At 40.9% G+C, this 144,179-nt stretch overlaps 4 protein-coding genes and 1 long non-coding RNA gene across 5 annotated transcripts in view; 4 read left to right on the top strand and 1 right to left on the bottom strand.

Moving 5' to 3' along the window:
• The first annotated feature begins 27,974 nt into the window (after positions 1-27,974).
• Positions 27,975-33,976, top strand: utp25 (UTP25 small subunit processor component). Its single transcript, XM_030771570.1, has 12 exons — positions 27,975-28,075; positions 28,247-28,286; positions 29,079-29,250; positions 29,401-29,673; positions 29,794-29,882; positions 30,220-30,612; positions 30,784-31,000; positions 31,315-31,517; positions 31,968-32,150; positions 32,363-32,472; positions 32,736-32,981; positions 33,192-33,976. Exons 1-12 carry the CDS (start codon positions 27,975-27,977, stop codon positions 33,445-33,447), a joined length of 2,283 nt encoding a protein of 760 aa, XP_030627430.1. The 3' UTR covers positions 33,448-33,976.
• A 43,141-nt stretch (positions 33,977-77,117) lies between these two features.
• syt14a (synaptotagmin XIVa) lies at positions 77,118-93,828 on the top strand. The gene is made up of 8 exons (XM_030772347.1): positions 77,118-77,808; positions 77,969-77,980; positions 79,019-79,249; positions 85,797-86,068; positions 89,010-89,459; positions 90,039-90,228; positions 91,421-91,477; positions 93,515-93,828. Exons 1-8 carry the CDS (start codon positions 77,118-77,120, stop codon positions 93,826-93,828), a joined length of 2,217 nt encoding a protein of 738 aa, XP_030628207.1.
• Positions 93,829-114,784: 20,956 nt separating this feature from the next.
• On the top strand, positions 114,785-117,454 carry sertad4 (SERTA domain containing 4). The gene is made up of 3 exons (XM_030772346.1): positions 114,785-114,938; positions 116,312-116,427; positions 116,660-117,454. The coding sequence occupies exons 1-3, from the start codon at positions 114,785-114,787 to the stop codon at positions 117,452-117,454; spliced, it is 1,065 nt and encodes a 354-aa protein (XP_030628206.1).
• Positions 117,455-127,264: 9,810 nt separating this feature from the next.
• LOC115810742 (uncharacterized) lies at positions 127,265-128,793 on the top strand. The gene is made up of 3 exons (XR_004025250.1): positions 127,265-127,341; positions 127,816-127,875; positions 128,182-128,793. It is a non-coding gene; the product is annotated as an uncharacterized LOC115810742 (long non-coding RNA).
• Positions 128,794-139,013: 10,220 nt separating this feature from the next.
• Positions 139,014-144,179, bottom strand: part of hif1aa (hypoxia inducible factor 1 subunit alpha a) — a 15,129-nt gene continuing 9,963 nt past the window's right edge. The window contains exons 4-15 of the mRNA XM_030772345.1: positions 143,946-144,030; positions 143,539-143,645; positions 143,101-143,306; positions 142,718-142,824; positions 142,324-142,471; positions 141,924-142,222; positions 141,252-141,466; positions 140,854-140,982; positions 140,244-140,542; positions 139,694-139,784; positions 139,442-139,544; positions 139,014-139,177 (exon numbers count right to left, since the gene is read on the bottom strand). Coding sequence (XP_030628205.1) covers positions 139,014-139,177; positions 139,442-139,544; positions 139,694-139,784; positions 140,244-140,542; positions 140,854-140,982; positions 141,252-141,466; positions 141,924-142,222; positions 142,324-142,471; positions 142,718-142,824; positions 143,101-143,306; positions 143,539-143,645; positions 143,946-144,030 — 1,953 coding nt within the window. The remainder of the gene's footprint in view (positions 139,178-139,441; positions 139,545-139,693; positions 139,785-140,243; positions 140,543-140,853; positions 140,983-141,251; positions 141,467-141,923; positions 142,223-142,323; positions 142,472-142,717; positions 142,825-143,100; positions 143,307-143,538; positions 143,646-143,945; positions 144,031-144,179) is intronic.

Genomic DNA, 144,179 nt, shown 5'->3' with positions numbered 1-144,179 from the left:
CCTGACATGACTTGCATTACATGTTTTTTCCTAAGGTTCCATTATTGCCACCCATTAGTGTTCTCAGAAAGTCATCAGCTCATGATTGTCATATAGGTGGTAGCCAAGAGGAGCAATTTGTCCATCGTGTTTGCTCCGCATTAATTTTTCCGAATTCCACCCCCCCCCCCCCAAAAATGTTCCCTTGTCAGAAGTGGAAGGTAACAATGTTCTGATGTTCTGACCTTCTGTTGCTGTTCTTAAGTTAGCTTTCAGCATCTCAACTTGACTGTTTTCATGTTTGTTCATTTTTACTTCAGTCCAGTCAGTACTTTTTGTTTGGGTACACCCCTCAGATCCTTCTAATGCTTTTATAGCAATCTTTAAAAAACTGTATTTTTCAGGTGTTTTTGAGTTTGTAAAGTCTCAGTTGCGCACATTTTACATCAGATTATACTTGTTATGCTGCTTCACACAAACATCACCAGAGCATTAGCAAAAATGACCATTAGAGATTAAAGCAAAACAAATGCAATACATTGTGCCTTGATGCCACTAAACCATTCTATAATTACAGGTACTCTTTAAAATAACTGAAAAGCAGGGGGGAAGTGTGCCTTTTAGCTGGAACAAGTCACTGTATCCATAATACATTTCTGTATTGTATTACACACACTAAGCTCATCTTAAAATATAACAAACTGTCATGAGCAGAAATGTTTAATAATTAGCACATCAAGTATTTTACAAACAAAATGTGTGCAATTTACAACTTAGACAACAAAAGCTTGACAACTTTCCAGCGAAGAAGAAGTTAAAAGTTTCTGAATCCGATTCATGCCAAGGAAGAACAGCAAAGTTATTTGCCTCCTATTTTCACAGCACTGAGGAAACAAACCCTGAACAGTGTGCTCAATCCTCAAATTAACATACTGTAATCTGAGATTAAAAACACAAATAATTCACTAAAAGCAATTGCCAGTGAACATGAAAAACAAAATGGCAGGGTATACTTTGCAGCTGACTGGACTCTACAACTAGCTCACTCAAACAGGACAAAAGTTGATGTGGCTATACCTCTGAAAAAAAAAATAAACCCATTTTATAGGTATGGATATACATTTTTTAAAGTAATCATCCATTCATATCCTAGTACTGAAGCAAAGGGAGTATTAAAGGGTGAATGGGAGATTACGGCCTGAAGTTAATTAATTAGTGAGCAATGCTGATAGATGTTTTGTTTACATAGCAATTAAATCTACACTGCATTAGCAAAATCAAATCTGCTAGATCTTCAGGACTGCCATATTATCATAGGCAGCAAAATCACAAAACTTGAAATCCTGTGCAGATCACTCTACTGGCATCAATGTCTTTCTGCAGATGCCCACACTCTAAAAATGTTTGTTTTATTTCTTAATTTGTTGGACTGTGATTAAGAACTCTTACAGCTTAGTAAAAAAATGTTATTCTATTGTTCTGTTTTTCTGTAACAGAAATGTTATTCTATTTTCAGATTACTTGCCTCTGTGATATAAACTTCCTGTTTGGGATATTACACTTATTCAGTATTCTAATCCTTCTTTCTCTATGTTCTTTGGCAGCAGCCTTTCTGACAGCACTGGAGCAAGTCTCCTGATTTGTTGGGCAGGACTTGCATTGTTGCATTGACAGACATCGCTCATTCAAGCCAAGGGTGGATCACATTGTCTCAAAATCCAGTTTGCAATGCCAGCATCTCTCTCAGCTGTACCTGTTCACCTGATGATAAACGAGACTTGAAGTAGTTTTGCTGACGCTGTATGCCGTCTTGAGGTCCTCGGATTTAACAAGGTGAACTTCCTTGCATTGTCAGTATCCAGCTCCAGTTGAATCCCCATATCACGAACATGCTTTTGAGATGAGCTGGAATCTACTTGCTGGTAATGGTGGGCATGTAGGCTTTTTTCAATATTACATGAATAATAGTCCACAACGATTAAATACTTGTATCCATCTTGTTTGCATATGTCTACTGCAATTTTCTGCCATGGACCGTTTTGCCGACGACTGGTTAATAATAGCTCTCATGGGTGCTCTGGTGGCATAACAAAAAGATGCTAGCCAACGTCTATGGAGGCCTGGGCTCACAATCCGCGTAGTTTTCCTTCAGGCTTGTCCAGGCTTCCAAATGAATACAATTCATGTGTCTTCTCATCCTTACAAAAAGTAGCTCCCACTGGTTGTTCAAGGTGCTAGACTAGTGGTTGACGGGTCTTGGGAGCATAATACACTGCTCTGCATAAACTTATCCATGTCTTGCAGGTACCGTGCAAACCATTCACACACCCATACTGCTGCCACACACTCTTTTTAATTTGGGAGTGTCTACATTCTGTCTTTGTCAGTGTCCATGAGCAAAAAGCAGTGGGATCACAGCCGATCTCCCTGCTCTTGTGTAAGTGTACCTGCCAGGCCAAAACTACTTGCGTCGACACTAACCACTCTTGGCTTGGTTGCATTGTAGAACGAGAGTGCTGGTGGTCTGACCAACATGTTGTTGACTTGGCTGAATGCTCATGCCTAGCATCTCCCTGTCTAAACTCAGTGTCATTCTTCAGTTATGGAGTGAAGCACTGAGGACAGACCCGGCAAGAGTTTACCCAGGTAACAGATTGACCCATGCACCTGTTGAAGCTAGGTTGTGTTTGTTGAGCTGGGAAGCTCTGTTATGGCTTTGACTTTGCTGGTCTGCTTTGATGTTATCCTTACCAACGATGTGTTTGAATGATTGGATTTTGAATGATTACAAAAGAAATACTCTCCTTAGTTCCCTTTCAGACCCTGACTTTTTAGTGGTTTTCAGTGCAGCTCTGAGGCTACAGTCATGTTCGTCTTTGTTGCTGCCATTGACCAGAATATCGTCCATCACCACTACCATGTCTGTGTGGTCTTGCAGAAATTCATTTCCCCCTGGAAAATTTCTTGGCAGACGTTATACCAGAAGGAAGTCTGATGAAATTAAAGCAGCCCACTGGTGTGATGAATGTGCTTCCTGCAGTTGGTGACAAGAGGTATTGACCAAAATCCACTAAAGGCATCAAGCATGGAAAAGACTGTAGCACTGCAGACTGTAGCTTTGGTGCTATGTCCTCTAAAGTGGGATGAACAAGGTCTTCTCTTCTCTCTTACTTCACTAAGCCTCTTTAAATCCTTACAAATCCTTACTTTGCCATTTTTCTTTACTAAGGAAGAATAGGTGCACACCAGTCTGTGGCTTCTGTGATCTCTTCAGTGATCTTTAAGTCCTACATCCACTTCAGTTGCTATTTAACCCTCAGCATTAGTGGGAAGGGAACCCTACATGAAGTGACAAGACTGCAAGGCTTTGCATCAGATCTCAGCACTGTTTTGACAGGCTCACAGTTTAGTAGTCCAGTATCCCCAAACACATTCTCGTCTGTCTCCACTTCATCAGCTCTCTGTACTAGTTCCACAAGACACACAACTATATGACTAAGGAGTGTCAAACTGTTTTTCGACTCTCTAATCACATAGATCCAAAATGTGTACTATTGTTCTCTTTTCCTAAACAGTCCAGTTTGCCATAAATGCCTCAGACAAGTGCATTTCTTTTCTGTAATGGTAGTTGTTGCAGCAAACTCATGAAGGCATGACAGTCATGACTGTCAATTTTCAAATGTTTTGCAGTATCATGCATTCTGCATGCCATAAGTCATCGTTTTGATGAGCTTTCTTTGCAATTGACTCCAGGGACCGCACTGCATTCTCTCCATCATCATTGCATGTTCTAATCACCTCCTTCACAACCTTAATTTTGCAAGCTGCTTCAAAATATCATGTTTTGTAGCATTTGCGGCAGTTTTTTCCCTATGCAGAACACGTTCCAGGCTCATTCATTTTATAATGTCAGCCTTTGTCACTGGTGTGTTTCTTGAACGACCTAAATTTCTTAGATCCTCAATTTGTTCATGTCACCTTTTGCTCTCGTGTCTGCATTCTGTGTTTTAATGAGGTCTGGCTGATGCACTATCCGGATTTCTTGAGAGTTAGCCCTGATTCCAGCTGTAACTTCTTGGACACAGCTCTGTAAGCCAGTCCAATCATAATACTATCTCAGATCTGTTTGTCTTTGGTTGCCCCAAATTCTCAGTATCCAGCCAGTTCAGACAGACTCCCAACGACGGCTTCCACGCTCTCTCTGTTTCTTTGGATATGCTTATGAAAGAATGCACATTCATGTATTATATTGCGTCTTGACACAAATTGCTCATTAAACTTTTCCACTGTAGTATCATAGTAGCTGGCTTCCTCTTCAACCATAAATGTAAATGGTCTGAAAATCGGCTCTGCTTTTCTGCCCATATCATGCAAGTGAGAATTAACTTGTACATCACCGATTTCTTGGTCAGCTTTTTTTGCTATCCCAGAGTAAGAGCATGCTGTCCCCATGTCAGTCATGCTGACAGCTGACTCAAGTCACTAAGCTCTCCTTCTCTCCCCTTCCAGATGAAGACATAAAGATCTGTGTCTTCTGAGACCACATGATGAAACTCAGGATTCAATGGTGAGTATAATTCTTTATAGGAATATTCAAAGCAAACACTCTGGTTTGCCATCTTGTTGGTTCTTATTCTGGCAGCCATAGTAACTCTGGATTCAATGACGAATTGACTAGGCACACATCACATTAAATCAGAATACATCACAGATGTCCACAACTTCAAAGCCTCTCTAGATGCTGTGCAATTACCATTGCAAAACAGAACTCAAAGACATCATAACTGTAGAGGAAAATGCCCTTGAATGGTATTTCACCAGAACTATGCTATATTGTATAAATCCAGGACATGGTAGGTCCAATGAAACTTGAATCTATGGGTTAAACCATTAAGCAAACACTTTTCCATAGGGATCAGAATATGTCATTGATATCCCTACCATTTATCAAGGGTGTGTGGGGGGGGGGGGGGGGGGGGTGGTATCCAGCTGAGCACTCCTAGTCTATTACTTCAATTTGCAGAAATCTTAAAAAACATGCTAATATGTTGGCAAATGTACAGTATCTATACCTCTAAACCATCAATTCCTTCATAATTCTGAAGATTGACACAGCATCTGGGTGCAGAAGAACTGGGACCATTCTACCCTGTTGAATCCTTCTGTCAAACCAGCTAAATTACAACTCCACTTCATACCTTATTTACATATTTAGATACAAAAATCCTTTCCACGGTATCACACATAGTCAGAGGCAATTTGACCAGTCTTTCGTGGAAGGACTAAAAAGAAAGTCTGAAAAAATAGAGTAACTTAAAGGTTGTCTTATAGAGCACAGACTGCAGTGAAAATGAACATTTTACTCAGTTGGTTGCAGTTGGTATAATGCCACTAAACTACAGTTTCTTCACCACAATAGTAGCTATAACAATCAACAGTTGTTAGCCTTAGTTTAATTTTATGTTTCTATGCCATCTAATGTTTGAGAAAGAAACTATTTTGTAGTGTTTGGAATAAATTTTTAAGATTTGTTTACTTTAGCATTTTAAAGTAATAACTGTGTAAAATTAAAATAGTCAGTTTCAACAGTTCCAACTCCAAGATCATGTTACTGGAGTTCACTTTTTGTTTTGCCGTTCTCATGGCTTTTAAAAACCAGTCAACTTTGAGTACAAGCCTACCACAACTTGATGATGACTAAAATAGCCTTCACCGTTTGACTACAATTACATCAACTCTCGTTCCCCGTTGAAACTATTTCAAGTCACAGCCAAGATAAATAAACAATGCAGAGTAGAGGGAAATACACAGGTGCAATCCGTGTCTGTGCCCATAAACTCAGCAGCGGAGACCATTACTAGGCACATCATACACCCTGTGCTTATGAGCTTACGATGCATGATCTCATGCACAGAGGCCTGCTTTCAGCCAGAGTTTACCAAAGCACTGCCATCACAAAGCCAGAAACAGCATGGGGGAGTTTGGATTATTTACAGAGGTCTGTCTTCATTTGACCCCATTATCTTTCATCAACAACACGGAGGAGGGAGGACATGTTTTAAGGCTAAGACTCAGCAGTGGGCTAGCATGATGTCACTGTCGAGCTAACCCTAACCCTTTATTTTTATTTTAATGCCAGTATTAAAAAAGGTAAAATACCCTGTTGCTACAGGACGTGAGCAGCCAGACGATGATAAGCAGAAATGCCGAAGCTATGAGTCTGCTCAGTGGGAGAACATCCAGCATGTGATGGTGCTGAAAAGTGTGAATGGTAGCTTAGATTCGGACACACACGTGCACCTACACAGACATACAACCCTACAAGCAGGTGTGCCCACTCTCATGTACTTAAGCTCTCTCTGCTATTTTCTGTAACATAAAATAGTAATAAATAAGGTATTTCGATATTGACTGAATACATGTTATTGTGTCTGTAAACTAACTAATCTATCAAATCAAATGATCCAAGTCAAACTCATAGTGATTCTCAGTACTTGCTATATCATATATGTCTTCGTTGCAATAGTTACTGAAAGAAAAGGCTTAAAGTGGTGGTCACTGTGTTTGGACTATGAGAGCTCTTGACTAGTCCCATATCCTAGACATGTCCAATGAAGACTCCTATAGGATTTGTTCATAAGAACTCCACTACTGAATGGATTGAGAGAGAAGACTCTGAGAATGAGAAAGTTAAAGTAAGTAAAAGAATAAATACTTGGAGGGGAAAATGGCAAAGAGATGGGGGAAAGAGAACAGTGAGATCTTGGCCAAACCAAGAGAAAGAGTTCCTCTCTGCATTGTCAGTCATCAGTCACTATGATTGGACAGCATTGAGGGGAAATCCCTCAACCGAATGACACAAAGAGAGGGGGAGAAAGGAGAAAGAAGAAAATGTGTTTAAGGAAAAGGAAGAGTTTGGTACTTCCCCTCTGCATACTGAAATGCTGAATGTGTCCAGCTGTGGTTGGATGTGCAGGAGCAGTGAACTGAGGGATGAAGGAAAGACACATGTTAGAGTCATCTCTTCATGAGTTATGACCACAGCACGTCCCTTCAAACCATCTTCTAAATAAATCCCGGCTTCGCAGAGGCTCCCAGCAGTCAATTAAGGAAAGAGGTGCTTCCAGAAGCAAGACAAAGAAACAAAGGATGTCCCTAAATCATTTACATCCACATCTTTCAAATTCATTTGGAAGAAATTAAGCGTTTTGTTTTTCCCCTTCCCCATTACTTCCCCTTTTGGCCAAATTGTTTTTATTATTTAAAAATAATTACTAGATGTAATCATGATTACTAGTCAGTTGGAAGTGTTTTTCCCACTGTCTTCATATTGACTCTACTGATCTGTCTCTGTGTGGTTTTAGACTGAAAACACTTGCACAGTTTGGCTGTTTTGACTTTGTTCTCAAGTGGATTTAGAGGGGAAAAAACAAGAAAAAGAAAACACACTATTCTAACTTATGACATCAGCCATTTCAAACAGCTTGCTTGCTGTGAAAGTATTTGCTCCCATAAAAAGGGGGGGGGGGGGGTTGTATTTTGCTATGTCTATTACATCTTACAGTTAGCTCGTTGTGGGTTGTCATGTTTGATCCCAGTCTGGGAGATTGCACCACTGAGCACATTGCTTGCAGGTGTTCTTACACATTTTTTTCTTATAACCAGTGATTGCATTTATGGCTTTCCCAGGTTTCTTTTTTTTATTTATTTATTTATTTATTTTTGCTGATGTGTGCTTTGTGTAGGTGGACGTCTACCGTTTATGATGATGTGGAGGGCAGTGAAGTTTCTGCATCTGTGTAATATTAGAGCGCCCCCTTGCGAAAAAAACTGAATTGAATGAGGTGTTGAATGCACAAAGGGCTATGGCACTGGAGCTGCAAAAAGCTGGTTCCTTGAAAGACATTTTAGAGGTGGTCTCATTTTGATTTTTTGTTTTGGGCAAAATTGCATGCTGACTGAGAGATCATTTCTTTATTGAGTTTTTGCAAGATTCTAAGGTCCGGGTCTTTAAGATGTGTTTTTTTATAGTATTAAGATGTGTAAACAATACCTCATGCTGATGAATATTGAATACCAGTGTCCGAGTGTTTGAACACACAATGTACAACAGAGTAGTGTCTCTCTTAGAGAAGTTGTTTTTTGATAGTTAACTTTAATCTTTTGAAAAATAAAACTTTAAGCATATTCATCATTAACCTCGTGCATTCATGATGAGAAAGCTCTTGTTATATGGTACAAAGCATGACAGTGATTGCATATCTTGATTTGTTCTTTTTTTTCTCATTTCTGAATGGCTCCCTGCACAGATTGTATTGTACTCTGTCGGTGTGTTTCATGAAATTAAATGAACCTGAATCAGGGGTTGAAATGAAACAAACTATCAGGAAACATTACAAAAAAGTGCTGTGTCATGCTTTTAGCTATCTTCCGTCAAAGCCTTAATTGGCTAATTTAGTTTCACACATATCAAATGCAGGAGAGGCATGGGCCCAAATCTTTTACTTTCATAGCTCTTTTTGCTGGATATTAAATCAAGAAGTCTTACATATTAGACTTGATGGATGTGTTCCAATCAGAGCAAGAAACTTTATTAAACCGGCAGCGCAGACTGAATTCCTTATTCATGATCTGCAATGAAAAGCCGTCTGTTAAGAGTTACCCAGATGATTTGATCAAGATTTTTTCTTAATTCATGTGATACAGTGTGTCAGATCCCCATCTTATCCAAAAAACCTGCTTGGGGGAGTTGATCAACATCCCAAATGGCATAGATCAGATATCAATTCTCTCTCTCCCTCTCTCTCACTCTCTCTCTCTCTCTCTCTCTTTGTATCTCTTGCTCTCTCTCTCTCTCTCTCTCTGTGTGTGTGTGTGTGTGTGAATGTGTTCATGTATCTATACTGGATGTGCTACATTTCCTTTCAGTTTGGCCCCAGTATTCTTCATAGTAATTCTAAACCGAGAGGGTTAAATACCACATTACAGATATTGCTTTTGTCTATATCTCAATTAAACTTGTTTTCATACAAGTGCATAGGGCCTATTAATTCCCCATAGTTTCACTGAAACCAAAATCATGAGCAGTGGTAGTCATTATTAATAACAATGTAAGCATGTAGTAATCAGTGTGTTTATTACACTGTTGTAATCTGCAAACAGCCCTGTGCACACTAATTTGAGGACTGTCTAACGGTTGCAGTCCTGTTCCATTTTAGTAAACAACAAAAAGTGCATTATACATTTTATTATGGTTTAGTTTGTTTAGTTTGTTTTACATTTATTATGGTTTAGTTTGTTTAGTTTGCTTTATATACCCAAGTAAACCCAATAAGGCATCATTTGAATGAATGGAGTAATTCCACACTTAGATTGATCAGAAATGCATCAAAACTGGTAATCTGTGCTGAGCAGTGAAATAATCATGTAGCACTGCTCAGTTGGTTTGTTTGGTAACTCATCTAATAAATATATGAGTTAATCTGAAAACTTCCATTGTGTATAGTCTTTGACTTTAGCCTATACAGTCTACAGATTGCGGTTGTGGAGTCTGTTCTCAAGAAGGAGATGGGGGGGGGGGGGGGGGGGGGGGGGTACGTTAAAACCCGTGCACCATTAGCTGGAGGGCACAAAGTCTGACATATCCAAGAGACCTCATCCAACAGTAGCGACAGGGAGAGAATGTTCTGTTATTCCCAGTGCGACACCAAACAAGCATGACAAATGACCTATTTCCAAAAGCGGAGACGGGGAAAGGCTGGGGTCGTATACGGAATTTCTGCATTTTCCATGCTTTCGCTGTAGTCGGTGTCACAGGTAAGGCAGGCCCTCTTCCAAATCTCTCTCTCTCTCTCTCTCTTTTTTTTCCATCACCATCAAGACTCGTCTCTTCTTGTGCCCACAGAGACATGTGTTATGTGTATTTGAGGTTTGCATGAGTCTCTAACAGTTTTTGACAAAAATAAATTCAGAATAGAGACTGAGCTCTTGACAAGCAGTAAATGATATTATTTTTTATTGAATAAGCACACAGCTGGTTGTGTGTGTGTGTTTGTGTGTGTGTGTGTGTGTGTGTGTGTGTGTGTGTGAGGCGGGTGGACTGCATTTTGTATGTAATGCTTGTTACTGAAAGTAAATGTTTGGGCTTGAATTGGAGGGGGGTTTTTTTCAGTTGACCCCTAACACACTGGAGAGAAAGACAGGCTGCTTTCTCACAGCTCATAGTTGTTCCAGCATCTTAGAGCACAGACAGTCTCAGTATATAAACCAATATGTAAGATGGTATTTAACAGACATGAAAGTTTAAATTAAACCAAGCCTGTATGTTGACAAGGTGATAACTAAACATTGCTTATGTTTGAGCTTGTGAAAGCTAAACTAATGAGCTCCTTTTACCAAACATTTCATCCTGTTAAATATTCATTTGGAGAGCTGGTCAGACATTATGCTGCAAGTGGAGGGCCTAAAATAAACAAAACAATTAGCCTTTTCTGGAGGAAAAAAGGGGCTCAGACATACATCCTCAGTATGTTTTCTCCACAAACTGATACAGCGGCTGTTCGTTGCTGGCACAGGGCTGACACAGATGCCTTGTTCCACTTAAAGCTAGATCACTGGAGGCAAGATATGAGAACAGATGCCTGGCCATTAAACTTTTTTTATGAGGGACACATTAGTCTTCACTTTAATTTGAAGTTTGCACCTGTTCGTTAATGTGCTCTCTCTCTCTCTCTCTCTCTTTCTCCCTTCCTATCTCTGTCTTTCTAACTGACGAATGCTCCTGGGGTTATAACAACCACAGTGAGCCCTCCTGAGAACCACGTATGTCATCAGTCAACGCAATCCAAGCTTGTGACCGTCAATCCCTGCCAAACCTAACAGTATTGCATAGACTGTGAGGACTAAGATATATGATTGAGCAAAGTTTGTGCCAACCAAGCATGGCACGGCTACACGAGGAAGATGTTTCGGCATGAGACGTTTCCCACAGTGTAGTCCTGTCAGGTAAGCTGTGAGTCAGATATCTGGGCCGTTAAACACTAAGTGCAAGTCTGCAGTCGATTATCACGAACGCGGGGGTCGTGTGTGAAGGGGTGGCGTAGGAGAATTGTTACAAAAATATATGTGTGTGGAGGGGGGGGGATTAGTGCCCAATAATAATAGTCTTTTGTGGTGGAAAATAAACCCTTGCCTCTCTTGTTTTAACGAGAAGCTTTTTTTTCTTTTTCTTTTTTTTGCCCTTGCACCTGTTTTGCTGAAAACATAAACAATGCATTTTCCATGGGTTGTTTTTTTTCTCTCTATCTCTTTTTTTTTTTCTTAATAAGACTGACTCATTACCTGCTTCCAAAGTGTTGCTGCTTAATACCTTCCTTAACACTAGAAGCATTTACTGCAGACAGCTGGTCTATGTAAAATAGATGGTGGCAGTAAAGGAGGTAATCTGTATGTTTATGTGGTCTTATCTTCTTTCATCTGAAGATCAAGAGACATCACTGCACAGTCATGAATTTCTATACAGAACTTAGGAGATAAGACATGCTCGTCACTAAATTATTGACACATATCACTTTGGCTTCAGACAGGGAGTAGGGTGACTGCTGTATAGTGAAATGGTGTCTGAGGGGTCTGGTGCAAAACAGATATCTGTGCTCTTACTCTCTTTGTGTGGATTTGTGTGGTGACAGAATTAATTGGCCACTTTCCAGAAGCACTGGGACAGATTACATGACTTTTATTTCTGTTTCCAGAAACAGCTGCTGATGTTAAAGTGGTTTTAAAAAAAAGGATCTGATAATTATTTGAGAAATAATTAAATAGGTACATAATGATATAGTCACTGACTTAGTATTTGTCCTGCTCTGTTTAGTACCATATTGTGTGCAGATTTATAGTATGTTTAGTGATCACTTTGTACATATAGCGATAAAATGACAGCTGGGGAATGCAAATAAACAAACCCAAAAAAACAAAAATTAGCAATCAACACGTTCCAATTGTTTTTGACGTCAAAGCACTTTAATGGTTAATTGGGAAATAGTTGGGTTATTATCTTTTCCTAGTTGCAACATAAGCATTCCACATTTTATTACACACTGTAGGTTTTTTTTTTGTCTGTCTTAGTGTGTGTGTGTGTGTGTGTGTGTGTGTGTGTGTGTGTGTGTGTGTGTTGCAAAGTGCTGACCTATTTTCTGACTAGGAGAAGAATCGATGTTTGTTTGACTTTGGTCTTTGCTTTGGTGTTGCATATTTCCCATCGGACAGAACATTATGAACAGATTCATGGACATCTGGTGATCAAATGGTGAGAATGTAAAGAGCATGCTGGTTCAACTGGTTCAAATAAGGCTTCCTTTTTAACATTGATATCGCTACCATCAAAGTGCAAGTGGCACCTGATGCAGTTATTATGCTGAAATGATCACGTACACTTGACTCATATTACAGTAAAAATATGGTTGTCGTATGTGTCAGTTCACATACGCATCAAGTCTCATTATGAGCTGACACAAAAGTGCTATAGCCATGTGGTGATTGTTAATGCCACGCTAGTTTTTGCATGATCGTTCCCACCACAGTGTAGTGTTTAAGTTGTCTACTGAATTTCTGACCTAAAGGGCAGCAAGATAAGATCTGCACATGACAAACTTAACACAGTTTGCTTTCCTAAATTCGAATGAAAGTGAGAGACAGACTTTGATGTACTTATCAGCAGTGTTGTGGTTCAGATTTCAAATTTAAAAGCACTCATAAAAGCATGTCACACCTCTTTCATTGGACCAACATGAACTACAACTGGATCTTTAACCACGGGAAAGTGCAAAAATGCCCTGCTCCTCTTCCACAGGTGGAATATTTCTGTGACCTCTACAGATGCCCACAGAAAGCAGCAAGCAGTATATATATATACACACACACACACACACACACACACACACATATATATATACACATATATACATATATACATATATATTCTCAACAACTTTGCATAGAGCTTAAAACCTGACTCAAAAAGGTAAAGTGCAAAAAAAAAACCCACTTACTGATTTCTTATCTTGATATTTTTATATTTCTGTTTGTACAAATTCAGTAGGGTAACATGCTTATATCTGACACAGTAAAATCCACTGGGACCAAAATACAATGCTTTGAGTTTCTCCCTCCAGTTTAGTGTTGATCAGGCTGGAGCACAGGGACCAGTGCATTCTCCACCAATGCCTGTGCTAATTTATGGAGCTATAAAAAGCAAACAGAGCCCCTAGTAAAGCTTTGATAAATTTATCACAATGATGGCTCATAAATCCACGTACCCCCCGGGTGATTTCAGCACTCTGTTTACAAGAACCTGTTGAACAGTGGAGAGGGTGTGGGGCAGACAAGAGGAATAGGTTAGAGAAGGAGAACAGACAAGTGGAGAACAGGTGGTGACGGGGCAGGTAATGTTTTTTAGAGTTTAGATCAAGGTGGTATCGCTCCCATCCCACAGGCAGATGTATGGAACTGAAGAAGGTTAAAAAGGGTTATTCTCCGGGTCAGTTTAATACCAAATGTTCTTCTGTTACATCTTTTTGCCAGTTGGGCGTATTGAACAAATCCAACATGATTCATCCCAAAAACCTCAAGGTTGGCTGTAAATGTCCAGTTCCTCAGTTACTGCTGAGTTGTAAATAATGTTGGGCGAAAGGAAAGTACCTTTGCAATCTGACCTCACGCATTTTGCTTGTGTTTAAGTCAAATTATCAATACATTATGATTGAACTGCTCTTACTCATTACAAATGTCTCTCACTGAAGACTAAGGACATCTGTTTTCTTTCTCAAAATTCGGTCTATTGTGACTAAATCCTTTTCACCATGACAATTAAATAAAATATAACAACAGATTTGGTTCCCAATTTGGCCCAATTTCAGGACCTCCTCAATCAACAAAAACAACAAAAAACCTTTCAGTCAGGCACTGTCATGCAGTGACAATATGGACTTAGAGAAGCAGAAATTTTTTTCCCTGCCTCCTGGATTCTTGTGATTAGCAGTGGGCACCACTGACTATAAGTGTTTTTACAGTCTTTCGAGTTGCTCTCTGTGCCCAGAGCCATTTGCACAGGAAAGCTCACATTCGATATGACAACACACACAACTGGAACAGGGTTTGAGGCTAATTAAGTTTTGGGATGCCCTTGGTTTCCATTTCCATCTTTGTGACATGACCCTCACGCTATTGCCAACAGTAGCTATGGGTTTTTTTGGCAGCACTAGGCATGTGAAAACCTTCCATTTTTTTTTTCCAAGGGGACTCAAATACTCCTAGTAGTTAGCTTTGACTTTTAGCTTGGGGGAGCTTTGAAACACCTGAAAAGAATTTCCACCATGTGACCGCAAACCTTGCCTCATCCAGGTTATGAGGGAATGGGACACATTTAGGTTCTGTAAGCAGAGTCATTATTGTGGTTCCTCATCTTAGTCACCAGCTCTACAATGGAAGGAAAGCAAAGCAGACGATGAACGTCCTCTCGTTGTCCACACATGATGCATTCAGGACACCTAAAAGACAGCCTTAAGTGATGGAGTTGTTTTATTTGGTTACTCAATGTGTTGTCTAGGCATTTTTTTTGTGTGAGATGACACAGTTGTGAGTCCGTGTTTCCCTATAATTTTCTCAGATGCGATCATTTACCCCAGAACAAACATGAGGCATGAATTATCAGGGTTTTGAAGCAGCAGGAATCAGCCACTTCTTCAAGTTTTTCCTCTTTGTTTACATGACCTCACCAAATACTGATACTTAGAATCTATTAGGTAAAGTTTTGAATCTGTCTCATGTCCAGATACAGTAAATTAAATTTCAACATTGGTCTGAATGGAGAGGAGCTGTTTCTACAGATTAAACATGCGCATATGGTAAGCATTCTGTGTCTATTAAGCGCAGAGTTACTCTCTTGAAATGGAGAAGGGCAGTATGGGAATTCTCTAATGTTTTCTTATTACTTTTACAATACAAAAAGGAAAACCCCAAAGGAAGGTATTTCAGCTGAATTACAGTAGTTACATTTAGACCAGCTTCAACATGTTTTAGCAAGTAATTAATGTGGCTTTACTTACATATTTATTTGTTTGTGTTGGACATACCCTGTACGTTTTTCTGACCTCTAGAACAGGCCCACTGCCCTGGTGCTGTCCTTAAAATAGCAGTACATTTCTTGTGCAATAATGGATTCAGGCTGTGGTTTAGAGTCACTCATGCCTCCTGGGAAAGGTTATTGCCTTGTAAACTGTGTGAACATGTATGTTAATACTTAGGCTGTACCTTTTGAGCTGTAGATTAGGTCCCCAATGTCCTCTCCCTCTTTTCCTAACCAGCAGGAAAGCCAGTGACTAATTAACCATTCTTTCCTATGACTTTTGCGTCCAGTTAGAGTGTCAGACGACTTACAAAACTGTTCTATTTTCAAATTAACAATTAGAAAGCCTATGCTTTTTGCCTGATTGAACTCCGTAGATGGTTTCTCTAGTATTATCTGACCATGTGTATTTTAAATGATCAGCTGAAGGGATTTTTGAACCAAGAACTTTGATACTTTGCTGATGTTTTTCTTTGACAAGCCATTTGTCAGCTACCTTGTTAGACATATGTAAATGTTACAAACATGATTAATTGAACATCAGTGCTTTGTAATTTGACCTGGTGATGGCATCTCATATATGGCATGGTGCAGTATGTAAGAGTTGCTTTTTAATGAGACTGAAAATAATACCTGCACATCACCAGATCAGTCATTACCATTAGGAAAATGACACTATACAAGCAAACCAGACATAGCTGGCAGGCATTCTTAACACAACCTAAAGGCCAGCATGTGATTTTGCAATCACCAGCGCAGTTACACGCAAGACCCACGTCCCAAATCTGTCACAAAATAAACATCCCAGTTTCCAGACACCGATGATTATCTGGACCGATAAAGGGCCTTGCAAATCACTGCTGTTAGCGGTAGCTCAAGAACGATTTGACGCTTGGGTTAAGGAGGCTAAAAAATAACAGCAGTGGCTCTCCTTCAAGTTATGTGGATGGTCTGTAACCCAGAGCGTGTTTGCTTTTCACTGGTGTTGGGCCTGACGCTGTTTCACATACCACTGACCCCCACTTTGGATTTGTTTTTGGAGGAAATAAACAGCTGCTTTTTGGGGTAGGCTTATCAGTCACGGTCTGTTTGGCTAGGGACCAAGCGCTACAAACACAGTCTGTACAGTTGTCAAGGAGAGGGAAAGTGGAGAATGGGAGGCATTTTCATCAGGTAACATACACAACTCTCATTTTTTCAGGAATGTTGGCAATCGAGATAGGGCAGCAAGTGTCAATTGCTGATGGGAATCACACGTAACCGCTCAATCAAAGAGTGATTGAACATTCTTATTTCCTTTTTTTTTGACTCAGGAGGGAAAATCAATGGGTTACATTTTTAAAATGGCATGTCATTCCCACTTTCTCTCTCTCTCTCTCTCTCTCTTACACACACACACACACACACACACAAACAGCAGAACTGTTTCCAGAGTTTGCAAATTCAGTATGATTTTTGAAATGATAGTGATGTATAATGAGAATAGAGAGCTTAGATTGCAAGTCCTTTACCTGAACTTGTTGAACTTGTTTTTTTTTTATGTAAACAACCAAAATGCATTTGTCTGAGTCATCTTGGTTTAATTTCACTCAATACATTTGTTGCGTAATGCTGGTCTTACTGTAAACAAGTATCAAACGACATCTTAAATCCTGTTCAGGAGTACTTCAAATGTTTCGGTGTCTTGCAGGTAGCTTTGTGTGTTATTATCCACATATAGGTTTAAGCTAATCCATTGGACCTGCTAAGTGGGCCTTCACTCTAGTGAGCTAACTATAGTTGATCAACTTTGGCCCTGAGAGAAGAGTCTATGAATACTGCATATTCAAAAAAAAAAAAAATCTCTTCTTATCTATTTATTTTCGTTTTTGGAGTGCATCCATTCCACAGACAAACGAAAGAGATTAAGACTCTTATATTTAATAAGCTGATTTTATTGAAACATTGTGTGGAATATGGTTGCCTTAAAAAAATGGAGGGAAGATTTCCATAGCAAGTCATTTATATAAGATGGGAAGACTAGTCTGAAACTTAGAGCTATCAACTGTTTTTAAGGTAACTACACAGTGGTTTAAGGACGCACTTACAGAATACTTTTTTGATGATTTCCTTTAGCTTTGCTTACGAGGGCCTTTACGAAGCATACATTACTCACATTTCATGAGGTTGATTGTGCAGCGGGTTTGAATGATGGCTCTCGGTGTTGGTATCCAAACAAGGCTCAGGTCGGCTTGTCAGCTTGCATCACTGAACCACTGCGGCTCATTAAATCCACAGCTCCCTGTGTACATAGGCGTAACAGGGTAGATTAGAGGAGAACAGTTCTGAAATAACAACCCGGCTCTTCCAAAGCGCTCCATTTACTCAGCCACAGCTATCAGCATTGTCCCCGACAGGCATTCCATTTGCATGTAATTCTCAATGTGGGAACAATTTGAGCATCTAATTGGATGACTCGCAGTAGAATCTGTTACTAACCTTACCCGCACTCCTCTCTCTCTCTCTCTCTCTCTCTCTCTCTCTCTCTTTCTCTCTCTCTCTCTCTCCCTCTGTGCTGATGAAGGCCAGAGTATTTGTTCAGTGGCAAAGGATGAGGCCATGTTGTGTAGACAACATGGATTAGTGCAATGCAATATTGTTTTCTGTGCTTGAAAAAAGGAAATGTTTTTTAGAAAAAAAAAGGCATTTATAGCACGACATCTGCTCACATTAAAGCCAGTCGTCAGAGGAATAGGCCTGTGGTTTTGGTTATCCTTCAAATTCACAAAGTAAACACCTAGACTTGTGTTTGGTTACATGGCCCTCGCTCTGTTCACAGTGGAACAATTTGGAAATCCTAAGAATTCCCAATGAACTGAAAAGAAAAATTATGAGTGAAAGAGAGTGGAATGAATTCTCAGATGACCACTGGGTCTGATAAGACTCAGTACGCTGGGAAAGAACATCCCTCATTTTGAAACAGTGATTAAAAAAACACATATATACACACAAAGCCTCTGCTCCTGAAAAACTGCAGACTCACACAGTCACATACACATACACACATCTACTAATACACACACACACCACACACACACACACTTACACACACACACTCACACACACACACACACACACACACACGCACACACACGCACACACACACACACACACACACACACACGCACACACACGCACACACACACCCCACACACACACATGTTTGTATTCATATCTTACTGAGGAATTTTCATTGACTCCCGCCTTACAGTAAGTAAAGAATAATAACCTCACCCTACCCCTAACCCGAACTTTGACACTAACCAAATAAATATTTTGACCCTTTTTATTTTACCAATAACAATAATATCACTTAAAAAAAACGTTTAAACTTGTAAGGACCAGCAAATGCCCACTATACAACCACCACTTTTCAGATGTTTCTACCATCACAAGGACATGTAGTCTAAGGGGCAATACAAAAACATGTTACACACACACACACACACACACACAGTAAAAACTGAATAAAAAAAATAAAAACTAAAATTACACTGATATTATGCAGTCACACACTATTGTGCTCTAGGAACTATTGAGACAGTGTTTTCTGCTACAACAGCCATTTGAATAACTGTAACTGTAAGTAAGTTTAATAGACCATACAGTAAACAGTCACCAGACTGAAGCTATTTATCATTATGGAGAACTGCTTCATATAGTGAATGCCATTTGTCCTTTAACCACGGGCCAACATTTACTGTTGTTTGTGTTTTACTCACGTATAACAGTCCATATATAATAGTTTATAGCATTTATAAAAGTTTGGAGTTTAATTCTTAAAGCAAATCACAAAGTAAATATTTATACCTCTATAACCTGCTTCAATCAGTATTGTTTTAGATTTTATTTTATTAAATGAATCCGGTATTTACATTTATTTCGTCTGGTTTAATTATGCCATAAATAGATCCATACATATCGCAATGTGGCATTCAGAGAGAAAAAGAAATACTACCCCTAGCTGCTCTAGCATTCAGACTACTGATGACATGGAAATGGTGTCATAGTTTTTCAGGCCTGAGGGGATCGGACTGAGAGCAGCTCTCAGTTTATGAATTGTGTTTCTTCCTATTTTCTCTCTGTGATGTCATATGAGAAGCACTCAACTGCTCTCACCTTTTGTTCTCCGCAGAAGGTTTTGCCAAGTCACACCGAGTAAATAACTGTGTTATCACACTCTTGGCCATCACAGAGGAAGATATCACCCAAACAGTGATCATTTTTGATAGGGCAATAGAAAATATGTCTGTTTTCAAATGACGTATGATCGTAAGCCTGAGAAGTCACTAGGAAAAGAGTTGTTTTCGTCCCTTGATGTTGAGTAAAATCTCTTTCTCTCCTGATAACGGTTATTCATTTCACTCCACTCAGGGCTAAAAATAATCGCTATGTGCTTTATGCGTGACTTTTCTTTCCTCCTGTGAAATGGAATTCATATAATATTCATGTTGGGTTGTTTAGTTTAGTTTAGTTTAGTTTAGTTTAGTTTTGTGCAATATTTCTACATTTTTACTGTTCTTGGAAAGAATGAAAATCTTATGTGTCTCAGGTTCTCAGGAGGAACCCCAATGAGCAATAAGAACAGAGAAAGAGAAAACATAACATTTTAAATGCATTTAACAAATGCATTTATATATTCGCCGTCTCTTGAGTAGAAGAGAGATGAGAATTCATGTCGAAAAGAGATGAAACAGAAATAAACATGCTATCAGTATGGATATGAGGACATCTAGTGGGCATTCTGAGTGGGATATTCCTTTTCTTTCAGTCAAAGTAAAGGAGAGATGGTTGAAGATTTAGATGGATAAACTTTGGGACAAGACTTCATTCATTTTTAGAATAGGATGAATAGTCAACCAGTTTTAATTCTTGCAGAGTGATGGATTGCTAGGTGAGAAACAGTGAGAGACATTGAGAGTAAACACAGTTTTGCAATTTCAATTGCAATTTTGCAATTGCTATATACCCTCTTTCCAACATGGTTACAGTTTGTAATGTTACCTTCAAATCAGTGTCTGTAATGCCTGAAATGCCTAATGGAGAAGGAGACAGAGAGACAGAGACCTACTACATTAGACCGATATTTAATGGGTACAGCCCAGCAGCTGGGAGAGAGGCATCAAACAGGTTTTTAGATGTTTACAGTAGTGTCTTTTCTGTGACTCATTGGAAAGTGAACAGTTCCAGATCTAAAACAGTAGTTTGTAGACGCCATGTGTAATTAGGAAAGTGAGAAAGAACACCTATCTTCACTCTACCATGCAATTATTATCCTCAAAAAAAAAAAAAAAGAAAGAAAAAGAAAACCAAGACATTTCCATATTGGATCTCATCCCTCACTCACCCACACTCACCCACAGACATTAAACAAATAGTGTTATGTGCACAGCTGTGAATTTAGCCCTGTGAGGCATGTCTGATTGAAGTCAATCTGTGGCTGGCAAATAGGCTACAGTATTTTCCAACAGAAGTGAGTTAAACCAAAGATGCAACATTCCTGCAGAATACCTCAAAGATGTACCACGATTCTGCTTGCAATTATTTATTACTGATGTCGTCAACACGTTTTTCAATTTAAAGTGTTGTTTGTGCATAGATGGTTTTAATTGACTCAAGTAAATCCATTTACAAGAACAAACATTCATATTTTACACATGAATAAAGAGAGGTTGGGTTTTAATGAAATGGCGTAATTTAGAGCGAGCGAGGTTCCGCGAGCCAAAAGCAACACTGCAAAACCCATACGATACAAACCACCCAACACCCCCTTCACACACACACACACACACACACACACACTTCTCCAGCAGAGAACCTGTAACTCAATCCATCACCATGGTCGATGAGAGTCGGCGTGAGAGACTAACTCGAGATGGCAATGCCATTTGATGCGTCTTTTCTCGTACCCCTTCCCCACTGAAACCTCTCTCCTGAATAATTCTGTCATTCTCCCTGACTGAGCAGATGAAACCTCGCAGAGGTAGGAACCGATGGGTGACATATCAGTGTCTGAACACTCTCTTGGTGGGGCTAATGTCTCTTTCAGTCTGTCTGTCTATCTGTACCTACAGCTTCCTAAATCTTTCACTGCACAGCTCTAGAGTTAGGTTCGGTGAACACCCCCAACCTCCAATCAGTTACGGTCAGGTTTGGTGGCTGAACAATCAGCGGTCCGATATTAACAAACCGCGACCAATTTGACAGATGTGATCTCCGTGTCATTCGTCACGTCACGGTTACCAAGTTACCGGGGCCCTGATATTCGATAAATAGGCAAGAACGGGATCCAGCGGCCTCAGTGATATGTCAAACCCCTTAATCACGCACACGCTATTGAAAACATATGAAAGTCTTTGGATGCGATGCTGGAGTTCCCCCCCCCCACCTTCTTTTTCATCTCTCATGCCCTCTAGTGCAAATAGATTTCTCATGTTTTTCCACGGTGTGGTATCGCAGGAGGAGTCATCATAATCCTGTGTATATTCTTGTGGGGGTTTTTTTTTGTCATTTGTGAAAACACCTCATGCTACCACATGTGTGTTTCTCTCAGCATGGTGCGTTCGAGTGAGGCTGTTCTGTTCTACAGCACTCACCAGGTGCAGGTCTAATGCCAACATTCTGCCTGCAAAAATCTGATTTTTATCAAGTGATTTGTGCGTGGGGGGGATTAGTGTTTATGACCTATGGTTAACTTTCTTTTATTCCTTTTTCATAGTTGTTGTTGTTTTTTGTTTTTTTTTTACACAATTAAGTCTTTTTTTAGCGATAAATACAGGTCGAAATATTCATATTTTTCTAATATGGTGTCACTCCTTCCAAGTGAAAATGATCTGCAGGATAACGTTTGTTTTGTTAGAAGTTCAATTTCCAGTCAAGCACAGTAGCAAAACACTTAATGATAATGGAAGTCTATATTCCACACATATTTCCAGCTTCAGGTGAACTCAGAAACGAAACAAAGATCAAACAGAAAAAGTGATTTCGGGAGATTAACCGCTGAAAGTTAACTTCACATGCGCGGAGACGTCCCTGCAGGACCGGTGTGCAGGCTGCTGTTCTAATAACTCTCTTTTTTCCTAAGATGTGAGTTTCTGCTGAGCCGCAGGGGATCGGAGGACCTGGCTGCAAGGAGAGATGCTGGGGTAAAGAAAGAGAGAATAGATGGATTGGAAGCCTGTGGAGGAAAAAGAGTTCCAAAAGAAAGCCGGATGGAAGATTGAATGACGGTGCTCCTGCGGAGAAGCAAAATGAATGACCGTGGCAAAGAGCTGCAGCGTTAGCTCGGAAAAATCACGGAGAAGAAAGCACAAGGAGCACTGTGTCGCGTGTGTGTGTGTGTGCGTGTGTGTGTGTGTGTGTTTAACCACAGTAACATCCAGTTTACCGTTGCATGGCCCCACTAAGTATTTCCTGTGCATGGTGGAGCAAAGCGGACCCTTGATGTGGGGACAGGGTATTGTTTTCTTTAAAACATTTCGATCTGAAGTTCTCGCTACCCCGTCCTCTACCGAGGAGTTTTCGGATGGTGTAAAATTAAAGTAGGCCGTCACCCTCTCCGTGTAGGTATATCTAAAAATATGAAAGGAGTTCACAAATGAGCTGTTCACAATTCATCGAAGCATTCTTAGCATTCATTCATTCAGCTAAGTCATTCTGGGTTGTTATGTTAAGTATGTGAATCATGTTTAGTGATGTGCAATGTAAACCATGATTAGTAATCCTATAACAATGGGTGGTATTGATCTGATGAACTGATTCAGTCATGGTGCATGTTTGTGTGTGTGTGTGTGTGTGTGTGTGTGTGTGTTGGGGAGGATGGTGCATACTGTTTTAGAAGGAAGCAACAACAATCTTCATTCCACAGGTAAGGGAAAACAGAAACCCTGAAGAGACAACATATCCTTTCAGACTACATACAATGCCTCATTCATCAGCCGTGTAGCACGTGTGGGCATGCTCTTGCAGGTGAGGTTAGGCACGGGGCCACATCACTGCCACACTCACACCCCTCTGGTGTCTGTGTGCTTATTGCAACACTGAGGAAAATATGATAAATGGTGGAATTTTGTTCCTGCTTAACAGATTATGGGAACATTGTCTTATTCATCATTCTACTTGGAAATAGTTTTTGTTACCTGTCAAAGAAGTAATTCAATATCTTTTGTATTATCTGCGGGCAGGCCACCATTGACGTTTATGGAAAATACAGCGCTGATTCAGTGCTGATTCGCTGATTCAGAATGAATTCAACTTAGATCTTAGATAAATTCAACTTCACAAAAGTCTATGCACACTCTGCGTCTAACATATGTGCCTCAGGTGTAGAACTCAAACTTTGAGAGTGAAAATTTGAAAAAAAATAAATTTAAAAACAAAGTGAAAAATTTGTTTTGCAATATTGTACTCATAAAGTTGTCAAGCCCAGGGAATCTTTCTTCATCTCTGTGGGCGATGAGTGTGAACCCGTTCTCAATTTGCTCACATTCCTTTTCATGCTGTTTTTTTTTTTTTTTTTTCCTTTCAGCTTCTAGACGAACACTGTTAGGTGAGCCATTTTGTGTTTCAACTTCAGCACACAAACGCCCTCCCATGCCCCCCCCCCCCACCCCCCCACACACATAGACACACACACAGACACACACACACACACCATGAATATGGTTGTACGTTCAAAGCTGTAGCAGGGTACTCACATTTCTTCACACACACACACACATTTTTTCGGTTCAGCTAATGACGATTCAATTTGCAGTAAGTAATGTGTCTGTAAATCATCTGGGTATTTTCAGGATAATTATTGTACAACAGTTTCCTTTTGAGAGCACTAACACATTCTCTTAAACTCCACAAAGGAGTATTAACTGCGCAAATTTCTTCTGTTGGCAGTCACAGTCAGGGGAACTTGAAAAGGTCAGTCTGAAATACTAATACATGCTTCATCATTTCCTCTGAGAATAAATAATGTTATATTATTGCTGTACACAAACCATACAAGTCATCAGCATTAGTTATTTGATCTGGTCACCTAAGTATCAAAGCTCTGGTTGTCTGGTTGCATTAACATTAATGTAATCTTTAGGTCAAACGTATCAACATTTACAGATGTTAACCCCATTTGTAAACCCTACTTTTATATTGCAAAACTAATAGCAAGGCCTATGATTGGTGTCTTACAAATGCTTTGACTACCGACTGCCACAATTTTGCCTATGTTACTACGTCCTCGAGTTAGTATTTGAAAAACTGTTGGCACGGGGAAAAAAAAAAGGAATATTAAAATATCTGGGAGATGTCTACTTGAGACCTCAGCTGACTATCATTGTATTGATTCTCTTTTGGACCAGTATCAAAGATTGATTCATGAAAGCAGCTACTTCATTACCTCAGTCTGTACACCTATAGTGATCATTTACCACTTATCTAATAAGAAGTCTGTATTGTACAATGTGCCAAACCTGGCATTGAAATTATTGTTTCATTCCAGAGCTCTTATAAGAATATGTGAAGCCGAAATTGCAAAAGGTTTTAAACCTTTCACGCTTTCGCTTCTGAGTACTGACTGCAAGCGTAAAGTCGGGACTAGAATTTCTGGCCACAATTGAATGCACCTGTGGATTCGACTTGTTATGTCTAACCTTCTCCTTGAAAGGTTCTTCACTGATGACTTGACCATCTTAGCAGCTGGCAGATCTCAGAGCAGACGGATCTGCTCGCTATCAATATGGATGTGTACTGACTGTCCATTGAACACCTGCCCAGGCTCAATATTTAAGCCTGACCCCTAACCGAGTCTGTTTGCTCCAGCATAATTTTTGGCCCCAAATGATCTTAAACTTGAACCTTTTCCCAAAAGCCTTAACCTAAACCTGAAACAGACTAAACACATGGTTATCCAAAGTTTCACAGGTGCTTTGCTTAGTGTGAAAATGAGTACAGTAAAAAAGCTAAATAAAATGTATGTGTCAACTACCTTGTACTACAATACACAATTTACTTATCACTGTTTGAATTAAATATACATTAGAAACATACATAAGAAACAAGCATGAACCATTAGTGTTGGTCTGTAAATGTGGGAAGGCTGCAGCCCTCATCATGCTCCTTTCTAAATGGTGCAAAAATGCACATTTACACTTGTCTAGTCTTTTTGAACCTGGCAAAAATCGGTTACATGCACTAATGTATCGACTTTTCAGGAAAGGTTGCCTTAATTCTGCTCTTGTGCCACATCTCTGCGCCTGTCCCGTAACATTCAGACCCCGGGGCCCAACCCAGGTTTGATTTATTCGTGAATAAAAAAAAAAACAGGCCATATCAAGTCCTTACCCGAGACATAGAAGCTGGCCCCATCAGGCTTGAGATGCAGAGCTCTAGAGTCCACTACTAGGTAATACTCAAACCATCTGGGCACAAAAACTACATGGAAACCTTCAACACGTCTACTGCCCATCCCATCGTCCCAACGCCAACATCTGCATCTGCTATCAAGCTAGACCTGATTTCTCTGAGGCGCTGCTACACAGCTATTCATACACCGCTCCCAATTAAAAGTTATAGTCACTTTGATTTTGATGTGGGCAATTTAACAAGTGCCCTATAAACGTGTACTTTTTTTTTTTTCCAGAGTTGATGTTGTTTCTTCTTCAATTTCTTTATTAACTTGGAAAGCACTTCAAGAAAAACTCTTTCCCCAAACACATGCTAGCCAGCTGCCACAGGTCAAAATGAATTACCAACAATAAGCATTTTGGAACACAATGTTGTACAACTCCCCTGAGTAATAGATTAATAATTGTGTGTATTTAAGAGATAAAACAGCCTCACACTCTTACAATAGCGCTATTTTGTTGTTTTAATTGTTTGAAGGTTGGAGTGATTTCTTAAATAGAGTCGTATTACCATCTAATTTCTTACAACCTGCATAGTTTAAAGTCATTAGATCAAATGACTGATTAAAAATTGGACTTTGATTGACCTGAAGTACACAGTGTGTTTTCAGCATCATTGGAAACACGTCCGCTTAAGACACACTTAACGCATCTGCTTACCTACCTGCCTTACTGTCTCAATGCTTGACTTCGGCATACTCAGCGTGACAACACAGACCGAATCCTACAGTGAGTAACCATGCCCTGTTATAGAGTGGAACGTAATTACACCCAATGCACCTGCGTTTAAACATGATCATACCATGTCCATGATGTCAACGTATGTTTAAGTTACTTTCAGGACCCAGCCTGTCGAAGCACGCACTGGTTTAAAGGAAAAGAATGGACCCATCATGTCATCTAGCCTCTGATCTGAAACATGCAATGAAAATTTGCTCAGGATATTCATATTAAGTGAATGATCAGTCAAGCCAATTGTGGATCTAAAACTAGGGATAAAGAGTTATTGGAACAAAATACATGCCCAGGACGTCTTGGACCGTTTCAGTCCCAGAAAGTGGAGGGTATCCCACAGACAATGGTCCAAACATCAGACTACCTATAGACCTCCATCGCTGCCTTGGCTTGGTACTAGAGAGAGGAGAGTGGGTGGGTTAAGGAGACATTCACCTCATCACTAAGCTGGCATCAACTGCTATTTTTCTAACCTTTGCCGTGTTTATAAGTCACCCTAAAGCCATAAAGTGTGTGGTTCATTTATTTCAGTCTGCCTTTATTTTCCCTGGATGGCTGCCCCTCGTGTTATTAATAGTCGGGCTAATCACAAACAGGGCATAAGCTCTAAAATACACAGCTATTTGATCAGGGTAACATATGGTATCTGAGGAGCTGGAGAAGTGGGTGGGGGTTAAACAATGCCCTGTGAAAAAATAAATAAATAAATAAATATATTTTTAAAACATACAGTGCACTATAGCATTGCATATGTTTTCAGTTAATCAAATGGAACCATTTTCAGTGAGCAAATCAATTACATACCATTTTCTCAGGCCAAGCCAGAAAACTTCGGAGGAACAGTCAAGTTAATACATGTCAAGTATTGATTCAGTTATGAATCTCTGGCAAGAAAAAAAAAGGCATGATAGAGCTCAGTGATGAAGACTTTAGACTTTCACATCTAAAGAGATGTTCAACTCAATTCTTCAACATATGTAAGGCTGGTAATCAGTTTAAGTTGTGACCATGAAAGTACACACAAAGCAGTCCATGGCTTGGCTGTAAAGGTCCAAACTAGGGCATCTAAACTTTAGGTGATGTTAAGTTTTAGGCCAAACATTTCTGTCATGTGCTATAACTTACATATATTAATGTTGTTAGTGAAACCATACATTTTTTATATAAATGAGCATTATTTACCATTAAATGTATTAGTATTTGTTAGGAAAGCATTTTTCATCTACATTCCTAGACTGTTAAATTAGTCAGCTCTTATATGTGTTATTTAATTATTGAAACAAGAAACAGATTAAACAGTTTGAAAGGAGACATTTAAAAACAATGTTGTTCATGGACCATAGCTGTTGTTTTAGGTTGGTGATCTTCAACACCACACAGCATATTTTCTCATATGTGTATAATTGTTGCAGGGTGTCTGCAAGAAAATAGCAATGTATAAAAACATGCTCATGGCAAAATTTCGAAACAATTCAACACACTGAAATTTTGGTGGAAAGAGACATGTTTACTAGCTATTTTACCTTGAGTACTGTTAAGTATGTCTAAAAGTCATCGAATCTTTTGACCATTTTCTCATAGAGAACGCTTACTAAAGACTGTAGTGTTCCGTAGTACTCCAGTCCGTTAGGTGGCGGTAATGACATAGTACAGAAACAAATTCCAAAACAAGCGTAGAAGAACTCTGGCTGTCACACGTGTGTTCTATCATGGGGAAAAGAAAGCAAAGAAACCAAGTTATAAGCAATTTAACCAAAAAACAAAAGAAACATCTGAAGGAGTTTGGAGAGCAACATCCCTTTCACGATAAGTAGGAATACTTATTGATTGGATACAAAAATGAATTACAAATTACCAATATGAAGCACCCGGGTTACTTTAGCGAGCTAGATTTCTGCTATAGTTAGTTAGCTAGCTTGCTAACTGGCCGGTTGATCTGTAATTTCAAATAATCATGTCTCTCTCCACTCTCATTTTCCAGTGTCGCTGACAGACCAGAGAAAACACAGATTGTTACCCTGGTGAGTATGATAGTATAACTAGGAATGGTTCTGATGTTAACTCTGAACGACACGTTTATAGTTGACATGCTCGTCAGTGACTGATATGAAGTAGCAAGTGTAGGCTTTAACTCTGTGGGTGCTTTGGAGCTGGAGCACACCCAATATTTCGGAGTGAAACACATAAAAATATATTATAGCTTACACGTATATAGACAATATATGTAGAAAAAATATATACAGTATATGTACGCTTAATGCAAACGTAATTATGTAACGTATTAAAACGCTACACTGTTTTCCAGATGAAAAGTCCAACTTGAATAGCAAGCTTTACGATCCATGTAAGGTATAATATTATAACCAGTTGTAGTCTCCGTTTTGTTTTGCATCATGTCTTTTTTAAACTAAAATTTCGGTGCTCTGTGCTACGCTTAACTGGAACGCTGTGACACAAACCTAACGACGCCTGGTAAAGGTTAGACTGAATGCGCACAGGAATAATAGTACGATGGAAAATATGAGTGTTTGTTATCCGACTGTCACAATCCGCCAGCATTTAATATTTACATGGGGGCTGGAATATCCAGTGCAGCGTATTGCATGGTTATCGCGCTTATCTAGGCTATTATGGATGGATGTTTTTTTCTAAAATGAACACCCCCAGTCATTTTCATAAATTAGTGCCAGTGCGTATAAGTCTAACCGTTGCAACTTCAGGAATGTTTATGCTTTGTCGTTAACATCTTATGAGGCGTTACGAGATGCGTCAGCATTATTTGTGTGCATTTGTATATGTCCTTGTTGTTGTAGCCTGACAGTCCGGAACAGTCGGACGCCGAAAGCGATATTTCTGTTGAAGAGGAGCAGCCGTCCGCCTATGAGAAACTACTTTCAACCATGAGCCGACGTGCTGTAGATGAAAGCGATGAAGATGAGAGCGAGGACGAGGAAGAAGAGGATGACGAAGAAATCTCAGATGAAGGTGAGAAAACACTGACATGTGACAGAAAACACTTTGCTCTATCTGGTCCATAATGAACAAAACTGACGTTAATACCGTCGGTTGCCGAGATGATTACTGTTCATGTAATGCCCCTTTGTGTATTAAGAACACATTTGTCTCTTTCTTAAGGAGAAGGAGAGAGTGATGGATTAGAGGAGGAGGAGGAGGAAGAAGAGGATGAAGAAATAACTGTAAAATCAGAAGAACAAGAATATTCCAACAATGTGGAGAAAGGAGCGGGGGGAGAAAAGAGTGATGAAGAGGAGGAAAACGAAGAGGAGAGGGATGGGGAGTTTACAGATAAGAAACATGAAGCTCAGTTCTGTCTGGAGACAAACATGCCTGGAGAGGGTGAGCAGGAAGAAGAGGAAAGAGCCGCAGATCAACAGCAGGATAAGGAAGGTGAGAAGTACATCTTATCAGATATGTGGCATATTTTGGGTAATTATAGCATAGCTCGGTTCTGGTAGAATTCTGAGTGCTATCAGCTCTGCGGCAGCTTGTTTTCTTTTCTCTCTTAAGACGCCTTTGTGAAACACATGGATGTGGAGCTCAGTGATGATGACGTAAAGAAAATTGCTGAGGGTACGAAGAGCAGGACTCAGATCAAGGTACATGACTTCTGAGACGCAGAAAACTAATGATATTTTTAACCAGTTTATGCTTATGTCGACTTTTCACAGGTATTCATTTAGCTGTCTTTCGTATCCAGATCAACTCTTCTTAACAGGGCTAGCTACATTGTGTAAATCAGTTAGCTAGCTCTAGTAATATTGTTAAGCTCTGGGCATGTGTCACACTACAATTAAAGTGACTGATCACTGTAAACTAACACCTCCTAGAATTTTCATAAATGAAGTTTTTTTTTTTATTATTTAAATTTATTTACGCATTCTGTCTCTCACTCGCCGTCTCTCTCCACTTCCTCTAATCACATCTATTCCTCAGTGGCCAAAACTAGGAAACCTTCAGTGTACGTGCAGCCTGGAGAGGTTCCCTCCTGTTGGACAGGCATCGTCTGTGGGCCTCCCTAGTTTCCATAAGACCCTGGAGGCCAACTGGCAGAATCTGAACCAGGCCTTTCAGCCAGCAGGCAGCCCAACCCCAGAGCTGACTGAGTTGCAGAGGGAGTTGCTGGGGCTTATGGGGACCTACAGGGACATGTATTTTTCAGAGAGCTCTCCCCTGACCGAGGCCAAGGAGGTCCGCAGTGCGTACTGTCTCCACGCCCTCAACCACGTCCTGAAGGCCAACTCCAGAGTGTTGGCTCACAATGCCCAGCTGAAAGAGTCTAAGACAGGAGATGAGGAATTCAGAGACCAGGGTCTGACCAGGCCTAAGGTAAGAATTACCACTCATGTATTTATCTTACCTTATCTTACCCAATTACACAAAGTGTGTGTAGACCCATTCTGTTCACGCCGTAGCATTTTTCACAGTAACAAGTCTCCCTGAACACTTAGGTGCTTTAACCCTTTTTACATGTAAAATTACTATATTCTATCTGCGCAGGTTCTTATCCTGGTTCCATTCCGAGATGGGGCTCTGCGAGTGGTTCAGACCTTCATCACCCTACTGGAGACCAAAGGGAAGAAGATGGACGTGAGCAATAAAAAGAGGTTTAAGGATGAGTTTGGAGAGGAACCCGACGACAGACCTCCCAACCTGTTACGGCCGGACGACTACCATGCCATTTTCTCTGGCAATGTTGACGATCACTTCAGAATAGGTTAGCCGTCAGAAGTCCTCAACGTATTAATTATACAAATGAAATGGGTAGTGTTTATATGTACCCTGTGAAATAAACGTTTTGATACTAAGTTAGCACGAAGTCGGTGCTTTATTTGTTTCTGATCGCATTGTTGGTCACGTCTAGTTAATTGTGTACCCACTACACAGTCTCGTTCCTTTGGAGTTTTTTCTTTTGTCACGTATGTAACTGTTTTCTCATTGTTTCTGCTTTCTTTTTAATGTTGGATTCTTCTTTCACTCTTCTCTGCTTCATTGACCTTAATCTCCCTTTTTTCTCCTCCCCCCCATCAGGTGTGTCTATCCTGAAGCGCAATTTGCGTCTCTATTCACCCTTCTACTCCTCTGACATCATCATCTCGTCACCGCTGGGCCTGCGGACGCTGCTGGGCTCGGAGGGGGAGAGCAAGCGCGACTTTGACTTCCTGTCCTCCATCGAGCTGCTGGTGGTGGATCAGGCTGATGTGTTTCTCATGCAGAACTGGGAACACGTCCTGGTGAGATCCTGGCCCGGAGTACAACACGCCACCACAGGGCATTTATCTCAGATTTCCCTCAGATGTAACCTCTAAACTGGAGGTAGTGGGTGGATTAGTCTCTGTGACTAATCATTAACGTGTTTGCAGCTTGTAATTAACGAGAATCTGTACTTATTATATTATCAAGGATATAAACTCATATGACACCCATACTTTAGTGTTGCGGAGGGTGTCAGACTGTTCCTCTATGTTACCCTGCCAGGTCATTTTTTTCTTCTCAGTCCAGCAATGACACAGCTTATCCCACTGTTCAACTAATTATCAAGCCCTTGATTAGCTCAGTCAGCTGTGGTAACAGAGGGTTACAACAAAGATATGGAGGGCAAGGGGTCCCCAGGACTGGACTTAAAACCCATATACAAATTTGTATATATGTGTAAACATACAACTTCTTTATGTCCATTGCAGCACGTGATGAAGCATCTGAATTTGCAGCCGTTGGATTCTCACGGCGTGGACTTCTCCAGAGTGCGCATGTGGAACCTTAACAACTGGGCCAAGTATTACAGACAGACGCTGGTGTTCAGCTCCATACAGGACCCTCAGATCAACAACATCATGACCAAACACTGCTTCAACTACCGCGGTCAGGTCAGACAGCTCTCCTCTGTCCCATGTGGCTCTCCCTACACGGCCCCTCTAATCTGTCAGTGACTTATCCACTTACTAAAGTCTGTACATGCCAGGCCTCCTGGAATGACTTTTGATGGCCTCGCTCTAGAGGCTCAAAATAAGGCTTATGATGCTAACAAATTTAAAATATGGATCTGTTGCGTGTTCGTGTTCATCTTTTTTCGTTTCAGGTCGCTACAAAGAACTTGCCAAAGGTAGGCTCAATCTGTCAGGTTCTGGTACAGCTCCCTCACGTCTTTCAGATGTTCACTTCTGACAGCTTCATGGATCAGGATGCCAGGTGAGTGTGAAGAGGTTAGAAAACATTAAATGTGTTTCCCTATTTTGAACACAAGGGGGTGCTCTTTACCAAAATACCTTGCAGACAGTTCAGGTCAAAAGTAGATCTTCATTGTTCAAAGGAATATAGATGTTATTTTAGTACTGGATATAATATATAAGACATCACAGATTTTTGACACGCATGAGTTAATACTGGACATTTTGATAAGAACCAGATAAGCCATGTTCATGTGTAAAAGCACAATGCCAATAATCCAACAGGTTTCAGTTCTTTGTGGAGAAGATCCTGCCTCAGTATAGAGACTCTGTCATGTCCCACACCTTCATCTATGTGCCATCATATTTCGACTACGTCCGTCTGAGGAACTATCTGAAGAAAGAAGATGTCAGCTTCACCGGCGTTTGCGAGTACTCCAAGAAATCAGAAGTGAACCGGGCACGCGACTCCTTTCTGAAGGGCGAAAAACAGTTTCTCCTCTTCTCTGAACGATTCCACTTCTACAAGAGGTGGGTGTACGTGCTGGAGTCTCAGAGAGCTTGTCCAGACAGATACGATTAGTCAGATCACGATCACCGTTCCCTAGGATTCTGATCTTCAGGGATGCTGGCTGTAAGATGAGATATTTGAAAAAAATGTGAAAATGCTTCTCACAACTTCCTGTTCTCTCTCTCTCTCTCTCTCTCTCTCTTTCTGTCTCTCTCTCTTTTTCCTCACAGATACACAATAAGAGGCATCAGAAACCTGATTTTCTATGGACTGCCCACCTACGCCCACTTCTACAGCGAAGTGTGTAACATGCTCCAGGCCACCCGAGACGGCACAGACCCTGCCAGTTGGACCTGCACAGCCCTCTACTCGCGCTACGATGCCCACAAATTGGCAGCCATCGCCGGAGCAGAGCGTGCAGCCCAGATGCTGCAGTCCAAGAAGTCTGTGCATCTCTTCGTCACAGGAGAGGAAAAGAATGCGTGAGGGCGAGGGGAGGTCTCAGGAGGACTTCTCCTCAGTTCACCTCCTATGTGAAACACTTAAGACTAAAACCTTAAGACTGGGAACAGTGGTTTCAGACACAAGCATATATAATGTCACATCTGAGTCCCGATAAGGATGTGGTTGAAAACTCAGTTGTAGGGAGGGAAGGAGAGAGGAAAAAGTGTCTTTGCCCAACGAAGTATGGCAGGCAACATTAGAGGTGAATGATGGGTTTGGTTTAATACAACAAATCGTCATTTTACTCTGCCATTTACCCTTTAGTAACTAAAGATGTATACTGAAGATTCACTGAAGAGTTAAGATTTTCATAAGAGCTGAAATGGAACTGAATCTGCTGTCACTCTGAATGATCAAAAGACAAGGATTACAGTTTTTCTCTGACTGGAAGGATTTGATCTCTGTGACAAGCCTGACAAAATCCTGCAGGGATGCCGGTCACTCCGTGTTCCAGTTCCAAGATTTTAAAGCCTTAGCAGAACCGCTGGATTCCCTTTGTGTTCGCTGTGTGACTGCTGGTTCTTTCCTGTTTTCACAGTGATATTTTTTTTACACGTTATTTGGAAGTAAACAAAAGCTTTGTGTTCCAGATTTGAAAGGCCAGGCATGGCTTTTAAGTGTGTCCTCAATGAAACTCTTACATAATCACTCTCTGTTCGTCCTGTTTTTATTTCTCTGAAAATGAGCTTGTTTTTAGGGGGAAATGAGAAAACAAAATGAGTTATTTGCCTACATGATAAGATCATAGCGGGAGACAGATTGTTCCTGTACTCCCCTACCGTCTCTCTTTTTTGGCAAAGGTTATGAAATTTTAATGGCTTAAAGGTTGTCAGACCTTGATTCTCTGGCCTGCAGAAATTTACCTCATCAGTACAGACTCCTGTTGTCCTGCTGTTTGTGACACCAACAGAAATTTGTAGACTTTTTTAGGATTTGCTTACCTTTGTGTAGACTGTATCCATGCTGTGGAAACATGGAAAAGCTAGGGAAGTAATGTTTAGTGAATGACATGTAACAGACTAAGTTGTTTGCATTTTTGTATAATGACAGAGTTTTGGACATAAAAATTTCCAGCAAGCTTGTTTTGTTCCATATCTGATATACTATCATTTGCTGTCTGTCATATTGATTAGTGAGGAAAACTGACTGACTGTCCTTCACTTATTAAACATGTTCTGTCCATTCACAGACATGGTAAGGTTACCAGATTGGGACTTGTTTGATCATCTAGTCACATTCGTGGCCTTTCAGACTGTGTTAAGTTGGAGGTCAGAGATGTAGAGCACATGGGAATCGGGAATCGACTCTATCCACCTTCATACTTCATCGGTCTTCATGAAGAGCACATTGGGTGACGGGGAGGTGGAAAACAGGGAACTGTTGTCAATATTGATAGTATTGATGTGCTATTTAAGCTTTATCCATCAGCGACTGGTTCGATCCTGATTGATTAGCCTCTTTGAGCAATGAGGACTCCCTCTCACTCTTAGTCATGCGAAGCTAATTGGAAACTAGTATGTGGGTAAGAGTAGACTGAAATTACAATGGACTTCATCCTTTAGTCTTTGTATCTCAGTTCTTCCTTTACATTGTCAAGCCTACCTCTTCACTTCAGTAATGTACTGGGGTCTCAGACAAAGATTAGTCTAAGTCCTTGACAAAACTACATTTTGAATGATGATACTTCATCCAAAATGCCATTTAGTTCAGAGGTCATAAATCCCTTTGTCTCTTTTCCCTCATCATGACTGATGCCAGTAGGAACTGTATGGCCAAAAGCCAAATGGGAATAACTGTATTTAAACTCTGCTGACTTATCCAGCCTATGTGATGTTTAGTGCATCAGAAACCAGGGAGACAATAGATCAAGCCTATTCTTAGAATGAGAAATGGCCCATAAATTCAGCTGTAACCCAAAAGCCTGCTGTTTTATTTTCCTCAGAAAAGCAACAAGACAGAACCAAACAGGTCTGAATGAAGTCACAAACGTCTGTGCTTTCATCATGAGGATCAGGCTGTTGAAATCAAGGCCCACAAGAGAGGTCACTGAGAGTCCTGAAGTGAGCTGAGAATCTGAGTTACTTCTCACATTTTAGATGTGCTGCTGACAGACAACTGTCTTCAGAGCGGCTTGATTGACAAATGACTGTGTCCAACCCATCAGGCAAATGAAACATGAAAGCTTACAACATTCTCTTTAGGAGAGGGCAAGCACAAGCTGTTATCTTTGTAGGTCTTGTATCAGTCTTCTAATGCAGAGCTGATCTGTTCCAGAGCATAAACACACCTTGTTCAGACAGAGTGTAGCAAGGCAAGGTTTCTGGTTATGGAAATGCATAATGGGATCCGGCCATGTTGGAACCCTTCACAGAGACCAGCCACACTAGCATTTCGAAAGTCTCTGTTTGCTTTCCCACCCAGGCTATGTAATTACTGCGCATTGATATTTCAGAGCCTGGGGTCACAGTGAGGTCTAATTGAATTTTGCTGTTGTCATCACGAGGTTGTTTTTGGGTGAGACTAGGTGAGGGTGCTAAAATAAACATATCATTTGGTCATGCTCACGGCCAGTGGAAGCCATCGACGTGAGGCTCAATAGCAAAATGGAACTCATGGAACCTTTGAACTCTACACAAACCAGGAATGGAGGCAAGCAAAGGCCACCCTCTACAAAATAATGCAAAAGCCTAAAAAGAAAAAAAGTAGTTGTATACAATGGATTCTTACCAAATCTTACAAGTTTGTAATTCTGCTTCCCATATATATATATTTTTTTTCTCAAGGAAGGTAATCCATGACTGACCAAATGTGGAGTGCTTATAGTATCTTAAAAATGGTTGGATTTTCCAGGACATGTAGCATGAAGGAGCTTGTGGTGGTATATAGATGAACGGCGAAATCAATGTTACCTAAATAACGAACCCCATCCCTTTTTGCAACAGTTGAACTAAATGCAAATTCTCCCTGGTTAGTAAGAGTTACAGAAGTTTTGAATGAAGAGTTTAAGCAGATTTGAACAAAACAGACTTTATCCAAGCTTACAGAGCCACTCATTTCAAATCTTTTAGTACATGCCCCCATTCACAATTATTGATCAAACCACATTATGCAACAGTTCTTATGAAATGCAGTGCACAGTGCATGCACACGCTGACAAATGATCGATCACAGCTGTAGAAGTAAAGACCAGAGCTTTTCAGTCTTCCGACTGAAGCACAGTGGGCCAGACCACAATTTATTGTACAAGTCTTCATAATTTCATTGTCAAATAAGGTCAGGGATACATTGACATCTTATACAGGGAAGTTCCAGAATCTGACAACCCATTAAATATGCTGCTGTTTTGTTCTGTTTTGTTTGTTTGTTTGTTTGTTTGTTTTTTCACATCAAAACTTATTTGAAATAAGAGGTCCCATCACAGTTTTGGTGAACTCAACAAAGTCATCAACAGTCTTGTTGACACCTGTCATGACAGCTTTATGTCTTGGCTATGCCAAATGAAGAATTTATAATGAGGACTTTCAATATACACTCATCAGTAAGTGCACTACAACTGATATTGGCAGACTGAAATTTCCATGCTCATTCTAACATATTTAATTCATATCTGTTACTGGCACACAGAACCGTTCAGCTACATTTAATTTTTAAATGCTAGCTCATAAAGGCTAAGAAAACTCATTGGTGAGACATGAAATAGGTAGTTGTGTACAGTGAAGTACAGCGTGCATAACAGAGGTGTGTTTTGGCCTGAATTTGGACTCTGTGAATTCCTGTCCAGTAACAAATAAGGTCTGACTGTGAGGCACTGATATATTTGAACATATCAGCATGTTTCCTTCAGGTGGGCAGAAAAGCCCTTTTGTTTCCCGCTGGTAGGCTGGAGGGGTGTGTCAGATGCTCTCTGTTTCGTGTGACCCCCCTGTGAAAGATACAGGTGTGACCTTTCAGAAACAGAGAGAGAGAGAGACAGAGAGATAGAGAGGGAGAGTGTGTACATAGCTTTTGTTTATCCACTGCAATACCTCCTAGATTCTGGTTTCTACCAAAAAATACATTCAGTTGCTATACTTAACAAAAACTAGTCTTTCTATTCTCTCTCTCTCTCTCTCTCTCCCTCTCTCACACTGCTTCCCTCATTCATCACTCTGTTTCTGTTAGTTGGAAAAGAAAGCAGCTGTCAGTACCTGAAACACAGACACAAATACACAGTCTCTCTCCCTCTCTTTTTCTCTCTGGTAATGAATAATGAATATAGCTGGATGAGTGTGGTTTGGCTTTGGCCCAAACTGTCTGACTCATGTATACATTGCTCTATCCCTTCCAGCCCTACTTACCATGTCACGCGTTCTCTGCTAAAATCCACTCTTTGGCTATGAACCACAATATCAGATGCCATCAAAAGATCAAAACATTTGACCACGTTTTCATACTCATAACAAAGGAATATCGGATCAATTTAGGTCAGCAGTAAGATGTTTTCATATATCAGTGATGTCATCACCAGTAAACAAATGGATATTTGACTGACTAATATTAAACTGTTCTTTTAATGAAATGTTTATGGTTTATCACAGCTAATCCCTTCACATGTCATCCGTGTTATAGCATAACCTAATAGCTTCAGTTGCTGTTTTTCTTCCTTGCTTGAATTGTGGTCATGAAATATTAAATTGTCTTGGGCATAGGTAGAATTTGTGATGCTCTATTTGATACTGAGTGTAGTAGTAGGTTATATGGTGAAAATGTGTGTAAGTGTGTGTATATGGCTATGAGAGCTTCCCCCAGATGTGCCCTGAGAACAGCTGTGTCTACAAACAGGGACTTGGTCCCAGGTGCATGCATGTAAATGTAGTTTTTAGTTCTTTGATTGCATGTGACATGGCAACCATGTAACAATCTGACACACCGATTAGCTGCTGCACTAAAAGCTTTTTACAGGCGCACATTTCAATTTCTTTCTATTTCTTTAACCCCTTTCACCATCTTTCTCACTCTTGATTTTTCACCTGAAAGAGGCATACTTAGTCATTTGAATCATCTTGAGAATGTGAGAAAAAAAAAATGTTCACTTGCCACAGTTAATTATATTTTATAATGTAAGATAATAGGCTGCTGAATTAAGACATACAGTGAAATATGTCCCTTTGCTTTTACTGAAGGAACTGTATAAGTCCTTAACAAAGGGACAAAACCTAGGTATGTGATGTGCTCTATAGCCATCAAGAAAGGGACAAAATCTAATTAAGCGATGTCCTCTGTATCTATCAATGCTGAACAATTAAACTTTGCTGTCGACGTATGTCATACACCTAACAGAGGTTCAGTTAGCACCCAGTGCTAATGTCACATGCAACAGTCAGACTATGAAGGTGACCTCTGTCATTCTCCCTCTGTCTGTCCCTCTCTCTGTGACATCACTGCCCACACCCTGTCGTTGTTATTCTCCACCAGGTCCACCACCTCTCATGTTTACCCAAGTGTGGGAAGCCTGTTGCCGTGGCAACTCCTCCGTTATGCCCACATGCTGGTGTGGAACTGTGTGTGTGTGTGTGTGTGTGTGTGTATGTGTTTGTGGATTTATTTGTTCTTTGTTTGCCACACTGACCATAAAGCTATTGTTTTGCATATTTGCAGACCTTTTGTGTTTGAAAAGTAAAGAAATTCACAGAATCTGGACATTCAGAGAAGCAATGCCCTAAACTACCTGTCCTATTTCTGCGTTCAAATTCTTTGCATATTGTACACTTTTAATTCCTCTCTAAAAGCCAAATCTGCAACTCTTCCCCACAATTCCCCACACTTAACTCCTTGTGTGAAATAAAATCTCTGTATTTAACTCAATGTCCTTTTGGTCTTGTAAACCACAACACTACATCTGAATCTAATCTCCCCCTCATTAGAAACTGGCACGCTGCACCTAATATTGAGATACTGGAGAAAAAAAGATATTTTATATCTTATTAAATGGTGACAGCTGAGTTTTTACTCCCCTCCGGCCAATGGGATGCTCCTACAGCAGGATATAAATCTGTAGGTCTTGACAGCCCTGCTGATTCTAATCTCTGGGGTTATGCCATAAATGGTCACCATCCGTAGAGGCATGTCCTTTTGACATGAGGATGGCAGCAGGAGTGAGTCTGTGCATTGCTGCCCTGTTAACAGGGCTGATTTGATACTATGAGACTCTGTTTTATATTAGAGTATTGGGGCTGTGCAAATAGTGATTTCTATCAGATTTATTGATTTTCTATCGCATTTACTTATAAAATGGGTGCAGACATATAACAGAATGATACTGAAACAGAACAACTTACACTTAAGCATTAAAACCAGTCGCATATTACACTTTCTTCTTAATTGATTTGTGAGCTCTCATTCTCTTGAACAAAATGTAAGGAACCGAGATAGGCAATGTAATTAGAAGTCCTATGTAAGAGAGTATTTCCATCGCTTTTGTCTCTTATATAATCTCTTAGTCCCCCAATTCTCCTCTCTTTCTGTCTAGCTCTCTCTTTCTCTTTTTCTCCCTCCCCCTCTCCCTCTTTCTCCTTCCATCTTGTTTCACCTGTGGTAGTCAGCATACATAGGGTTAATGGAAACATAGCCCATTTCTATGACAACAGAGATGAGCTTGATGAACTGCCTGGAAGAGGCTTGCAGTCTGCCAGGGCCAAAAATAACTCCACAAAAAACAAGCGAGAGAGAGAGAGAGAGAGAGAGAGAGAGAGAGAGAGAGTCGAACAGAAAGAGTCAAAATTTGAGATGAGGCTTTTTGTATTTTTCTTTCTTAAGTGTCAACTCCTGACCCCTTGACTGTAACTGAATCACCCTGTTCTCTCACAGGACAAGGAGATTTCATTGGCCATCCAACATGTAGAAACTAAACCCCTACAGGACACTGATATCAACAATACCATTGTAGTTTTTAGTAAGGTTCATTCTAAAACCACTGGAAAGCAATATCAGTCCCTAAGTATTTCATGCATCTGTTAAGTCCTGTTCAATTAGCCATTGATGATTGCCAAAGTAAGTAAGTTAACAATGTAGCAAACCCTAGTGAGCCTTGGGCCTTTTGTGAGGTCATGTAATTGGGATTGTCATTCTGTTTAATTGCAGGCTGACTCAAGTCTGCAACCATGACACAAGGGAAGACCAATTTATACATAGGATCCAAAGGATCTACTCTTCAACTCAATCCAAAGTGATAATCATCAAATTATCTCATTACCCAAGAGAATATATTATTTGTGAATTGCTCTCTAAATTCCAATCTAACATAAACTAGCATCTGATGTCTTTTTAAATTTGGTTGCAGAGACATAACTCTGTAAAGTACCACTGTAAAGTCATTTCTTATATTAAACAGCATTTGTCCCAAGGCCAAGTCACTAGTGCACTACACAACTCTTATGTGTGTTATTTAAGCTGTCAGTAGTAATCAGAGCTTTATCTGCTGATGCTGTGCTGTTTCAGTTGCACAGGCTGCTGCTCTGTTCACTCTGTCAGTTTGCCTGCGTGGCCAATTAAGCACTAAACGGAGAGAACGCGGAGGTGTGTGTGTCCAGAGTCAGAACTTGTTAGGGCATATCTCACCTGAGAAGTAAAAGACAGGGTGTATGTGTAGAATTCCAAAACCTTTACCGGTTTGTCCACAGATAGTTTAGAGAGAGAGAGAGAGAGAGAGAGAGAGAGAGAGAGAGAGAGAGAGAGAGAGAGAGAGAGAGAGAGATGGACAGGCTATGGATGGCACTTACATATCTTTTGAAACAGAACAATTATCATACATTGCAGTGTTGGTTGACATTGATACTGTTGACATAAGGAGCTTGAGGCTGGATGGACAAACAAACTAAGCATCAGATAGTCACATAAAGACCACAGTTCACTATTAAAGTCTCACCTAACTGCATATTAAACACCAAAATACCCAAGTCCATCAACAATTTTATTTTTGTGTACATTTACACAGATAGAGGCATACATAAAACGTTTGTAAGAGTAATTCTGAGGTGGTTCATCTATGTAGCGTGTGCATCTTTTATGATATTGTTCCGTGTTACTATGGTTACAAATTTTTGAACCACTGTTTGATAATGTGAGCCGCTTAATATATTGAGGATGGGTGAGTTGCAGTTAGGGGGCCCTATCTCCGTCAATACCTTACAGCGCGACTGATTACTGTCCTCGCAATACTCTGATGGCGCTTCCTGCAATTATCTTAGAGAAATCTGATTAAATCTGAGCATTTGTCAGAAAATATAAGCGTATTAACGCTCTGAAGAAAAGCACGAAGTCAAGGGAATGAAGGGGAGAGGAAGAGAAAGAAAGCCAATTACCCTCTCGCGTGGAAACAAGGGCCAATCATTCTTACATCTTTTCATTACCATGTCGCCTCTATGCAATTGCCTCTTTCCGGCTGTTTTCTCTCTCAGCCTCCTGTCTCCGTTATTGTTGTAATGTCAGCTTTGTATATATGAGGAATGCAGCGCGCATGCGCGCTTGTGTGAGTGCGTTTATTTTATTTCCAAGTGTGTGTAACAGGTGCTAAGTATGAGCTCAGAGCTCACGGCATTGAAAGGTTATGTTAATTATTCTAGAACCCTGGTGTTTGACTATGAATATTTTATACAGTGAAGATAGAAAATATGCCCAACGTTTGTCTCCACGGTTCAGAAACGTCGTGTTCATTCTCCTCTAAAGGTCGAAAGCTTCAGACTACACAATAAACAGACGTGACAGTTAAGTCTGTAAAGAAACATTTACTATTATATAAATTATTATAAATGTTTTAATATCTGTTTTCTATTGCTATGAATCACCCAGTGAAACTTTTATTAAATTATATTTACACAATGTTTATTTAATGTCTGAAGTTTAATATTTAACTTGTTTAACGTATTACTCATATTCTGGAGCACTGAGGTGACAGTATTACGACCTGAATCAGTACTGTGGTCAGACAAATGGTTTTAGAGTTGTTTACAGCATGTGTTGACAGAATTCCTTCAGATCGTAGATATACATACAAACGTTGCATTTATTGCGAGGGAAATGCGTAGCTGATTTTAATTGCGTGATTACTATGTATAACAAAGCAAATCAAATTGCACAGGCTGTCTGCCAAATACAGCACGCGTATGCAAAAGTGTACTAATAAAAATACATTATTAGGTATTTATCAAATTGATCGGCCCCAAGAATTACTTTAGGCTACAGAGCGCCTCATTCGAATGAATCGCGAGCTATTCTGCAGTAGTTCTAGAACATACCAAGTTGAGTTGCTCCCCTCTTTCTCGCTGACACAGTGTAGCATTCTATCTCCCCGTCTTAACCACATTGCTTGGTTGAGTCCAAAACAGAACATCATGGCGATTGATGGTAAGTAGGCCAATAACGGTCTCCTCAGAAATTAACTTCTGTTTCACAATTTACAGGCTACAGTTGTTCGTTTCGAGTTATTATAAATGATTTCGGATACGATCACTGGTTGCCACTGTGGATACTGCTGGTTTTAACTAGCGTTTGTAAAACTTTGTGTGGTTTCTAGTTTCGCGCTGACATTCGAGGCAGAAGGGAAAGATTGTAAATCCCAGAGTTGCACTGTTGCTAAGCCGCACACTTCGCGCGATTTGTGAGGTGCTGAAAGAACAGCTCCGTAGATGTTAAAAAAAAAAAAAAACAGGCTGTGCTCTTAGGCTCTTACAAATGTGTTTTCCCTTTGCACTGTACTGTTATTCGACTCACCGACGCCTTCCACGATACAACTTGTATCTGTGCAGCTGATGCCTGTGTCCAAATTTCAATTTAATGTCCTTATTTTCTCTCATTGGTCCGCGATCCTTACTAACTTTTTCCGCGCGGAATAATACACTGCATGGCTATACCACAAGAAAGCGAGTGTATACCGGTACATGCTAATCGTGTAGTGATTCCTTCCCAAGAGAACAAGTCAGGATTTGAACCTAGGCTTAAATCCGTCATTGAGAAAAACACCTATCGTTCCAGACAAACACTTTCTTGGTTAGTAAAAAGTTGGGATTTGTTTTTCAGTTGGACTCCCTGACTGACAATCTTTTCCTTGTTCACCATTGCAGTCGTCCGCTGTCTGTTATTTATGGCACGTGAACGGGTTGAGTAGATGTCTGGATAATCTAGCACTGTCATTTTATTGTCAGCCGACAATAATTACTTTTGGACTCGTAGGGACTGGCTCACATTTGTGTCTTTCTTCTTATTGGTCAGTCTTTATTAACGTTTATCGTATTACTAAAGGAAATTTTGCCATTTGATTTCATGTTTCTTCATGTGCTATTTCACCCACCTAGTGGTAGCCTAATTGTGATTACTCGCTGCGGTGTTAAATGGGTCCGAGAGAGGTATTAAGGAGACATTAAGTCTGTCGTATGCTCCTACAACAGATTCCATTTAACTATTGCATATGAACAGTCTTTGGCGATCGTGTTGGTCTGTCTCACTTTAGTACAGAGAAGCTCTCTGCATGGTTACCACTCGCACTCCCACAAACACCCACACCCACAAGCAACGATAGCGCATGGAGAAACTGAAGCATTTCCCGATTTGACGAAAGGCTTTGCAATCGTATTTTCATTTGAAAGCGTAGTTGTAAACACGTTATTTAACCTCTTTGGTTGAGTGTACCATAGAGCAGGGTTTGTGCAGAGTTCAGAATGCAGTGTAAAAAAAAAAAAAAAAACACAATACATGCATAAATACAATAAATATATAAATGAAACAACAGCAACCCTTCTATTTAAAAGCCATTTAATACACTGTGCAAACATGTAATGAGGACGACTCGAGGATATCGTGTGGGCTGCGAATAATTTTGTACTATTTTACTCCCTAACACTTTACATGTACTGTTAAAGCTATTGAATTAAAGCTAGTTAAAGCTCTTGAATTTTTAAATTCCAGTTTAAGCTATATTTATGAATAAATCTCTACTAAAACATGTCTTGTAAATTATGTTAAGGTCGGTCAGAACTGGTTTTATGGACCAGGATTAAGACTTTTTGTTCTTGACAAAAAAAACCCCAAAAAACCAGGATAGTCATGGCTGAGATTAATTCAGGTCAAGGCTCAAGCAGCCAAGGACGTGACAGTAAGATACATAACTCATGAACAACTGGTGTAGGTGCAAAGATTAGTCAGTACGTTCCTCTCTCCTCACACAGGGAGTCCACTGAATAAGTCATGATATGCTGACACAAAAACAGCCAAACCGCAGCACAGGTTAATCACAGATTCCATTTCCTTCCCATACTCCTACATGGGGCGCTCTGCAATATTGATGCTGTGGCGGGTTTTATTGGGATACCACGGTAAATTGTATGTCGGGACCTGTGTGTGAGAAGATCTAAAATAATAGGGATGTACATGCATGAAAAAAAAAAAAAAGCAGCAGGCCATCGCCAGGCTATTTGTTTGTGGAGGTTTTTTATTAGTTTGTTTGTTTTTTTAAATGTTACTACAGGAGTGTATTGCTGTACAAAAATAGCATGGCCTCTTGTTCTGTGTCTGTTTGTTTGTTTGTTTCCTCTGAGAATGGATCTACCCATATCAAGTAGAGAATTATAATTGTTCTTATTTTCTCTGATTTTGTACTCGGATATTTTGTCTTGATGAGAGCTTTTACCGAAATGAAAATGAACAGTCGGCAAACTGAGCACTAATTTGGTATTTTGTTGTTTAGTTAGAACAGACTAAGCAGTAAGATCATACTAAAAGCTATATCTAGAAATAAAATGATCACAAGATGCCTCAAAGTCAGCAAAGACCTTTGGTTGACCATTCTCCAGTTGGTATTTGTGTTTGAAAGCCATCTAGAATTAACCCTACCATGGAGATTATACATACTTGTAGCTAGCATTGAGGATGGTTGTGTATTAGCTGCATCCAGACTTGACATTAGAGTGTCACCACCAGTCGCCTAATATAACCGTGACTGAAATATGAATATGGAGCCTCTATGACACATTTCTGACTTCACAGCGGAAGAAGTTAGAAATGCTTTAATATCTATTTCAGGTCAAAAGAATCGAAGCATCTGGCAGGCATGAAGTAGGTACCCTTTCTCTCTTAAGTACAAGATGTAGACATGTTATCTGAAAGGCAGATAGTGCTGACAACATTGCTTGGAGGCACTGGCTCAGTATATTCCAATATTTACCCTGTGTGACACTGAAAGCTGTCACAAAACATTCTTTTCACAGAATGGAAAGTGATCAGGTGTTCCCCCCCCCCCTCTACTTCCTCAAACTTGGGAATCCATCACTCCCTTCACTACTCTGCTGTACTTCCTTCTCCACTCTCCCTTCTCCTGTCGACTTGTCAGTGTGATTGACAGCTTGAAAAGGCCTTGGGTTGGTTTATTACTTGCATGAGTATACAGTGATTCAACATACTCTTTCTCTGAGCACCAGCCAGATTTGCCACTATTCAACAGAAACTTGTTGCTGTGTAGGAGGATTATATTATGTGAGACAAGTTTCATGTCCCCACACAGATGCATTATCCTAAACAGCTTACATAATCAGCGTGGATGGACAGATCAAGTGTTTGGATAGTATGAAAATGAATATGGGTACCAGGGTGATACTCAAAAGAGTAAAGATGGTAATTAAGAATACATAGGCAATAATAAGAGTAAAATGATAAAATAAAATAGGAAAAATAATGAGGTGGATATAAATGAATAAAATAATAGTTGGTAATAAGAATGTGTAGGGTGGTATATGTATGGACAGGAAGAAATTGTATATTTTTTTGTCTTGATATGGTAGCAAAGATACTTCTGAATACATTTTAGAGCTTTGTGTTTTTGAGGCAGCGCTGTACCTGTTTTTTGCACTATTTGATGCAAATGTGCTAAGTATAGCAAATGCCTCCTCCAGGCTTTCAAATGTGAGGTCATGTTCAAACAAGGCAATCAGACAGAGAAGAATGGGTAGATATCACCGCTTTATAATGTCAGATTTTTAAATCCGATTTTTGATGGCTCTTGCCGCATGTGGGGCGTTTGATTAGCGTTCCGCGAAACAGGATCAGTGTCTCAGTATTTCTATAGTAGTGTTTCTTCATTATCTTTCAGGAAATGAAGCCTGAGTGTTACACACCTCCTTTACAGCAAAGCTTGCGTGACTGTCTATCTGTTGGCACTACCTGGGAGAATCACTTCAATTCTACCTATTTCCACTAAGCTAATTGGCCTCCTGTCAAGGAATTGATTGGCCCAGCATGTTCAGCTGAACTTGAATCTTGTTGAAGTTTTTTTTTTCCAAATCAAATGAACTGAATCAGAGCGCTGAGTTAACTTGCTCTGTTGAGAAGTTTCTTTGTATGTTTTTTTTTTTCTTTTCTGGAAATAATTCTCTGAATATGTTCAGTGGTATATTGCACCAAACTGGTCAGACAAATTATAGATGAATGCTCAGTAGTACTATGTTAGAGAGTGGGGTATGTCCTGTTTGATTATTTGTATTGTATGAATTAAATGTGTGTGTGTAGATTAAATTGTTGTGTTATTTTATGGGTTTGTGTATCATAGCTAAACTGCCTTCCCACAAAACTGTCTTTGATAAGAGAATTGAAGTGATCCTGTTAATGTGTAAAGTTTCTAGCATGTTCTCCCTGTTTCTCTCTGTCCCCCCCCCACCTTGCTCTCGCTCGCTCTCTCTCTCTCTCTCTCTCTCTCTCTCACACACACACACACACACACTCTGTGAGGTGTAACAATAGTCAGTCCAGTTCCATTGTCATAGTGCAGAGCCATCACTTATCGTGTGTATGGAGACAGTTTGTTTAGCCAAGCGGTGTGACAGCCATGAGATGAGGGAGACAGGGGGGAAAAGAAGAGGCCATAGCCTGGCATGTAATACCTTCACTCATCCATAACAGAAAAGGGTAGAAATGAGAAATATAATAGGTCACAATGTATTCACTCCACTCTGCATATGAACACGTATCTGTACAGTCTTGAAGACCCGTGTTTGAGTCAGTCAGAGTGTGAAGGAAAACAGAGGGAGGGTGCGTATGGGAGTGAGGGAGAGAGACAGAGAGAAGACCCCTTTCTCAAGGTGCAGTGGGTAGGAGATTGAGAGTTAGGGTATTAGCAGGGATTAAAGCTAATAAAAGAGACAGGTGAGGGGTCAGCACTTTACCAGTGTCTGCAATACAAAAGAGGATCATCAGCTTTTTACAAGACATAACCTGAACTCACCAACCCACTCGCATGACGTAATATACGCTCAGACACCTCAGACAAAGTGATGCTGTTGTCTCAGCATTGTATTGATACATTCTACCAAACCTTACAAAAAAAATACATTCTACAAAAACTCTCAAATATTTCAGACTGTAGTTTTTATAAAGTGAGGCATTATTTATCAATCTGTGCTCAAGAGGTGAGAGTCTGGTCCTGAGGCCAGCAGGCAACACAAAAAAAAAAAAAAAAAAACTATAGAGACTTTCTAGAAACTTCTGTGTGTTTGTATACATGGTGGCGAAGTGTCGTGTCCTCTCTTTCTTCTCTCTTCATTCCGTTGCCCTGGTCAGCTCAAAGGCACTTTGCCGTTATTGAGGATGCGTTTTTCATGGCACTCCTCTCTCTGAGTGTGTTTTTGCGTACTCCTCTGGGACCGCCGACAGAACTCTTTTGAGGTCGTCCTTGACTGAGCTTTTGGAGGTTTTGACTGTTTAAAACAAAAGACCGGTGGCCAGGTTGCCTTGAGTTGAATTGTTACCACTTAATGACCCCCCCCCCCCCCCCCCCCCCCAAAAAAAAAATTGTCATCTAAAACAGAGAGAGTACCCAGAATGGTTTGTGTTAAAATTCAGCCCTTACATTGAATTTTGCCTGAGCGAGCAGTGTGTGTACCGTGCTTTGTTACTGTTTATTAAGGAAGTGGCGTGTTAAAAAGAAGAAGAACCTCCTGGTGGTGTGTTTGAAGGAGTCACCAAAACAGTCTCTTGAAATCAAACTCCCCTGTGTTCAGTCTCTCAGCGTCTGGAGAGTAAGTGTTTGTGATGAAGGAGAGAGAGGGAGGAGTTCACTCATAATTGTTGTCCCTTGGTTTTTATGGTCTTCTGGGAATGAGAAGGCCTGCACAGGTTGACATAGTGTAACCAGCCAGGTAAACAGGGCAGCGACTCAGCAACCAGGCTACTAATATGATAAGAAAAATAATAAGAAAGAATATCCATAGAGCACCAGGTTGTGTGTAACAGAGGTGGGGGGTGAGGGTTGGTACACGCCATGTGGCTATAATATCAACCACAGTTCACTTAGAAGTATTGAAATTGTCGTTGCAGAGAAAGCCTCTGTCACTGGTTGTAATTACACATGTCTCTCATTGTTTTTCTTCTCTGAGCTGATTTCAGTTTGCCTGAATAAATCCATTATCTTTTTATAAAGGCATGAACCAAGTGCCACGCATGTTTAATGTGCAGAGAGAACAGGAAAGGAGAGAGAGAGATGGTGAAAGAGAGAGAGAGAGACAGACAGACAGACAGAGAGAGAGAGAAGGAGAGAAAGAGAGAGGGAGAGAGAGAAGGAGAGAAAGAGAGAGTGAAAGAGAGAGAGGGAGAGAGAGACAGAGGAAGAGAGATAGAGTGAGAGAGACAGTCTAATTGGAACCTCGTGTCCACAGCCTGGATGGATGTCTTGGTTAGAATGAAACAGCTCTGCTGATGCTGTCTCTACAGGTTGTCTTCACTTCACATCCCAGTCTACAGAGAAAGGTCACAGATGAGGTGCTGAATAACAAGGATGGGTGCTGCTTATGTATATGGCTTTTTAAAAATACGTATGTTTATAAGCAAGTTGAGTCCTCACACATTTTAGTAAGTATGTGGGGAAAAAAATTACTTTTGATTTCACAACACAGTGTGGCAGGATGAAGAAGTGACGATACATCTGAAAAACGATATGGAAGTACAGCACAAAAAACTAAACTTAAGCTCAAATGTTAATATATAAAAATAATAGTTGACTAAGTATAACTGTGAAGTGTACTAAATTAGGTCAAAAGCACTGCACTTAAGTAGTGCATCGAAATATTCAGTGTCCAGCCCTGTGAATAACATGATATAGATTAACAAACAAATGGTGACAGGACAGGAAAAGAAACCGTGTGTTAAATGCATCAGACAGTCCATTTCAGTCAGGACCAAATAGAAGGAGCCACTTTATTGTTTATATGGTCCCCCAAATGACAAACCAAGGTGTGATTTAAATGATTTTGAAGAATTTGTGATGTTTGGTTTACTGTCAGATGGCTGTAGAAGTACTCTAAGATAGCATACGTTGCGCTGAGCAACCACACTGTTTGATGTGTCTGTATTTTCAAAGTGCAATCGCCAAAAGGTCAAAGTGTTTTGACATTATCCGTCTGTCTAACCACCATAAAATGGTGGGAAAGGCACAGGTGTGAAAATGATGTTTATTGTTGCTTGTCCTAAACTAAAGGCTTGAGATTTAAGTTGAGATTTTAAGTTTTTAAGATTTGAGTAATAACATTTGTAGAATGTATTATTACTGAAAAAAAAAATCCACATATATATATTTTAAATCTAAATATGCTGCCAGGCCGATTTATGCTGATGAACTTTTGTCAAAGGCAGGCTGAAACTGTAGAATGTATGAAGCTGCTAAAGCAGTAAGTCCTCAGATTTTTGAAACTGACCCAATGTGTGCATTAAGCACACAAAGACACACACACACACACACACACACACACATGCATTCACACTAAGGGAGCTCCAAATTGTTTCGATCTCTCAAGGCCATAATATTGCCTGCCAAAGTGATAGGGACAGCCTCACTGAATCAGCTCTAATGATTATTTAATGAACATAGTATAAGCTGAAAGTGTAAGCTAATGGAGCTGTTTAATATTGAATTTGACTGAGCTATCTCATATCTTTTGTTCTTTTACTCTCAGTGTATATCTGTCTGTGTGTGTATGTGTGTGTGAGAGGGGGAGAGAGAGAGAGAAATAAAGAGGCTTTTTCATTTTTAAAGAGGCTTTTTCATTTTTCAGATTTCTTTCGTCGACTATATTAGAAATTTAAGTTGATATATTTGTTATAATCTATGTTATAAAGTGTCAAAAATTGTTCATAAAAGGTTAAAAAAAATAAGAAAAAAATGAGGAAGATCAATGAAGAGATGATTTTATGACATTCCCTCTCCTCAGTTTCACGGTCATTTATATCCTGTGACTTCAGTTTTGAGTGACAACAACATACCCATTTTTTTCCCCTGCACATCAAAGGACACATTTGTCTTTGAGTACAGCCATGCTTAGGCCCGTAAATAGAAAATCTTGGAGTAAAAGCCTGTCCCAAACTTGTAACCTAACCTTTTAACCACCGGGGGAACAGTACCAGCCTCCCATGTTGTGAAATACTGTTCCTGATTGAAAAAAAAAAAGTCACATTTCTGTCACCATCTCATCTACCTTTGGAGAGCAGCAGTCCTTCTCAATGGAGAGGTACTTTTTTTGAGAAGTCTCTCTTACATCCTGCCTTTTGGACTGCTTAAACCCAAGGAGTGGCAGTGCACTTCCACACAAAGCAAGTGGAAAACCTTCCTTGCGCCGCTGAAAAGTTTAATCAATAGAGTCTTGAAACTGAGCATTCAACCCTCTATCTCCACGTCCCAACAGCTGCTTTAAAATCAAGCATCTTCGTCATTACAGGAGCCTGAAGCGTCTGTCTTGATGACAAGGTTGCAGGCAGACTGCACAGCGACGCACAGTTTTGTCAGTATCTTTTGTGCCAGCCGAACCTGTCAAAACCTGTAAATTAGATTAAGTTCTACACATATGCAACCTTTTGTAGTCAAAGGATAAAGCAATACTAACTGTCGTACCTTAGCGTTGCTGTCATTAGTGCATCTTTCACTCTCCACCACTAAACTCAAACTGACTTCTCTTTTATCCAAGTGCCACAGACAGTCTATAACCTGCCCTGACCAGGGTCACACCACGGGGGGCTCCACTTTTTTCCAGTTTCTCTTCTGGGTGATGCCTTTGCATAAGATTACAAACTCCTGCATAGCAGCTTTCCAACACTGAGATCAGCTGAACAGGCCGCACATAGGTTGACAGAGGCTCTTGTAGTCCTGTTGACATTTGTTGGTCTGAATGAAGCCTCCACAGTGTTAGCTCTATAGTTGACCTGAAAGAGGACAGCTCTTCAGATGCCCCTCTCATCTTTAATGGGAGAATTAAAACCTTCTGCAACTTTCACAGGAGAAAGAAAAAAGAGATTGTGTGTGTGTGTGTGTGTGTGTGTGTTTTTCTGGCATGCTTTTAAGACTGTTGGTGTGAGGCATGCTGAAAAAAGAATGCTCAGTTAGATTGCTTTGGCTTCCATGGCGACCTTAGACAGAGCACAGTTCTACATGGTCTTAAACAGCATGTTGTTGTGAGAAACCTTTCATTATGGACTTTAATGTGAGAGTGTTCAGAACCCTGTGCAGCAGAACAGAAATGTTGCCCAGTTGACAACTCAGAGCACATAGATCAATTCAGAGGAATTTTTCATTTGCACAGTTTATTGTTATATAGCTACTGTCATAACAGAGGATAGTGCTCCAGAGAATACAGAAAGCATTGAATGGTTGATGAAAAGGTTTCATTTAGAGCCCTCTTTCTTTAGGCTAAATCTTTTTTATTACGTTTTCGGAAGAAATGAAAAGATTAAAAATCGAGGTATGTCTGACTCATTGTTTTTGTCCTTTTGTCAGCTGATTGTAATTCTACTGTTGTAGAACTGTTGTTTGTGGTTTTATAAGTACACTGGGTTTGAATGGCTGGACTTTGGCTGTGAACTTTGTGCATTGTTCTCTGTGAGGACATCAGTACCTGAGGCCTGATGTAAGACTGGTCCATGACAAAAACAAAAATTTGTTGACTTGAAAGTATCCAAAACAAAGATGTGGGGAATTCGGTTATCACACACACACACACACACACACACACACACACACACAAAACAACCAAGCCTGGTTCCTCTCTAATGAGCAATATGTGCTAATGACCACCATTAGTCTGTTTCAATAAAATTAAGGAGCAGAGAGATGGTCATTGTGGGTAAAATAAATCTGCAATTTTCCATCCAATTAATTAGTCTTTAAGAGTGTGCCTTGTACTAATCTACCTCTGAGAAAACAAGCCACCTTAAAGACAATGAGCAATGAAACGGAGGGCCTGTAAGTCTGAATGATTGTATATATTGGTTATGGCTTATATAGTGGTGGAGAGCTCTGTACCATAGGCACGGGGGTTTTGTACCTGTACGATCATGTACTGTACTCTACTACACAAAAGGACCTCCTCCCTAGTGTGAGAGAACATAACCCGTCAGATTGGTCGGGGCAATTTTGAATATTTAACATACTAAATTACATGCGCATTTAGTTTCCTGTTTTATTTCTTGCATTCAGCAGTACTACAAAAAACAACATTGAACATTATCAGTGACTACACGTTCTTCAGCGAACTCTAGTTAAACATAACTGTGGTGCTCTGGTTTGTCTACCTTAGCTTATAAGACAGTCTCTCTCTCTCTTGTTGTGTAGAGTCAGTTTTGATATTGCGGTGCTATTATACATGTATAATCATACTATAGATACTCTTTCACTGTATCATTGTCAGTATACTGGTCAGTATGCAGTATAAAGTACATGGCATCGATCAACAAATACCAGTGTCAATTAAAGCTAGACAGTTGTCTGCGCTCCTCTGGAAATCAGTGTTTAAGTCTGTGGTTTTTGTGGCAGGGCACAAACCTGACTGGTTGAGGTGTTAGGGGTAAAAAAAAAAAAAAAAAGTGAAAATACGACTTGTTCTGCTCAGTGTTCTAGGTGTGAGTTTGCCTTGTGGCACTTGGCGGGAATTCAGTCAGGAAAGCCGCTAAACCCCCCAAAAACAGAACAGCCATGCCCTGAGACTGAAAACTGTGATGTGTTAGGAGAAAAGTCTGATCGCTGCCATTGATCTGATTACTGCCGTGTAACTTTTTTTGTGGGAAGAGAGTGTACGGTGATATTATTTAACAACATTCAGAAAAGATGTAAAAGTCAGTCTGAACTGAAAATGACTCGCAGTAGATTCAGGGACTGTCTGTCTTGTGTACTTATGTAACATGGCTACAGTGATAAAAGTAGGCAAACATTAGGTAGATTAAACCCTGGAGCCTTTATAAAAAAAAAAAAACCCTTCATTTTCCTCAGTCTTTATCCTTTAGTGCTTGCCTTTGGATTACGTTGTCAATCTGATGATGTCATTGTCTTGTCTTTTAAATGGCAGGACAGAGATAGAGGTGACAGCCTGAAACACAGCACTGCCTTACCATCGACAACTGACTGAAAACACACAAAACATCACAACGCGAGCAAACAAAGTTACAGAAAGACAGCAAGACAAGAGCATTAGTGAAACACACCAAACCCAAACTGAGAAATATATATATACACTGCTACTAATAATCAAAGCAACAAAACAAGCAAACAAGGCTACACAAACAGAGCACACACAGAGAAACTGGCTCATTTTCTACAGCTACACATCTTTCCAATTAAGCAATTTCAGTAGTTGACTTCGATCATACTGAGCGCCAGACACACATAACTACAAGATGGCTTGTCAGATTACATGCCTATCTCATGTTCATGTGATATGAAGCCAACGTGGGACGTCTGGGAAATCAGATTATGACATGCGCGAGTTCAGTCGCCGAAGTCTCCGCATCGTCATCAGTTTGGCCGCAAACTAACCTGCCCTGCTGACCCGAGACTTGGAGAGGAGACTTTCTTTCTGTAACAGCTTTTCTCTCTCCGTCTTCCCTTCTTTGAGAGCTTTCCTCTCTCAGATGTCTGCCTCTTTCTGTATAACAGATATCTTTGTTCTCTTCCTCCCTTCTCTGTCTTTCATTTGCGTCATTGTGTAGAGACAGAACATCCAGTATTGGAGTTAATCTGCTGGCGTTTTCTTAGATCCATTTCAAAGAAGCACATTTGCAATGTTCAGACAATTACTAATACTTGGCATCCCAACGAGTGTGATGTTTGCTCAAGTGCACAGTACATTCTTGTTAGATTAGATGGGCTCGTGGTTAATGGCAAATCTGATGGAAGTTTTTGTTTGTTTGTTTGTTTTTTGTTTTTTTTCTTGTAGTTGAAGTGCAAGAGGAGAGAACCGCGGGGTTAGTGAAGGAGAAGTCATAGTTGAGTGATTTGATAAGTGCCTTCGTTCAGGGTTGAAGTGCTCTTTCTGGTCTGTGTGTATGTCTTTAAACGGCAGAGAAAAGTTTGAAGGAAAGAAGCTACAGTAAGTACTTCACCTCGGTCATTTAGCAGCCTAAAGCCATAGGCTCTGCCCTCTCCCCTTTAGCGCTTTCTCTCTCTGCGTTTTTCTTTCAGCTTTTTTTCTTCGGCTCTCTTCGTCTTTTCTTTTTTTTAATTCTGTTCTCTTTTTGCTTGCCTTTCTTTCTTTCTTTCTTTCTTTTTTCTCCTTAGCCCTCTCTCCCCTGTTTTTGGATTTTTTTTTTTTTTTTTTTGGCGGCTTCAAACATCTCCCGTCTGATTTTCCTCAGCGGGTTGCTGGAGATCCCTCTGAGAAACTAGGACGAGCCTAAAAATACAGGCCCGGCTCGTCTGTATGAGAACAAGGAGTCTGGCTGCCAGACTTCACCTTGACTTAGTTTACACACCATTCACTTACACTTCACTGACACATTTCACATTCTCGTCAAAACGACGAACAAGACATCTAGTGTCTCAAACGACTGGGTTTTGTGTGAAATACAACAAATGAAGTGTCTGTGGATGTTATAATGGTCATCGGGTCATACAGAATACAAATACTGACAACTCTGAATATACGTTTATTTGTTTAATTACTACAGCTTGACATGACAGTGCTGTTTCCTTTGTCGCTGTATCTGATTTGCTTTGGAGCTTTAAAAAGTTGTGTTACATCCCTGAAGCACAAGTCCCAGCAAAGGCTAACATGTTTTGGACTGGTGCTACCACAAACAGTGAAGGAGTTAAAGAGAAAGACTCGCTGCTGAGACAGTCAGTGGATGAGCAGTGCAGGTAATGAGTGTAGAACGCTATGCCAGCTATTGAGCCAGCGGCACGAGAAGAGAATCCACTGAGGTTCAAACTGCCTGCTTTCCAGTTGGCCACAGAGAGAGAGAGAGAGAGAGAGTAGAGAGAATGCATGAGTGCCAATTAGCGAGCAAACTGTTATGCGAAACATTTTCTTGAAGCAAAGATACATTATTAAACAAATTGTAACTGTTCAAAATTGAAAGAATTGTATCTGTGTGAGTGTGTGTGTGTGTGTGTGTGTGTGTGTGTGTGTGTGTGGTTGGAAGTATTAGGCTAAAAACCTGATGGAGGCTCTTGGAATGGATTGATAATTAACATGCGCCATTACAGCTCAGTGTTGGTGGACTTGCCACTTCTGGAGAGGGGAACAGAAAGAAGACCCAAGACAAGACAACAAGACAAGCAGCTCCTCCACCTACTCACAGCTGTTCTATTGATCTGTGAGAGAGCTCAGTGTATGTTCAGTCTTTGCTGATTCAAGAGACCACTTCACATAGTTCCCAATACAATATCCACTGCAGAGTCTAAAATAAACAGCTGTAATCTTCAGCCACGGCTTACCCTGAATCACTCCCTGATTTTCATTATGTCAATATCTGTTGTTATGGTTGCAAATACTTATGCAGAATCACACTCCTACAATGTCATGTCACATTTGCTTCTCAAAGACCTGACTGGACAAACAGCAAAAGTCAATAGCCCGGAGTAGGCTGAAATAACGTTGATAAGGCATGTGGAAACACTGTCTGTGTTAACACAGATACAGTTTCATTGCTTTAGGGGGAAAAAAACAACATTTTTTTGAAGTCCCAGAAGTGTCTGATTGATCTTGTGAAATCCAGTGTCTTTGGATGGTCTGACTGAAGGTTATATTGAATAGGTAATCAATGACATTGCTTGATGTTTTGAATTGATGATGACTGAGAGGCATTCTTTTATTAAATGATTTAGTAGCTCAGAGTATAAAATATTCTCTTACGTTCATAGGTTTCTGTAGGATAATTTTATAGAATGCGAATTTAACATATTGTGCAATATTTTGCCTGTGAAAGTCCGGCATGTATTTGCAGGTCCATGCACTCTCCATTGAATGTGGAAATTTACAATAGAGCTGCATTACACTTTGACATCTAACTAGTTAACTTTACTTGAAAATGTTATGCAAACTAATTTTCTTGATTAAGTCAACGAAATGTTACTAACATAATTCATGTTACATGTGTGTAACTAATTCAGTCAAAGCAACGGCTTGGCACTGTGGTTTTGCACTTGATATTATGGTATAAGTCTTTAAATCCTTGTTTATTTAATTTGTAAATTATACGAATTCTCAAAAATGAAACATTATCATAACTGCCCGTCTTTAAAGGGTCACATGAGCTGTGCTCCCCGCTAACAAGTTAGATAAATTGAGACAAATAAAAATTGTACACATCAGTAACAAAAGTCAATCCTTTTATCTACAGGAAAAGAGTTACTACTCTATCTGAAAATACAGAGCCAAGTCAGTATGTGTTATCTTTACACAGGGCTTTCTATTTGATGGTAGAGAGATAAGACAAGCTCAGGATCTGACAGGTCCTGTTAAATTCAGATGGTGGTCTTATCCACCCACCAGCCCCCTGTCTCCTAGACTCGTGCAGGTCAAGAACTGACCAAACTTTTCAACCATGCTTGAAGCTCTGCAACAGAAATTAGAAGCCATAAAAAAGTCAATTCAATTTACGTTCCTTGATTAAAAGGAAATTCTAGGTTGAAATTTTGACTTGATCCTTCCTGACTACCAACTTTGTCGATGTTTGTCCTCTGTGTGTATACACTGACACTTGCTGTCACAATATATTCTTGAATAAGGTTTAACTTGAGTTTTAAAAGGAGAATTTTCTTAGAGGAGTTACGTCTGGCTTATCTATAAACAGGGAAGGGACGGCATGTCGTTTAGTTAAGTGTACTCACCTCGAGTTCTCACAGGAGTCCTCCAGGGACAATCACAGGCTAGTCTTTCACTGTACATAATGGAAAATCTTATCAGCTGCTTGTTAATGAATGGGTGTATGTTACAACTTTGGAGATATTGCAAACAGTTACGATTACAGTGGACGAACGCTTTGGCGTGGATACCAGGAGTAAATTAAAACCTTAAGCTCTTTTGTTGAAATTGTGGTGAAGATAATGTGTCAGTGTTTTGCAAGCTCTTTTTACTCAAATTACATAGTATCTGTCTGTGACCATTAGAGCTGTAAATAGAGGATAGCAAGGGGCAAGAGCAAAGTGACTTCATTTTAATATTTATATTTGAAAATTTATTAACGTTTGAAAATTCAAACATTCAAATATATGTTTGTTGGTTTGTTTGTTTCATCAGAATGTCATCTGACCATTTAAGATTACAACAAAAGAATGCAAAATAAAACTACAATTTATGAAAGACCTTGAATCAGATTTCGTTTTGAGAGTTTGGACCAAGAAGAGCATTCCGGGTTCGTATTCATTTTCGGTATGGTGTGAGTTCTTAAAGACTTGAAAGCGTAGAGATATCACAACCTGAAAGCATTTCCTCAAATGAATGTCTACTGTATGATGTGCTGTACAACAAAACTTAGTGCAGGTCCTCTAGGGAAGCACTTAACAGTAAAGCAGAGAATCATTAAACTTTTACATTTTTTTTTCTAAAGTGATCACGGTACTCGATCAGTCAAAGACAGATAACCCCTGTAGTCGTCTCCGCGTTGTCTCTACATATTTCTCAGCAAAAATGTCATCAGAGGCCATTATGGTATGTTTAATTTGGCCGGCACCTGTCAACCAACTCCTTATCTACAAAGCTTCCAGCTCCGCTAGCTTGTTTGTGGGCAGCAATGGGTCATTGCCCCTCCGTAAAAGTGATTACCTGCTGTCTCCACCGCAGCGAGCGGCGGTGGATCTGGCCATCGCGGTGTCGGGGCCAGATGCCTCATCACGAAACACAATTTCATGGCTCATCAGAGCCCATTTAGAGCGCGTCTAAAGCACCTTGTGAACCCGCCGTCCTTAAAGCGGATGTCAGACTCTGCAAGACTAATGGCGAATTAATTTCATCATTTTGCAATAAAAAAAAAACAAACCAAAAAACGAAGAGAGACATCCGGAGGCCTGCCTAAGCGACGTCAGTGTAGACTCCGATTTTGTATCTTAGTCTTTTAAATTAATGAAACATGATCCTCCTTTACAAAGTGAACGGCCTTGAATCAGGTTCTAAGACTGAGAGTTCTGAGTTCGTCAACTCTGTCCTTTTCATTCTTTTCACAAACTGTCGAATGAATTTCGAGAACGCCTCACTCATCGACTTGTTTTCATTGTCAGTCTTTTCTGCACTGTTCCGTCAGACCGTCTCTCGTACGTCTGTCGTCCATAAAGAATTTTGTTTTTGACGAAGAACGTCTTTGTGTTGTTTGTGTGCATGTCTGTTGCATGGTTTGTGCCGTCTGAATGTGTGCCATTAAAACGTGCATTGTCTTTCCAGGTGGTGAACGCAATTGTGGAGTACATGAGCTCATCTGCATCAGAAAAGGTAAGCAGCCAATAAGTCTTCAGGAGGCTGCCACCTCGTCTACATTACCACTGTCTTTAACTGTCAACTGTTTTAACTGTCAGTTATTTCCGTCTCTGTCTTTGTCCATCTCCTTGACTCTGTCATATTATTGTTCCTCTGTTGTGTCTTCTGTCCTGCGGCATGTCATTACTGCGTCTTTCACTCTGTGGTGTTGTATATTTGATGATACATTGATGCACTTTTTTTTAAATCGATCCATGTTTCACATATCTTCTCTTTCCATAAAAAAAAAAAAGAACCAAAAACAAAGCTAGCTTCAGTATATAATGTCTAACCACTGTTAAACAGTGACCCTGGGGCAGTTTCTCTGCCTTTTCTCTAAATGGTTCACTGGGAATCTTCCTATTAAAGTTTTTTAAGCTCTGGAAGTGGTCTCATACCATGTACTCGACTGCAGATGCTGTGAATGCTTAATGTTAATGTTGTAAAATAAATCAGTGAAAGCACTAAAATCAGGAGAAAGGATACGCTACTTTGTCTTTCGGTGAGAAGTGAGAGATGCTGTCACATTGGTTTGTGTCACACCGTCAAAGTCTGTTAACAGAAGTTACTGAGGGCTCCCCAGCCTTAACCAAAGATTGATTCAGGTCAGCAGGAAATGACATCTGTCTCTCTAGCCAAGGCTTCTTCATATACAGCCCTTTGATTTTACAGCCAGTCAAAGAAGGTTCTAGTTCTTTCACATGGTAATACCTGGGTCCAGTCTAGATTAGTTAGAACAGTATCAGCTTTGAACTGCTTGAAATCAAACTACTTAATTGGCTTTTTTGTTTTCTTCTTCAAAGACATATATGTCAAATATATAAAGTTGCTCTTTCTGATAGATGCTCTTTTCTTAGCTTCATAACCTATGTGTATGTTCAGCAAGTATGATCAATGTTTTGAAATTCTGTTTATTGTGTCATGGACATGAGAACAGCCATCCTGAGAGAATGTTTGTATGTAGGAGTCAAACTGAGTCTTACAGTTTTATGATTCAGTGAATTTCACTGTTTCTAGCACTGACAGTTTACTTAACTCAGAACCGAGATCCGACAGTATGCAGGGGTGATGTGATAAGCTCCGCTGAGTGTGTGTGCATATGTGTGTGTGTGTGTGTTTGTGTCTGTGTCTGTGTGTGTGTGTGTGTGTGTGTGTGTGTGTGTGCGTGTGCGTGTGTGTTTGTGTGTTCTGGTCCCCTACGGCCCTCTCTGACCACTGCCAGACACTCTGATTCCTGCTGACAGGAAGCTACACATTGTGGCCAGTATGGAGTTGCTATGACAGGAAGCAGCTGGTCTGGCCAGTATCAGAAGAAATGGAATAGAACAGAAATTTACTGTGTCTTGAATTGCTGTCAGTAGGCTCTTAATCAAAGCACTAAAAGCAGATTTAAACTCTGGCATCCTTCATATGGATTTATATCTGTTTACGATTCGTTTTTTATACGTACTTTGTCAGTTGGTGTCCTTGTGTCCATTTGATTTTTTTTTTTTCAGTCATTTCAGTGCTGCCAGTTTGGACATTAAATTCTGACTCCAGGCATTGTGCAATATTCTGATCTCACACAATGCACTAAATGTTGATGACTAATTATTTTTGGAGTGAACACACACACACACACACACAAAATCTTCAAATATTCAAAAGCAGACGATGGTACATGTTCTTCAGCGGACTGCTGCAGCTGTGTCTAAGGAGACAGTGTTTGGAGTCCTGCTCAGTGATTTGGCTGTATTGAACTTCTCTATGCTGCTTACCCAAGGCTGGTAATCATGTCACTTAGAGTCTGTGATTGTCATGATAATTGAGAGAACTCCTGCTGTTTTCCTTATCGGACTGGTAATGAATCACTCATACAGCGCCGAGAACCTAGTGTGAAATCAGACAGGGAGCCGTGCCTCTGAGTGTCTGTGTGTGTGTGTGTGTGTGAGAGAGAGAGAGAGAGCGCGCAAGAAGAGAGAGAGAGAGTGTTCTGTGCCTGCGAAAGGTGAGGGTGGTTTTCTAAATGTGTTTGGACTGTTGGACTGCAGGTGTTTGCATGAAAAATGTTTGCGTTTGTGTGTGTGTGTGTGTGTGTGTGTGTGTGTGTGTGCATTATGCATTGTATCTTTACAGGGCAATCTCTGTGTTTATAGGAGTAGGTGAGTGTGCGTGGGACCCTGAGAGCACTCATGGTGTTGCTGTTACGTGGGAGTCTGCGGTGGTGTGTGATTTGGAGATGGTCAGAGAATTTTGACACGCTGATGCCTGTTTCCATGACAACCAAACCAAGCAACAATATCCAAATCCAAACGCCAGACACACAATACAAAACCATAATCAGCTTTTTGATGAGAACGGATGACTTCATTGAAGGTCTCATTGTTTTTCATGCAAATAACCAATCTGTTTTTCTCCATGCTATGTATCCCTGACTGGCTCTTCTGAAGGCACAGTTTAAGAGTGTATATCTGCAGAGCATCTGATAGTGCTGCTGTTCACTGTAAATGACTGAGTAAATTACAATTCGAAGTCATGTTGTCAGCAAATTTGTACAAAATTACAGTCTCGTGAATATAGGCATCCTGCGAAGGATATTAGAGTTCCAATTGCCCCTACCCAGTTCTGTATCCTAAGCAATATTACAGCAGGCCTGAGGATTTCAGTTTGAATCTCAGTTTGAATAAACTTTTTAAAACTGACAGGTTGTGGGCTGCTTGATGTTATGTTTCTGTGGTAGTTGTTTAAAATAGCATTCAGTCATTTTATCGCTTAAATAACTGAGATAACTCAGACTGGTCCCAAAGAGGTTCAGTCTTTTACGCATTGCTGCACCTACAGACCTGTGTCAGCCTCACTTATGTAGCTCCCAAAGTACTTTTGCCGATATTTGTATTGATTATAGAATTTGCTATTTAACTAGACACATTTCAGTCCAAAGAAAACAAAACACAGACAAACATCAGGCAGTTAGTGTTACTTGGAGGAAACATTAAGGAGTCTTTTAGAGATGACTTTGAGAAAACCAGTCCGGATACTTTGTTTTCAGGACTTCCGTTTCCCCTTACACTTGGCCTGTTTAGAAGGTGTTTGAGTGGAGGGAGCAGCTGTGCCTGATCTCCGGTCACTCCTCGCTGTCCTAGATTGTGGCTGGGCTCAGGCAAGCGTACCTTTATCACTTGGCCTGGATTCATGCGGTGCAGTATAGAAGACCTCAGGTGTGGCTGGTTGCATAGGACTCGCGGGAAGGCTTTTTCTTCCCCATTCTAAAATTTCAGATGCTAAATGCAACACTAGTTATCCAGTGCGTGTAACACTGCAAGTGATCAGAAATGGACTGGGTTTGTTCAGATATAGTTATGAATATTGTGTTATCATGACACAATACTGAACATTTCATAGACCTATTTGCCTATTCTACATTTTTTTTTCCAGGCAACTGTCAGAAAGAGTTCCTAGTTATATAGTATAGACTAAGCAATATTTAATATAACCCTTTCACTCATTGAAGACCTCTCATATTGGCCAAAATAGACAGGAGAATGGCAAAGAAACCATATGGCTAACAGCACTCAGAACACATCACCTTAGGTTATGCTGCAAAGTAGCTGATAAGATGCCCAATTTATCTCTCAAGGGTCGGTGAGTTGACAATCGAGTGCATCCTCCAGAACATTACATACTTTTGTATTGATTATCCTTTGCTGGTACTGATGGTTACACAAGCCTAGTTGATGGATGGCGTCATTTTTTGTGCATTACTGTCTGAACAAGGGGTTCTGAGACATGCATTAATAATAGTTTACTCCAGCTTTCGCTGTCATTGTTTTAGCTGAAAAATGGAGATGTCATAGACTCTTTTTGTGGATTGACAAGGACTATGCATCTTGAAGTAGGCATTAGCTTTACCATTTTACTTTTTTGTAACAGAAACATTTCTTGGACTTGAGTACATTGGGCACTTATTCCAAATGTTTGGACAAAAACCCTAGTTTGGGGTTAGAAGGCATCCTCCCTTGGAGGAAATCATTTTTACAATTAAATGCATCAGTCTCATACATGTTGAGATAAAAATTGATAGGCTACATGTACCAAATACCACTCAGTGGGAATCCCTCAATTACCATGTCCTCGTTTGCCCCTAGACATTCAATCACAGTTCCCCTCACATTAAGTCACAATGAGTGTCAGTCTAGGGAGGCTACTGTCCATTTATCTTTTGATTTGTATGGACAAAAAATCTCTCGGTGTAGTATGTGGTGTGCTCACCCTTCCTCTATTGTCTGTGTCCATCATCTGCCTCAATCTGATGGCATTTCTCCTGTTCTTTTCTTGCTGTCCCTGACCTTGTCTATTTAGCTGACATCTCACAGGATTTTATCTTATATGTCTTAGGATGACAGAGTGATACAGCTGAGTGGACATACACTGTAAAAGTGTAAAGCAATGAGGTCGCAAAAAGACTTTAATGGTAGAGAATGTAATAGAGGACATGTAGTAGTTGAAGTTCAAAAATTATGATGCTATTGGGCATTTCCAATGTTAATTAGCTGGCTAGTTCAAATCTAGTAACTAAACACAAGTTACAAATAAGCTAGTCAGCAAACTTAGCAATATGTCAACAAGAATGAAAGCATCAAATGAAACTGCAAGCAACAGTGTGTGAGTGGTCTGTAAATAGAGTATTTAAATATGAATGAATTCATTTAACATGAACCACTGTCTTTATAACAGCCAAACTAATTAGGCCATTATGTTTACAGCTACCTAGTGCCTTGTGTACTATAAAAGTCTCACAAGCTAAAGGCTCTATGGTCGATCTGCACCACCCCTTCTGTTCACATTTTGATGGACCTCCACGAGAACCTCTGAGATGTCAGAGGTTAATGTTATCCAGGTCATTTGACGCATTTAGACATGGGCCAACCGAGCAAGCAAGTTAAGAGTCGTTGATGAGCAACTGAACGTTTTTGTTCTTTGATCAGAACATATGGGCGAGTGAGACAGAAACGTAGCATGTATTGTACTGACTTCTCTATCTGGACAACTCCAGGAGCCAGGGGTTTTTTGTTTGGCTTTGTTTTTTTACAATGTGAATGTCTATTTTATGTGCTGGCCAGAGGATGGGCTCCCCCTGTTGAGTCTTGGTTCCTCCCAAGGTTTCTCCCTTCTATTCACTTCACTAGGGAGTTTTTCCTTGCCACTGTTGCCCTGAGCTTCCTCGCTGGGGGTCAGGCACTGATTGTTGTAAAGCTGCTTTGAGACAATTTTGATTTGTAAAAAGCTCTATACAAATGATCTTGACTCGACTTGACTTGGTGGTTCGAATCCCAGGTGGGGTTGTGTGGATGATAACTCACTGCTAAAAAGCTGCAGGCTCTGAGAGCCCTGCTCTTCCTTTAACTGCTGCCACTGTGGCCTTGAGCACAGCTGCTGCCAGTGTACCCTTGAGCAATGCACTTAACTTAAAGTTTTCCATTGCTGCTGCTACATGATACCACTGTCTCCTCTAGCCTAACAGACCCCAAAGGAGAAATCTGAAAAGCCCCTGCTGCAATTAAACAAAAGTGGGGAAAAAAAGCCATTCTATACATTAGAGTGTTCCTCAGGCTGTCAGGGGTCGTTAAATTTTCCACCCGCTTAAAACAACTCACTTAAACATCATTCCAGTCCCTCCATATCTTCAACCCACTGTCTCTTGTTAACCAACAAAATGTTCCATTAAATAAGATAAGAAAAATAGAGGGAGGGAGGGAGAACGGGAGAGATATATAGAAAGCAAAAGAGACAGATGGCACACCAGGAACAGAGTATGGTCCCATTGATCGTATCCTGTTTGCCAAATAGCCACACATAAATCAATTACTTGTTCTGAAAATAGCTGAGAGAGGAGGGAGGAACTGTGTTTATGATTTAGCTTGTTTGTCTGATATCTGAGCATCTTTCCAGATCAAAGAGGGGACCATTGGTTCCTGTCAGCTGTTAGTTGACACAATGAGTAACAAAATTAGGAGCTTCTAGATAGAGGCTGTGACCACACTGGCTAATGAAAGTCTCATTACATGCATAAATGTTTAATAATATAGGAAATTCAACCATCAGTGCACCGTGTACATTCACTTAGCCCTCACTGACTGAAGTTCTGTTTGCTGCAAATTCAAGCTTTGCAAACAAATGAGAACAAATTGACATTTTTATTTTCTTTGCTTTGACGTTTATAAGACCCGCATAGCTTGTTTAGCTAAAACTCTCTTGAGTTTGGATTGAACTCACAGCTTTAGCTTGAGTTAAGATTCCACACTGTGAATTCCTGGATAGAATGACTGGGGAATGAATGCTCACGGGACCAGCGGGAAAGTCACGAATTCTGATGTCTCTAGGCATGTTTGTGTTGGCTCCCTTGGTATTACAGTATGTTGTGTTGTTGGGTTGTGGCAGTATCTCCTTGTTTCTCTCTTTTGTGATTAATTGTGGTTTGCTCTTATAGTCATTTACACTGGGGCACTCTTTGACATTTGGAAGTAAAAGTCAGTGCATTTTTTTTTGTTAGACCTTTGCATCTCTTTTGAGGACACGTGTTTCCTTAACAAAGTCATACAAAGCCAAAATCTTATTGAATGTTAGTTGTTCTATCCATTTTTTAGGATTACATCCCCCCCCCCCCCCCCCCCTTGGTTTTGGCAGTTATAGTCACTGTGTCACATTGATTTCTCTCTGGAGGCTGATGAGAGATTCGATGAATATATTCATGGTTCTTTTAAAATGTTTCAGTCAATGAAAGACATTTATCCGGTGGAAACCAACTCCTAAGCAATCATCCAAGACTAGCGTCAACAGCTTGAGACTGCGTTTGGTACTTCCAATACTATTGTTAGCGCAGTGTTTGTATGTTGCTAATTCAAGCATCCTGTGACGTAGCCCCATATGCCTGTACTGCAATCCTAAATAGTCTGGTTTGGTTTCATGACCAGATTAGAGTTTATGTTTATGGTAGTTGGGCCAAGCAGGATCAATGGCTGACTCAAAGCTATTGCAATGGCAGAATGCCATCGTTATGTAACGAACCTCTGCCCAGGAACGTTCTGTTTTTTTCTCTCATTTGGGGCTAACATTGTACAATCAGATCGGCAATGTGGCATAGGTTGGAGCAAGTGTAATTTGTGTTTAAGGAACAAAGGTTCAAATATTAACCTGTGTTAGCTAATGTTTTTATCGGGGAGATGCTTTTATTGGAGGGATGAGAATATGTGTAGGTTGTGGATGGCTATGTTTAGGTTCAGACCATGTTTTGTTACTCTCTTAACCTATGTAATGTGTCAACACAGATATTCTTATATAAAAAAAAAAATAATACTCTTGTTCTGATGATTTTATCCGAGGGGGCTGCTGGAAAGAACGACACAAAGCTATTTAAATGTCACTTGGATCCCACCCCCCCCCCCCCCCCCCCCCCCCCCCCCCCCGAATCTCCTTATGAGATTCAACAAATCAGATTTCAGCCCCTGAAGCAAAACAGTTCAACCCATGACTAAGAAATTTACAGTAATTTGTTATACAACATGTCACAGTACTCTTTGATCACTACAATTTTCTATCCTGATATAAAAATATGATATATATATATAAAAAAAAGGTGAGAAGAAAATTGACATGGACGCAAATAAAAACCCCTTTATTAATCTGGCCTTGAACTTTGAGCAAGTAGCTAAGTAATTAAGTGGCAAGTTTACATGTCATGCTAATTATGCAAAAGTTTATCCTGTATGTGAACATATAAATGTTAAGCAGATTAACATTTCAGTTTATGAATTATGAATGAGGTTCTCTTTGTTTTGGTTCTTATCTGCTGGATAGTCTAATCAAGGTTTTTGCTTGCGCTAGCTTACAATTCTCCATTCGCCCTACAATCCTCTAATTTTATTCACTCAATCAACGTAAAAGTGTTTTTGTAACTGTGTAACAGCGAACATGCACTTTATGAACTGATCATGGTACGCGCCATGCCCAGAGTATGTGTACTACCGAAATGGTTCTCCAACCTTTCAACCTCTGACCTCCAAAATAATGTTTATGGAAACTTGTCACCTCACACACCATATGTGTGCACACATAAACCTACGTGATATATACTGGCCCCAGAATGTAAGAACAACAGAAAAACGACATATAAAAGCGCCTCCTCTCCTTTTTACGTTCTAAAATAAGACCGTGTTTTAGCTTTATTGGCTCTCGATCACAGCCTTGCTCATACGGAGTGATGCTAATCTGGCTAGTCTGCCAGGCACATCCCATCAGAGAGAAGTCACTCTTGCTTATTCATGCTGCTTACTACAGACATTTTGCAGCTGGTCTTGTGCATGATTCAGCTCTTGAAAATCGAGGCCACTGAAGTAAGGCTTTCACAGTTGGTGAACTCTGGACATGTTATGTAACTCATAATTTATGTGGCTAAATATATATATACAGGTGAGTACATAAAAAAAGGAATGCAGACAGACTTGTCCTCTCCTTCTCCCTCTCTCGGTCTCTTAAAATATTGTTGTTCTTGCAAAGCTGATAGCGTGTCCCCTTGTGTAAGTTCAAATCCTGGAAAAGCTGTTAGATCCTTACCTCACTTCACAGCATCAGGTCATTACTGATGGGGGCCAGGACCAGTCAGAACTGCTTACAGAGACCTTGTTCTAGTCTCTCTGTTTAGGTCTGTAGTCTTCAGCATGTAGTACAGATGTCAGAAATCCCTTCTCTGGAGGGTCACAGAGTGTGCAGTATTTTGATCCAGTACAACAAAATGATGCTTGATTCAGGTAATCAAATATTTCAGGATCTTCTGAATTCTGGATTTAGTTGTGCCAGATTAAGTGTGGAACAACTTATTCCATGTAGCCTATGTGACCTCCCAGAACTGACCTACAAGATATTGATACTGTTACTGTGTCTCTAGTGTCTTTGGCTGTGTTTCTGGAATTCTCTTCACCAGTTCTACTTTTCATTTGTTGTTCTTATGCCAATGCCTTAAGCTTACATCCGGTGCCAAAAAGGAGGTGGTGGCCCGAATAACATGCTATATGTTTAAAATAAGTGAAATTCAGACAAAGAGCGGATGGATGGGCTGGATTTTGGTTTAAAAATATGGTTCACTCACTGAACAGAAACACACTGGATCAAACTGTAGTCTGCATTTACTTTCTAACATATATTTTGTTAATATACTTATGAATATGTACCTGCTTTTACTTAAAGCGGTATATCTATGGTATTTGTTATTACCCATATGCACTATACATACTGTCCAGATGTTTTTTGTGATCGCAGTGATTACATTTTGTGAATGTTTTCTCAGGCAAATTCTCCTCCCTGGTAAGTTGAATGCTGGCAGGACTAGCACGCAGAGTACCAGAAGTGACAAGGTGTCATGATAACTTTAAATGGCAAGACACTGCTCCATCTGACCGGTTCCTTAGGGAAGTGTAGCGAAATTTTACTACATCACATCTGTGTATGTTCTGGCCCCCTAAAAGTGATGTTCCTGGCTGAAGGAGCAGAGACTATTTTCTGTTTTTCTATACATTACATATTATATACTTTTGAATGTGTGTGTGTGTATTTTCCATTTTCTTACATGCCTTTCCTTAAGTAAGCATGTGCTAAATTGTAATCTAGTGAATAGAAAAGCAAAAAAAAATGAATCTTAATCGTTATTAAACATACATTTATTCATTCTGGTGTTTTCCACTAAATACCTTGGATCACATAGAACAATTTTGTGTATTCCACACTTATAACAGTGAATGTTTAGATTTCCCAAACTTTGTGACTAAGCTGAGATTTTTCCCCTAACGACGCACACTCCATGTTATGAAACTTCCCTTCACACTGACTTCCTCTTCAAATTCACCTCGTATTGGCCACTCATTTGGTTTGTGTTTAAAAGATATTCTGTACAGACTAGACTAATTATCAGATGAGATTTCAATGAAAAGAGACATTGAGCGGCCTCGCATGTATCGTTTTTGAGTATAACACAAAATACAATGCCCAACCACCACTGACATGCCGTGTAATAGGAGTCAGTAGTGTATTTAAACACAGGCTGTTGGCTCAAGCCGAGGGACGTTGCCTTTTTCTTCCGTACAAGCTATCAGCGCTGACACCAAGACTGTCTGAAAGGATGGGGCGATTGCATTGCCTCTGACCGCTAAATAATTCACGCAAATGCGATAAACGCAGTGCACAGCATACTGCAGCCATCTGGAAGGAGTGCCCCGCTTGTACAGTATTCACACACAGACACACACACACACACACACAAACACATGGAGGTGTGGCTGGGATTCAGCATTAATGAGTTACCTGTGAGGTGCATTATGTAAAGACTTTGGTTTGTCTGAATAGATTTAAGCTATGGACCAAAAGACAACAGTGCCACCTGACATTTCCAAGACTCATTCTGGGGACTGGCTAGGGAGAGGAACAGCAGGCATGGAATGGGTAACGTGCATGTGTGTCTTGGCTTTTCCTTTGTGTTCTTATCTATGAGGATATTAATAGCCCGGTGTCTCGGTTTTCCAGATGACATGATTCTGCATGACCCCCACAGCCCAGTAATATCAAGAGAGATAATAATGGTGTTTTCACAGACTGTTGCTATTCAAAAAGTCTTGTTTTTGAACCGGAAAACTCTGTTCAAATTGGGCTTTTATGAAGGCAGTATTTTTAGAGAAGGTAATTTGGGGCTAAATTTAAATGTGGTCTGTTTTTTTTTTTGCAGAGAATGGACTGGTTGGTCTGTTATATCCAGGTTGCACATAGCATTTGGAAAATTTGGAAAGAAGAGTGCTTTCTTTGTGTGGTGTGTGTGTGTGTGTCTGTGTCTGTCTTTATGAGTGAGAGAGAGAGTGTGTGTGTGTTAAAAGTGAGAAAGAAGTGACAGCTGGGTTACACAGATGAAGAATATGACATTGGCACTCAAATTTTCCAGATATATTTCTGTATTTAGGTACTGGTTGAGCAGCTCATAAAACTTTCAAGACCTTTCCCTTGTCAATTCTCTCGTGTGTCTGTGGACCAGCATTTCAATTACTTTGAAATTTGAGGAAACAAAATTAAAATGTTGGGAAAAGGATTGTCTTTGGTATCAGTCTTTCAGTTAAATGGTTAGCCACTGGTTGCTTGACAAAGTGCTAGGGCAGAGGAGCTGGAGGCTCAAGGCTGATAGAGTGTCTCTGTGTCACAGGGTTAATCCCCCAGAACACAGACACTGGCAACAGAGTCACACTTACTGGGAAAATTGATGCCGGGACTGTCGGTAAGATACATCTGTTGACTCTCAAGTTTCTCAAGCATGTTTAAGTGGTCATATGAACCAAACATTCTTACTAGACTCCCAGCAGCAGATCAGTGAATTGCATTGGCTGGAGTTGAAATCACTGTATTTAACTGGAAAAGCCTGGAATTGCCGTTAATAGCAACCTGTAAGTATAAATGTGTCTGTCCATCCATCTGTCCGTCTGTCTATCTATCCTTCTGTCTCTCTCGTTCTATCTATACATACATATGTGTGTGTCTGTGTATATATATATGTGTGTGTGTGTGTGTGTGTTTATATATATATAGAGCGAGAGAGAGAGACAGAGAGAGCGAGAATGTCTATATGCTATACATAAATACTATATATTCAATAAAGCGAGGGAGTAACTTTATTTGTGGTAGTAGTAGTATTCCATATTATGTGACTGTAACAACAAAATGTAAATTATGGCCAAACACATGGCTTGTCTGAGTTATGCCTCCAGTCAAGAGGGATCATTTATTGACACATTAAGCATAATGCACAGTCAAATCATATTATATAGGAGTGTAAACTCACAAAGGCCCAGTACAATGTTTTGCTGGCACATCCAAATCGATTTTTCTCTCAGGAGAGTTTGTAATTTCGTCACCTCCTCCCACCATCAGTCAGTGGAATGGATTTAGCTGTGTCGGTGTCAGGGGATGGCAAGGGGAACTCAACACCCAAAAGCTTTGCAGACAGCGACCATGGCAACCATTACGTGGTGTCTCATTTGCAGCTCTTCACTTAACCATCACTCCTTTTCGTTCTTCCTCTCCTTCTCCTCCTGTATTTTTTTCTTTTCAGGTAGTCTGCATTCTTCTTTTCTTTCATTTTCTGCTCTGTTTCTCGTTCACGCTCTCTCCTCATATCACTCTGTCTGTCATGATCTCTGTCTGTCTGCCTGTCTCTGTCTCCCTCTCATCCTCTGTATTTCTCATCCTGTCACCTCTCTCTCTCTCTCTCTCTCTCTCTCTCTCTCTCTCTTTCTCTCTCTCTCATTTTACTTCCCTCTGTGTCATTATGTTCTTTCTTTTGCCCCATCTGCCGCTCAGAGTGGCAGTGATTTGCACTTGGCTGAGCTCCATCTCCACCGTACTAGTTGTATGAAGTGGTGTGGTAGGAAAAGTGCCAGTATGCTGTCAAATGCTAAATAACTGGGAGATATGGCAGGCCAAGAATCAACACTTTCTGGCCACCCAAACACGTAGTTAGCACTCTGTAATCACCTTAACAAATACAATCAACTGTGCAGTGTGGAAACCCTGCCATGGAACAGCAAACTAAGCAGATGGACTTGTAAAGTTTTGACACCAAGACAAGCAGCGGATTCTCACTCAGAAATGAAGAGTTGTTCTCTCTCTGAAGACATTTCAGTGTGTGTGTGTGTGTGCGTGTGTGCACACTTGTGTGTGTATGAATCAGTCCCTCAGCATTCAGGTCTTACCTGTTGGTTTTCTCGGCCCTGGTGCTTCAACACCTGAGAATTGAGCATTTGACTGATGAATGACAGGTGCTGAGTCTCCATTTTGTCCAGTATTAAACCAAAATACACATGCCGGTCACATGTATTACCATGACTGTGTTTCTAGTGGTGCTTTCTGGTGCTCTTTCGCTCTCGCCATTCCTTTTATTAATCTTTGTCTAAAGCATGAATTTCAATAGCTTTCTCACTTTTAGAAGTCTGATAATTGCCATACACTGGAGTTTTGCTTAATGCTTAATTTGTTTAGAGGTCAGCAGTGCACAGGCTCCTCTGGGAGGTGTGCTAGGCTGGAGAGAAAGTAAAGTGTTGCACTCTGGTAGAACGAGCTCCCGCAAAGCCCTCTCAGTTATATGTGTGAACATTCATTTTCTATTAGAGGAGAAACATACTCTGGTACTTATCTTTTATGTAATTCCTCTTCTCTTTTTTTTTCTTGTTGTTGTTGTTGTTCTTCTTCTTCTTGCAGGCTTTGGCTAGATACTAGTTCTACAAATCAGTACAGTCTTTGAAGCCTCAGCTGTTCACCATCAGTGTGTCACAAGTTCTTATTGCTCTCCTTGAATGCCATGCAAACACTGTGATTGAGCAGTGAACTCAGTCTAACACCACTCAAACTATTTCTACCTCCCTCTCTCTCTTTCTCCCTCTCTCTCTCTCTCTCTCTCTCTCTCTCTTTCTCCCTCTCTCTCTTTCTCCCTCTCTCTCTCTCTCTCTCTCTCTCTCTCTCTCTCTCTCTCTCTCTCTCTCTCTTTCTCTCTTTTCTCCGCAGTGTCTCCAGAGGCACTGGGGTTCCTCACAGCCATTGGGGTTTTCATCGTTCTCATGATTCTCCTTTTTTTATACCTCAACAACAAGCTGTCCATCGAAAACGCCGGCCCCCTGCCCTGCCTCGACGAGTACAGGAAAAGCAAGGACCTGCAAGGTGTGTGCATGCGTGTTTCTTTTTTTAATTTCTCTCCCACTCTCTCTTTCCCTCCCTCTCTATGACTCTTTGTCTGTCTAAGAGTGATCTTCAACTCAGTCCGATGAGACAGTACCAGTTATACTGATAACTCGGCTTGTCTAACCATTGCCTGTACTTCAGCTATTTTTTAGACGCTATCTTCTACATCAGCACGGTCTCAAAGTGACGCCTACGTCGTAATAGCTCACAATTGGATTATACCACCGGATGGCAGACTAGCATCACAGATGTTGTATTTGAGCAGTAATCAGCGTTCTCTGAGGGGGATCAAATAAGCAGGGAATGGATAATGGATTTTAGCTTTGTGAGACTAACAAACAGATTATTTGTGCCTTTGCCCTCTGCATTGATTATGTTTTTCGGTGCATCGATCTTAATGAGTTTCCATAGAAATGTGCTATATATAAAGCCAGTGTATGTAGTAAATGTACTGGCAATGTATGTAACAGAGAGTTATTGATTATTTCACAGCAAATCAGCTCCCAGCTGTAGTTCATGTGAAGTTACCGTTTATGTGAGCAATGGTTACCCAGCCAACGTCTTCACTAAAGCCTATGCACTATGTATGATTTCCTAATTCAGAGAAAAAAAAGAAGTCAGAGTTTGACAATACTGCATTGTCTTATTGCTTCTTGTCTCAAGTAGTAGTTTCTCACAAGTGGTTTTGGTTCAACCATCTATTTTGCTCTGTTCAGAGCAGAAATTCATCAGACATGCCTCTCTCTCTTAAATACAGCAATTCAAGTTTCAGTCTGGAAACAAAGTCATTGTTATTCAAAAGGGATCTGTCACAACTCTAAGAGCCAGGGGTCCTTGAAAATCCCATGTATTATGCATGTCTCCAGTGACTGGTACAACTGTTTGATCTTTATGTCAAAGCAAAACGAAATAGAAGAGTTGATAGAATTTTATTGCTAATTACCGAATTAATGAGCGAGTTTGGAAAAAATGAATATTGTTTTAGGAACACTTGTGTCAGAAGGAACTTCTGTTGTCATTCATCTGTCAGTCACAGAGTTAGGTTAACGCGTTGGCTTCTTTCCCCTCAACATCTGTGAGTGATCCGAGGGGTCAGACGCCTTGGGTCGATGACACAATCGATAGCCAAGACTGTCTGTCTGAATAGTGGGGATCATGTAACACCGCTGGGTGAAAGCCCTGGCTCACAACCAAAAACACAGACACACACACACACACACACACACACAAAATCTCACACGCAATCTCACACACACTCGCCGGCTAACGTTACTATCATGTGCAGACATACAGAACTACACACTAGGCCTGAAGCCATGCTTCCGCGCTTTCACCTACACAGTGTTGTACATAAATTTTGCCTCAGGTCAAACTTGCCCGCATTCAAACAAAACCACTCATAAATAAAACAATGGCTCGTTGAACAGACGCATCTATACAAACTCTCATTCATCTTTGTGCACGGATGCGTGTGCTGATTTGTTTGTTTGATAGCTTTATTTCCACTTAATACTCTGTGGTTCTGTTAGCAGATTAGCTCCTTTGTCCTCAGTTTACCCCTTGAGTATCCCAACACATCTGGCTTTGATGTCTCCCTCTCTGTTTTTCTTTCCGTTTTATTGTCTTCCTTTCTTCATGAATGAACAGGACTTGGAAATTAGTGATGTGCTAAATAGGGGGACGTGACTGGTTCCTATCGAGAGCACAGTCGATACCGTTCTGCCTCTTGCCTCAAGCGTGCCATACTGAATATTGACTGTTTACACAACGTGCCACAGAAAGGAAAAGACTGATCAATGTTTCTTTCCACATAACTGTGAGAGTGACTCACAAAAGTGCAGGGGTCTATTGATTAATTATTACTTTTGTTGGTTAATTAATTCCGTGATTTATTAATCTATGACAGCTGTTAATATTCATATGAATAATTCAATGGTCAAGTCTATTGCAGTGGACAATTAGATTGGCAGTAACTAAAGTCAAATTTAATAATATGATCTGAGGAAATTTGTGCAGTCTTTAGAGTTATTAAAGCTTAAGTGTGATCATCAGAAACAAAAATGTCATGAAGTTAAATAGTAACAATTAAAGAAAAACAAATAAAACTGTAAATCTACAAACTGTAAATTCTTGTTATTGTGTGAATCAGCAAACACGATAGCAAATATAAAAGAATGGCACATGCATCATAACTTAAGTTAAAGTCATTATCAGTAAAGCTAACTCCTTATAACCATGGTCATAGTAACTCTATGTCACTGGTCCTGGATATTTACTCAAAATGTTTGAGTGTTAGAGAGGCAATAAGAGAGACTTCTTACACCTACAGTTGGCTACTGCAATTTACAGAGTTTCAAAAACACAGAGCCCTTTCCATTGTCGTTCCCTTGAATTTGTAACGGTGTTGAACAGCAAAATCCCTACAAAGCTGATAATACCGCAATTACTCGCACTGCATATACACGGGCTATTTCATGATGCCTGTCATAACTTTAACAATGCAGCACCACCAAACTGACACTTTATCATTGTTGCATGCTCATAGTCCTGGAGTTTGACTGATTATTTTATTTAAAAGGAGCAAAAGGTCCCAACATCCAATGTTTCATTTCCAGGACGAATTTTACAGTTAGACATCTGGTGTGTAAAGTAGTCTGTTTGGTAGTATTGTTTCTATATTTGAGGTGAAGATAGAAAATCTTTTTCTCTGCTTGCGCTGCACATGCTTTTTATGCAAATGTCTCCGGTATCAGCACCCTGTGGATGCTAATTCTTTTGTTACGGCAAACTTATCAGCCCGGCGCTGGCTTTGTTCAGTTAGAGGTTGCTGTAAGGTTAGCCGGACTTTGCATAACAAATTGCAGTTCTGATTATGTCAGATGCAGACCTCCCGCCTCGGGGGCAAAATATCTGCGGACATTTCGGCATTACAAAACAAACTGAATGGAGAGACTGAATCAGATAATATCTTATTATCTAACGTATCTTATTCCAACCGTTTTCCAACGTAAACGTTAAGTTTAACGAATGGACTTTTTGAGGACATGTTCAGAATAGGCTAAAAGTTTGCATGTGAGAACACGAAAAATGCCTTTATGTCAGTAGCAGAGCCTTGTGTCCTATGTTGAATGGTCTTTGGGGCCTTGACTATTCCCCCTGCATCCACCTTTCACTACGTTTCTCCTCCGTATTACCTCCATTTGCTGCTACCTCCACGAGTCTTCGCTGTTTTGTCCTTAACCTTTATTGACGGCTGAGTGAAAATAAATTGATATATCACGCATTTAGGATGTTCCCCTTATGTGGAACCTGGCTGCTGTTCAGCGCTGCTCCCTGACTAAAATACCAATGAGCTTTAGTGAGTGTGTATTTCTCCTCTGGAATCTGCCCAAAGGGAAGGGACTTCCCTGTCCCTTCACAGGGTTATTCCATTCCCTGGCTGGAACTCATGTGAACTCATCTGACCAGTAACTCACACATGGGCACACTATCCACACTGCTCTACAATCCATTAAGCAAAGCATTCTGGTGCTATTGTGGAATTCTTCAGTATTCTACCTGTTTCAACATCCTTTTATGCCACTCAGAGACAGATGGACACACGTGTCTGCCAGGAATGAGTCATTTTCTGTTTTAATTAGTTCCTAATCAAAAGAAGGCAGTGATGATAATTGTCTTATTATTTTAATGACTGTAATGACAGAGTTGATAGGTTCACGGCGCCTGTAAGGTACATTTTCCAATAGTTTTTTTATGATAGTTTTAATTTTTTTTTATATTCTGTTGATAACTTTCTACATAATTCTGTAGTTCATAGAAATGTGAACACGTCATTGATTCTCTTTGCATTATATATCAAGCAAAATTAAACGGCTAAATGTATTATATTGGTGTGAAAACAGACACAGTTATTGTCAGAGAGGCTTTGGTCGTTATTCATATGAGCTTGGTTTTTCTAGATTTTTGTTTTATCTTTATCGTGTTAACATTACAGGACATCTTTCCATTTGTTTGTGTAGCAGAATCAGTAGACTGCTAACGAGAAGACCATAAGATGCTGGAGGGGGAGCTCAGCGTTTTGTCCATGAGGGCCTGTTTGTATTAGACACTGCTCCATGGCCTTAAGAGAAATGTGTTTTGGGAAGAGTCGCTGTTACGAGTGTGAGTGACCACAGGGACTGAGCAGACTGTGACAACATGGCATTTTTTAAGAGCTTCCAACAGAGCCTGCCCTCTATGTCGTCCATCCTGGAATCGGTGACAGAGACAGTGGACGACCTGGCCTTCGCGCTGGGGGACGTCACCTATACGGTGAGTGACCAGCTGGCCGAGCAGGTCAATAGCATCATCCACAAGGTCCAGGCTGAAGAGGCTGAACGCCTGCGAAAGATCGAAGCGGCGGAGAGAGAAGCCGCCGCTCGGCAGATCCTGGAGAGGCAGAGCGGTAGCCCGGCCACAGCAGCGACCAATTCGGCCTCCAACCCAAACAAGACCGAACTTCAGTCCCAGGTTTCGCCCGTCCGCTCTCGGGACCCGGACGGCTACACCACAGATTACAGCACAGGGTCAGCGTTGTCCACGGAGACCTTCTCCACCGGCAGTGACCTCTCCCAGCCAGTGGAGAGCCCAAGAGGGAAACCGAACCAAACGAGACTTAAAAACAGTTTAGGTTCTCCCTCGGGGAGCAGAGTGGAGAGAAAGAAGGTTCAGTTTCAGCAAAAGAGCTCGGGTGGCAAAAACCATGGTGGGTCTGTAAAGCAAAAAACTCAGGGATCTGGGAAGATCCAGACAGCCAATGGTGAGAAAGCCAACTCTGCTCCTCACTGTCAGTCATCTAGCACAAAGTCCAGGTCCAAAAGAGAGAAGAGTAGGAGGCAAGGTGGTCCAGGTGAGATTCCGGGCCGAGCTCCTCTGGAATACTTTCCCCTTCTTCTCTCTGAATTTCAATGGATGATGGCGCTATTTCGGTTGAACGCGGAGCCCTCATTTCTTCTCTCTTGCATGAGTGCCCTTGTCTTTTTCTATCTCTTTCTGTGTCTTCCTCACAGAAGGCCTGCATGGTATTATCCTCACGGTGTGGGTCGTATATCTCAGGTTTTCAAAACGCTTTCAAATACTTTCACAAGCACTAACCTAACTGTAAATTTGCTTAACATTGAATGAATTCGGTCAGTCTCTTTTGCTCTTCTCAGATCAAACCCTTAATACCAAAACAGCGGCTTTTTTAGGGAAACCTATGAAATAGGGGTGACATCAATCATTGTCAGCGTAGGAGACAAAAGTCACTGTGTTTTTCTCCATGTACAAATGGTCACCTCTTATGTAACAAAGATGTGTGAGGTTGGATTTCCAGTGTTCTAACTGGTGATATGGAGATGTATGAAAAGCACAGAGACTGACAGTGACACGTCTAATCTCTCATCAATATTTACAGGAGTACAGACATGCATTGTCTTCCATCGACAAACTTGAGAAGAAGACCTCAGCTTGTGCTTAGCTGTTGAACTATACAGTTACATTGACAATGAATGTGAACTGCGATGTCCCCGCATGACAGATGTTCTTATGTATCCTGTAATTTGTCTTCTTTATCCTCTGAACTTTCAGGTTAGATGCTTAGTTTAACCAGGGGTACTGGATTCCACTTTTGGCAGAAATTAACTTCAAAATCAATCTCTGCTGCACCCTAGTGTCAATAGAGTATAACTGCACATTGAAAAAAACAAATTTTTGATTGGTTTACAGAGCGCTCATTCGTCAGTGAACAGGGTTAGGGTAATTCCTCAGAAATGTGTGAATGTGTTCTCGGACATTTGGGACTCCCTTCTCTTGAGGACTGTTCTGCTTCTCTTTTTCATCTGTACTCTGTTGTAACTGTAACTTTATTGCTTCTGCTGCTGCCTCTGTTGCTTGATGATGTCAATACCTATAATGTCCAGCATCCATTTAATAATCCTCCTGTTCATTCTGTGGCTTATCATCATAACTGAAACATCCAGACCCTTTCCAGAATGTTCCAGGGTGTTGTCTGAGCCTTGCCAAAGCAGCTTACAAATACTTTTCTCTTCTTCCTTCTGTTTTTTTTTTTTTGCAAGCAGATAAGAGCTATGTCGATGAAGATTTCCAGGGCTCGTCGTCGGACAGTGAGGATGAATTGATGGGGCAGTACCAGGAGGCGGTGTGTCGTTCTCAGGGCCTCCGCGGAGGGGGCAGCGGTGGTCGAGTGAACACCAGGCACCCAAAGGGCTATGGCTGGGAGACACAACAAAAGTACAGCCCTCTGGCCGCCGAGTATGATGGCTACAGCAGCGAAGCATCAGCTGAGGACGGTGAGCTGATACTGCAGTATTCACATAACTGTGTCCTGATCCCTCTATTATAAAATGTGTTCCCACAGAACAAGTGTCATTACAGTGTGAGATGCGTTGCAATGACTAAATAAAGACTGTGTGCAGCCGTCATTAGAGGAATTTAATGTTGACTGATAATAGCGTCGTTTAGACGTTGTTCACAGAAGTGGTTACATAGTAGTGTGTAATGTAAACTACTAAGGACACCTCATTACTGGTAAAATTAACACTGGGGTTGCCCACTCAGTCTCAGGGACCCGTACGTTGTTTTATGTTAAGTCAAAACACCTTATTTGAGTTGACGGTGGAGCTATCAACTATTTTACTACAAATCTATATAGACAAATAAGTAGTGGTATTGACAGCAACATCTGGTGATCTCAGGGAATTATCCGTGTATCTGATTCGCTGAGGAGAGCACCATCTGAATTACGAGGTCAGGGCAGGTAATTGTGGTATTGAGAAATAACTGTTTTTTAGGACAACACCTCCTGCAGCACTTGCTCAGAAGTTTAAGGCTCCACACCAGGGCGGGGAGGGTTGGTGGTTTAAATCTTAGGCACAGCACTTAAGAATGTTAGAACCAGAGAGCCGTCGGTTCTAATATCTTTACCCTTCCTCTGGTAGCTCCTGTCGTGCCCTTGAGCAAAGCCTTCACATTGTTCTAGGGGTCTCACTTCCTCACCCCAGCAAGGTAGTCTTTTAAAAACACCTCACCGTCCCATCCATGGTTAAAATAAAAACACCCTGTTTGATCATTCAATGGATTAGACCTTGCCTCCATTGTAAACATCAGCGATGTGACCGTAGCAGGGACATAGTTGCAATGTGGTCCTACATGCTGGTCAGAGATGAAAGAGATAGAAAAAGTGGCACATTAAGGGCATTGAGAGGAAGCAGACTTGAAATGAGATAAGAGTGCAGATGAAGAGACATCCTTTTTCCTGTCAGCAGTGTTCATTGTTGTACTGGCAGGGTGGATATCATAAGAATTCATTAAATGTCGTCATGGTTTTAAATTGAACAGTGTAGACAGACACCAGTGTAGACAGCAAGCAGACTGAGAACATTACATCTCAACTGGTGTAACTGTGCTCAAAATCCCAATATGGATTAAGGGTTTGTGATGCGCCAGGATCTGAAAATTCACACAGACAGTCGTGCATTTCCTGTTTATAACCACTAGGTGGAATCAGCAACCTTTTGGTTTAGATTCACTTCAAAACCATAACAGAGATTTGACCCATAACAATGCTGTATTACTTTAAGAAACTGGCTTGGGGGGGGGGGGGGGGGGGGGGGCATTACATTTTTGAATTTCGGCTTTAACATGTGAACTTGGTTGTGTGTTGATACAGATATTAAGTACTGATATGGCTCGTGATGTCATAACTATTTCCTTTAAAGAATTAAAGGTTCCAAAATATATACACTTATGTCTGACTCTCTCTCTCTCTCTCTTTCTCTCTCTCTCTCTGTATATATATATATATATATATATATAGGTTTTTTGTATCCTCGCCAGTTTTCCACCCACAATTAGAGCCAATCTGAAATTTAACTCAAATGATTGAATCAGCCTGTGGCCTAACGAGGTCGATTTTCTTTTCACTTTACTCTCTGGACTGTGACCTAGAACTTCAGAATTTACTGAATGTTTTCAATAAGTGAAGGCACTGTGCATTTTCCTGGCACCCATGCAAAGGCTAATGGTAATGGATTACATACATCACATCAACACTTGTTTCTTAGTGCTCTGGCATTTAGGTCTCAAAGAGTCGAGGTCAATTCGCCAATCTATCCTTCACTGCAGCAACACGCACGCCATTCGCTATTCCTTGACGAGGAAGGAATCTGGCCCTGCATGCCTTGTCTCCCCCACAAGCATCAGGCAGAAAACAAAACCTGGTTCCTATTTAGCTCTGACAGGCCTGTGGTGAGTTTGGGCCAGCTCCCAGCCCAGGGAGACTGTGGAGGTTCTGGGTGTTTAGCAAAACAGTCCGACGGCAGAGCCAGGCTCCTGTCCTGTCCTGTGGAGCAATGGGAGCACAGCGTTTTAAATTCAGCCCTGCATCACCTGCCTTCGTATCACCGTCAGACATTTTCTGTGGAACCAATAAGCGAATGCTTGCGCGTTAAATGCTCGTGATTATTTGATAGCGGAGGTATGCCGTCGTAGCTGGTGGGAGGTGAAGACAAACAGAACACGAAGAAGAAATCTGTTAGGGAAAGAGAGAGAGAGGGAGGGATGGAGGGAGGGAGTGAGATCAAAAGATCATTTTGAAATCCCAGTTTTATCCTGGCTGCCAGATCGTACAACACAGCGGTATTTTGACTCAACACTGTCAGGTAGAGCAGACAAATTTTCTGTACCTGTTTTGCCTGTATTACAGTACAGTCAGAGAGAGAGAGAGAGAGCACTAGTTGCCATGTTGCTTCATTCCCATGCTCGTGAGTGCTGGCTGGAAGGCTGTGGCCTTAGGCAGTCTGTATTATACATGAGCAGACTGCTTTTAGAGACTCACACTCAGGAGGAGGGTACAGTAGAGAGAGATGGAAACATGGTCTTGTGGTCTAACATCAGACAGCAAAAAAAGCAGAATATCAAGTCTGAGACTCAAGTCTAAGTCCCTTAGTTTTTTTTTTGTTTGTTTGTTTGTTTTTTCTTTTTTACAATTCTTTCTTTCTTATTTGCACGCACACACACACACACACATACATATAATGTCTCTCTCTCTCTCTCTCTCTCTCTCTCTCTCTCTCTCTCTCTCACTTGTTTTCTTTCCTTTTCCTCTCTGGTCAAGGAAAAGTGCTATGGGAAGAGAGAAGAGACATATCAAACTTGAGATGTCTCTATCTCTTCTTTCTTTCTTTCTTTCTTGCTTTCTTGGAACCTTCATTCAACAGACGCAGTTGTGAATAGTTACAGTAAAAATAGCCCAGCAGCAAGTGTAAAAATGTATCAAACTCAGAGTTTTTATTCCTGTGTGTCCAAAACTCAGCAGGAACAGCAGAGAAGATGTGTTCCTGTTCACATTCTGTCAACAGAAGGACTCCCACTTGCCCATCCACACACTCTCATACACACATACACACACACACAAACACACACACACCTGCAATTGTCCTAATTGAGTGGCGTTACCACACAGTGACTACAATTTTTCTTTCTTTCTTTCTTTCTTTCTTTCTTTCTTTTTCTTTCTTCCTTTCTTTCTTTCTTTCTTTCTTTCTGTCTCTATCTTTCTTGTCTCTCACTTGTTTTATTCTCTCTTCTTCCTTTCCCGGTGACAAACGATTCTCCTTGTCTTCACTGGGTTCAAAACATATGTCTGTTTTTTGTTTTTTTTTTTCCTTTTTCCTTTTTTCTGCGTTGTGTTTGAAGTCATGCATGAAGCCTTTTGCGCATCATCGGTTTGCTGTTCATTTTCTTTGTTGCCATGGTGATCTGAGGCCTGTCTAGAATCCCTCTTTTCTCCCCATCAAACAGCATTTTTGCTCTCGTGTTTGGCTTTTTGGGGAACACACACCTTCAAATGACAACAGATTTTTGTCAGAGCAGTGTACACTTTTCTCCTGTGCCAAGGGAGCCACTGGCTTCACACTAAACCTACGGAATCAAGAACACACTTTCGGTTTGAGACACTGCTTGCGGCTTTGGCAGTTAGTTTAATTCAAATCATGGGATGATACACAGTAATTTAGCGCCATTGACTTTGCTTTGTGTACATATTGCTATGAAGTTTTCATACCATGGTCATATGGAATTGTACAATGCATCAAAAATGTAATACCGACATGCAGTACAAATCAGTATTACATAATGTAAGGCCATGCAGGGTTCACTAGTGGTATCGTGACTACATATGAAAGGGTTTATGTGACTGTAATTTCTGTATTTAAAAATGTTCTGACGGCATCATGATAGTCGTATGATTGAAGGTTGCAGTTTATTTTCATAGAAATTATTCTCAGAATGAAATATAAATGTAATCATACATTACACAGTCTTACAAATGATTCAGTTTTTCTTATTTGTGTCAAAGATATCTGACTGCTTTGACATATATTTGGTGTTTTAAATAATGTGACTGAATTCATCACTTATTGAGGATGCCAGCGATTTGAAGTTCATCATCACAACCTCTATATCTTTCTTTTCTGTTCCTTACCTTTCTTTCTTTATCCGCTCTGCACAATTATGAAACTGATTATACAAAACTCTAGTCATATTTTAATGTCTAATGGAGGGACAAGAGGTTTTGCTCAATCAACGCTCCCCATGAGATATTGATGAGACATCGAGAAAATGAGCAACAGTGGCGAGACAGGAGAGGACATCAGTGACAACTCTAATTAGTGAGCTGCAGTACTAGTCGCACCGAGAATAGGAACGTCATGCTGATAGAACCCACTTCCTCGCCCCTTGCCAGCCCCCCCCCTTTGATCAAAGCCCCCTTGTTACACAGTGAGGGACGTGAGAAGCTTTTCCGACAGCTAGAACTCTATTTCATTTTTTACCCTCCAAAGTCATTTTAAAGTGAGATGTCAGAGTGACATTTTCATGGTTAAAGATGATAGGTATAATTTTGCGGGACCAGACTTTCCCATTAAGCCACTTTAGGGATCTTGTCTCAGTTTTGAGACAGGCGAGCTTGACTTCAACTCCAAAGACTCTATTTATTATTATTCTTTTTTTAAATTTGAATGACTTTCTTTAAGGATTGGTCTATGAGGAAACCTCATGGTCTGCCCGCAAGGATTTCACGCATGGTTGTGAATTGTGTCAGTACAGGCGTGGCAGTAACTTGAGCATTTGAACTAATTGAATTTTTACTTGATTTTGACAAGAACACAACAAGAAATACAACAAACCCTGACTACGAGTCAGTCAATTTCCCCACGCAAAGTTTGTAGTTTGATTCAGCCCCAGATCCGTTCAGCACACGTTTGAGGGTACAGCAGACGGTATGTCTGAAAAACATTTCTGCTCTGATGAAAGAGGGGGAAAAAATCTGTGCCCCATCAGTGTGTACTGGGAGTTTCTCAGAGTTCTGAAAAAGCAAGGTGTTTCTGAGAGCTCCTTTTCCCCAGAGAGAGAGAGGAAGCCTGATGAACTCCAGACCAGACTTAGAGGATAAGGTTGCTGATCTGCCTGTTTTTCAGTCAACAACAGATTACCATACTCACTGCCAGTGTTGGTGTTTGACTCTGATTTTGCTTCATTTAGTGGATGGTACATTCTGTAACGTTATCAAGAAAATACATCGAGTTCATGCTCTCTTCTATATGAGGGCTGAATATCTCTTATTATATTACTTGCTTTTTTTTTTTAAACCTAAAATCACGTGTATTCATTTAGACTCAAAGAGTTTAAAGGTTCTGTTGAGGTCCTTTAAGGTTCTTTTAAGATTCTCCGACCCTGTGAGCTTTAGCATGGGGAAAACAGAAGAATGCCACAAAGGTTATTAGCATTTGAATTTGTGTCATGTCCTCACATGATTCAGGATGATAACTGCAGGATTCTGTGAAAAGTGAGTTCCGTGCGGGGGCTTGCCGACCTCTTTAAGACCAGCGAAGGACCGCATCAAATCTCCAACATGTCGTGAGGGTTTATTTTAGCTACACCGCAGAAAAGCCTGGAGGGTAGCTAAATCATTTAGAAAGGTGAGAGGGGAGTCACACATAACATGAAGAAGTTTTCAAATGTATCTGGTTTAAATTTTAAAGTCAGTTCCGTGGGATGTTTTATTTAGTGACTCACGTTTAAGTGAGTGTGAGGTCTTGTCATATCGTAGCCACAGAATATGGAAATGCTTGTGAGAAGATTCTGTTGACACTTGGGTTGTCAAGATGAAGGTTCAAATCTGACACGCATAGAGTTGTACATGAGTTATCTTTCCCACTCATGCTCCGCCACTCCTCCCTCCTTAAAATGATTTGTTGTATTTATGGTTCATCTGTACCAGTGATGGCCTCTCAGCTTTCAGTCATAACGCTAACAGTCATCATGGCTAATCAATTGCTAACATCAGTGTAAATGTTAATTTGACTTGAAGACATTATGCAAATGCGTCGCCTTGATTGAATTAAACAAATGTCACTAATTGAAGTAATGTTAGGTTTGTGCAAACTCAAACTGTTATCTTCAAATTAAGTCAACTGTTATATTTTACACTGTTTGCATGTGGTAAAATAGCATAGCTGTTGCATGACTATTAAATGGCATATTACAAACACCTTGACCTACCACTCACCATTGTAGCTAGTAAAACTAAAGGCTTTATTACAGTAGTACATAGTACTATTAATGTATTAAGACATAATAAATTTCGCAATACATTGTTTTAAATACTTGAAATATGATATGTTTGTATTTTAAATTAAAAAACCACAGCTCCTTTGGTTATTTTGTCTGTAATTACAGCTCTTACTAAAATCTTATGGAAAAGAAAATGTTTAACAGTAATATAGTATGGATGAAGACGTATAGAATAAGTGATTCACTGTGATCTTGTCTCTGTAGTGAACTGCATCCAGCGAATGCGACGGACCCCACCTCTGGATGAGCTCCAGCCACCACCATACCAGGACGAAGATGGTTCACCGCGGATGTCTTGCACTCCCTCCGACCTGGGCGATGCCAAATGCGAACTGTCCCGAGCGAGCGACAGTCCCCGCCACTCCTATGGCAAATGCCCGAGTGAGGGCAGCGCCACCCACGACAACGAGAGCTACCTCAACAAGGCCTACGAGGAGGATGTACCCAGTGACAGCACTGCCGTCCTCAGCCCTGAGGTAGAGTGTGTGTGTGTGTGTGTGTGTGTGTGTGTGTGTGTGTGTGTGTGTGTGTGTGGGTGGGTGGGTGGTCAGAATAGTAAGAATAGACAGAATTGTAAGACAACAGTATAACAGTTGATCTTTAAGGTTTCACTGTTTTAAGCCTGACTCCAATGTATAAAATGTGTACTTCACTTTTAAATCTTTCTTTTGTTTGGTCCAGTTAAGGCATAACGTTAATATAAGCTCATCTGGTGCTGACCTACTGATTTGGCCAGTGTTTTGCCTTTCAGTATGATTTTCCCACACTAAATATGAAATGCACAGAATAGATTACCTGTTATGAAGGTAAAAATAGAGTACTGGCTCATAAGCAACATACAATCACTAAATATAGCATTGCACATAGCATTATGATAGTCACAGACGCTAGCCATCCTGTCAGATATGGAGGCAAAGCTAAGATTGAAAGGGATTTATGGTTTCCACTACATTACTTGATAGCATTTTTCCCCCTCGATTCTGTTTGCTTGCACAACATTCTACCATTCTTTCACTCAAAAAGCAAGTTCTAAAAACACAGCAGTATTGCGAAATTCATTCAATCTGGAAAAATTAACCTCTGGGTCATATTCAAGGGTCCATTCCAGTAATGAATCATTGTGTAAATGGGCAATCAGCTTTATATAATTGGAAAAAATCAGCCTTTGTGCTTTCCATCTGTGCACCATTGCTTTGTCTCTTTAACCTTCAGCCCCTTGACAGCTTGGAATGGTGTCTGGCAGCATCATGTGCAGATTTTTCATCAACCCATACCCTATAAAACAACAGATTTAAAAAAAAAACAAAAAAACAGACATTTTAAACAACATTCGATACGGTCTTATTGACTAAAGGTCACAATAATCACTTAAGGTAAGATGAGTGGTTAACAGCAGTCTTTGCAATTTTTTTTTTTATTTATTTACTTTCGCTTGACTACTGAACCCTCACAAAAGATCCTCATGCTTAGTGAAGGGCTTGTTTGTGTTGAGTGGAGACAACCTTTCTAAGCACTCCAGTTGCATGGTATTTCTCTCCACAGTCTCATCTAAAAGCATTACTTTCTTCCCTGTGTCACACAGGAGGTTAAGCAGTGACACTTTCCATTACTGTAAGCCATATCCTATGTTTCAGGTCAATGAATTCATATTCCTTCATAATTTAGCATGTTGGCACAACATCGGTATATAGTGTGGAGTTAACATTGCTATTCAGCAGTCAGCAGCTAGAGGTGAGCAGTACCATGGTTCATAGCCTAACTTCTCTTACATTTACAGTGTTTAAGTATCGGCAATTTTTAATATCTAACCTTAATGCTCCCATTTGGACAAAACCTTTTTTTGGTAAAAAAATGTTGCAGGATCACAGGGACGCATGTCTTTGAGTAAATCATATCAGTTAAATACAACCCATTCATTTGTGTAAATATAGAGAGAATAATAATAAAAATAAATAAATAAATAAATAATAATAATAATAATAATGATAATAATAATAATAATAATGAATGAATAAATAACAATTGCAGCCTGGCCAATGACTGGTCAGAAATTATGGTCAGCAGCTGTCATTAGTCATGCTATAGGTTTTGTACATTGTAATGGTCTTACAGGATGCCTTATGGGAAACGAAGTACCTAAATATTAGGCTATATGTTTCACACAGGTTTTCACTGTCAGATTCTCTCTCTGAGGTCGTTAGTCAACACAGAATACTCATAGGTCGAGAATGCTGTGCACATTGCTCTTAAGCAGAAACCATGGCAACCTTGCAGAGTAAGGGCAAAATGCCCCTGAAAACCTTTTTTTACTATTATTTTATATTCACGCCGTGACAACTGTGTGTATGTCTGTGTGTGTGTGTGTGTGTGTTCAGGGTGGGCATTTTCCTTTCATCATTAAGACATTACATAGAGTCTACTCACTCCTTGATTTCTTCATATAACTGCAGGATGATGTTTTAAAGGGTTTACAGCATGTTAAAATACATACCTCTAATCTAAAGTATTATTATTATTATTATGAAGGCTTTGTAATCCTTCAGTTGCTAAATGTATTTTTAATTTTAGGACAATTACCAGTCTCACTCAGTTACTTGAAGACTATTAGATACATGTATACAGTGTAAATGTGATGAGGGTTCGATTCCCTTGCTCATTGTTAAGCGGAGCACCGCTAATTATTTTAAAACATCAGAGCCTGAGATGGTTCTTACCCTTCTTTGTTGTCGTCTTTCTATCTAGCAATGGCTCTTGTACAAGGACACGTACAAGAGCAAAGATACAATACTTCAAATGAAGCAGGTAACTTGAATCAATGATATCCACTTTAGAGTCTAACTCCACTGCAGGAAACTGCCACTTGCACTTCCACAAATGTCTCCAACAGTCTTCCACCACACTCCACTGTCCCCATACGCCCAAAAAAATAACGTGTTTCCACTTTCCCAGTGTCAGCAGATGATGATAAGCTTCTCGTCTGTTATGTTCAAGAATCAGTTGTCCGAATGCCTGACATAATCCGTTTGGTGCAAGTCTTATAGTCACAGTTACACAATCTATATGAGTTCTGTCGTAGAGTGCTGTTCATTCTTGTTGTTTTGTCTTGGAATAGAATGACTAGTACAGCTGTGTAGCTGTAACATTCCAAAGTCAAAATAGATGCCTTATCAGCTAATCATCAGTTCATTCTTTCTCTCTCTCTTTCTCTTTCTCTCTCTCTTTCTCTCTCTCTCTCTCTCTCTCTCTCTCTCTCTCTCGCTCTCTTCCTATTTCTGTTCAATTGAATCACCTTTAGTGGTATTTTGAATATTTGTATGGCCAAAGAATTAAAAAAAAATCACTATATCAGTCATCATTCCTCAAGTCATTGAGACTATGTTTCACTCCCTCTCTTTCTCCCTGTCCCTCTCTCTCAAGGATATGTCCGCCCGTGGCTCAGCAGCACAGCTTCCCAAAGGCTACGAGCCGGAGCCCGTGGCCCAGTACGGTACGCTAGACGTGGTGTTTGACTACGATTCCGACGAGCAGCGGCTTGCCGTCACCGTGACGGCCGTGACCGACATCCCGCCCATCAAGAGGACAGGAAACGTGTCTTGGCAGGTGCACCTGGTGCTGCTGCCCACCAAGAAGCAGCGGGCGAAGACGGGCATTCAGAAGGGGCCTTGCCCCGTGTTCACCGAGACCTTTCGTTTCAGCCACATCGAATCGGAGATGATTGGTAACTACGCTGTGCGCTTCCGCCTTTACAGCATACGGCGCATGAAGAAAGAGAAGATCCTAGGCCAGAAGGTGTTCTACCTCACCAAGCTCAATCTACAGGGGAAGATGTCTGTGCCTGTAATACTGGACCCCTGTTGCACTGTCCCTGTGAGTTGAACCCGTATTCCAATTCTGTGTGAAAATATAATGGTTCACTTCCACCACAGGAGCATCTCTTTTTTTCTTCTTGTGTGACTACTTTCTTTCAAATTTGAGATGTCCGTTTACCCCCAAACTTTGATCATTTACTTAAAGAGCTCGGAGGAATGGGGCATTATTCGCTTGACAATATTCACAACTCCCTTGGTCCCACCCTAGGGAGTACAGTCCATCTTCAGAGTGTAGCTGAAATCCAAAAAAAATGTTATTGCCACTATTTGATTGCATGCAACCAGGAGCATACCAAGGATTACTCATTATGCTTATATTTATGTCCAATAATCCCCACTTCTAAGAGTTCTTATGGTTATAGTGTTGCTAAAGTGTTTTTGTCCCCCCTCCCATTTTAGCTTTACTCTCTGTATGTTGATCAAAATTCATCACAATTCTGTTAAAAGAGTTTGAGTCTTCGTCTAGTTGGGCCTAATATAATTCCTAGGCTTCTATCACTCTTCAGTGTGCCTCCACGGTCACTCAGACATTAAAAGATAATGAGCTTCATTTGTCTTTGTCTTAATTTGTCCTCAGGGCAGTGACTCACAAGTTAGTATCTCAGAGATGTCATGCAGCGAAAGCGCCTCCTCCTTTCAGTCGGCAGGTCAGGGCTCAGCACCTGAGATCCTTCTGGGTCTGGTCTACAACGCTACTACTGGACGCCTCTCTGTGGAGGTTATCAAGGGGAGCCACTTCAAGAATTTAGCAGCTAACAAGCCACCCAGTAAGTATTCTAGAACACTCTGCCACACAGTAAGTACTCTGAGATATTCTGCTGTCTAGTAAGTAGTATAGACCATTGAGGCAAACAGTAGGTGTGCTGGAACCATCTTGTAAATGCTCTAGAACATTCCAGAATATCCTAGAACTTTCCTCCACACAAAGACTGTTCTGAAATATATAGTGTTGAACCCTAGAAGAATCTCAAATCCATTCGGTACTACATTTTAGAATGTTCTTTATAAAGAGTTCTCCTAGTGAGTGTATGAAGAATGGATTTCTCTAGAATGCTTTGTTCGCTGAACTCTAAATGATTGTTTGTACAAATGTACTGGTCTATCTATAACATGTACATAGCTTTCCCAGCTAATGAATGTTACTTTCCAACTGATGTAACCCTTCCCGTCACAGCTTGAATGTCGGAAAATTATTCAGAATAATGGCTAGGCTTTATCCCAGGGGCCAATCTGGTATTCGCTAGATGTGATTACAAAACAATTTTGTTAAGTGTGTTAGGGTGTTGTGTCTATTTATAGTCTTGAATTGGGCATACACAGTCACAGAGGTTGAATGACATTGACAATCCAGAGTTGCTCTGTCGTTCATACCACCTCCAGGTCATCCATCCTTTTGAACATAACCTGCTGCAAACTCTACCTCCTGTCTTTATCCCCATTGCCTCAGCCCTGCTCCAGAAAAGCCTGAAAACAACCTCACCAAATGTTCTGTAACACTTCTGTGTTAAGGGGCCTACATAAGTGCTTTATTACCTACAATAGTATTACATAAAGGCTTGTAAACACCTCTGTCACCAGCCATGAATTAGTATCAGACATTATTAACACCTGTATTATCTACATTACATTAACACAAAGTATTGTCATTAGGTGACAATGCATATTTATGGTGTTTATGAATCTTTTATGAAATGCTTATTAAGGAGGTCATGAAGCTCTGTGTAGCCCTCCTGAACTTAAGTGTTGTTAAGTCTTCTTTACAGACAACTGTTGAATCTAACCTTCTATGAGGCCGTTGACCTTTGATCTTTTGACCTGATTTCTGTCTCCTGTTGTTACTGTTTATTTGTTTGTGTTTTCCTTTCTTTTGTCCTGAGATTTTCTCTCCTAATATCTGCCCTTGATTATTGACATCTTGGTCCGTTATTTCTCTTACTGCTTCCCAACCCTTGTTGTCAGACGGGCTGTTCTGTTGTCTAAAACACTTGATAGGTGGGCAGGTTTATATAATTAGAGGTGAGTTTTTTTTTTCCATCCTGCTGGCTAGAAAGCTTGCAGGTTGCCTTCTCTCCAGACTATCAGTGTTGGACACTCGCTTTATCTCACTCTCATCTTTTCTAACTCTTCCTCTGCCTCTTTCTGTATTTCTGCCTTTAGGCTAGAAACCATTTCATCATGGATGCTGACCTTGGTTATTATAATCGGCATTGGCTTTCACTGGAGAAAACAGAATGGTTACACTGCCATTAAGATGCTCCAGCTCCGAGACTTAAGCATACGTTTTAATGTAAACCTATCTTCACTCGCCCATCAGATCTTCTTAAGCTCTTTCCTTAGTCCAACCACATCCATGAAGAAAACTCGATGTACCATAGCAGTGTAGCATTTGTGGCTAATATACTTCTTGCGTAGTCCTACACTGTCATATATGCACCTTTCTTTTACCCTTGGATCATGCTTGTTGTTTGTCCTCACTGCACTGCATCTTCTGTGTTGCCTGAAACATGTGACTGCTTGCTCTTCTGTGTCATGTGACTGTGGTTGTGCGTCGGGCTAAGAGGCAAAAAGCACTCCTTTATAGCACACCTTAGATGGCCTTGTGACTTGAATAGTTGTTTTGTGGATTTTGGGGTCCCGTAGAATATGAAAGTCTAAGTTCTATTCTTAATGTGACATAGTTTGGGTTTAGTAGTGGGGTTTTTTTTCTGTTTAAACTCTTCATACATTATCTTCTGGCCTGAACATGTATGTGACTTGTTTAAAGTGTAAATCATACAAGCTGACCACTCCATTTTGATTTTCCCTACTGGACATGTTGGTCACTATGCAGACAAGTATACATTTAACTTGTGTCAGTCAATGTCACGGTAGGAGAGCTAGGGCTGGAAAGCGAATCTAAATTTAAATGAAAAAAAAGAAAAAGAAAAAAGTCTGATAGGCCCTGCATGAAACTGAGGACAAACTTTTTGTAACTCTAAACTTTGAATGGAATCTGCCACGGAGTCAAAGCTTGAGACCTGCTGGGAACTTAATCAAACACAATCAGATAGGGACCAATGGCAGCTGTAATCTTCGATTTCAATTTCTTCTTTTGGATATGAATAGAGAACAGGAAATTTCAGCATCATTTTAATACCCAAGTCAGATCCGTAAAAGCTCAATGTTCACCGAGCTGTCACTCACATGAATTGACATTCCGACCCTTACTAGTTCAACAACAATGGCAAGAGAAGTGTTTTCCTGCTGCTGGCCACTTAGGCAGAAACAGCGGCGATGTCGGTCCCATTCAAATGGCGTGCGCTTGAAAATCAAGGCTGTTTCAACTGAGCTTTTATGTCAGACGAAAACGGTAGAAAGCGACCAGCTTCACACAAAAGCGTGGAGAGCCACCCTCCCCTTGCATCTGGCACTTAACGGCATGAAAGGCCCACGACGCATGACTGACACAAAGGCATTCGTAAAATAGAATGCATTATTATGAAGTACAGTAGTCGATGAAATAGCGAATTGGTTGCAAAGAAACGGCGAGGCGCGAGCTGAGGCTTATTTGATTGCGGCGCCGGCGAAATGACACGCCGGCTCGGCCGCCTTTTGTGGCGGTGGAAAGGGGGAGATTAAGCGGTGACGTAAAATTCACACACAAATTAACGCTCATTGATAGTAACGTAACGTCTTAAGCGGCGAGTCGTTTTAAACAGAAAAAAAACATAACTTCATTATGGCAGTGAAACGGCGTCTTAAAACACGAAGCCGAATTTGGAGCGAGACAAACCATAGCTGGATACGCTTCTCACAAGTTTACTCAGAACATCACAGACGGACTGAGGTCTAATGTTAAATGGTCAGTAGTAATTATAAGCTGTGGAATTCTTCATTAGTGTTGGCTATTATTTTTACTTCAATACGTTTTTTTGTGTCATTTTCATAAACCACAATGTGTATTACCCACTAGTCTTTGCAGTTTTACAAATCGTACAATATCTCCATATTTAATAACAAACATAAAGGTAACACCTCTATGTTGATAATTACCTTTACCCCCCCCTCTCGTAGACACATACGTCAAGCTGACCTTACTCAACTCCATGGGCCAAGAGATGTCAAAGTGCAAAACCTCCATCTGTCGCGGCCAACCCAACCCTACCTACAAGGAGACCTTCGTCTTTCAGGTGGCGCTCTTTCAGCTGTCCGACGTTACGCTCATCCTCTCCGTCTACAACAAGCGCAGCATGAAACGTAAGGAGATGATTGGCTGGATCTCGCTGGGTCTGAACAGCTCTGGTGAAGAGGAGCTCACCCACTGGACACAGATGAAAGAGTCCAAAGGACAACAGGTCTGCCGCTGGCACAGCCTGCTTGAGTCCTAGAGCCAGGGAAACCTTCAGGATGATGTTAGAGGTGATGAGGAGGACGGGACGATGCGGGAAACTGGGAACGGGGTAAACGAGTGGAGCAGGCCGAGGCCTCAAACCTGTCACGGCCAAGACGGAGCTGGCCGCGCCCAGTGCTCTCCCAGTGCGGTCTTGGAAAACAAAAATCGTGGGCTGAATTCAAAATTCTTTGGATTAAATAACCAGACAGAATTTATTATTTTTGGAGTGAATTTTTAAATGGGTTTTTTTTTTTGTTTTGTGGGAGAAATTCTCTTAGGATAGGAAAGATTTTTGTCAGCGTTTGTAAAACTGAAGTTCGTATGTACGCTGTTGCTATGGTATCATTCATTAGCTCGACCCTTTTTTTTTTCCCACAGTGGCGACACCCTGGGCTCTAATAACTTGTCGACCCAATCTGACTTAAAGAGCATATTCCTACATAAGTCGGTTGCATTATGGAGGATTTTTTGGAGTGTTTGATCATTGTGCATCCATCCAAAATCAGTTCACATCCCTTTACAGAAGAACCTTTTGCTCCATTTACAATTTGGTGAGTTCAACAATATTCGTGTTCGCTACAGAATATATTGCACAAATATGACTAGGTCTGGGCAGCATCTGTTTATGGGATCACACAGTTTTAGTGAATCATATCAAGTAATTCTCCAGCAGTACAGCCGATACACACATTAATGTCCATAAACGTTTTTACAGCCCTTTAAGTAGTAATGTACATTCCTGAAAGTACAGGTTGGTTGATCATTTCAGTTTAATTTAACAGTTTTGTAATTTATAGGCTTATGTTCTAAAATCGTTGCCCTAAAATTTCAAAGACAAACACTGTCTCCCTTGAATATGCAAATGCTATGTAGAGGGACAAAAGTTATACTGTTATAATATTACATAATGTTAATCATTATTAACATTAAGAAGTTAAAGTTTAAATCATTTTACTCAGTATTGTAAATGGTGTGGTCTGAAAAATTAAAAAAAAAAAAAAGCTGTTTGGCGCAACTAGATATTATAAAATTGGGAAAGAGCAAATGTTATTTAAAAAATCCAAAGTAACCATTTAGTAGACATTGACATTTTGGTCTCAGGCATACTGTGGACTGACAGACAAAATTAATAATTAGTAAAGCAACATCTCCTCTAACTGACTCATTTGCAATACAGTTCAGCGTAGTATTCATTAGAAGAACAAATAACAAAAATAATGTTCTACTTCAATTATCTGACCTTTATAAACCATGTTCTGCCCCCAGTAACACACATTATTTTTTATTGTTAAAAGGTCAGGTTGTATGATCCACCAGGGTTTGACATAGGCATAGGCCCAAGCACACACACTCACACACACACACACACACACACACACAAATATACATACCTATACTTGCAGACAGGTGCTGGGGAATACAGCACCTCCAGTAACATGTCACTCACTTGGTTAAAAGCACATATGTGATTATATGCATTCAGGACTGCAAGTGGTTTGAACAGAAATTTTCAAATCATCAAAAAGAAGATTTGAGATCATTTGCTGTATGGTGGTATGACCATAACATGAGACACATACACTGCTGGCCAATCATAAAACGGAAGACGCCTCTCCACATTTAAACAGAGATCAGCCTGATTGCAGAGTTACGTTAATCAGGATTTACCGAGTGGGCATAAACTGTCCACGTCGCTATGACAGAATTTACTTTGTTTCATTTTTAAGCTTCAGATGAAACAATGACCCCTCTTCACATCGCACCAGTCGGTAATAATCTTACTCTGAAAAAAGAAAAAATCAACAGTAATTGACCTACATGTGGCAAATGGTATTTTTGTTTTCCATTTTCCATTGCCTTTCACGACATCTTATGTGAGGGATTGGGCTCAACACTAAACAGTCTGACACCCAGACTAACAACTTGCTGGGTCGGAAGTCTTTTTTTTTTTCTATGAAATGACTGAATGGGTTTGAGAAAGTGGATGTCTCCTTGAATTCGACCCTAATTTGTGCGAGCGTTAGTCGTTACTGAAGGTTTGACGGACAGGGTCATGAGAAAGTTGCCTTCTTGTTCTGTGATTGCTTAAGCTCTGTCCTGACAGCGTCTTGATCTCTGTGTGATCATCCTCTCTTAAATGTTTGACTTTATCTACATACGAATTTACGTTGAACAGCGGTGAATTTCACTTATCAGTCATTACATACTGTATATGCTGATTATAGATTTTTTTCCTATCTATTTTTGTATGGAGAATGAAACAACAACAAAAAAATGGACTTGAAACAGTTTTTTGGCCTACGTTATGAAGCTCTGTGAGCAGTATGGTTTTGTAGACATTTGTGCTACCTTCACCGTTTGGATGATTGTTTATGGTTTGGTTGATGTTTTCATTTGTTATATGGTACTGGTTCATTAACGTGTTTATTTGTTACAAAATTCCAAAACTGACAAAAAAAGAAGAAAAAAAAATAAGTTCATCTGGGTCACATGCTCTCCTCGTCAAGTCATAGCGATGTGGGGGAGAAAAAAGGGGGGGGGGGGGAATAAGACAAAAGGGGGTATGTAGACCAAATGTTTGCTGTATAGCTAAGTGTGCTGTCGTCTGTACTGTAAACTGTGCTGATGTCAGCATCTCTAATGGTAATGATACACGTGTGGTGTTTTATCTCTCCCCATTAAAAAGACTTTAAAAAAAAAAAGAAAAAAAGAAAAAAAAAAAACAATGAATAGAAAAACCAGTACATCAGATGGATTCAGCCTTTTGAACTTGTATGCTTTGAACCGACAAAAAACAAGCACATTTTTTACAGCACACAGTGAAATGCAATGGTGAAACACACCTCGTGAAAGAAACCATGGGCACAGAGAGTATACAAGTTATACCCAAAAGCCTGTGCAGTCAACTGAATCTCTGTCTTTTTCCTTTGTCCTTTTCGCCCGTGTTCCTTCTCTTTCTCTTATCAATTTTATTCACATCCCTCCTTTCTTTCACCCCTTTCATACGCTGTTATCTTACTCTTTTCCTCTTATTCTGATTCATAGTTCCTTTTCCCTCTTTAGTTTTCCCCTTCTCTCTCTCTCTCTCTTTCTCTCTCCTGTGGGATTTGTTACAGAGGCGTCAGAGGTTGCTGGGTTGTGTGGGAATGTGTTTCTATAGAGAGTTAGTGCCAAGTCTGTGAGTGATCAAAGGCCAGTATCTCACAGAGGGATTAATTCTTCCCAGCACGCTGAATCAAACTGAGGAGACCAGGGCACGCTGCATCCAACCCTCATCCTAAAGTCCTCGCTAAAAGACACACTTGACCTTTGATTTTGTGCTTTGGGGTTTATTTTCCCGGCAGAGAGCAAGGCCAAATGTAATCTATCAGTCTAATCAAAACACATCAGATGTAGTTTTTCATCAGGACGACGATACGCGCCAAAGTTAGCAGATTTTTATTTATTTATTTATTTTTTTAATCATTCTTATTGAAATTTGTTAGCAATAAGATGAATTTCCCTCATACAGTACTGCAGATCATAAAGCCTATATAAAAGATCACACAAGTAATTCAAAGCATGACAGAGAATATTTTACGGCAATCAGACCAATACTCAGAATCCCGTTACGGCACATTACAGCTTCAAACTACGATGTGTCTCCTATCTGCTTTAAAGTGTTGTTGTAATGGATAGAACCGTTGTGTGTGAAGACCAAGAGAGACCGTCACTCCTGTGACAGCATTATGAAGGCAAAATGATTGGCCATAAGCAAAGTATTACCACATGTTGTAATCCTTAACCAAGCCTTTTATTTCCCCCTTGTGGATACCAGTTTTTGGCGTGGGCGTGTGAGTAAACTCAGTCAAAATAGAAAACGCATGTGATAAACCGTCTCTGAAATCCACTGGGCCCTTTGCAAAATTTGAGCAAAAACACATTTGGATACTTTCTGAAGTAGAGAAGAAAGTGGTTTTTTGAACCTCAGACGTTTGGGGCAAATCATCTGCCTTTTCACCTTTTTTTTTTTTACTGTTACAGGGAAAGAACAAAGCAATTTCAAACTAGCATTTGAATTTTTTTTTTCCCAGTGCCATCTGGTGTGCTCCTAAGTAAGCTGTGGTATATGCTTGGAAACCATAAGTAATACCCAAATGTTGGATGGAATTTTTTTCTTTCTTTCTTTTCAAATGACATCATTTGCAACTAGGATGACATTTTCCCTTTGACAGTGTGATTCTAGTCATATTTTTAAAACTCACAGAGATTTTCTTTACCAAAGAGACAATAATGACAGGTTGTTGTTTTTTTCTGCTAGTGCCTGTATAATTTGTAATGAAAGTGTACCAACACACACCAGCATTGTCCCACAGATATTTTAGGGAGAAAAAAAAAAAAAAGAACACCAGTGCTGCCAGTACACAAGGCAAAGTTCATGAAGACTCAGTAATCTCTCTGTGTCCCAACAATTTTCAGGACAAACTGACCTTTTTGTTAAAAAAACAAAAAAAGTAATTAAAAAAGGGGGGGGGGGGTTTCACAAGGTGTGTTCCAACAGCTGTGTTTTGAGACATGTTACATTTTCTATGTATGTCTTGTAAGCTCTGCGTATTCAGTACCAACTTTTGTTTTCAAGTTTCTTTTTTAATTTAATTCTTTGGATACATTGCCTGTACCCACCGCATTTGCCGGTGCCTTACTTTTCTCTGGGGAGCATTCTTAACAGTAATGTTGTGTCACCGTGCATAGACGTTCCTTCTATACTTCAAACGTGAATTAATTTGTAACGATGTCTTTACATGATATACAGGAAAAAAAACAACAAATTTGTATGTGATAAAGTTTTAAAAACAAACACTTCTACTCAACCATCAAATGTCTAAGTGTCTTCATTATGAAATATTAAGTGCGTCCTAATACTAGAAACATCACACTAAACGTATATACACACATCTACAGAGGGATGCAAAATATAAATGGTTAATTTTTTAAAAATGACCAATGTGACTGAATATCCTTCCAGGGAAAATTGCTACCCTGAAACACTGCTCTTAACAATTTAGGGATTTTTTTTATAAAGGCGTCAGGGAAGGTGTATATTATACATATAATTTCATGTGGGCTGACTGGATAACATTTAGTCAGTAATTAAGTATTCTTTTATATTGTCTTTTTTAGGCCATTTTTCGTAACTAAGCTGTGTCACCCGCCGGTAACCTCCACATTTGTCTCCCTTCTTTCAAGGGCACTGATCTGTATGAGACTGAATGGTTAAAGTCAACATTTGAGGATCAGCACTGGTAATGTTGCTAGATCTATTAGCCCTGGTAAGTCTAGGATGAAGAAAGACAAATTCACACCAGCATTTGGGGGTATGCTCACACCCAGTAGTTTTTAATCAGGGAAATTGTGTTCTTTTTTGGTGTGCTGTGAGTATTTTAGAACCATCTGAAAGTAGAAGAAATGGATTGTTAAAACGGTTAATGTAAAACAGTGATCTCTGCATCGCTCCTGTCCGCAGATCTTCACAAATTCTACACCCACACATAGACTTGCTTGCCTTTTAATGGCTCACGAATATTGCTACATATGTGAGATTAGTCCTACGTGTGAAATCATGCATGAATCCCACACACAGTTAAGACTGGAACAAAAGGTCACAATATTTTTCACATTGCCTCATTAAATCACACTTTCTTAGAAGGCAGGTCTGGTAGGCTGCTTCATCTTTACCTTAATATACACACAAACACATACACACACACACACACACATACACACACACATACAAGCTGTTAAATAAAACTTTCTGGCTTCGTGCTAGTCAGATTGATCTGGGCTGTGTTGAGAATGTAAATAGCTTTTGCCATAAGGCTCATTAAACTTTAACACAGTCCCCTACTAACGGAGATACTGTATAAAACCTGTGCTGAGAAACTGCAGCACCCACACACTGTTACTATATATGATTTTTTTTTTTCAGCTCATTTTACACAAATTGACCATAATCAAAAAGCAATGCTTAACTGTGTTTCCAACAGACATCTAGACTGTATGTAAATTCAGAGGTTAATTATATGTTACTAAAAAAAAAACTGTGTTATCCTACAAGTCTTGCAGGCAAACTGTGGAGCTGACTTGATTTGCATTTTGATTCGCACAACCACTTGAGCACCAAAAGATGGCGCTAATTTGTTGCCACATGCATACTCCGAAGTCCCTTTGGGCAGGCACGCACACACACACACACACACAAACAGAGAGAAAGAGTGAGAGAGAGAATATTCAATATGTCTATCCTTATGGACTAATCCATTCAGGTTTGTCATTTTGGGATGTGCTAAACTAACCAGAAACTGACGGAGCTGTGACAGATACCAGTTTGACTCCGACAAGGGGTTTCAGTGCAGGGGATTTTCATAAACTTTACATAACAGCTACCTAATTTGGTTGTGATTTCATATCGTTGAATAGTTCACATGATGTTCATACTCACCAGTTACTAATGATTCATCCTTTGCGTACACTCTGAAACATCACACACAAATACTCTAAACAGATATTTCACATAACTACACTGACATTAGATGTGATGGGACCACTAGCTAAATCGTTAAGGTTAGATTTTAGGGACAAGATCTGAGTTTAGCAACCTTCCCACCCCAATGAAACTATGGAGAAAATTAAAAAGTTAAGGAAAACAGTTTTGGTGAACATTTCATATTCATTATACAGGGCCTGAAACAGTGATCTTAAAAGCTGACTTTATATATATATATATATATATATATATATATATATATATATATATATATATATATATAAAGTTAGCAAAAACATCAAGGGATTTTTGTATTTGTATTTTATAAAGAAAGTAATTAAGTGGGAACTTGGTCCTATCTATTATTCTTGCTAACCATGTATTCAAAACTTTTAAAACTGAAAGCTGTAACTCAAGAGGTATCACCACAGAATATCAATGCAATGTCAAAAGGTGTCATAGATCACTATGCTTATTAATTACCATGAAGACCACAGCACTTGGATGGTACTTGGAAGTATCCTGTTTGTCGAAAATGTTTGATGTCTGGCAAAATATTTCAAAGGCCAGACTGTAAAAAATTTAAGATTATATATAAATTATATATAAATTTCTATATGTAAACGTCGTTATTTTTATGTTTAACACATAAATGAATAAATGCCTCGGGGAAAAAAACCCCTCAAAATCAGATAAATATAGGACTAGTTAAGAAGCATCCAAGGTGCTGGAGCTCATTTCACTTTGAAAAGGACAAATTGTTGTGTTATAAAAATTTGGCCAATACTTTATGTTGTTCTGTGTTTAGATAACTATCTGCATAAATACAGAGTAATAATACGTACTGCATTGTTTACATCGTTTCCCCAAATTTCATTTACAGGTAAATATTTTATAACAACACAATACTGAGTTTCACAGTTTACAATGTAACGTCCAAAATTCCTGAAATCTCCTGTGAGGGTCCTAAAATTTTCCACTTGGACTCTTCTTTTTAATGACTAATGCCCGCAGTCACCCGGAAAAGTAATTCCACGAAGTCATTTTACACGGAAAAAAAAATAAAATGTGAGGTTTTGGCCCATATGAGGATGTCTGTAACTGACTAGGCGTAGGGTGTGTTTCTTGGAACTTGTAGTCAACGAGAAGGAAGAAAGTGAAGGAGAGCGAGTGAAAAAAACGGTATAATGAACGGAGCCAATGAGCAGCACGACCTGGCGCACATCCCAAAACTATTCGAAATAGGAAACACAGACGAAACGCATGAAGGAGAAAGCCTGGAAAATAAGACTCGCCGCTGTTGGATCAAAGGGGAAATACATAACAGATGACTGGCTCTGCGCCCAACCCGCTCCCCTCTCCGCTCTTACTCGGTCACACGTTAAATCTATCTCTACGCTTAGAGCGGTCCAACTGGGGACTACCACGAGAACCGAGCGGATCTGATTTTAAAAGTGATTTTGACGGTTAGGGGATGGGGCGACGTAGGTCGTTTCTCCAGACGTGTACAGCAGTCGTTCCAAGCAAGTGCTGCAACGTCGCACCTTTGTGGATTGCGAGTGAGGTCATAGTGCCACAAAGGAAAACAACCTGGACGGACGCGACCAAGATACCGTGACATTAGAGCGGCTTTGTTTGCATACTGACACGAAGTCGCCCTAATTTCACTCACATACCATCGCTTGGCAAGGCGCGCGCAAGATTGTTCGACTTTAGTGACTCAGTGTCAGCGTGGAAATAGTTGCACTTGTGTTGTTTTGCATGAATGCGGCGACTGATCGAGGATAAAGACATTTTGATGATCCTAACGACACTAGGCTACGAATCTGCTAATCTAAGGAAAGCGCGCGGCAACAGCATACTAAGTGTTATTTTTGTCAAAGGAGATTTGAGTAGCCTACTGTCTGGTTATATCGGGGAAAGAGGCTCGGATAACTACGTCCCTGAAATTCAAGGTAAGTTATTAAGCTCGGTTTAGAAATACAAGTAAATTTTCTATTTTGCCCGATTAAAACATTTTACGTTATAAATTCCGGCGCACTGTTTGTCGCTGTTTTCACAAAACCGATCGCTTGAAATGATCAAAATAGGTAGTTGGACTCCATAACAGCCCAATAAGCTAATACATGGCACCGTGCCAAATTAAATGAGATTCTTTGTTGTGATGGCACTGTCTTAAGTCAAGTGAAAACAGCTGTTCTGTCACGCCAATCTCTCTCTCTCTCTCGCTCGCTCTCTCTCTCTCTCCCCCGTCTCACACATGCACACACGCACTCGCACTATATTCAGAATACAAAATGCTGTCAGTCATACATCAGTGATATAAAGCAATTCTTAATGTAGTTCTTCGGATGAAACTGTGTTCGGTTTTCATGTTTTCACTTGTGTTGTATGAGATTGTTTAACAATACCCCGTATTGTTAAGTATATCTTATTGCTGAACTTGAAAACTGAATAACGTATTTTCTGTATTTTCTGACCGTGCCACTCAGCCTTGTAAGGAGTGGTCTTTAATGAGTTCCCCCAGTGAGGACCACTTAAGAGCTCTCATCAAATGGAGTCGCAGGGGCCTCTGCTAATGACTTGAAATGGAGAGATCACTCACTCACGCAGTTACGTGCCAAGCTATCAGCACGCAACGAGGGTATGGGGAAAACGTAAAGAGGATAACCAAAGAGACAAATTATTAGCAACCATGCTCCTGACATGATCTAGAGAAAAAAATGGAACGTAAGAGAAAGGGATTCTCTCTCTCTCTCTCATTCTCTCTCTCTCTCTCTCTCTCTGTCTTTCTTTCACTCCTTTATGTGGAGATACCTTGTGGGTAGGCGTTCGATTTGGACTTGGCGCGAGCCTCTGCCCGCTGCCAAAAAAAACATCTGGCGCGTTGCTAGGAATCCGACCTGTACTGTTTGTTTCCCTTAGAAGGCGAAAAGTGCGCAAGATGGAAGCGCGATAGTTTCGCGGCAGGCTGCGGGACCATTTGTCGTCGTTGCGGGAGAAGGTCTATTGTTAGCGCGAAGGTTCCTGTTGTCAGCGGCGACATCTGCTCTCCCGCCCGGGGCAACGTACGAGGGTATTCCCCCGTGAGCCGCCGCTCTGTGCTCTGTTACATTGGCATCGTGCCACCATGCATTGATCCCCTTCGACAAGGCGCGCACAAAGCGTGAGCCCACGCACTTTCACCTAAAGGGCACTCATCAGTTCATCAACTCTATGTAGCTGTCTTGTTGTGATTCTCCTAATTAAGGATGAATTCCACCAGTAAGCCTGCAGTTACCCCCATAGTGCGGGAAAGGTTTGGAGAGCAAGAGGTGGGTGGCTCAAAATACACCCCAAAAATACGCACCCCAACACTTTCTGGCCAGGTAAAGATATAGTTAGTACTTTGTATTCACATAAACACATAAAGTCAAAGCTCCTCCTCTACTTAAACATTGGCAATCAACAATGTGCAAATATGTCCATACAACACTCATCAGAGTGCATTTAAATACTTTTGCATGGTTGGACACAAAGGAATCTCTTCAGTAATGAAGTAGAGTGATCTATTACTGTAATAATAACGACGACGATGGGTTATCCTATAGAAAAACACACACGCACCCGGCAAGCATACACACAGACCCTGCCCTCTGCCACAGCTCAACCTTAACTATGGGGGAACGTGCCCCCCCCCAGCCCCCCAAACCCCCCCTCGAGCCAAAACACTTCTCTGACATTGATGTGGCATTGTATCAACATACTCATGTTTCTATGACGCTTCATCTGGCCAGCCCGAGAGGCCAGCTAGGGAGCCCAGAGGGGTGTTGGCGTTCTTGGATGTAATTTCCCCTTTTCTCTCTTTTTTTTCCACCTCTTTATGTTGGCCTTGCCCGAGACAAGCTGCACGGCCACAAAGGATTTGGCAGACAAGAAGCAGGGTGTAACGGCCTCTTTTTACTCTCTACCCCTACCCCCCACCCCCTTTCTCTTTTTTCTCTCTCATTTTTTGCGCTCTACATTTTCCCCACTCTGAATGAGTCATTGAGCCCTTCGGATTGGGGCTACACCTTCACTGGTGTGTGTGTGTGTGTGTGTGTGTGTGTATGTTTTGTGTGTTTTGTGTTTCGACTTCAGCGCTGAATAGCCGCTGACCTAGATAACGCACAGCTTAGCCTGCGCAGACCGCTGAATGGCTTCATTTTGGCCTCACGTGTTTACCTGACTTCCCCCAAGTACCTGTGTGTGTGTGTGTGTGTGTGTGTGTGTGTGTGTTTGTCTGTGTATGTGTGTATTAGCAGGCATATGAGAAATGTGTGTAAAAAACAAAAAATCACACATGGAGCAATACAGAAGGTTGTTCAATGACACCAACACCCGTTAGATTACACATCATTAGATTACACAGTGTGTCATCAGCATGTGAGACCGGGCACTTATGTAAAGGATACCATGAAATCCAGGTATGACATCAAATGGAAATACAAATGGGCAAAAAATCCTGTTGAAACTAGGCAATTTGAGGAGTCCAGATAACATTTTCATAGCTCATCGTTCAGTGTGCTGGATTACTTTGAATGACATCTCTGACTTCACTTTTTGACCGTGGACTTGGAGTTAGCAGTAATCAAATACTAAGAACAAAACATATCACTGAAATGAAAGAGCTCTTAACCTTTCTACTCTTGTGTGTGTGTGTGTGTGTGTGTGTGTTTTCTGGAGAATAAATGCCAGGAATAGAGTAGAAGGCATGAAGACTAACTCTGCTTAGTCACTGCATTTTTCCACAGCCAAAACCATCATCTGATGGCGACCCCCTGGAAGTATCCTTCCTATCTCCAAAACAAGACCACAACACATTGTTTTATCCCTTTACGTCATTTCTTTCTGTTTACACTATTCATCTCTCTCCCTCTCTCTCTCTCTCTCTCTCTCTCCCTCTCTCTCTCTCTCCCTCACTCACTCACTCACTCACTCACCATCAAATCAGATCTAAATTGTGTGAGAATCCAAGGCTAGTATCTCATGACCTGGAGAGTGATGTATGTGATTGAGCCTCATTAGTGAGAATTTAATCAGTGGAGAAGAGATGAGAAGGAGAGGAAAAAGAGAGAAGTGTGCTGTAAGCTGGTGATAATGGATGTTTTTTAGGGGGGGGGGGGGGCATGATAGACAACTGTTCTAGAAGTGGCTCCCTGACCTGCTGCTCTTTCAGCCCTGCTCTGTGGATGCTAATCACATTTAAATAGGTTGTGCGTGAGTGACAAGATGTGAAAGTGAAGAGCTCTTTTTGCGCCCCCCCCCCCCCCCCACCTCCAGTCGTCCTCCTCTCGTCTTCAATTCAGGTTTGAACACCTCCTGTAGTGGAAAGCTAATTGTTCAGCATACTGAATAGTCCAATTTCTCTGTTTCTGTCTCGCTCCCCTCCTGTCTCCTGGCAAAGAGTTATTTTACCACCTTAAGAGAAGGCTTGCAGGGAGACTTTTGGATCATCTGAGCCTTTTAGTTTGTTCTTTCTTTCCTCCTTTCCCTCTCTCTTTCTCTCTCTCTCTCTCTCTCTCTCTCTACCCACCCCAATCCCTCTCTCTCTCTCTCTCTCTCTCTCTCTCCCCCTATCCCTTTCCACTCAAGCCACAACCCCCCCCCCCCCCCCATCCTTTGGCTGTCTTTGGATGTTATTTGATCTTCCAAAAGATTTTCTGACTTTGGGGTTTCTTGTGGTTGGCTGAGTCAGAGGAGGTTTTTTGCATGGATTGTGGTCAGATTGGTTCAGAAGCTGTTCTATGAGGTTCTAGTTGCTTTGTCTGCTAACCACATATTTGCTTGACATGTGCCTCAAACTTGGAATGGCAAACAAAACAAGCCAGACATCTCTCTGCATGTAGTTCAGAGTTTACATGAAATGCAAAAATTTTGGTTATTGCCGGTTTTCAGTTTTCTCCAAAGGCTTCTGTTTTTTACTTGCAATATTATTTTGGTCAAACTATCAGAAAGATTTATTTGTTTTTTTTGGTGTCTGAAGGTGGCGGGGGGGCGGGGGGGGGGGGTGGCATTTCAGATTTACAGTCGTGGCCAAGTTTTATCTGTTTCTGTGTGACAGATTTAAGAGAACTTTAGTTTTTCGGTCTGACTGGATAGACTGTAGCTTGAGAAGGAGCAAGATATTGGCCTTCCCCTTGAACATTTGGAAACACTGACTCACCCTTACTGAGTTCTGTCAGTAGCTGCTGAACCTAAAAAGAGAGGTATTAGCTACAGTACTGGTGAAGTTTACATACCAGATGTCCCTTCCATGAGCCTAATGCACTGTAGAAAAGCAAAGGTGACAGTGCTGAAAAACAGTTTGATATCAGATTTTATTGATGAATACCTCTTTAAGTATTTTAAAAACCTTTTGATTTTGGTTTAGGCTACTGAGACCACTCATCATCAGTGTGTAAAGGTCCAGGCCTAATGCCATGGACCCTAATTCACTTTTCGAACTTGTGAATGTCTGTGAGCAGGACTTATTGTCCAAATTTGGAGTGTGTGTTTCAGTTAATGTGTTTTTGATGAAGTGAATCCAACTGTTACATGACTTGACTGGAAAATTGTAATTTTGACTCTGTGTGCGGGAAACCAGTGATTCAGCAAATACTTGTGGTTGCTATGTCTTTGAAAATCAAAGTAAAAACAGAAATTGGGAGTATGTAAGTACGTGTATATGACATTCTCTACAGCCAAAATGCTACTGAGGCAGCCCCTCATTAACAATTTCTTGTGTGTGTGTGTCTCTTTGTGTCTTTGAAAGGAACATAGTGATAAAAAGTCATATTTCCTAAGTCACATGACAAGAACACTACAGTTGCTTTGTCCTATTTCTAGTCATAACCCTTCTCCTTGTCTACTGTTTCATAAACCTCCCCTCAAATACCCTCAACACTTTTGGATTTTTTCTGTTTATTAAAATAAAGCAGATATGTTTTGATTAATCAGAAGCCTGATGATAAGTTGATAATGTGAATCTGGTGTATTAGAGCTAGAATAGAACAAACATGAAATACCTCAGAGTTACCATGGGAATACATTGGGAAACACAGCTCTAGACAGTTCAGCTGTGCCAAGGCTCCACCCTGTTGGTGCGAAAAGCTGTGTGTGTGTGTGTGTGTGTGTGTGTGTGTGTGTGTGTGTGTTTCCTGTTGCTTTGACAGTGAGTTGATGAGGTGCTGATGGATCCAACACCTTTTCATGTGTTAGAGAGGAGGTGGGATGAGTGATAAGAGACTCAAAAAAAAAAAAGACAAGAAGAAGAAGAAGAGGAAGAAGAAAAAGCGGGAGAGACAGAGAATTTTACCTCCGTGCCAGCACTGTGACTTGTGAGAGGAATTTAAAAGGAGTGTCAGAGAGAGGGAGAAAGAGACTGTGATCAGAGAGAGATGGCTGCCTTCGAAACTACCATCAGACCAGTCACTGGAGAGAGGAGTCTCTCACAACCGCTCAGTAGCACTCATGTAGTTTCTCTCACATTGCACTTAAATATCCTGATATAATGGATGATAGATAGATAGATAGATAGATAGATAGATAGATAGATAGATAGATAGATAGATAGATAGATAGATAGTCCTTCAACCTTTCTATCCTGTGTTGTAACCTAGCTTGATTTCTCATTCTCTCTCTCTCTTCCATACCTGCACCTGTGGGGTATTTAGGTGTCAAATGAAAGGGAGCGTGATCAGACATCGCCAGATGAAAAGGTTTCACTTTGTTCTGTGGCTGTGTCTGTGGTCTCACACCGTTGTATTCCTGTGTCAGTCAGACTGTGAGAGAATACCCTCCATCTGTTTGACGTTACTGCTTGTTCATTCCCTCCTGTCAAAGGGAAGTCATGGTCTGAGCCACTATCTGGCCATCAATTAGTCACACTATGTACCGAGAAATAACATAATTAATTATCTTATTAATAATTCATTATGTTAATTAGTTGTTGTAAGCACTGAGAAATAACATCATCTAGTGGTTTTGAAAACAAATCCAATTTCCAGACACATTTCATTTATCAGTAACATTGCAGTCATTTTGAATTTTTGATCTAGCGGATAGCTATCATTTCAGTGGAGTACGAAACAATAACTGAATTTTGGGTAACTGCTAAAATAAAGGAAACAGAAGTGTAAAGATCCAAAACAAGCTCTTTATATTATAGCACCTCAAGCTTCTGAACACCCTCGACTCTCCAAGTATCCTGAACTCTGTTCGAGGGATATGACAGCACTGTTTCATAAAAAAGGACTCTGTGTAATGTTTTGTTGATTGTAGCAGAAGACAATGTCTAGGGCACCAGGAGTGAGTGTTTAGTTGGGTTGAATTTTCTTGACTTAGACAGTTATGATGTGTGGCCTACATTGTTTTTATGCTCTCCAAACTCTACAGTTACTATTTGTTCCCTGCGAACAAGGGCATTTTCACCCTACACTAGACGTTTCCCATTAGGACAGAAATACTTGACCACAGGATAAAGGTGATCACTTAGAATTTACCTTATCGTCTAAGGGAGTGATTGGATCTACGTTATGCCAGGAAAATGCACCTCACTCCATAACAGTACTGAGGGAAACAAGCTTTGGGGTCAGTAAGTTTCTGTTGGCTTGCATTACACATGCACTCATTCACTTCTGAACAGGATGAAGGATGACTCATCCGATCATTTGACTTCTTTTCCACTGCTCAGTGGGTCACGGCCTACGTTATTTGCAGTACTTTATTCACAAACTTGCATTTTTTTAAACATAACAATAGCTTTCTGCACTGCAGCTCAGTCCGTGAAGTGTTCTTGATAAAACTGCTCGCTCCTGCACTGGACTGTTATTGCAGTCAGCTGGTTGAGATTTACTCATCTTGGTTGCCATGCATTATTATAATGTACAAACAGCATGGTTGATGGGTATATGCCTTCTACAAAAGCAGAACCTTGTCGGTGGTGGCTTCCTCTCAGATGTCTATGTCAGTATGACCTTAGCAACTGTTCATCATGAATTATCAGCTAGTTCTGCAGTCTTTATCACTGATGGCCTTGCCAAATGTGCTCTCTCAAAGTGACTGGTAATGGATGAGTAGGCTTGCCCAACATTTTTATCCAATACCCTAATCATGATAGGATGATAACTGCCTAATTCATTCAGGAACAATGCCAGTGTATGTTGAGACTTCTGGTTTCATATACTCGTATGCCTCATATACTCACTTTTTTCCTATTTCGGCAGTTACTTCTACCTGTGTACCTTTTATTGCTTTCTGCATTATGCAAACTACAACTTCAGGCTTTGTACAGTATGATTGTGTAGGACCCCTGTTTTGAACCTAGAGAGTCCCTCAGGCTGTGAAGACAGCTATTGCACAGATGTTATGTGATGCTGGGTACCAAGGACATAAATTCATAAATACAAAATGGACTGGTTGTAATCATTTTTCTCCCTCTAATTTGTTAACAAATTGCATCAAGAAGTAAGAGCTAAATGTAATTTGTTGCTGGCAGAGAGGAGATGATTAGCAGTATGGACACTGTAAATCTCAGTCCAAAATGACTTTTGCTATTAAAGGAATGCTTTTATGTTATGTGGTAATCAGTGGATTCGTGATGATTTTTGTGGTTGGGTTGTTTCAGAGAGTGTATATTTTTGTATCTACTGCTTAATAAAATCTGGATACCGTATGTGCTTGTGATGAGAAATTGATAAAAATGAATATATATAAGCAAGTTTTGTTTCTTTGTGTGTGCGTCTGTGTGTGTGAGGGTATATACACAAATGCGTTAGTGCATATTTTCATATCGAGGGTATGTGCTTGTATGCATATATTTGCATGACTAAGCGTTCATCAGTCCTCAGTCCTCATATCATATTCCCAACTTTTCTCTCTTTTCCCTGAGTGTGTGTGTGTGTGAGTGTGTGCATGCGTGTGTGTGTGTCCATTTGTGTGTGTGTGTGTGTTTGTATGTGTGCACTCAGGCAGGCTATGAGCACATCGGTTAAAGGTTAAGTGCTGTTAGTGTCAGGCACCTGATTAAAACCCAGAGAGAGAGAAAGAGAGAGGTGTGTGTGTGTGTGTGTGTGTGTGTGTGTGTGTGTGTGTGTGAGAGACAGAGAGAGAGAGTGCGTAGTTCCTGTTACTGTCAGCCACATGATTAAAAACCTACTCATAGGGAGGTCTGGGTCCCTGGAGCTCCACTTATTACACAGCACTCAGTCGTCAGGAGAGCAGTGCGTGTGTTTTTCTGAGTATGTGTGCGTGTGTGTGTGTGTCTGTGTGTGTGCATGTGTTTACACACATATGTAATATTCATTCAGGCATTCCATCTCAACACAAATGGAATCCTCTCCTGTCCCGACCTCCTTTATGACAGATTTGTTCGTGATGAATGATGAGAAATAGTCATTCTTTTCTGTCTCTGTGGAAGAGATGGGTGACCTTGGTAGTCTGAAGTAGCTAGCTGAGGTCCTTTAGTGTATCGAAGAATAACTGGGTGTCCAGAGGGGTTGTGTGTGTGTGTGTGTGTGTGCGCGTGCACGCGTGTGTGTGTGTGTGTGTGTGTATGTGTGTGTGTGTGTGTGGGAGTGTGTGTGTGTTTGTGTATGTGTGTGTGTGTGTGTGTGTGTGAGCATGCATGTGTGTGACTATGTGTGTTAAAAGAGATTGATGACCTTTGTTAGGGCACTCATCCAGAACTTAGCTCTTCTCTCATGTGGCTCGAGAGCTGTCAGTGTTTGAAAGATTGTGTGTGTGAGAGTGTGTGGTGTGTGTGTGTGTGATGTAGGTTATAGTATGTTAGAATTTGTGCATTGTGTGTGTCCTTGGGGCAGAAGGGTGTTAGAGGGAAGATGTCAATCACACAAGCAGAAATCCTCCCTGTGGACTCATCATGACAAGACTCCTTAGGCATGTCTCTCTCTTTCTTTCTCTCTCTCTCTCTCTCTCTCTCTCTCTCTTTCCCTCTCTTATTCCTTCTCTCGCTCTCCTTCTCTCATTTTCTCACTTCCACTCTTCTCTCTCTCTCACTTTCACTCTTCACCCTCCAAACATCTTATTCCCCTTCCCTTGCCTTCTTTACCCTTTACTTCTTTCTTCCTTCTCATTTTTTGTCTTTCCCCCCTCCTGCCTTCCTTCCTCTCTCCTCTCACTCACTTTCTTTCCTACTCTCTCTCTCTCTCTCTCTCTCTCTCTCTCTCACTCTCTCTGTCTCTCTCTCTTCTTTCCCCCTGCCCTTACTCCTCAATTAGCTGCTCTTCATCAAAGGGAATAATGCACAGGGCATACAGACAGAAGCAGCAGTCTGAACTGAGTCTCGGTACACACACACACACACACAAAACACGCATACACCCACATACACAGACATTTATCTTTTTCTCTACAGAGGCAGAAAACAGAAACAGAGACACAGACACACTGGTATAAAGAGAGAGAGAGGCGGGGGGAGAGAGAGAGGGAATAAAAACATATACATAAAAAGAGAAGGGGAAAGATATAACAAGGGACAAAGAATAACCCTGGGGAGTTTTTCTGTCCCTCTATCTTTTCATTTCTTTTCACAGACCCCGCCCCCCAACACACACACAGACACACATGTACACACACACACACACACACACAAAACTGAACAAGTTTTGGTCTACATATTGGCAGCTCCCCCCCCCCCCCCCCCCCTCCCTTTTGTGTTAGCCTTGTTGCAGAAAGGGAATATGGGAATGAGAGGAAAGGGGGATAAAAGCAGCAGAGGAAAGGAGAGAGATGGGGAAAGGAGAATATCTGAGGAGTGGTCCCCAGGGAGGAGATGGAAGCATTGGCATGCTTGTTTTTCCGAGCGAGAGACTGTCAGAATGAAGGAAAAGTAGCTAAAGGTAGCAGACAGCTACCTGGGAGAGAAGAGGGGAAATTGGGAAGAGAAGAGTGGCAAGCAGGCGGACTGGTTAATGATGAGAGATGCTAGCATACATAAGTTCAGTAACAAATTCTTTAATTAGGCCACAGCCCTCTAACCTCGTGCGTGTGTGTGTGTGTGTGTGTGTGAGGGGTATGAGGGACAAGGGCTGTTTACAACAGACAACTGTATGAGGGCTTAGAGAGGAGCTTCTCTCTGCCCCCCCCCCCTCTCTCTTTCTCTCTCTTTCTCCTGCCCCCTGTTTACTTCAGTTTAATTCAGTAAGTCTATTTTGGCATGAACTGTAAAAAATATTGCCAAAGCAAATTTGAAATATTGGAATACATACATTCAGGCATGTACAGACTATACAGTCAACTTTCTACACTCAAAATTATGTACATATTTAGATAAATGTACTCACGAAATGTTTTTCGTTAACAGTGAAAATGTTCTATATAGAATATAAAATTTAAAGATTTGGACAAATATTAAGAACAAATATTTTCTCCATCCTTGTTTGCATACAGAATGGTAGTTATGATCTGACCAGTGCAAATGGACTTGTTTCTACATGATTTTTCACTGAACTTGCTCTAAAGAACTCTGAACAGTGTCACTATATGATCATATGATCACTATATGATCAGAACTATGAACACTGTCACTATATGATCATCCCAGGTCATTCCACTGCCTGATGTTCTGTTTTGAAGTAGTGCTCTGTAAAAACTGACGTTTAAGTGAAGTGGACTTTAGACACTGAGGGTGATATGAAGCCTTTTGGTCCCTGCTGCCGCTCCCTGGTCTGCCACGGTACCCGGACTCTCCTTGAGGGGAGGACAGGAGAGAAGTAGAGAGGCCATGAGAGAACTGGAGAGGAGAGGAGAGGAGAGGAGAGGACAAGAGAGGAGTGGAGAGGAGAGGACAGGAGAGGAGTGGAGAGGAGAGGACAGGAGAGGAGTGGAGAGGAGAGGACAGGAGAGAGGAAACAGGGTGTGTCAGTAACAGCTGGATATCTTTTCTACACAAAGAGGAGGGTGGCGCCGATTAGAATCTTCATGACAGTCATTCAGGCAGATCAAAAAGGCATATTCAGTTTCCCATTGATTCAATAAGCTCTCTCTCTGTCTCTCTCTCTCTCTTCCCCTCTCCCTCTCTCTCTCTCACTCTCTCTCTCTCTCTCTCACACACACACACACACACACACACAACTCCTCTGGACACACAAATCACAGTGGTTCTTGCTTCTCAACTTTGCCTGAGTCTCAAATGTGGGAAATGCAGGTCTCTCTCTCTCTCTCTCTCTCTCTCTCTCTCTCTCTTTCTCTTGCTCTGTCTCTGTTCTCACAATGTGTTCCTGTGTTTAAATCAGACACACTTAATTCAAGCTCATCAAAGCCCTTAGCTGGAGGGGTTGAGTTCAGCTGAGTTCATCATATGGTCTAAAACATTCAGTGGTTCAATGGCTTTATGAAACTTCTGAAAGACCACCTCTATCCAAGACATCTTCCTCAAGATTTAAGTCTCGTGATCGTGTTTTTTGTCTGTTTGTTTTTAATAAGATTTAAAGGAGGCAATTAGTCTCACAAACATGAGAATTTTTGCCTCTCTTTTGGATAAAGCAGTTCAGTTTTTTTCCGCAGACAAAGCTTGATGTGTAAATCATCTTGGTTTGGAATTTATGATCAAACTTCACTTCAGAGAGAAAGATGTGATGCAGTGTTTTTTGGGGGGGTTTTTTCCTCCTGATCACACGGGCATAAGTGACAGCTGATTTATCGCGAGCTCCTCTGCTAAAATCATAATGGGTCTATTCAAATGCAGCGTTTGTTCAACCTTTACGTGAGCGGATGGTGGGGGTAGGGGGGCTGGTGGTAGGAGGTGCACTCAGACTTAACTGTGTCACTCTGTGTCATGGTTTTCACTAAATGGAACTCCCCGCAGTTGCCTAACCACAAGATTACAGAACACAGTAAAATATCTCAGCTCCCTTCAGCTGGGATTCATTTTATATTTCAACAAAACAAAACTGTTTGACAATTGGATAACAATGTCAGCTCAGATGTCTTAGAGTACACAACCAACTATTTGCTAAATGCCTTGTGTTGCAGACTGATCAGAACATGTTAGTCTTTTTTTTATTATTATTACTCAAAACACATTTTTCTTCGGTACAAGCTGAACAGTCTCGATGAACTACATATATATATATGTGTGTTTTCCATACAACCATTTATAGTAATTACAGGGGCTGAGTCCAGACGTGCCCTCTCTCTCCTGCATTCTTTTTCAGATTCCAGGCTGAAATTCATTCCCAAACAAATTACATATTTGATGGCCCCATACAAACGTAGTCCCAGTTATTATGTCTGTTGAAAACATTAGATTGATTGAAATAAACACACACACACACACACACACACACTCACATACATACATAAACGTACATGCATACATACATACATACATACATATACACATATGCATTACTGTGTGTTTGATCTCATTGTTGTTGTTTTTGTTTGTCCAGAGCCGTGAGTGGGAGCTATGACCCTGGTTCTGTCCATGAACCCATTCTGTGAGCACGAGGCTGAAGGCCCGCCACCGCTCTATCGGCCCATCTGGGACTCCGAGCGTTGCAGCAAGACCTGTGTGTCCGCCCCTGAACCACCAGGGCACACCACGGAGGAGCTGGCCGAGGGTAAATCACAACCGCTCTGTATAACATGTCAGCTCTGACCTCTATATGAAAGGGACAAACCTGTTGGGCAATACACGAACAGTATAAGAATGATTTAGATTAAAAATAGCTTTTGAGGTTATCAGGAGTATCATGATAAATAAATCTCTGGGGTGGCATGCTATTGCAATATGGGCATGAACCTAGTGGTTTTATTTATCAGCCAACAGTTTTTCCCTTTACCCTTTGAGAAAAAAAAGTCCTTCTGTAACAACTAGTATCAAAGTAATGGATCATTTTGCACTGTCATGTCACTGAAATTCACAAAGGTGGGGATATGTCATTTCTCATATTAGATACCAGAGATTTGTGAATAATGGCCTGCATTTACCTGACATAATTATTCCGTCAGTTAAGATGATGTTCATTTATGGCTTGGAGGCAACTTGCCCACCATGTTAATGTTGAAATTATTAGTTATACCTGTATCCTTTTCATTTGCCTCAGTTAAATTGCTATATGACTATGTAATGCTAAATTATGAGGCAGATATGTTTCCGGACACCTTGAAAGTCTTTCAGTCATATTAATGACACTGTAAAAATGATCTATTTGCTGGACCGTTTGTTCTCGGTGGGAGTGCTCTTGTGTTTTCCCCAATGGGGGCACGGCCTCTGAATTTCTGACTGCTTCTGTTTAATTTGCAATAAAACCATGATCGATTGCATTGTGTCTTTTTTTGCATGTCTACAATAGCCTATAGTTAAATGTTAAATTAATGCAATTAATCTCTATCTTCTATGAGGACAGAGGGTCCCACTTTGGAAATATCCAAAAGTGGTATATAATGTTGAAAAATCCCCTGAAATAAAAGTCTTCCAACGATCTGCTCTCTATAGTTATTCCACGGGTGTACTGATGAAATAGCACACATCCATTTCTTTTTAATACAAAAGTAAAGACATAAACAAATTCTAAACACCGGCATGGGTTTTGAAAGCATTGCTTTTTTTCTGATTTGAGGGTTTTTTTTCTGTTTTGGAATTACTTTGCCTGCTATTGTCCTCACTCACAGTGCGTGAGCATGTGTTGTCTCTGTACTACAGATTTGAAGCAAATGTTTTACAGTGAACCACAGGTTAGTTCAGTATCCAAATAGCCTCTTATCTCATTCTGAGTTCAAATGTTCAAATGGAAATCAGTGCCCTGACTGAGGGGAGTTTCATGTGACTATTTTCATGTGACTAGACACCTCATTTTGATGTTATCAGGCTGTATTTGTATTAGGTGTTTGTATAAGATGATTTGCATGATATTGCTCGTAAATATGATTGTTTAAGTGGTGAATAAGTTACGTTAAATGAATGCTACCTCTGTTTCCATTTGTTTCTCAGAACCCAACTGTAGACGACCACCAGATCATGTGTCCATGTCACGCATCGCATACTTTAAGAGGAAGTATGTGGAGGATGAGGAGCCAAACCTGAGCTTCAGAAGCTACTGTCAAACAGTAGGTTCATTCATAGCATATAGCACTACATAGTGCATCTATAATGTGTTATATCTGTATTTAAATGCACCTTTGTAATGCACCATACAAAGGATATTCAAAGGATATTCAAAGCATACAAACTGAATATTCACTAATGAGCTTCAACTGTCTCATTTTAGTGCACTTCATATCTTGACTGGTAATTATAAATCCGTTTGAGCGTCCTGTTTTTATCACTCCTGCCCTGCAGGTGGCACCAGTGCTGGAGGAGCGTGCCCATGTTCTGCGACTCTCCTTGGAGAAGATGCGTTTTATTGATGACCCAGAGGCTTTCCTGCGCCGTTCTGTACTGATCAACAACTTGCTGCGTCGGCTCCGCACCGAGATCTTGCTACAGAGTGACTGGTGCTTCCCCCCTGGACCACCGGGACCTGCATCCTGCATCCCGCCTACCCCAACCCTCACTTCAGCCCCATCCCAGGGCCCTCAGCTTCCCCCAGCTCTCCGGCCCTGTTTCACCACCCCAGGCCCCTACCGCAAGCGCCTCCGTCTGCTGAGGGCAGAAGGCCCTGAGTGCATCCCTGCTTGCTGCTGCTTCTACGCAGCTGGCCGCTACCTCCACCTGCCTTTCTCGGTCTATGAGGAGGCTGGCTCGCAGCCTTCATCATCATCATCATCATCGTCGTCGTCATCATCATCGTCATCATCATCATCGTCGTCATCATCATCATCGTCATTTTCCTTTCCCCAGCTGCTTCCTGTGGAAGACAGCGAAAGAGAGGATGAGCTAGACACCATCTGCCCCGGACTAGACCTATCGGACGCTTCAGCTAGGTCACGGGAGGCTAGAGAGAGGCCCAGGACTCGAGATAGATGCAGGGACATGGGAGAACATGGACATGGGGAGAAGGGGAGAGAAAAGGAGAGAGGAAAAGACAAGGGAAAAGGAGAAGCAACAGTTGGGGGTCACTCACGGTGGATTGCTGACACCTTAGAAATGGGACCCCAGGCACCTTTGGTGTGGGCCCAAGTGGGTCGTAAATAGTGACTGAAGGGTTGTATCGCACAGTGACAGTGTCAGACCGTAACGGCATTTGAGAGATTAGCAAAGCTAAGAATTTTTCATCAGGGTCCAGCAAAGCTTTGGACCCTGTGCATCTCCACCGCATGTTTTACACGCAGGGTCTTACCTTTATAATCAGGTCCATCCCCCCCACTTCATGCAGTTCTTGTGGATTTTTTTTTTTTTATCACCGTTCATCTCTGACAACAGCCCATTAGCAGGCACTCCGAGTAAGTCTCAGATACCCAGTCTGAGGGCACTGCATAAAGTTCACTGCTTGGATCACTACATAAAAACAAAGAACAAGAAAAAAAAAAAAAACTACACAAAAGAAAAAAAAAAAACAAGAGAAAAAGACACATTTGTTTCTCTAAGAAACTACCATATAGTGCCTTACTTTCTTTTTTTTTCTTCTTTTTTTTTTCCTATTTTGAGGTGTTAATAGATTTTGTGCTTGTGCTCGTGGCTAAATAAATTGATCTTGAAGAGACTGAACCATGTCACCACAGGGTGAGATGATTAGACTAATGAGGATGTCTGCTACCACTTCATGGAAAGGTCGAGATGATGCTGATAGTAAAGGGATGACACAGAATTTAGGGATCACCTCCATTTGTCCAACTGTTCACCTCTCATTATAACCAAGAGGGACCAAGACCTTCAGAAGAACTGTACGTATGCAGACCCACGCCCCCCAAAAAAAACGTGTGATAGGTCAATACAAAACAAAAGGCCTAACCTGGACCTCATCTCAGTCAATAGCTTTCTTCATTCAGATTCCGATAGCATCACATGCTAATAGGAGATTTAGCATTTGATGACAGACTGTTAGCCATACGTTTATGTTTTGTTTTGTTAAGTTTTCATGTATTAAGACTCTTGTCAAACATTGCAAAGGACAGAGGAAAGGTAAGAAGATGATTATTTGAGTAACCATAAAGAGCCAAAGGATCACATTTTTGTCACATATAGCTATCGCTGGATAGGTTTTTTGTCCATCAGGAAAGTTTCCAGGGGTTCCAGGGCTGGGCTCACCGAACTGTCAACCTGTTGGCCTCCTGTCAGCCTATGCTGCCATCTCCTATTGGCTTAGACACTCCTTGACATGGTACAAATGGAAGTACCCTCATAACAAAGTTTTGTGGGATTTATGTTTGTTGTTTGTGAATTTCCCCTAAAGGTTTTTCTTTGTTTCTTTGATATCTTAAAGATCTCAGAAATCAACAGTCTTCAGTGGAAGATAAAAGAAAAAAATCTTGAGAGGAATACAATGGTTTCTGGAATTGGCAGATAATAATATCTTATTTCCAAGTTTCTTACATAGAATATTGTTCAAAATTTGATTGATTTTATTCAATTTTCATGTGATGTTTTTTGTGATGACTGTAATAACAAATAAAGGAATGTCCTACAGTTCTTATTACACACTCGACAGTCATATTTGCATATTTGTGAATTATTGTGACATTAGCGACAGCTTTGCTATCAGTTATTATCTTTGTAACAGAGGGTTTTATTTTCAATGAACACCACACTGCTCTTTTTTTCTTTTGATCATTCATATATATTACTGTCCTTGGGGTTGTTCAGATGCAATGGTATTTTTAAGGCCTCTGCAAATCCCTGTTTGATCTTTTTTTTCCCACAGAGAAAATTCTCTCATTACCCTCCTTTTCCTGTATTTCATCTTATCTTCCTCTTTGTACACTCACACTCATTGGCGCTGAGATAGACACACACAGAGATACACACATACACTCTCTCTCTCCCTCTCACAGGAAGCTCTTTGGCTTCACCAAACAGTGGCCATTAATCTTCCTGGCACCCGAGCAGTCACCTCCACACTTCCTCTCTGTCATCTCCATTATCGCTATGGAAACAATATTTACTGGCAGCGCAGGGTTAGGATCCCCTGGAGGGACAGAGAGATGCAGCAAAAGCATGACCGTTACAAACACTCATCTTCACACCCAGAGTCATGATTAAAAAAAAAAAAAAAAGATATTTATAGAGTGAACTTGTTCACTCGAGCATAGGAACAAATACATACTCACCGCACAAAACGCTGGTTTTAAATGATGCTGCCGCTGCTGCCGCTTGCCTGTTTGTTTGTTGTTGTTGCTGTTGTTGTTGTTGTTTTTGTTGCCATAATGACTCGAGGGCAAAGAGTCCTCCTCATCTCTGTTCATCCATACAAATGTGTCGCTGTCAGACTCATGTCGCCCCCCCCCCCCTCACCCCCCCCCTCCCCCCCCCCCCCCCCCGCCCTCGTTCTCCCCCTCTCTCCCGGGCTTCATCCCTCTCTCTCCTTTGAGCCGTGTCTTTATGCTCTTGCGCTTTCTGACACCGTGTGGCTAATCACTTCTGCTCTCCGCCTGAGGGAATAGTGATGGGGAGGGGAGCAACAAGACAGCTTCAAAGATGGCTGCGTTTCTGTGTAGTATTAACCTTTTGTGTCACACACTGGATCACCAGTGGTGGCTATTTGACCTCAGCAGTGGTGAAGACATCTGCATATCATCTACCTGGACCCGTCCAGTCACTCGTAGGTGGGTGTTCTTAAGAGAGAGTTAAGGCTCTGTTTAATGAGGCAGGCCTAGAGGTTTTGATATGGAACCATTTCCAGATACACTCATAACAAACAATGATGCCACAGACACAGAAAGGTTATGCAATTTGATGTCACTTGAGCATTGAGACAGAGTGTTGCCCTACCCCATTTGAATGCTAGACACCGTTCTCTCCAGACAAAGGAATTTATGTATGTGTGTTCCTGTGTGTGTGTGTGTGTGTGTGTGTGTGTGTGTGTGTGTGTGTGTGTGTGTGTGTGTGGGGCTGTGTGCATGTGTGTGTGTGAGCGGTGAGTGTTAGTGACAGAGCAGGAGAGGCAGACAACAGGAGAGACCGACTATGTGACAGAGCATAAGTGTGTGTGTGTGTGTGTGTGTGTGTGTGTGTGTGTGTGTGTGTGTGTGTGTGTGTGTGTGTGTGAGTGTGTGTGTGTGTGTGTCTTAGGTGGTGGCAGTTCAGGGTGAGATGATATAAGAAAGCATCATGACATTGTCATCACAAATACAGGGAAAAAAAACATGATATCTCTTCAGTGACAGCCCTCTCCTCCTCCTCCTCCTCCTCCTCCTTCTCTCTCTCTCTCTCTCTCTCTCTCCAACTCCATGTGACTCCCTCTGTCTTTCTCAATCTTTCTATCTTTCATTCTCTCCTTATATCTGCCTGCCCCCCTCCTCCCCTTCTCCCCAGCAGCAGCCCTCCAGGCACGGGAATCTTCCGTGTGTGACTCGTTTGAGCCAGACTGCAGAGCGAGGGGAAACTGTCATTCATCAAACGCAGAACTTTGGCAGATCGCTGTTGCCATGGCAACTGTCTGTTGCCGAGGACCGGGTTTGCATCATAAGGTCTTCAAATTGGTTCCAAACCTCACAGGTCTTCTCGCTCTCTCTTTCTGTCTCCCTCTGTCTCTGACTCTGACTCTGTTTCTCTCTCTCTCTCTCTCTCTCTCTCTCTCTCTCTCTCTCTCTCTCTCTCCTCACAGCCATCTGCCCACATCTTCCTCATCCCTGTATTTCACAGGTTCGCTCATCTACCACATACATATTTTTCTCTCTTCTCCGCCTCATCATTTGTTTTTTTCTTTCATAGAGTCAGTCATTTATCTCCCTGATCTTGTTCATAATGTCACCATGTCTTTGCCCAAAATCCCTCAAGGTTTTCCCATATCTTCATAGTCAGACAATTTGTGACCTTGAAACTTCCTCACGGGCGAATTCAGATGTCCTGGTGAAACCATAACATACTTTATTAACTGGCTATTCACTTGCATTATGGTTTTGAATAATGGCACCACCCACCTCCCTCACATACTCCAACATCTATATCCATGCAGACATACAGACAAACACAGGCACAGCGTCAGCAGATGCTTGTAGCTGCTGTATGTGGTGACATATTGACATACATTTCTGGTGAGATCATTTCCGAATCAGTAAATTATATGTTATAGCCAGGGCCATGTAACCTGAGGGGTTTCAGCTGTGTGGAGTGTGTAACCATGCTTATCATCAGCAGTTCCTGACATACACATGCCTCCCTGTTTTCAAAAATTCACCTCTCAGTCCATAAACCTGTTCTGAAAACAGCAGTCCATGTCAATGGGATGAGGGCAGTAATTACAAAACCCATTACAAAACCCACTATTGTCAGACAAAGTCAGAATAAATCAAACACAGATATATGGCATGAAACCCACAGTTTTACTGATCCCTGAAGAGACCATATTTATACACTTAATTCCAAATTTCTCAAAAGTTATTAATATGACATAACTTTGATCAGAACTATTTTTTTTTAGCCATGTTTACGTCTGATGTGTCCTGAAACACAACCAAGCTCATCTTTACCTTAAATGGTTGAAGGTGACCATGACATAAGCAAGCTTCAATCGAAAACATTACAAAATAGGTCATTCTGAAGAAAATTGTATCAAAAACTTTGAAATGAAGAACAACATTGTTGATCATTCTGGGAAGTGTGTAATGTGACAACACATAATAACACTCCCTCGTGTGGGACTGATCCTATGAGATTCTCAGAAAACACAATAGCCAGAAGAGAGGAGTGGTTCTGTGTGGCTATATAAAGTTGCACCAAGTTTTGGTAGGATAACATAGCAAGACGTTTGTCAGCACAGGTGAGTCCAACTCCAATTACTCTCTACTGGATCATCATTGTTGCATGGTATGGTTTTGCAAAAGATATAGCCAAACTGGATTAGATGAAATGAAATGTGATTACTTAATATTTGTTGCTAACTGAATTACATAGTTGCATTACAACATAAGACTAGGAATTGAGAATGTAAAAAGATTGAGAATGGCAAATGAAAATTCAGTGTGAATATGGATCACTTACTGACTGTTATCACTTCAGGTGCTGAGTGTTATTAATGCAGTAAAGAGCATGCCCAGCACTTAGGGTATCCATGTCTCCTGTACCTGGCACTAAAGACACCCATTTAAAAGGAGTTACACTGCCAATGAAAACTCCAACCTTCAACATGAGTGAAATGTAAGTTGTTTTCTGTGGTCACTCTTTGTACTCTTGTATTATTTGAAATACCACGCATTTATCTGTTCAACAATAGATTTTTGCAAAACACTTGATGCTGGTCAATGAAACCCTTCAAAATATCATTTCATCCTACTACAGTTGGAAATTTTTAATGAAACTGATTTTGATCATTAATTTATTAATTATTGTTAAAAAAAAAAAAAAAAAAGCAGTTCTAAAATACAGGCAGTGGGGTATTTCATTTCACAGCAGTACACCTTAGCTACATGTCAAGGAATTCCACTCTTAGGATCATTTGTTCGGTTCTTTCCCCTCTTTTGTTGTCACTTTTGTTTTGGTACACCACTAGGGTTCAATCCATTTGTTAAGTCACTTTTAGATGAAGTTTGACAAGGTTGCCTTTAGGAACTGTTGAGTAGAGATGACCTAGAATACCTTTAAGACAGTCTGCAATGTCATCTCTCATTCTGTTGTGCCATTGTCACAGAGGAATCTGTCTTTGTTACTGTGCTTCAGATGGCTAACTCTTAGGGGCCTCAAAAGACAGAAAGAGAAGAAATATTTTTCACATTGGAACTGTTTATCAAAACAACAGTGCCCTAGTTCATCATTCCACACACACACACACACACACACACACACACACACACACACACACACACACACACACACACACACACACAATCTGAATGCTGGAGGTGACAGAAAACATCAACAAAGGAAATAGGTCTATGCCTAATCATCAGTGTTATGCAATGGGGCTGTATTCTGTGCAGGTACAAGAGGCTGGGGTTATGATTGGACACAAGCGAACAAAGCAGGAAAAGCTGTTCGAGGAGACTGGAGTACGTGCTAATCTGCACTAGTTATGTAACTATTACAATAGATCAGATGTTCGCTGCTAAATCATACCTACCTGTGTGAGACATCACATTAAGGGTGATAGTTATAGGGTTAGTATAACTACACAGATTCAGAGCTCTTTGCTCTTGACCTTAGACTTGTGACTAAACGACAGATACAAATGTTCTTACCATACCTCTCCAGTGAGTTAAAGAGGCATCAAAGTTGAAAAAAAGGGGGTTAAAATAGCTTTTGTCAGATTTTGGGTTAGCATTACGGTACTGGGCTCCTTGTCACATATGACAATTGGACTTTACAGAGATAAACTCAGCTCTGCGGGGACTGGATTTTTTACGGGCATTTTTATCATACGTATTTCATCAGCAATGAAAACAAAATAAGCTGAGGAAGAGACGCGAACGGCAGAGCAAGAGACTTTCGGTAGCCTAGACCATTTCTGTATCGTTATCGATGAAGATCCATTTGATTTGTCAATCAAATCAACTTTCCAGGACAGAGACTGGAAAAGAAACCTGTTTATAACCTGTCAAGTCACAGCACCTCGCTTAGGTAATATTGTTGACATCCAAAGTTTAAAGATGGCAACTTCGTGCATCAAATCATGTGTCTGCTGTTTATGAAAAATATTGGTGTCCTACTTCCCAACTCAAAATAGAGGCATATATGTGAGAGGGACAAAAACATCAACAAGACATGTTGTGACTGTATGTCACTGACCGTTGGTGAACTTGAATCTGGCCTGCACAACAGGAACCTTCTCGTTTGAGATTATTTCAATGAAGTAGCATGATTTTTCTTCTCTTCCTCTTTCCTCCTGGAGGAAAAATTAATCATTAATTTAGCATTAATAAATTCAGAGGAGTCAAACATTCTTAGTACATTTGCTAATGTTTTTGAGCTATATACCACAGTGTATAAATTACCACATACATATGGAAAGACAGCATTACCCCTGAGACCATCCACAAGTCTTACTTAACCATTTAGCAAAGATAACTGCTTGGTGTTAGCAAGCATATAAAGCAGTTTCCACGTTATATGGTTCTAGAAATTCATACACCTACCAAATGTGAGTGTTGTGTTGTACATCATACCGAACTTTTAGTGAATGTCTAACAACTTATCTGCACAATTTGCACAGGATGTTGTACAGGTTTCTCATTATGTCGCAAACTCATTGCTTCATACAACAGTTTTATTTGTCGCTCAGTCACAGAAGAATTGACAGATTAATGGCGCGAGCAGTCAAGTCTGAAATTATTTCTTACTTTCACCATTGACTACTTTCCCCAGGGGATACTTTCATATACTGGTTTGATTTGAAGCTTGATTTCTTTTTTTCAGTTATCTAAAGCTCTTCCCAATATTTTGCTTAAAAGATGTGGCTTGAAATAGGTGGAACACTGGCTCAGAGCGGAACAGTCTAGATTACTTAAAATGAAATGTAAACATCTATGTTTTTTAAGTATCTGCAAAAAAAAAACATCTTCTAAAAGATATTTTTTTCAATAAATAATCATAACATTTCATCTGGATGCAAACCTCAGCAAAAATATATTTCCATTTTAACATTAATGAAAAAGACATGATAGAAGTTGTTCTGTCTTTTTAGGATCAGATAGTATCCAGTGTTACTATACAATCACTACAATACAATACAATACAAAGTGAAATTAAAGATACAACTTTTTCCTCTGTCAACTCTACAACTTAACTTACTGCTTTTTTAAAACGAGACAAGTCATAATAATGCATTCAAAATACATTTTAATCCTGTACAGATAGAGTTACCATAACCTCACAGAGAACTGAGATAACTTGTGATAGAGTAACTGTAGCATTTTGCAAAGGATTTGCATCATGGATCAGGAAATTACTAAGAGAGGAAACTATTAAGTCATGTTCTGTTGAGAGTGAGTCATTGTTTTTAAAACCGTCTTTGACTCGGCTTAGCCTAAACACAATCTTTGGCATTCCAGGCACTGGTATCCTGGCCCTAAACAAATCCCTGCCTCCACCTCCTACTGCTAGACCCTTCTTCACCATTGCTGACAGAAGGTGAAGAAGGATACACTTGGTGAAGCACAAATAGAAGTAGTTCATTGCCCCTTTCTCTGTGACCAAGAAAAAAACAAGTTTATCACAGGGAGGATCAGCCAGGAGGCCAAGATCAATAGAAAGGGCTTTCACTGCATCTGTTCCTTCATTGTCACATGTTAGGGGACATCATCACGTGATGATTAAATAGTAAAATGTTTTTGTTTCGGTTTTTGTTTATCTCTTAGAAAACTTTTCACAGTGCCCTGCCTTGATTTGGAGTGCTTCCTCTCAGCCAAGGTGAAGCTCCGTCAGGAGGGGATTTTGGATTCTGTCCTTAAAAACAATCTAGAACATGCTATCCAGATTGTGCTGCCCATGCCTGTGGTCAAGCGTAAGGATGTAGCCCTTCTGGTGGAGGGTGAACGTCAGCTGGTTCGTTTCATCGCTGGAACGCCCACGCTCCACTACATCGTCCGTCTAGGCCCTGGTGGACCAGAGCTCCACCAGAAAGTCCAGATCCAGGGAGCCCGTCTGACCCCCTCCTGCATTGCTGACGCCCATTTCGCTGGCCACCGTTGCCGCGATGAATTTGAGAGCTGTGCTGAGCAGGCCAGACGGGCTCTGTGCATCAACCACGGAAAATCTGACCACAACAATTGCCACGCTGAAGAGGAGCCAGGTGTGGCCAACGTTGAAATTAGAATCACATGCGGTGAGCTGAAGCTCACTTACTGCACCAGCCAGCAGCCAAAGAACAGCATCGACGTGCAGCCACGGCGCAGGGTCAACCTGGGTCGGGCTTTGAGCCCGGAGAGGGTTTTGGAGGTGAAGAGCATGCTGGAGAGTGATGGCATCATGAGCCCAGGTCTGCTTGTTTGCTTTCAACACCTGCTGCTCCAGCACGGCCAGTATCAAGCCGCCGACAGCCGCCTGGTGCTCCAAGCTGACGGCCAGATGCTGGAGCTTATCAGCGGTCGCCATGATTACCACAGCGCCCAGCATTTCATCTTCAGCGACTCCCAGAGCCACGCCCACAGCCTGAAAGTGCAAGACATCGACCTGTGGGACTATGACTGAGCAGACAGACCGAAGGCTCCAACTGGCGTGATTGAATTAGGCATTTTGTCAGCACTGCTGTACTGGGTGTGGTGTTAATCAAAACATTGCAGTGAAATCATTTCTCTGTATCAGATCACATCTTAGAGATTAAATATTTCTCAAAGTTATACAAAGAGATTTTTTTTTTTTTTTTTTTTTAGATTTTTAAGGGTTTGTTTCAACTCATGGAACGCAAAATTCATTTTGTAGCTTGTGAGATGGTTGTTGCTGCTTTCGTCATGTTACTTGGTTAGTAAAAGAGAAAAGACCTTTTCACTATGTAATGAGAGTTTTTCTTTTCTTTTCTTTTCTTTTGAGGAATATAGAATGAGTATACCTCTGTAGCAAGGAACTGAATTTGTTTTGGAATGAACTTCTGAAGGGTATTCATTTACTCCTAGCTTTCATGTATCCTACATTTAAACCTATTTGAAAAATCTACTTTTTGAATGCATTACTGCAAATTTCTTTATAGAAAAACTGGGTTTAAATGTTTTGGTCTTCAAATATGTCCTATATAAATCTTATGTATTGAATGTATCATCATAAAAAAAAAAAAAGAAAAAAAAAACATTAAACGCATATTAGAACAAGCTCTGTGGGTGTACTCCTACTTCCTGAAATCAATAACAGCCACCCTTAAAACCACAAATTTTCTCCTTTCTGCTGAGAGAGGAAGGAGATAAATAAGACCTGAGTATGAGGCTGATAAGTTTGTTCTTCCTGTTAGACAGTGGAAGGATTCCTGTGTTTGACTCCCTGAGAAAGCCTGCTCTAATCTGGTGAGTGATCAATCGGTTACTGTGGTAAAAGTGTGGTGAAAAACATTACAATGTATTTAAAGCTACTCAGCATTATGGTGTCTCTTTTTCTATAGGAAGTTTTGAAATGTACGGACTATATTTACTTTAATGAAATGACTAGACAAAACATATGGTCTTCAACTTATTGTGTTTGTCAATGTATTTCTCCACTGATATAAAAAAAGATGCCTGGGAACACCTTAGAGATCTCTAATGTTTCTACATTTACAAGAGAGGTACATGGGAACTGTTATATTCGCAGGGATACATTACATTATGAATGTCGTTATGAGATGCATTTTAGTAACTCACAAGTCAGTTTGTACCACAGAGCTACTACGATAAGTTAATCATTCATAAATGTTACCATGAAAGAGTGGGACCGCGACGAACGACCGAGTTTTTAATCCATTTAAAATCGTAAGTAGATCATAAGCGCTCTTTTCTTCGCAGATTGAAGTAATTCAGAAAAGAACAAGGATCTGTGACCAAATATTTCAACATGACTTATATGTAAGTAAAACGGCATCATGAGAATCATATTCCCCACTGAGCAGCTGAGTTAATGATTGTTCCTCTTTAAAGTACACAAAAAGTTGTGAAACGCTTTGACATGTTACAAAATGCCCTGCATAAACTCTGGAAGAAATCTCTTCAAAGCTAGCAGGTTCAGAGAAAAATTCCGACACTTATCCACAAGCACCAAACAAACAAAAATAAAAACACATTCACCAAACCACAAAAAAAAACAAAAAAAAAAAACAACACATATTATAAACCAAGAAATAATTTTAATCTTGTTTTACTCTGGTCTCCTAGACTGGAAATAGTGGTCCCATGTCTAAACTTGGAGAATATCCTTCTGGAAAAAGTGAAACTCAGGCAAGGTAACCAGATGGAACCGGTTCTCGAGGCCAACATGCAGTTTGCCCTGGGGGTTGTCAACTCCTTGCCAGTGACCAGCAGAATGAATGGGTCTCTGCTAGTAGCAGGTGAAAGCAAGTTGGTAAAGTTCACTGCTGGTGAACCCTTGTCCGAATACACTGTTTGGCAGGATGCTGATGGGCCCAAGTTAGCTCGGAAAATGATCAAGCATACGGTTCTAGAAAAAAAGGACATCCAAAGCTCACACTTCTTTGGCCACTGCTGTCCACACAACCCTCCATGTATTGAACAGACTAGGGCAGAAATATACAGCACTGGTTTGTCTCATGCTGAGGTAAAGATTAACTGTGGGGATCTGTTTCTCACATATTCAACCCCACAGCCTAAAATGACCATTCTGTTGCCCAAGCTAAACTAATATGTCATATCAATAGATATTTGACCTTTTGGGGATACTAGTTTTTGTTTGCTCTACTAAGTGTATTTTATGCAATGCATGTGAAATACTCTGAATGAAAATGATACCTCTGTGATAATTAAAGAACATATAAATGCACATAATCTAAACTTGTCCTCTCTGGAGAATGACTGTCTTGATTTGGTTTCAAACAGTTTCATTAGGCATTAAACTTTCTCAGCCCAGATTGTAGCATGCAGAAAGACAGATTGGTTGATTGATTCTTCCTGCCATCACCTCTCTGTGATCGCTGATGGTTAGTTTCTGATTTAGTTACAAGTATCGTCGCACAAATAGCGCTCTGTGTTACTTAATGAGGCAACAGAGGTCATGTAGAACCAGTGTGCAAGGACGCAATGACAGAGACAATGTCAGAAATCATGAGCATACACATCAAACAAAGATTTAAGGTCTAAAGGTCTAAGTTTGACAAAATGGATAGACAGACTATAGCAACAAATCACAGAATAGTCACAGAAATTGCCACAGCAATTGTGATAAGGAGAATATCCCTCTAGAATTAGTTCAAAACTTGTACGGAACTGTTTCAAGTACTGAACTCTGGCTGAATATACTTTTTTTCATCATGTTGTTAATCTGTTTTATATGTTTACTTGTTACTGTTACACAGGATTTATTTGTCAGGAAAACAAATATCTTCTAAATACATTTGGGAGAAATATTATGCATAAACTATGTCCTCTAAACGTAGATCTCCAACAAACCTCTGCTTACCATCCAGGCTGCAGCTCAGCAAACAATATAAACTCCTAACATATAAAACCATTAAGATCTTCTGAAATGAAATATTGTTTTCTATTTACTTTTTAATCAGTCTTCTCGTTCAATTCAGTTTAGTGTTCCCTATTTAATGTGCCATTTGTATATTCAGCAGACAGGCTCATCCTATATTCTTTGTAAATAACTGAAGCTGAATGACTGAATAACTGTAAATAACTCACTCTCATATGATTCAGGTTGTTATGTCACCCAGGACAAATGAAAGTGAAAGACATTTTATGACTAGATTGGCAAAAGAACTTAACGTTCCCATCTTGTATATCATTTAAGCAGAGGACCTCTTTTCGGTTAAATGTTCTCTTTTCTGAGGTAAGTGTCAACCTCTTCATCAGAGACTTTGTCTCTTTTCATGTTCTGCTCTCAGACTGCTCCCTTTGCTCAGGTCATCCCGGCAGCCATTGTAATAAGGACTTTCAGCGATTCATTAAAATCACTGATAGTCAATTCAAACACCGGCGGTGACCTTTTCAAAGAGCAGGTCCTACCTGCAGGTCCTACTGTTACCAAGCAGAGTCTGAGAGAGCTGGATATGGCAGAGCGTGGACCATGCTAAACCGGATGGGAAAGAACATGATCGTTTTGAATGGTCGGCAAAAAATTCCTTTGTGTCTGAACTGTAAGGAAAAGTCACATTAAATTCTGACCTGGTGGGAGATAAACAAGATTTCAAGAATTAAGAATCATGATTGTTTTTTCAATATGACAGTTTTGAACATACTGTATCTTATACTTTTGTATAAATATTATCTTTCTGTTTTGTATTTTAGGAGAATAAACTCTAAACATCACATATTACAGCCAGGGAGGCAGTTCCTTTATCAGACGACAAGTAACTAAATGGCTAGTGCAGACCTGGGTGACTTAAATGAGCAATATTGTGTGTAGAACTGTGTGATAGGGGTGAATTTATGTGAATTACAGTGGTTAGCATCTGATGAACTGCCAATTATCTCTTTCTCAAAATGGCTTCAATACCTGTTGCATTATGAGAAGCCTCAATGAATAAGAAGTAAGAAGTGTTGATAATCTCTCTCTCTCTCTCTCTCTCTCTCTCTCTCTCTCCCTCTCTCTCCCTTTCTCTCTGTCTCACACACAGACAGACACGCACATACACACACAAAGCAGGTGTCAACAAAAGACAAGAAGGCTATGTTGCTTTTTCCAGTACTTTTTGCTTCTCTTTGGGACATGACACTCTGTGAGGATTGTGTTGATTATTTTACACACATTCTTAGACACTGTTATCCCTTTAATAATTAGAATTAAGTGGGTTGTTTTTTTCATACAAGTGATTACAGAAAATTGCCTGTAATATAACCTTCAGTTTTGTGATGTATGATCCACAGTAAAGCCCTACCTCCCACACAGTTGAAGAGTTATGGAGCTTGAATTTCTATTTTCCCTAATTTTCTCTCCCATCTTCCTTCCGCTTTCTTTCCTTCTACTTTTCTCTGCTCTGTCTCCCTCTCTCTCTTCCATTTTGGACTATATGACACTGACAGATTTGTTTCCTTTGTTATTTAGTTTTGGTGTTCCTCTTTACCTGCTATGCTATGTTGGCCTCATTCATTTTTTATTGGCTTTTTTAATTCATGATTTTATACAAAAGGTTTAGCATTTTTCATTGGTCAGTAAAGAGCACTTGAGTCTGTCCTGCAAGCTTCCCTCTCTTCACCTCTCTCTCTTTCTCTCTTTCTCTCTTTCTTTCTTTCTCTCTCTCTCTCTCTCTCTTTCTCTCTCTCTCTCTCTCTCTTTCTCAGCCTTCTCTTATGACCAGACTTGGTCTCCCATTTAACAATAGTGCTAGTGTTTTCAAGAAAATCATACTGTAGAAACAGGATTGCGTGTGTGTATGTGTGTGTTGGTGTCTGTGTCTGTGTGTGTGTGTGTGTGTGTGTGTGTGTGTGTGTGTGTGTGTGTGTAAATGTGTTTGTGCTTCAGACAAGCTGGGAGAACTAGGGACACATTCTTCCACTAGCAGCCTGGAGGAAACACAGGGTTTTTTTTTTTTTCCAACTAAGACAAGCGTCTGTTTCACTTGGAATATAAGTGTGTTATTTCTGCCTACTGCGGTGAGTTAGCAAGTTTTTTTTTTTCTTCTCACCCCTGAACCTAGAGGGCAGGGTGCTTACTCTGCTGCACTGTGTGTTACATGCAACTGAATCTGTGGAAAGAGAGAAAGAGAGAGAGAGAGAGAGAGAGGGAGAGGGAGAGAGAGAGAGAGAGAGAGAGAGAGAGAGAGAGAGAGAGCGGGACAGAGAGAGACCTCATTGGCACTTCACATGCTAAATAAATAAAGCTTTTTTAAAGAGGGCCTAAGTGTTATCCCAACTTGGTGTTGGAACTACAAGGACACTTCTTACCCAGTGGCAGAATAGCCTCATTGAAACTCCGGGGCCCAAAAATACACAACTGGACTGAGGCTTCCCTGTTTCTGAGGGCGTAGAGCCGCGAGCAGTTAGCCTGGAGTCTCTCGGCGGAAAACGTCTGCCCTGCTATTTTGAGAATGTGGTCTGATGTACTGAGGACAGGCCTCTCCTCTGTGGTCCCTCCGGCAATCGGTGTTTACAGAACGTTGGCAGTGGCCGAGATGCTTCTGATTGCTAAGTGATGAGAGATGAAGACACAGGAGGAAAGACAGAGAGAAAGAGAAGGAGGTTAGAGAAGGTACTGCCGACGCTAAAATATTCTGGCTCCTTGAGTTTTGTTTTAACCTCTAAGCTCAATTTTTTTTTTTTTCGATCCTTCTTTCAAATGAAGCGCATATTGTTGTTGGAATACATGTAATTACGTGTATTAGTATTTTAGTATTAGTACTATTATAACAGTATTTTAAGCTCTAGGAGTGGGTAGACGATGTAGAATGTTTTTTACATATTTACATATTTTATGTACATGTATCATGTGTGAAAGAGGAGTTCATTGTAACAATATGTACCAGTTCACTACAACACTCACTCATGATCTAAGCTGCTTATCCTAATCAGGGTCACAGGGAGTGCTGGAGCCTATCCCAGCGCTTATAGGGCGAAAGGCAGGGAAACACCCTGGACAGGTCGCCAGTCCATCGCAGGGCAGACACAAAGACAAACACACTCACTCACACACACACACACTCGTACCCGGGGGCAATTTAGCGTCTCCAGTTCACCTAACCTGCATGTCTTTGGACTGTGGGAGGAAACCGGAGATCCTGCAGGGAGGAAACCCACGCAGACACGGGGAGAACATGCAAACTCCACACAGAAAGGACCCTGGCCACCCGGTCGGGAATCGAACCCGAGACCTTCTTGCTGTGAGGCGACAGCGCTACCCACCGTGCCGCCCCTTTATTACAACAATGCATTTAAATTATGTAAATATTGCTCAAATACATAGTTGTTTCTATGGATTCATCTCGAAGTAAAATGGGATATAAATAAGTAAAATCAGGACACAGAATCAGTTGTCTCCACACCCTCAACAGACTGTGAAAGATTTCATGTGAACAAAAACTCATTACTGCTGCAACAAAAAACTGAGGTTGTTGCACTGTTTACAGGGTAAATACTGTGGTTTTACGAATCTGCTGTTTATAGAAGAAATGAAAAACCTCTACGGCAAAATAAAGAAGGAATTGTACCTCTTTTTGAACATATATATTGACAAAAGCTTCCCTGAACCTTTAAATCAGGTCCCATTGGTTAGTGTTTATTTACTAAATATGTTTTGAATTCCATATAGCCATTGGATTTAACAAATAATATGTGATACATGGTGAAATGTGGGCACTCAGGCAACTAGCAGCATGAGTACAGTAAAAGCATCTGAAAGATTTGTTTTCATACGGAGTCAAAACTGGTTAATTTTAGTCTGTATGTAGCACGTACATCACCTGATTACGCAAGTCTGTGCTAAAACATAAGATTGTATTTTACCATATAAGCTATGGTTGTGTTGACATTTTGGTTCCAAAAAACTGCCTTCAAAAGTGTTAAAAGAGAATCAGTGAATCACATGTAGTCCAATTGCCACAGGATACAGTCTTCATAATTATGACGTCATCACCTGGATAAGAAGACACATCAGCTCCTCATACAAAAGTCCTCTCACAGTCAGGACCTGCTTACTGCGACTACATCTCCCAGCCTTATAACCCAGCTTATACAAAACAAAATGACGCATTTCCTGCCGAAAAAGGAATGCAAGCTCCTTTCAAAGCCTGGATGACTATTTAGACCCTTCATTTTAGTGAGCAATGCCCTGTAGTGTGAAAGACTACATTTACATCTACATTTAATACCACATACTACATCATGGGAGTAAACTCCATTGCTGGGTAATATGCCAGGATCTCTCAGGCTTTAATGATGGTGCGACTGAGGGTAGAGAGAATATTTATGGCCGTTTAGTGACACATGGCATATAAACCATGTCTGGGAAGCCGTGTTTCTGAGGAACTGGGTTTTTGTGGTGTGGCTCCCTCACAAAAGGAGCTCCCTACAGGGAAGCAAGAAAGAAGGCTTTAGTGCCTGCCGGATGCTTGCCAAATTGTCTTGAGGTTGCGGTCAAAAATATTTTACTTTTCTACCGTTCCTCTCCAGCATGCGTTGAAGGAGAGGGTTTTTTTTTTCACCTTCTACAATTTTCTACCTTTTCTACCTACTATGACTATCTCTGTACTTGCTGTGTTATTATTGTTTTGGTAAGAGCTTCCCTTGAGAACGAAAAAGAATGAGACAGAGAGAGAGATAGAGAGAGACAGAGAGAGAGAGAAAAAAAGAGAGAGAGAAAGAAGCCAGAGTGTACAAGAGAATCACCATCAAAGCAGATTGTCTATACAAAGCACTCACCCCCCACTTGGCCACAAGTATCAAAAAACCACCCCAAGGAATCAGCCGAATGCAAACAGTGGGAAGAAAAGAGAAAAAAAAAAGTGTGTGTGTGTGTGTGTGTGTATTCACGCATAATACGCAACACAGAACAAGCTCTGTACTCCATTACTGAGGGCTGTTGCCAAAAGGCTTACTTCACCCCCCAGGCCTCTTGGCCTTCTCTACACACTGTATGAGACACTGTCTGCACCCTCCCCCTGCCTCCTCTTCCTCCCCTTCCCTCCTTCAGAAACTCTCCCAGTCTCTATGTGGGAAAGAATGGCTCAGGCAAGCTGGTTGTACTCTCCCTGTGTAACCTTAGACGTGGCTCCTTTAATGGCCGCAAACCTCCTGCCCAACCACACCCGCATTCTGGACCGACGGGAGGACAGGTTCTGTTGCGTTCTGGTTCCGACTCTGGCGAGGCTAAAGCTACGCTGACGTCTCTTCTTTTAAACGCGAGCAGACCTGGAATCGCGGGCCAAGATTCCAGCAACGTTCTGCATCCACTTTCCTCATCAAGAGACAGCGAATTAGCAGCCGCAGCTGGAGAAGAAGGTGAAAAAAAAAAAAAAAGATGAGAAGAGAGAAAAAACAAAGATAGAGGTGGCGGGGGTGGAGGGGATGTGGGGGGGCGGGGGGGGGGGTTGGGGGGTGCAGAAAGAGGCAGCTGGAAGTTTTTATGGCTCTTTGTAAATCGAAATCTTGCAGCCATGCCAAGTGTCGGATCACATCAGCTCGCACACACGGAGTTACGCACTCTTTTCTCTCTCTATCTCTCTTACACACACACACACACACACATACACGCACACATACACGCACACATACACACACACACACACACACTGTGCAGGCATACATTCCCACAGAGATGGTGGCCGTCTGCTAATGGTATATGACTTACGTTTATGGCACACTCATGTGTAATGTGCTGTAGACAGAGATCTATGCCTTTTATTGTAATGGTTATAACAGAGAATGCTCACCAAGTCAGCCAGTCTGGTTTCACTCATGTTTATTAAACTTAACACACATGGTTTTTCTCTTCCACTTTACCCACACACACACACACACACACACCCACACAAGCACGCATACATACACAGACACACACGCACACATAAACACACACACACGCACACACACACACAACTCTTTGTCCTCAGAGGACCTGTCATAAAACTTACTGGCTTATGAGTTCAACTAGCTTATGCTTGAGTGTTTTCTGTGGCCATGGCCCAGTGAAGAAACCTCACACACACACACACACACACACACACACACACACACATGCAGACAGAAGTACAAACACACAATTTTTTTGGCCTCTTTCTTGCTAGACTCCTGGGAACACTGACTCAAAGATGGAGAGAGACAGGAGGGGAAACAGGGGGGAGAGCGAGTGAAAAGAAAGAGAGAGAGAGAGATTAAAAACATTAACAACTGAAAAAGAATATGTTAACTGTCAAAATCCACTAGCTGATCTGGTTCTGAATTCTGAAGCGTGCCACGGACCCAAACGGGCGTTAGCAGCTGGTGGCGGTCGGATTGCGGTCCACCCTGCTTGGAAACCCGAGCAGGACCTGACCGGAAGAAAAACAAACAGAGCGCAGGAATGATGAATGGTGAAGGCTTCTTTTTTTTTTTTTTCTTTCCCTCCATCACCTCTGGAGCGTTACCAAGAACATCATCCACAAACCTCAGTGTTAGGTCTGACAGAGAAACTTCTTTTTTTTCCCCCCCTCGTCCCTCCTTTTTCTCCTCATGTGTATCACCCCTTCGACGTGTAATCCTCTTTTCATTTTCATTTTAAAAACAGCTCAAAAAAAAAAAAAAGGTTTTTGTCGCAGTTAAATCTTTTTTTTTTTAGAGCGCGAAAAGTGAAATACCGTCAATCACGTTTCACAGAAGGACAGGGGAGGTATGAAATCCAAAAGGGTGCGGTCAAGGACAAGGCCGATAAAGGACAATTTAAACCCAAACGACTGAAAGGCAAAACTAGATATGTATAAACAGAAGGGGAAAAAGAATAAAATAAGAAAGAATATGAACATTGAGAAGAACAATGTAACAACCAGATACAGACATGCAAAATGAAGTTTACATTTTTTACTAAAGCCAAGAGCAGATGGGGAAAAAAAAAAAAAAGATTAGGTATGTAGGAGTATTATTTTCAAATGTTCTCCCCTCATTTTTCATCTGTAATCCTCAATCATCAGTCTACCCCTGTATTCCTTATTTGTCAAACAATGAAGTAAGGACAGGAAAGTAAGTCAGCCAAGCAGTGCCAAGTCTCCATTAAACGCTTAGACTAGCACTCAGCTGCACATGTGGCAGTAGGCACGGCAAACATCTGGATTGTTTAGCACTGTGGGCAAGACTATGCATTCTCTAATGCCGCTCATTCACACAGAACTCTCATTGTAACCAGAAAACGGCAGTCCAGCACATGAGATCGTTCTCTTATGCTTCATGCCTTTTAGGGTAGGGTATGAATTAATGTCTTAAAAAGTGTGTGTATGTGTGTGTGTGCACAAAAGATAGCTGTCCAGAAGCTCCTGTTCACTATTTCAGGCTGTTGGGCTGGTAAGTGTGTGTGTGTGTGTATGTGTCTATGTGTGTTTGAAGGGGATTGAAGGTGGGAGGTGGTGTTGGGCGGGGGGGTGTTGATGACAGATGTAAAGAATAGAGGCACATTAGAAGTCTTACGGTGCTCCATGTCCATTGTTGTTATGGTCACACAGCGCCACCTTCAGCACATATTGCCCATTGCATGCTTAAACATACATGCTTATTTCAAAGGCCCCCTCCATCTGAACTTGTGTTCTCCTACATTCACTCATTTTCACACAGACAGACAGGCAGACAGACAGATTGATTAAGAGACAGACAGACATCCATCTTTGTAATGTTTACACTTCATTCACTACTCCACTTAGAAGTTCCTTAATAGCACATACAGAATTAAAACCTAATCTGAAAATGTTTAACAATATCCTCAGGGGGGAAAAAAAGACCTCAATCCACTGAAAAAAGTTCCTAAAGTAACTTTTTAATTATACATGTACGCACATGTAACATTTACGTGACAGTAACATGAAGCATGAGTCACAACATGTGAGAAACACACAATGCACGTTACACTGAGACATCTCCTTGTGAACTGTCGACACCACATCGAGAGCAAAAGCTAGAAGCCTGATCACAGAGGGTCACAATGTAATCAGTATACCCTTTAAACCTGTCCCAGAAGCTTCAGCGCTGATGATTAACCAAACCTCATTAGGAAGAGCACAGCCGGAGCTGATTAATAAAACGGAGAGGTTTAATTGTGTGTCTGGACTCGTATACTAAAAGACAGAGTAAATATTAGCTCTCAGCGAAGGAGCAATAAAACACACACACACATATATATATATATATATATATACATATATATATGTCTGCTACACACAGTTACAAGTTTATAACAAAAAAAAACTCACACACACACGCACGCACACACTGAAATTACAAGACCAAATATCAGATTAACAAGATGGATTTGTTACTATCACACATAAGAGCTGTCAAACTGAGTTTTTTTTATTATCGTAATGAAGTCCTCATACCAGTTTTTAAAACGCCGCTTTATTAGATCAGTGAGACACCTGCGACAAGATAACATGTCGTATGCGTGATTCTAACTGAAAGAAAAGAAAATTACAAGATTTAACTGAAAAACAGAGATGGTTCCAAATAGAACAGACTTCAGACATTAAGCTACACACACTGAAAGCAATGTACACTTAAAGCTTAGAGAAATAGTACTTTATAAAAACAGCAGGGCTAGTAAAATAATATTGCATGATACTGCTAGTTATCTTTATATCTTTTATATTAAGGTAAAATTATGTACACTTGTGCGACTCTGCAGTGGCAGTACAATACAATAAATTAAAACAGTCTCCGTTAAAGGTATCTTTCTGACGCTGTGTGAATGAGGTCTCAAGACTGCAACTCTCAAAATTCTTTTCATACCTGAAATCCTGCGCCCAGGGATGGGGCTAAACTTCAACCACTTTATTTACTTTTACTTTAAAGAGAAAGTGCTCCTGAGTGCAGATGAAATTCTTGTTTAAATTAAACTTTCTTTTTTTTGTCTACTAGCCAACTTTTTAAACGCAACTCCACGAGTAAAAATTTGATCAAGTAATGCTATTTGTTTGTAACATTACTTTCCAACAAAGCTGCATTCAAATGGTGTAAATTGCTATTGCTACATCTTTACATTCCAAAGTTTTAATATTACTGTGCATTTAACCCCGTGTAGATGGACACCCGTAGGCATAAGTTGATTCTTTTTTTCTTTGTATTCCTATATGACATGACGAACTGAAACGTTTTTCTCTTTCTGACTTGGTCGACCTGTTTAAACAGTTCCTGACTGAACTCCCGGGCATTACTGAGGTACATGACACCTCTCTCATGTCCTCCTCAGAGACTTTTCCAGAATCATTTTTCAGTGCCTCTCTTACGCTGTCTTCTCTTCCCAAGAGAAGGTTTAAGCCAAGATATACATAGTTTAGTGACAATGTCTTTGAAGAGGAAAATAATTACATTGTGGATAGGCGAGTTGAAAGTGCTGAGTAATGGGCCCACTAAGTGTCAATTCAGATAACTTGGTCAAGAGCTCGCAGAAGTTCTTCCCCTTGCAGCAGGTGCTGTTGGCCGCCCAAAGGAGCGTTGACTTCGCAGTCATAGCGAGTTAGCTGGGGGAGGGTCACAGACAGAGCACTGCCCTCTGAAGCTCTGCCCAACAACCGACATGCCACGTCTGAGGGGGGAGAGAGTTTGAAAGGTGAGACAAGCTGCAACTGGTAATATGCATTTGGCTTCAGGGCTGGAAGGAGCTAGATCAATCTAGTGTCCTTTCAAAACACGAGTTAGTTTCCCTTCAAAACATAAAAAAAAAAAACATACTATACAAACACTTGTAGTCCAATGTGTCAAACCAAGACCTCAAAACCTATATTTGTCAAAGACCGTCTATTATGGTTTGCATGTTTCTTTGACTTTGGATGCACGAGGAGAGAGTTACCTGACGGCAGAAGCAGTATGGTGGTCCCTGAGAGTGCATCTGCGCTGAGGGCCTCGGATGTCCTGGCTTTTTTACCTGGCTGTACCAGCTGAAGTACAGTTCCCTGGGATAAACGGGAAAAAAAAGCAAATAAATATGTTCTTTGCCCTTTACACGTAAATACATGAAGAGTAATACTGTACATGGAACACTGATTCAGGTAACTCTCACTAATTAGGTATTCCTCATATACACACACACACAATCACATACCAGTCCAATAGCACGAGACAGTGAAGTGACGGTCTCTAGTTTCCTCTTGAGTTGGGGTTTTTGTATGGTTGGTGTCTTAGTAGAAGACTCTCTGGAGAGAAAATGTGAAGAGAGCGAGAGAGAGAGAGAGAGAGAGACAGAGAGAGAGAGAGGGAGAGAGAGAGAGAGGAAGACAGATTTACAGGAAATTAGTGAAATATCTTTCCTTCACCCAGACACATGGTCTACCAATATACAGTTTCGTCTTATAACATTCCTTATAACATTCTTATTATAACATTTCTTGTTCTTCCCTGTAGTGTAAATGGGACCATGAATACATTTTACAGGTGGAGCAAGAGACATGAGACAAAGGCGAACACAGCTCTGCAAACTAGCCAATCACGTTACTCCATTTCTTCCATTCAACAGTGCTATACATCCAATCAAATCAAATTTCAGAAACTGCAATTTGAAAATACTGAAAAATTGAAAATAGGACATTATACATATCAATGCATGCTTGTCCAAAAGGTTCAGACATGGTGTATTTCTGGCTGGTACGCCTCACCTCTTTGAGTCCCCCAGCGCGGAGGTGCAGGGACCTTGAGCCGGTTCCGGGCACGCAGGGACTGGGTTTGTGGAAGGGGGGGCGGCGGCGACCGTCTCCATCAGGCTGCGCGGCCTTTCGGGGGAACGTCTGGGAGGACTGGGGGCCTGCTGACCGGCTGGACGCAGTGAAGCCTGGGCTACGGGTGCCCCGAGCGGGCTTGAGGAGAGGGGCTCCACAGGGGAGACGGTACGTAACTGGAAGTCGTCATCCATAGAGATGTAAGGAGCCAGCATCTCCAGGTCCAAGTCCTCCACTGACTGAGAGGGAGAGGGAGGTTAGTGTAACCACACAGACAACTACACATATGGTTGGAAAACACTTAAGTGACCCGTTGGTTTTTTTGTTTTACTCTTTTCCTCAATGAAGTGCGTGTAGTTTTTTTTTGTTTTCACTTCGACATTGTGGAGCGCTAACGTTCAATCGCTAGCAAAATCATAAGGAAAAAAAAATGAAAAATGAGGATTAGTGTCTGTATAATAGAGGCTTTGTAGAACCGCCCTTCAGTCTCTCCTTTGATCTGCTGTGTGTATTTGTAAGTATGGCGTGTTGGTGCTGTAAAAGGAGGTACCTGTGCCGTGAATGGGGTTTTGGGCTCGGTGTCCATGGAGAAAAGTTTCTCCACCAAATCCAGTTTAAACTGGTTACTGAGATCACAGTCTGAATCCACAGAGAAACACAGATCCAGAGGACTACTGGGCTGAAATTAAAAAAAAAAAAAAAAAAAGAATCACAATTTTTTTAATTGCCTGATTAAGCTGCTGCACTGCTTTATGCAAACGTGAAACGCGCATTCTTGGCGGGTACACAGTGTCTAACTGCATACACGCAGCCAGTACATAAGGGAAGCGGTCGAGTTTTACATCGGCTATCAAGATGGATTTTTACGCACAGATCTCATCCTCAAACCTGTGCGTCTAAATGGCAAAAAAACAGGCAAATGTCAGTTATGCAGCGGCGGGTTCAGACCTCTGGAGACTCGCGACTGGCGTCCCTCCGTGTGTCGGGGGACTCTGGGAACTGAAAGTCTTCCGTCTGCAGCTCAGATGTGGAGGGTGGGGCGGCATCCAGGGTGGCATCGCTGGGGCAGAGAGGGGAGAGAGGAAGTGCCAGCTGCAGGCTGGCAGAGGGCAGCAGAACATCACTGAAGAGAGGTACGTCTTTCAGCACTGTGACCTCAGAGTCTGTCAGAACAAACAATCTCTTTTTTAATCCAGTTATTTCCACAGCTCTTCTCACCTGCGACTTCTTCTAGTCTGAGGTTCTTCTTAAACGTTTGACGTTCGCCTTTTATGGCTCCTTCACCTTCATTCAAAACCTCAGAAACTAACTTTAAAAAACCTGCTGAACCAGACAAGTCTGTTTACGCCTTGGCGATAATTCTTTAAAACAGAGGCAACGGAAGCAGGAAAACTAATGAAAGCTGCGTTTAAAGAAAACGTACATTTAAAATTAAGCTCGACTGAATAAGTGATAATACAGAAGGGGAAACGTAAAGTTAGTTGATTTAAATGTCCGAAGTTAGACGCCGAACCGACAGGAACTTCACTGCTGTTAATGGGCAGAGCTGAACACACAGTCGATCAGATTTTATTCTACGTGAGAGTGAGAGCGTGAGAGAGGAGAGGGACATAAGCTGACCTGCCTCACTGAAGTCCAGGCCGATGATGGCATCTCCCGCCGCGGGGGCCAGCCGACTCAGCTCCTCAGGCTCCCCTTTCAGGTCCTCGTAGAGAACAGTGAAACTCTGCTCCTCGCCAGGTGCCGCCCCCTCGCTCTTCCCCTCTTCTTCCTCTTCTTTCTCCTCTTTTAACGTCGGCACGGGAACGTGAGTGTTACAGCTTGCCTTCTCTCTCGCTCCCTCCTCATCCTCCTCCTGCTTGATCTTCCTCATGTCCGTCTGCTCCAGCGACAGCACTAGATTCTGCTCCTCAATCCCGCTGTGAGGAGAAAAGAGGGATATTTTAAGTTAAGGGCATGCAGTTAAATACGAGCACATGCGCAAACACACAAACACACACGCATGCACACACCTACATACCTGAACACATAGTTAACACAGACCACACACTGCGGTTGGGAGTTCTTATTGTTGTAAATGACAGTAGCTTGAGTTTGTACCCATACGTAGCCTCCTCTCTTAGCCAGCATCCTGTACTGCCCAGTGGTAGCCTGGCCCTTGGCAAATACTGGGAGAGAGAGACAAGGAGAGAGAGAGAGAGGGAGAGAGCGAGTATATATTCGGACATTACTAACTGTTTATGTACATGTAACTAAACACTGTGTTCTTCCTCTGCACCACTAGGTGCATCTAATATACACACCACAGTTGTAAGGTAAATGTTGTTTAAACATGTTCAGAATGGTTATCATTATTCATGTGTTTTGTGTGTGTGTGTGTGCGTGTATGTGTGCGTGTGTGTGAGGATACTCACAGTTGTGGTGTGTCTTAGTGAGATGATCTGAATCCAGGGCGTGATAATATTCATAAACCGACCGCTGTAGCAAATCGTCTGGCCTATAGCCTAACAATTCTGTGATCCTAAAACACACAAAGAAATGCATGCTTAGAGCAAGTCAACCGCATGACTACCCATGCGCTCTCTCAAAAAGTGACTGAGACTGCGATTTCAGACGTTGGCCACCAGATGGCATTGTAACATGCCTTTAAGACATTACTACATTTCATGAAAATCCGTCTAGCACTTTTATACTCGATTAATGTCTACGGTTGACCGGATGGTATTTCTGTGGGTCATAATTAACTTTTTATGAGTTTCAGGCAGGAAACTCTCATTGTGCTTGGAGTGCGTCTGACCTCTCGTCACAGTAGGTGAATCTCATGTCCAGCGTGTGGCGGCTTAGGAAGGTTTTGGAGTCCAGCGGGACCTCGATGTTAGCTGGGTGAGGGATAGGCTCACAGATCAGCAGCAGGTAGGAGGCAGGGATGGCCGTGTCTCCCCCCCCGCTGCCCTCGCTCTCAGCCCCTGCTCGCGTCTGAATATGACCCGTGCACCGGAGGACCTGTAAAAGGAACCAGGCGAACGTGTTTGTCTGATCTAATATACAAGCTTTCACAATTACAAGCTTTTTCAAATTACGTCAACCCCTGAAATGCTTCGGTATGGATTAGAGATTTATTGAAATGATTCCATCGGTGACGGTGCTGCTATAGAGAGGACGCAGATGAAAATACTTTTAGATGGCTGATGCTGAGGAGCAGTAAATGTGATCATTCCACTGTCTGCACTCTCACCTTCCATGCAGCTGATTTAATGTTAACAGTGCGCCCTCTGCTGGTGAGAGTACATTTCATTCTCATTAAGAAATTCCTCTCTGTCGGCAGCTCCTTCTTAGAGGACCCTGTAACAGAAAGAGAGAGAGAGAGAGAGAGAGAGAGAAAAAGAAAAAGAGAGAGTCTGATTTAGCAAACTGTCTTTACACTTGCTTGCTATGGAACATTGTGGCTACTGGAATCTGCACCTCTGTTATTTGAGGGATTATCTGTCCAAGCTCTGAATAAGAGCGCCTGACTAAACAAATTTTGGAAAATTAAATCCAAAAAATCTTAATGACCCCTCAGTCCCATCATCTCAATCATGAAAACAAAGTGAGACTGTGTAAGGTGTCAGGTGGGTATGTGTTTGTATCTGTTTGTCTCACCTGGTCTGTGCACAAGTATCTCTCGGATTTCCTCATGGTCACACGGATGGGTGAAGTCAAAGACACTGTGTCCAGTCAGATCAAACTATCAATCAGAAAACAACCAAAGTGTCACTAATTGGGCCTCTGAGCCTCTGGGGTTTCTTTTAATGACCGTCTTTATGACAAAACACTTTTAAAAGTTATTTGAAAAACTGCTCCAGGCAAAGGTCTTAATTTGGAAAATGGTTGAGG

Source organism: Chanos chanos, chromosome 4, assembly GCF_902362185.1.
Source record: "Chanos chanos chromosome 4, fChaCha1.1, whole genome shotgun sequence".
Lineage (NCBI taxonomy): Eukaryota > Metazoa > Chordata > Actinopteri > Gonorynchiformes > Chanidae > Chanos > Chanos chanos.
Note: the sequence above shows the minus strand (reverse complement) of the source record. Positions and strands in the feature narration are given on the sequence as shown.

Excerpts from the sequence above, each read along its gene's own strand:
- sertad4 (XM_030772346.1), top strand. The coding sequence starts at position 114,785 with ATGACCCTGGTTCTGTCCATGAACCCATTCTGTGAGCACGAGGCTGAA. Across the intron at positions 114,939-116,311 it reads CACGGAGGAGCTGGCCGAGG|AACCCAACTGTAGACGACCA; the intron begins GTAAATCACAAC and ends TTTGTTTCTCAG. Across the intron at positions 116,428-116,659 it reads TCAGAAGCTACTGTCAAACA|GTGGCACCAGTGCTGGAGGA; the intron begins GTAGGTTCATTC and ends CCTGCCCTGCAG.
- utp25 (XM_030771570.1), top strand. The coding sequence starts at position 27,975 with ATGGGGAAAAGAAAGCAAAGAAACCAAGTTATAAGCAATTTAACCAAA. Across the intron at positions 28,287-29,078 it reads AAACACAGATTGTTACCCTG|CCTGACAGTCCGGAACAGTC; the intron begins GTGAGTATGATA and ends TTGTTGTTGTAG. Across the intron at positions 29,883-30,219 it reads AGAGCAGGACTCAGATCAAG|TGGCCAAAACTAGGAAACCT; the intron begins GTACATGACTTC and ends TCTATTCCTCAG.
- syt14a (XM_030772347.1), top strand. The coding sequence starts at position 77,118 with ATGGCATTTTTTAAGAGCTTCCAACAGAGCCTGCCCTCTATGTCGTCC. Across the intron at positions 79,250-85,796 it reads CGAAGCATCAGCTGAGGACG|TGAACTGCATCCAGCGAATG; the intron begins GTGAGCTGATAC and ends TTGTCTCTGTAG. Across the intron at positions 86,069-89,009 it reads CTGCCGTCCTCAGCCCTGAG|GATATGTCCGCCCGTGGCTC; the intron begins GTAGAGTGTGTG and ends CTCTCTCTCAAG.